This window comes from Cherax quadricarinatus, chromosome 13 (assembly GCF_038502225.1).
Source record: "Cherax quadricarinatus isolate ZL_2023a chromosome 13, ASM3850222v1, whole genome shotgun sequence".
In the NCBI taxonomy this organism is placed as follows: domain Eukaryota; kingdom Metazoa; phylum Arthropoda; class Malacostraca; order Decapoda; family Parastacidae; genus Cherax; species Cherax quadricarinatus.
Window position 1 is genome coordinate 28,306,381 of NC_091304.1, and position 142,500 is coordinate 28,448,880.

The following is a 142,500-nucleotide window of genomic DNA, read 5'->3' on the forward strand; positions in this document are numbered from 1 at the left end:
AAGAAAAAAAAAACGCATTTTACACAAAATAGACACGTACCTGTATACTTGAATTTTCTAAGTTTTCGAGGGTTCTGGGAATGTGTTCCATAACTTGAGTCATAGGGTACCTGATCATTCCATTTATTCCAAGAATGTGACGCGAGTGGCCGTGCTTAAGCGTTTAAATTTTGAAGCTGATTGAATGAGACCTTCTCGAGTTATGAGCAAAATAAAAATTAAAAGTTGGAGGAAGAAAAAAAAATATTCAGGAATTGTCTTAAAGTTTGTCCATCGTGGGTACCTAATAATAGATTCGAAAAGAAACCTGCATCATGGTTTAGGTATATGGCACATACTTACCCATGTATACTTAATATTTATGAGGAATTATACAGTACAACGTGTGTCCCTTAACCCTGGCTCAGGGACTGATTACCTCATCTTTTGTATATAGGTCTGTCTTCCAGTTATGTCCCTGAATTTGTATTATTAAAGACACTGGCTGGAGGAACGTCAACAATAAAGATACTCAGATGTTGCACATGTGTCTAATTCTTCATGTTGTCGGTATTGTATACCATACCTGTACCTAACATTTAATTAGCAAGGGACTATCCTCAGCTCCTAACCCCTCAGGATGGTGCCTTGATGCAAGTAAAGCGCTCTTGATCCAAGGAATTGAAACGGCTCTTCCCTTAATTTGATGACACCTGATTACTCTCCATTTAGTAGATGCTAAATGAAACCTACGGGTTTAGCACTTCCCCATGCATATAATTATGACGGCGTCTGAGACAGTGTTGCAGTTTTCTGTTACAACCAACTTGAGACTGAAGAAGTACATCGTAACATTATCTTGGTTCATTTAAATCTGTGGCTTACACCAGTCTTCCTGCTCCATGCAATTTAAAAGGCTTGTCTGTCATATCGAATAGATACATTTTGTACATCGTAATCATGGCTCCCCTGCTCTGCCCGCCAAGGTCATCAGGTTGACTTCCTTAACCTGCTCTCATAGTGCAGTCCTCTTAATAACAAGATTATTATACTTGTAAACCTTTTGACATTTTCGATTTTCTTAAAAGTTCCAGAACGCTGTTATGAAGTTTGCCAGGCTTGTATATGCAAATTTAGGTCATCCACACACTGAAGTTATAAAGTGAGGCTGCATGCATGAGTGCACTGCTTTATATCAGTGCACGCTCGCTTTCTCTCTCCCCCTCCCCCCCCCCCCCCCCCCCCCCTCCCCTCCCCTCCCCTCCCCTCCCCTCCCCTCCCTCTTTTTCTCCATCCCTTCAACCTTCGTTCATCTAAATATTATGAACCGAGGCGACAAGCCTAGGATTTAATATACGAAACTTAGCGATACACTTGTATAGGAGGGTGCACTCGTATTATTGAAGGTCCGAGTGTGAGTAAACTTCTGTATAACACGTTTCATTAATGTTATTGAAGGTCCGTGTGAGTGCGCTGCTAAGAAACACGGTGCACCTACGTTAATGAAGATATGTGTACGAGTAAACTGCTAAGAAATACGGTGCACTCGATGCTAGTGTGCAGGTTCGGGTATGAGTGCACCATGTAACCCGGTGCACTCTGTGTAAGTGTAGGTCTGTGTGAATGCTCTGCTGTTCAGCGCTGTTGCAAGGTTAGTATATCTGTTGTTCACATGTCTCTTGCCTTTCACTGCGACCAAGATAATATAATGAATTTGTACTTCTTAGAAGCTGTAGAATCCTGGTCTGAACCCATATTGTCCAGGCTTGTGCTTCATAGAGGCTGTAGAGTCCTGGTCTGAACCCATACTGTCCAGGCTTGTGCTTCATAGAGGCTGTAGAGTCCTGGTCTGAACCCATACTGTCCAGGCTTGTACTTCATAGAGGCTGTAGAGTCCTGGTCTGAACCCATACTGTCCAGGCTTGTACTTCACAGAGGCTGTAGAGTCCTGGTCTGAACCCATACTGTCCAGGCTTGTACTTCATAGAGGCTGTAGAGTCCTGGTCTGAACCCATACTGTCCAGGCTTGTACTTCATAGAGGCTGTTGAGTCCTAGTCTGAACCCATACTGTCCAGGCTTGTACTTCATAGAGGCTGTAGAGTCCTGGTCTGAACCCATATTGTCCAGGCTTGTGCTTCATAGAGGCTGTAGAGTCCTGGTCTGAACCCATACTGTCCAGGCTTGTACTTCACAGAGGCTGTTGAGTCCTAGTCTGAACCCATACTGTCCAGGCTTGTACTTCATAGAGGCTGTAGAGTCCTGGTCTGAACCCATACTGTCCAGGCTTGTACTTCACAGAGGCTGTTGAGTCCTAGTCTGAACCCATACTGTCCAGGCTTGTACTTCATAGAGGCTGTAGAGTCCTGGTCTGAACCCATACTGTCCAGGCTTGTACTTCACAGAGGCTGTAGAGTCCTGGTCTGAACCCATACTGTCCAGGCTTGTACTTCATAGAGGCTGTAGAGTCCTGGTCTGAACCCATACTGTCCAGGCTTGTACTTCACAGAGGCTGTAGAGTCCTAGTCTGAACCCATACTGTCCAGGCTTGTGCTTCATAGAGGCTGTAGAGTCCTGGTCTGAACCCATACTGTCCAGGCTTGTACTTCACAGAGGCTGTAGAGTCCTGGTCTGAACCCATACTGTCCAGGCTTGTGCTTCATAGAGGTTGTAGAGTCCTGGTCTGAACCCATACTGTCCAGGCTTGTGCTTCATAGAGGCTGTAGAGTCCTGGTCTGAACCCATACTGTCCAGGCTTGTACTTCACAGAGGCTGTAGAGTCCTGGTCTGAACCCATACTGTCCAGGCTTGTGCTCCATAGAGGCTGTAGAGTCCTGGTCTGAACCCATACTGTCCAGGCTTGTACTTCATAGAGGCTGTAGAGTCCTGGTCTGAACCCATACTGTCCAGGCTTGTACTTCATAGAGGTTGTAGAGTCCTGGTCTGAACCCATACTGTCCAGGCTTGTACTTCATAGAGGCTGTAGAGTCCTGGTCTGAACCCATACTGTCCAGGCTTGTACTTCATAGAGGCTGTAGAGTCCTGGTCTGAACCCATACTGTCCAGGCTTGTACTTCATAGAGGCTGTAGAGTCCTGGTCTGAACCCATACTGTCCAGGCTTGTACTTCATAGAGGCTGTAGAGTCCTGGTCTGAACCCATACTGTCCAGGCTTGTACTTCATAGAGGCTGTAGAGTCCTGGTCTGAACCCATACTGTCCAGGCTTGTACTTCATAGAGGCTGTAGAGTCCTGGTCTGAACCCATACTGTCCAGGCTTGTACTTCATAGAGGCTGTAGAGTCCTGGTCTGAACCCATACTGTCCAGGCTTGTACTTCACAGAGGCTGTAGAGTCCTAGTCTGAACCCATACTGTCCAGGCTTGTACTTCATAGAGGCTGTAGAGTCCTGGTCTGAACCCATACTGTCCAGGCTTGTACTTCACAGAGGCTGTAGAGTCCTAGTCAGAACCCATACTGTCCAGGCTTGTGCTTCATAGAGGCTGTAGAGTCCTGGTCTGAACCCATACTGTCCAGGCTTGTACTTCACAGAGGCTGTAGAGTCCTGGTCTGAACCCATACTGTCCAGGCTTGTGCTTCATAGAGGTTGTAGAGTCCTGGTCTGAACCCATACTGTCCAGGCTTGTGCTTCATAGAGGCTGTAGAGTCCTGGTCTGAACCCATACTGTCCAGGCTTGTGCTTCATAGAGGCTGTAGAGTCCTGGTCTGAACCCATACTGTCCAGGCTTGTACTTCACAGAGGCTGTAGAGTCCTGGTCTGAACCCATACTGTCCAGGCTTGTGCTTCATAGAGGTTGTAGAGTCCTGGTCTGAACCCATACTGTCCAGGCTTGTGCTTCATAGAGGCTGTAGAGTCCTGGTCTGAACCCATACTGTCCAGGCTTGTACTTCACAGAGGCTGTAGAGTCCTGGTCTGAACCCATACTGTCCAGGCTTGTGCTCCATAGAGGCTGTAGAGTCCTGGTCTGAACCCATACTGTCCAGGCTTGTACTTCATAGAGGTTGCAGAGTCCTGGTCTGAACCCATACTGTCCAGGCTTGTACTTCATAGAGGCTGTAGAGTCCTGGTCTGAACCCATACTGTCCAGGCTTGTACTTCATAGAGGCTGTAGAGTCCTGGTCTGAACCCATACTGTCCAGGCTTGTACTTCATAGAGGCTGTAGAGTCCTGGTCTGAACCCATACTGTCCAGGCTTGTACTTCATAGAGGCTGTAGAGTCCTGGTCTGAACCCATACTGTCCAGGCTTGTACTTCATAGAGGCTGTAGAGTCCTGGTCTGAACCCATACTGTCCAGGCTTGTACTTCATAGAGGCTGTAGAGTCCTGGTCTGAACCCATACTGTCCAGGCTTGTACTTCATAGAGGCTGTAGAGTCCTGGTCTGAACCCATACTGTCCAGGCTTGTACTTCACAGAGGCTGTAGAGTCCTAGTCTGAACCCATACTGTCCAGGCTTGTGCTTCATAGAGGCTGTAGAGTCCTGGTCTGAACCCATACTGTCCAGGCTTGTACTTCACAGAGGCTGTAGAGTCCTGGTCTGAACCCATACTGTCCAGGCTTGTGCTTCATAGAGGTTGTAGAGTCCTGGTCTGAACCCATACTGTCCAGGCTTGTGCTTCATAGAGGCTGTAGAGTCCTGGTCTGAACCCATACTGTCCAGGCTTGTGCTTCATAGAGGCTGTAGAGTCCTGGTCTGAACCCATACTGTCCAGGCTTGTACTTCACAGAGGCTGTAGAGTCCTGGTCTGAACCCATACTGTCCAGGCTTGTGCTTCATAGAGGTTGTAGAGTCCTGGTCTGAACCCATACTGTCCAGGCTTGTGCTTCATAGAGGCTGTAGAGTCCTGGTCTGAACCCATACTGTCCAGGCTTGTACTTCACAGAGGCTGTAGAGTCCTGGTCTGAACCCATACTGTCCAGGCTTGTGCTTCATAGAGGCTGTAGAGTCCTGGTCTGAACCCATACTGTCCAGGCTTGTACTTCATAGAGGCTGTAGAGTCCTGGTCTGAACCCATACTGTCCAGGCTTGTACTTCATAGAGGTTGTAGAGTCCTGGTCTGAACCCATACTGTCCAGGCTTGTACTTCATAGAGGCTGTAGAGTCCTGGTCTGAACCCATACTGTCCAGGCTTGTACTTCATAGAGGCTGTAGAGTCCTGGTCTGAACCCATACTGTCCAGGCTTGTACTTCATAGAGGCTGTAGAGTCCTGGTCTGAACCCATACTGTCCAGGCTTGTACTTCATAGAGGCTGTAGAGTCCTGGTCTGAACCCATACTGTCCAGGCTTGTACTTCATAGAGGCTGTAGAGTCCTGGTCTGAACCCATACTGTCCAGGCTTGTACTTCATAGAGGCTGTAGAGTCCTAGTCTGAACCTATACTGTCCAGGCTTGTACTTCATAGAGGCTGTAGAGTCCTGGTCATAACATTAAATGCATACTACCATTCATCTTGTTGCTAGTTCATTCACTGCTCAGTTGATACTCTTGATGTGTGAAGATCAGTAGTTGGTTATGACGTAGTACATCTAAGTTGAATGTGGATGGTTTTACATTAAAAAAAATAAGTTTATTATCCACACACTCTAGTTCTCATGTCAAGACTTCTGTCACAGTGTGTGACGCTTTACGGTCAGATCCACCAGTAATCTCTCCGGAGGATCTTCAAAATTTACTGGTGGAATTTTCTTTCGTTCCTGCGTATCTTGTGGACCTTCCTTAGTGGATTTCATTTAACGAAACACACACGATGTCTCTAGGCTGGTGTATTTCTTACAGACCGTTGGTGTTTTTCATTCAACGCAACACTCACATGATGAATGTAGTAAATGTTGCGTTAAATATTTGGACGCTGTTGCGTGTTGCTGCAACACCATCTCGCCAAAGAACCAAACCTTGTCTGCAACATAACCATAAAATATCTATAAAACTGTTTTGCGCATGTAGCTATAACCAATTGTTTAATAATTATTTTTTTGTGAGTCATTATTATTTACAAATTAGTAGTATCATATACAAGAGCTTATCAGTATATTTAAAACTGAGAAAGAAACGAAAGAAATATGATAATTAATAGTGTGATCGGAGAGTTAAATGTTGAATAAACAGCTGAGCAGACAATTAATTTGCATTAAGCACTCTTCAGTTATGCTAAATCACATTGTTGTTCACTTTTAATATGATTTACCATCACACTTTGCTACGAGCGGTGTTTCTTAAATTGATCCAGTCTATATATGATTATGATTATTAGAAATGAATATGTATTTCCTTGCTATGATCTGATAAATTGACGGTAAGTTGCGTTCTGTCATTTACTATAATGATATAAGGTTAGCTTGTGTAATGAAGTTGATAAGATGCGAAGGTTTAGATGTAGACACAAGTGTGGTTTATGTATCCCCATGACAAGGACATAGTCCCTATGGCTGGTGAGTGTAGCTTGGTGAGATGACCACTTGTGTTACAGCAGTGATAGTCGTAATAACATAGATGAAATAAGTCTTATTATTATGGGAGAAACAGTCAGCTTGGTGGCAGGAACCCAAGTCCGGAGAGGGAATTATTTTATTCGTCAGAATAATGTACGATGACTCGTTCAGTGAAACTTGTTGGTGGGATGGAGGACTAACGCTGGTAGCTGCCGTGGTGAAGGGAAGGGCAACATCGTGGGCACGTGCATTGTGCGCTGTTGCTTCCTAAGAGGTATAATACTGGCGGTGAGTTTTGTAATGTGATGGATATCTCAGCAGTTGCTGCAGGCGGGGAGGAATTAGTATGGACTAGTGAGGAAAAGTTGCCAAGGGTTGTGTGAGGCCGCCGCCCACACCTACGGAATATTGTGGTTGTCTTTGTAGAGTTGTCTGTTACTTTGTGAGGTTTTAAGGGTCATTAAGGCTGCAGTTGTTCTCTACACTAACAATTATGAAAACTTGAAATCTTAAAATGTAGATTAAGGTAAACATTATACACACAGATATATACACCTCTTTGTGTATATACTGTGTGTGTTCTGTCAGGGGCTTCATATACACCAAGGGTGTGTTCGTGTGTGCGTTAACCTCAGTGTCCACGTGTCCAGTGTTTACCTATTATATTTGCTGCAGGTGTGAGCCAGGTGGCAGCTGGTCACTTTACCTTCCTGGGTGATCATAGAGGGACCGCCCCTCCCCGTTCCCCTTTCCTGCTTGACCTCACCCTCCACCACATGTCAAACCTCGTTCAGCAATCAGTCCTCAAAATACACATCTCGAATATATTTACATACGTGTATTTCTGAACGATTTAAGCCACCCACAAAATTAAATATTAATTATTTTTGGGTAGGTAACTTAGGTGAAATCGTAATAAAACGATTGTGTTATTCTTATATTCATAGGGGAGCAGTGAACCCGTCGGGATTATAGAAAGTCTGGGGAAGTAAGAGGCATTCTGGTTCAATCCAAAGAATGGGAGGACAGGCCCAATTAATTGAATCAAGAGTCCCTCACCGGCATCAAGGAACCTCTTAACCGGAGTTGCTTCCTAGGTCACCAGGCTTTTTGTTTGCTGGCTTGATCGATGAAGCTGTTAGTGCCCACCGCCCGCAGTCAACCATGCTCCACAACCGGGTTGATCAGAAACTTGTACATGAAGGGTGTTGAAGAGTCGTGGTTCCTGAACACTTAAGTTCGCTCTGTATATTCATAGCTCTGCTGCTTTTCACTGAAGGTATCCTGCACCGTCTGCCAAGCCTCTTGTGAACATTAGTATTAATTTCGGTGTGCAGGTTTGGAACCAATCCTTCCAGTATCTTCCAAGCGTATATTACAGTATGATATATCTCGCCTAGATTCCAAGAAGTACGTCTCTAGGGACTCAAGCGCTCCCAGTAATTTAGGCGCTTGGCTGAGTTTACATGAACTGTGAAGGTTCTTTCTACATTTTCCATCTCTGCAATTTCGCCTGTCTTGAAAGAAGTCGTTAGTACACAGTAATATTCCAGCCTAGAGAGAACGAGTGACCTGAAGAGTGTCATCATTGGTTTGGCATCCCTTATAAGGAAAGTTCTGGTTAACCAACCTATTATTTTTCTTGCAGTTGCTACAATAACATTGTGCACCTTGAACGTGAGATCTGACATTATCACTCCCAGGCCTCTAGTATTTGACTTTCAAGTTTTGTCGAGTACTTTAAGTTGTCTTGTACTCTGATCTGGTTTTTATTTCCTCTCATTCTTGTATGGCGTAATAAATGAAATTTGTTCTCATTGAGCATTATGTTGTTATCATTGGTCCAGTGGAAGACTTGGTTTATATTAATTTGCAGGTTCGCTCTGTATTAAATGGGTACCACTTTCGTACATATTCTAGTATAGTCTGCTAAGCATGATACAGTGCCTTCATGTCTCTATGTCAGAAATGAGAATGAGGAAGAAAAGTGGGATGAGTACCGTGCATTGGAGGACAGAACTTTTCACTGTAGTAGCCCCTGATTTCACACTGCTTATTTTCACTCTTTGGGGTTTGTTTGTGAGGATAAAAATTCATCTGCCCATCTTCCCAGTTATTCCTTTTGCACGCATTTTGTGTGCAATTAACCCCATGGCCGCACTTATCAAAGCCTTTTGCGAAGTCAGTATTTTGTCTGTCTTCAAGAGTATCCAAGACCATATCGTAATAGTCCAGCAGTTATGAAAGACAGGAGCGATCTGTTCTGAACCCATGTTGGCCTAGGTGGTTGTGCAACTGCTGGGAGTCAGTGTGATTCATAATCTTTTTTCTTAAAACTTTTTAAGATCTTGATAATGTGGGATGTTAGGACTACTGGTGTAGTTTTTGCAGTTGTTTTACTAACACCTTTGTGGAGTGGGGAGTATCAGTAGTTTCTGATGACTACGAGATGACTCCAGTGGCTGCCTGATTCTTGTACGATATCTCCTTACTGCTTTGTTTATATAATTTTTAAACTTTCTCATGTTTTGCTAGTGTTGTATTGTAATTCCTATTATATAATATAGTTTGTACATTATTATGTTGTGGTCCAGAAATGAATCCTGAAGATGGTGATAGATTTGTCACCGAAACGTTGATATACACTACAATAAAAACCCTAAAGCCTAAGATCTTTTAGTCTTTCCCAGATGCCAAGAGAGAGAGAGAGAGAGAGAGAGAGAGAGAGATTAAATGAATGAATCGTGGATTTCTATTTTCGTTAAGTTTCCTAATGCATATGATAATGGTAATGACTTTAGGTAAACTCTTAGTTTTTCTTTCCCGTTTCTTCCTTAACAGTTCTTATTCCTTTCCAATTTAAGAGACCAGGTCTGAGAGCGGGTCGCGGGGGCGATGATCCTCGGAACTCTCTCAAAAAAAAAAACGAAGATGACTATAAGAGGTGAGTGGGCTTGTGTTATACGTGTACATAAACAGGATCAGTCATCAGCACCCGGCCGTTGCTGTCTTCTGATGAAACTCTGGCTTGCGGGAGGGGAACCCTGGCCTGCGGGAGGGGAACCCTGGCCTGCGGGAGGGGAACCCTGGCCTGCGGGAGGGGAACCCTGGCCTGCGGGAGGGGAACCCTGGCCTGCGGGAGGGGAACCCTGGCCTGCGGGAGGGGAACCCTGGCCTGCGGGAAGAGAACCCTGGCCTGCGGGAGGGGAACCCTGGCCTGCGGGAGGGGAACCCTGGCCTGCGGGAGGGGAACCCTGGCCTGCGGGAGGGGAACCCTGGCCTGCGGGAAGAGAACCCTGGCCTGCGGGAGGGGAACCCTGGCCTGCGGGAAGAGAACCCTGACCCGGGGAAGGTGAATTTTGGCCTGGGGAAGGGGGACCCTGGCCTGGGTATGTCGTAGGAGGGTTGGGGGTTCAGGATAATCAGTTGTGTGCCCCCGTTCATGAGTACATGGTTGGAGGGGATTGAAGGGTGATCAGTGTTGTGCCTCGTATATAAGTGCGTGTGGGAAAGGGGTTGGGGTAATCAGTTGTCCGTGGGCACAAGGACGTATGGGTACGTGCCAGCCGCGGCCCCAACAACCTTGTGAATGCTGCCTCTTTGGCCTTCACCTCTACTCTCTATCACCTCACAAACCAACATTATCATCGCTTCCGCCCTTACCACCACAAACACCTACCATTTTCCTGTATAACAATCCCCACTACTACAGCTAGGCCACCACAGCACTATCAACACAATCAAAACACCACTACCACAGTCAAAACACATCACAATCAAAACAACACAACAATCAAAACACTACAACCTTCCCACCATTACAATCACAACACAACCTCATCATTACCACTGCAATTACGACCACAAAACCACCACACCATTGCATCCACAATACCACCCCTATGACAACATCCGTCACCACCACATCTTCACCACCATATCCATATCACCACATCCATATCACCACCACATCCATATCACCACATCCCTATCACCACATCCATATCACCACATCCATCACCACCACATCCATCACCACCACATCCATCACCACCACATCCATATCCACCACATCCATCACCACCACATAAATATCACCACCACATCCATCACCACCACATCCATATCAACACCACATAGATATCACCACCACATCCATATCACCACCACATCCATCACCACCACGCCCATCACCACCACAACAATCACCACCACATCCATCACCACATCCATATCACCACCACATCCATCACCACCACATCCATATCACCACACCCATCACCACATCCATCACCACCACATCCATCACCACCACATCCATATCACCACATCCATCACCACCACATCCATATCACCACATCCATCATTACCACATCCATCACTACCGCATCCATCACAACATTCATCACCACCACATCCATCACCACCACATCCATCATCGCCACATCCATCACCACATCCATATCACCACATCCATTACCACCACATCCATCATCACCACATCCATCACTACCACATCCATCACCACAACCATCACCACCACAACCATCACCACCACATCCATCACCACCACATCCATCACCACAACCATCACCACCACAACCATCACCACCACATCCATCACCACCACGTCCATCACCACCAAATCCATCACCACCACATCCATCACCACCACATCCATCACCACGTCCATCACCACCACATCCATCACCACCACATCCATCATCACCACATCCATCACCACCACGTCCATCACCACCACAACCATCACCACCACAACCATCACCACCACAACCATCACCACAACCACCACAACCATCACCACCACATCCATCACCACCACAACCATCACCACCACAACCATCACCACCACAACCATCACCACCACAACCATCACTACCACATCCATCACCACCACATCCATCACCACCACAACCATCACCACCACATCCATCACCACAACCATCACCACCACAACCATCACCACCACAACCATCACCACCACAACCATCACCACAACCATCACCACCACAACCATCACCACCACATCCATCACCACCACAACCATCACCACCACAAGCATCACCACTACAACCATCACCACCACATCCATCACCACCACAACCATCACCACCACAACCATCACCACCACAACCATCACCACCACAACCATCACCACCACAACCATCACCACTACAACCATCACCACCACAACCATCACCACCACAACCATCACCACCACATCCATCACCACCACATCCATCACCACCACAACCATCACCACCACATCCATCACCACAACCATCACCACCACAACCATCACCACCACAACCATCACCACCACATCCATCACCACAACCATCACCACCACAACCATCACCACCACAACCATCACCACCACATCCATCACCACAACCATCACCACCACAACCATCACCACCACAACCACAACCATCACAACCACAACCATCACAACCATCACCACCACAACCATCACCACCACAACCATCACCACTACATCCATCACCACCACATCCATCATCACCACAACCATCACCACAACCATCACCACCACAACCATCACCACCACAGCCATCACCGCCACAGCCATCACCACCACAACCATCACCACCACATCCATCACCACCACAACCATCACCACCACAGCCATCACCACCACAACCATCACCACCACAACCATCACCACCACAGCCATCACCGCCACAGCCATCACCACCACAACCATCACCACCACAACCATCACCACCACAGCCATCACCACCACAGCCATCACCACCACAACCATCACCACCACAACCATCACCACCACAACCATCACCACCACAACCATCACCACCACAACCATCACCACCACAACCATCACCACCACAACCATCACCACCACAGCCATCACCACCACAGCCATCACCACCACAGCCATCACCACCACAGCCATCACCACCACAACCATCACCACCACAACAATCACCACCACAACCATCACCACCACAACCATCACCACCACAACCATCACCACCACAACCATCACCGCCACAGCCATCACCACCACAACCATCACCACCACAACCATCACCACCACAACCATCACCACCACAACCATCACCACTTGCTGTATACAACACTTGAGACAGTATCTTTGCTGTTCTTTTACTACTGATGACCTTAACTCGTTGCTTCCTCTTCCTAGTTACCTTCACCTCTTTTCCTATTTTGTTCCTCTATTTCTAGTTCCCTTTTCATTATTGTTCTTTCCTCCTAGTGACCTCCTCTTCCTCACTTTCCTTCCCTCTTTTGTAATCTCATTTTCGTCATTTTTCTCTTTTCATTTCGTATACATTATTTCCCGTCTGTTACCCTTCCTTACCTTTGTTCATCGGTGTAGCGGCCCCGCCCGTGGGTGTAGCAGCCCCGCCCGTGGGTGTAGCGGCCCCGCCCGTGGGTGTAGCGGCCCCGCCCGTGGGTGTAGCGGCCCCGCCCGTGGGTGTAGCGGCCCCGCCCGTGGGTGTAGCGGCCCCGCCCGTGGGTGTAGCGGCCCCGCCCGTGGGTGTAGCAGCCCCGCCCGTGGGTGTAGCAGCCCCGCCCGTGGGTGTAGCGGCCCCGCCCGTGGGTGTAGCGGCCCCGCCCGTGGGTGTAGCAGCCCCGCCCGTGGGTGTAGCAGCCCCGCCCGTGGGTGTAGCAGCCCCGCCCGTGGGTGTAGCAGCCCCGCCCGTGGGTGTAGCAGCCCCGCCCGTGGGTGTAGCAGCCCCGCCCGTGGGTGTAGCAGCCCCGCCCGTGGGTGTAGCAGCCCCGCCCGTGGGTGTAGCGGCCCCGCCCGTGGGTGTAGCGGCCCCGCCCGTGGGTGTAGCGGCCCCGCCCGTGGGTGTAGCGGCCCCGCCCGTAGGTGTAGCGGCCCCGCCCGTGGGTGTAGCAGCCCCGCCCGTGGGTGTAGCAGCCCCGCCCGTGGGTGTAGCAGCCCCGCCCGTGGGTGTAACGGCCCCGCCCGTGGGTGTAGCAGCCCCGCCCGTGGGTGTAGCAGCCCCGCCCGTGGGTGTAGCAGCCCCGCCCGTGGGTGTAGCAGCCCCGCCCGTGGGTGTAGCAGCCCCGCCCGTGGGTGTAGCAGCCCCGCCCGTGGGTGTAGCAGCCCCGCCCGTGGGTGTAGCAGCCCCGCCCGTGGGTGTAGCAGCCCCGCCCGTGGGTGTAGCGGCCCCGCCCGTGGGTGTAGCAGCCCCGCCCTTGGGTGTAGCAGCCCCGCCCGTGGGTGTAGCAGCCCCGCCCGTGGGTGTAACGGCCCCGCCCGTGGGTGTAGCAGCCCCGCCCGTGGGTGTAGCAGCCCCGCCCGTGGGTGTAGCGGCCCCGCCCGTAGGTGTAGCGGAGCTGCCCGTGGGTGTAGCAGCCCCGCCAGTGGGTGTAGCGGCCCCGCCCGTAGGTGTAGCGGAGCCGCCCGTGGGTGTAGCGTCCCCGCTCGTGGGTGTAGCGGTCCCGCCCGTGGGTGTAGCGGCCCCGCCCGTAGGTGTAGCGGCCCCGCCCGTGGGTGTAGCGGCCCCGCCCGTGGGTGTAGCAGCCCCACCCGTGGGTGTAGCAGCCCCGCCCGTGGGTGTAGCGGCCCCGCCCGTGAGTGTAGCGGCCCCGCCCGTAGGTGTAGCGGCCCCGCCCGTAGGTGTAGCGGTCCCGCCCGTAGGTGTAGCGGTCCCGCCTGTGGGTGTAAAGTCGGCGTCAGTGGGTGTAGCAGTAAGAATAATACGAGATGAGTGTTGACTCCACGACAGCCTCCCCCCCCCCCGTCCTTTCTCTCTCTCTCTCTCTCTCTCACACACACACACACACACACACACACACACACTCACACTCACTTTCACACACACACACACACACACACACACACACACACACACACACACACACACACACACACACACACACACACACACACACACACACACACACACACACACACACAACACACACACACACACACACAGGCACATCTCCTGAAGCGCACATCAACCAAATAACTGCTGCAGCATATGGGCGCCTAGCAAACCTCAGAACAGCATTCCGACATCTTAATAAGGAATCATTCAGGACCCTGTACACCGTGTATGTTAGGCCCATATTGGAGTATGCGGCACCAGTTTGGAACCCACACCTAGCCAAGCACGTGAAGAAACTAGAGAAAGTGTAAAGGTTTGCAACAAGACTAGTCCCAGAGCTAAGAGGTATGTCCTACGAGGAGAGGTTAAGGGAAATCAACCTGACGACACTGGAGGACAGGAGAGATAGGGGGGACATGATAACGACATACAAAATACTGAGAGGAATTGACAAGGTGGACAAAGACAGGATGTTCCAGAGATTGGACACAGTAACAAGGGGACACAGTTGGAAGCTGAAGACACAGATGAATCACAGGGATGTTAGGAAGTATTTCTTCAGCCACAGAGTAGTCAGTAAGTGGAATAGTTTGGGAAGCGATGTAGTGGAGGCAAGATCCATACATAGCTTTAAGCAGAGGTATGATAAAGCTCACGGCTCAGGGAGAGTGACCTAGTAGCGATCAGTGAAGAGGCGGGGCCAGGAGCTCGGACTCGACCCCCGCAACCTCAACTAGGTGAGTACAACTAGGTGAGTACACACACACACACATGAACGACATGACGGAAGGAATAAACTCCGAGGTGTCACTGTTTGCAGATGACGTGAAGTTGATGAGAAGAGTTCATTCGATCGAAGACCAGGCAGAAATACAAAGGGATCTGGACAGGCTGCAGACCTGGTCCAGCAACTGGCTCCTGGAGTTCAGTCCCACCAAGTGCAAAGTCATGAGGATTGGGGAAGGGCAAAGAAGACCGCAGATGGAGTACAGTCTAGGGGGTCAGAGACTACAAACATCACTCAAGGAAAAAGATCTTGGGGTGAGTATAACACCAGGCACATCTCCTGAAGCGCACATCAACCAAATAACTGCTGCAGCATATGAGCGCCTAGCAAACCTCAGAACAGCATTCCGACATCTTAATAAGGAATCGTTCAGGACCCTGTACACCGTGTACGTTAGGCCCATATTGGAGTATGCGGCACCAGTTTGGAACCCACACCTAGCCAAGCACGTAAAGAAACTAGAGAAAGTGCGAAGGTTTGCAACAAGACTAGTCCCAGAGCTAAGAGGTATGTCCTATGAGGAGAGGTTAAGGGAAATCAACCTGACGACACTGGAGGACAGGAAAGATAGGGGGGACATGATAACGACTTACAAAATACTGAGAGGAATTGACAAGGTGGACAAAGACAGGATGTTCCAGAGACTGGACACAGTTGGAAGTTGAAGACACAGATGAATCAAAGGGATGTTAGGAAGTATTTCTTCAGCCACAGAGTAGTCAGGAAGTGGAATAGTTTGGGAAGCGATGTAGTGGAGTCAGGATCCATACATAGCTTTAAGCAGAGGTACGATAAAGCTCATGGTTCAGGGAGAGTGACCTAGTAGCGACCAGTGAAGAGGCGGGGCCAGGAGCTTGGACTCGACCCCTGCAACCTCAACTAGGTGAGTACAACTAGGTGAGTACACACACACACACAGAGTAGTCAGTAAGTGGAATAATTTGGGAAGCGATGTAGTGGAGGCAGGATCCATACATAGCTTTAAGCAGAGATATGATAAAGCTCACGGTTCAGGGAGAGTGACCTAGTAGCGATCAGTGAAGAGGCGGGGCCAGGAGCTCGGACTCGACCCCAGCAACCTCAACTAGGTGAGTACAACTAGGTGAGTATACACACACACACACACACACACACACACCTTATTACTCCCTTGGGGAGGCCAGCTTATCTTCTGTAATCCTTCCTGGGATCTCTCCCGGGATGACTCTGTATTAGATGATGGCATGTGGTCTAGTCCGCGATGTGTCAAACTGGGTCATACTGCTGGCTCTCTCTCTCTCTCTCAAAAAAAAAAAAAAAGTCATAGAGGGGGAGACGCTGAGTGACATTTTAATAGCCTGGCAGCATAATCCAAGTCTAAACCGATACTGCTTCATAGTAACATCGGGAGGAAGACAATAGTAAAAGACGAGGTAATAAGACTGAAGGAGTCGAGCTGACGAGGAACTGTAACGAAGTCTGTGAGGTGCTGAACAAACCATTTAAAAGGGCGTTGTCAGTGGAACTTACTAGGGGCAACATGAGAGTGAGAAGAGAGGGGATACACCAATTGCTGAATACCATACAAACAGGGCAAGGCATAAAAAAATAATGGAGTGAACTGGATACATAATAAGCAATGAGACCTGACAGCGTAACCATGGATTCTGGGAGAGGGACCACTGGTACAGTATGAACCACTAGCTAAAATCGTCAGTTGATACTTGACAGATGCCAAAGTTTCAAAAGGTCAGCGAATGTAGTCCCAAGATTTAAAGGAAAGAAGAATCATTCATTAAAGAAAACAGTATCAGTGACACGCATACTGTGTAAGGTAATGGAGACGATAATCAGTGTAAAAGTGGTAAATTATTTGGAGATAAGTACCTTCCTAAACAGTAGCTAGCACGGGTTTATAGATGACAAATTTTGTGGCGCAAACCTGCTTGTCACAAACTTTGTAAGTAACAAAAGTGACGCAGAAGAGAGAGAGAGAGAGAGAGAGAGAGAGAGAGCAATAATGAATTTGATATTGTACCTCACAAGAGACTGGGACGAAACAGTAACAACAGTGTGTGTTTGCTGCAGTGAATCAAATACTTTATTGGAAAGACACGAAAATGTGTTCAAGGCGTGTAAGAATAGGAGAGTGTAACAAGTGTGGTACAAGAAGAATCAGTAGTGGGTCTGGTGTATGTGAATGACATACCAGAAGAGATAAATGTATCCCACTTTCCAAGTGTAAAATTAATGAGAATAAAAAACGAAGAGAAAAAGAAGGGACCTGGAAGAATTGCAAGATTGGCCAGACAAGTGAATACATGAATTCAGTCTCAGCAAATGCAAAGTTATGAAAGTTGAGGAAGGGGCAAGATGACTAGAAACTAGGCATAGACTCAGAGGACAGAGGTGCAGAACCTCACTCAAGGAGAAAGACTTGGGTGTAAACAGAGTTTCCAGCATATCGTCAGAGGCGCACATCACTTGAATAACCTCTTCAGCTAGTGCTCGTTTGGCAAATCTACAAGTTGCTTTCAGGAATTTCAAGAGTCATTCACGACCTTATATAGGATATATGTGAGGCCGTGGAGTATGCAGCACCAGCCTGGACCCCCCTACCCTGATGTTAAAGTATGTTAAATACTGAAGAAAATGCTGACTTGTGCAACAGTGCTATTCCCAGATCTAAAAGGAATGAGCTGTGAGGATAAGGTGGATAGGAATAGACTGTTTAAGCGGAAAAAAATTTATCCTTTTACACTTAAGTTACTTTTTGATTTACTAACTGCACTCATTCTTTTCATTTGGGGTTATTTTGCACCACTGCCGAGCTTCTTGATTTCATATTATTACATTCATGGGGCGCTAAACTCGTAAGAGGTCATACAGTGGGAAGAATGGGAGGTATTCAGGTTCGAGCTAAGGAAGGGGAGCAGAGGTTAAACTTCTTAGATAAAGAACTCTTAACTCATATTAATGGAACCTCCCTGTATTGGCTTGCTCTCGTGGGGAGGGATTTTAGTCAGCAAACTTGGAACCATTCCCTCCAGAATTTTCCATGTCTGCTTTATGATGCAGCTCTCTTACTGCGTCATAAGAGTTCGGGACTCCTCAGGTATTCTCAATAATTTAGGTGCTTCACTGAGTTTATATGGACAGTGAAGGTTCACTGTACATTCTTCAGATCTGTGATTTCACCTGCTGTTAATGTACTGTCTAACATTATAGCAGTCAACAGTATATCTATCTAGTGAGAACACGTAAATTAGAATATATGTAATCATTACCTTTTTCATTTCTTGTTTTTGAATATTCTAGTTATCCACTCTATCATTTTCCTTACTGTTGTGAAAGTCGCCCAGCGGTGGGTCACCTTAACACAGTGGTTGGGGTTTGAGTGTTTTGTACCTAGGGGTAGGGTCCTCTTCTCTGTGAAGAGTGCTACTCTTCCCACAGAGTGGTTGCCTTAGAACCTACCACCACCTTCGGCATAAATTGTGGGGATATTTCTCCATAGGCTAAAGTTGCTGACAATTATGGCCGATGAATCGGAGAAAATTATGGATATGAATTGCAGAATGTGAAAAATACTTCGAATAGTTTTGCTTAGTTTGTAATTATGATTAATTTAATACGAGAGTGAATTGGTGACGACATTAAGATGATGTTAATGATAGTGTAAATTTTAATTTATTAAAGATAGAATGTGTTTAAAGTGCTGAAAAGCCAAACTGTTCGTCTTTTGTAAATAAAATTAAATAAACTATTGTGACAGAAACACTTGTGATCCTTGAATGTAAGATCTTCTAGCATTATCACATCAAAGTCCCTCACATTAATCTTCCGCTCTGCTGAGTGGTTTGAGTTTATTTTGTACAGTGTCCCAATTTTTATTTGATTTTTTCCTAGCGGAGTAACTGAAATTTGTCATCATTAGCTATCGCGTTCCTGAGGCCAACTGGAAGACTTCTTTACATCACTTTGGAGATTTGCTGTGTCCTCAGTGGATGCCATTCATTCTAATATAAATTCTGATATTGACTGCAAAGGATGATACAGTACGGTGTGGTGACAACACTCGTCTATTCCCTGCAGGCAACTCCGCTTTAATATGCACTCGTGAACTGGTTATCGGAAACCAATAAGCGGGGTGTGTATACTCACTGATTTGTGTTTGCAGGGTGTATATGTGCGCGCTTACGTACTCAGTTGTGGCTGCAAGGTTTGAGACAGCTTCTGGAGGAGTGCAAGTTGTGTCAGTCGACACAACTCCGTTATGGAAAACTGGAGGAAATAATAACTAGGACTGAGTATACTACAAACTCCAATCACACAATAGAGCGGAAAAGTAATGTGAAGGACCTGGCTGGGTGTGGTAATGTCCGAAGACCTCACCTTCAAGGACCACAACAATGCCATCACATCTGCGAGGAAACTAATAGGATGGATAATGAGAACATTCAAGACAAGAGATGCTAAGTCAGTGATGATCCTTTTTAAATTACTTATTCTCTCTAGGCTGAAATACTGCTGTACATTAACATCCCCATTCAAGGCAGGTGAAATTGCCGAGCTAGAGAATGTACAGAGAACCTTTACTGCACGTATAAGTTCCATCAAACACCTTAACTACTGAGAGCACCTGGAAGCACTGGACTTGTACTCACTAGAGCGCAGGCGAGAGAGATGTATCATAATACAACAGTGCATTAGTGTTCGCGATAAAGCTAACAGAATTCTCGGCTTCATATCTAGAAGCATAAATAATAGAAGTCCTCAGGTTGTTCTTCAACTCTATATATCCTTGGTTAGGCCTCATTTAGACTATGCTGCTCAGTTCTGGTCACCATATTACAGAATGGATATAAATGCTCTGGAAAACGTACAGAGGAGGATGACAAAGATGATCCCATGTATCAGAAATCTTCCCTGTGAGGATAGACTGAGGGCCCTGAATCTGCACTCTCTCGAAAGGCGTAGAATTAGGAGGGATATGATCGAGGTGTATAAATGGAAAACAGGAATAAATAAAGGGGATGTAAATAGCGTGCTGAAAATTTCCAACCAAGACAGGACTCGCAGCAATGGTTTCAAGTTGGAAAAATTCAGATTCAGGAAGGATATAGGAAAACACTGGTTTGGTAATAGAGTTGTGGATGAGTGGAGCAAACTCCCGAGTACAGTTATTGAGGCTAAAACGTTGTGTAGTTTTAAAAATAGGTTAGATAAATACATGAGTGGGTGTGGGTGGGTGTGAGTTGGACCTGACTAGCTTGTGCTGCTGGGTCTGGTGCCGTGCTCCTTCCTTGAGTGGAGGTGACCAGACTGCGTGGGTCATTGGGCTAATCCGGGGGGGGGGGCATGGACCTGCTCCGCATGGGTCAGTAGGCCTGTTGCAGTGTTCCTTCTTTCTTATGTTCTTATACTCTACACCTGGAAGATTCTGGAGGGACTGGTCCCTAATATGCACACAGCAATCACTCCATACGAAAGCAAAAGACTTGGCAAGCGATGCAACATACCCCCAGTGAAAAGTAGGGGCGTCATTGGTACACTAAGAGAAAATGCAGTAAGTGTCCGGGGCCCAAGACTGTTCAACAGCCTCCCACCAGCAATAAGGGGCAATACCGGAAGACCCCTGGTTGTCTTCAAGAGGGAGCTGAACAGATACCTAAAGACAGTGCCGGACCAGCCGGGCTGTGGTTTGTACGTTGGATTGCGTGCGGCTAGCAGTAACAGCGTCGTTGATCAGGCCTTGATCCACCGGGAGGCCTGGTCGTGGACTGGGCCGCGGGGGCGTTGATCACCGGAATGCCCTCCATGTAGACTCCAGGTAGCATCCATCAACTCATTCAATGCTGATAATTAAACAAAGACAACAAATATATAAAAAAAAAAAAAACTTGCTCGTACATCGTACGCTTCCCGGGAGATGAATCCTGTTCTTACCTGTCGTGTGGCGACGACTTTGAACTACCGAACCAGAGGTCTCTTCTAAAACAGAAGCTTCAGGCGTGAACTGCGGATCCACCGAAGTGAGACCCCCACACCTTACTAATACATGTTTACCATCAATTAAATTTTAATCTCAGTGTTAGGCGAACTTCACTTAGTCTTCATTTATCTCATAGAGTGAAGGAATTCTTAATACACTTGGGAATACTAATGATACTTGGCCGGTTATTTAGGGAACACAAAACTGCAAATGCAGAAATGGTCGGAAATTAGAATCTATATAACACAGGTTGCGCCAATGATACTATTCAGATAAGTTGTTCTCTCGTGTTCTGGGATGACGTTGTTTCAAGGTAGGCGAGATGTCAGGGGTAGAGAATTTACAGTTATCATTTGCTGTCCACATAGTAACTAAATCATTTAAATTGTTGGGAAAGCCTTAAAGTACTTGGAATGAATGTACTCTATAAAGCGAAGTAGAAATACCTTGTAATAAAAGTTGTCATATTTTGAAAATACTTGAGGACCAGGTCCAAAATCTACACAACTATCATAAATAACTTACTGGAGTGAGTTAGTTTAATATGTTTATTATGCACCCCATACCCATCCTGTGGGCGGTAGTCAAAAGATTACAGAGGTACATAATGGGTCCAGGGACTGGGCCTCAAAGTTTTGATAGCTGAGCAAGTTACAGAGGTAATGAATTCACAATTTACAAAGGTAATGAACTCACAATTTACAAAGGTAATGAACTCCAGGTAGGTCTAGTGAGAGAGATGAATCGGTAAAATGAACCTTGTGAAAAACTGTTGTTCAAGTACGATTAAGATGTGACCCAAGATTCTTCAGCAGATAAGAAATATTGCCGGAATAAATGCAGAAGTATTCAGGAGGAAACTGTATCACAACTTTAGCCAAGTGGCAGATCAGCCAAGATGTGACGGCTAAGTGTGTCAGCTGCTTGCTAGCATCAGCACCTTGTAGTTGATCAGGCTATAAACAAGGAAACCTGGCCTCAGGCGAGGCTTCCAGCTAAAACCCTCTAAGCTGGTCAAATATATGTCTTGTATAAATTAGACTACGGCATCATAAAAATTTAAACTAGTTTTGCAATGTTTGATTTAAATGAGAAGGGCTTTAATGAGAGGTTCAAAATTTGAATGATTTCTAGTGTGATGATTACAGAAGTCTACCTCCAGGTAGACTTTGGCTGTCAGTTAAATATCCATGTGCTGCTATTGTTGTCTCTGATGTATTTACTTGTATGTGCTAGTAGAGGGATGACTTTTTTGGGCTCCGTCTTTTATCCAATAACGTATTGATGCGTGTACGTTTGAGGGGGTTGATTCACAGCTCCTGACCCCGCCTCTTCGTTGGCTTCGCCTAAATTTACTATCATATCGTACCCACTGTTGACGCTATAATCAGAGAGCCTTCTGTAACTTTGTCCTCTGGTTCACTCCTTTTTTTGTTGTTGTTTTTCTTTTTGCTACCTCCCTGTTTGTTATTTATCTGTTGGAGTTCCTGCGATTATGTCCTCCGCACCCTGGCTTCAAACCGGACATCTTGGTTTAGTTCTGGCCAGTCAGGCTATTGCTGTGGGCTACAAGGTAAACATATCCTGGCAGGACATGAATTGTTTGGATTCCTCTTGGAGACAGCAGCTGAGTTGGACGTATGTTGTCTGGTGTAGACACCACAACCTGGCTTATCAGCAACAGCTTTGTGGGACTAAATCAGTTTTCTTAAATATTGTAAGAGGCATGCTGGCAATTGTCTCTCATATTTAATGGCTGGAATCCTCAACCAGTGTAGCACTGCATCTGCCCGGAGAGTTTCATGCTCTCTTGTCATGTTGCACTGTTTACTTAGCGTGTGGCGTCTATTTACATGATCACGCTCTCGTCTGAGTTATTAGAAGTTGATGTGTGAGATGGTAACGCAGTTGACTCGTGTTGGTATGATCCATTAGCCCAGGGGTGCAACACATGTCTCGTGGCCCATCTTATGGTTGTTAATGGTATTTTAGTTCGTATGGTGAACTACTTGCTGCTCCTGGTAGTGAACCAGCTACTGATGGCTCATGTTGAGGTGATCATTAGTCTTTCCTTCGGAAGAACGGGTAAAAAATCTACGACTATTACTGTCAAACTACCCAACGTTTGGAAAGCACAACTAAACCAGTGTCACCAAGGATTGGAAAATAAGGATTTTTTTTTTTTTTTTAAACGAGAGATGTCACTTCACTGATGATACTTCTAGAATACTGTTCTGTCCTTCCACCTAATATCAAAATATTTAAGGTATCCAAGCTAAAATATATACAAAAACAATTTACTGCATAGATATTAAAACATGTGAACTATTGTAATAAAGTTGGTAGAATTACCTACAATATGTAAAGTAAAAGGACACAAGTGCAACTAATGTGACATTTTATTGTGGCAACGTTTCGCTCTCCAGGAGCTTTATCAAGCCATTAATGGCTTGAACTATTGGAACCGCTTGAAGACATTATGCATGTACTCTCTATAATCAATAATACAAATCTCTCTCGCAATGTATAAATGAGAAAAAGGTCAGGTACCTTATTGGCACACTGAAACAATAACACTGGAGCGAAAGACAGGAAAGGAGGTTTGTATTAAATCCAGTAAGACGTAGAGATGCCATAAATAGTTAGATAACATTGTGAACATCCAAGCTCCAGCAAATGTAAGAAATATTGTCGCCACAAAGTAGGTCTTCAAGAGGAAACCAGAAAAATTTTTCTGTCAGCAGAAAACAATAGCTTGGTAGATCAGGCGGTCTTAGAAGTCTGGCCACTTGCTGAGCTGTGGGACGTGAAACACACTGGGAAGCGATCACAGATGCAGATTAAGCGGTTACTGGTGCTATGCAGCTGGTGGGTGTGTCTAGACAGGTGTGTGCACCTCACATGCTGCTCCTCCAGATTACCCCACACGTACACAGGTGTGTACACCACCTGCTGCTGCTTCAGGCTTCCCCACACGTGCTTCTCGAGTTCCTGTCTAGACTGTTTTACTAATTTGTTTTTACGATGTTAAATGACTAGTAGGATAGTTGGGCAAGTGATGGTATCTTGCCGCAGGTGTTTTTGCATACCGAGGCTGTGTAAGAATACCGCTAAGTAAAGTGGTTCCCGTATTTGACGTTATATGTATTACCTTTAATAAATTTCGAGGGTTTTTCTAACTAACCAGCCCGGCATTTAGCAAGGCTTTCTTGTAGGGTGTCTGTTCAACCAGGATATTGCTGTAGCGGCCCGTTATCCCACATAGCCATCACAGCCTGGTTGATCTGGCACTTGAAAACTTCTACTTTTGGCAATATTTTTGATATGTACTGGTAGCAGGTTGGAGAGTGTTGAAGGACGGATATTGACACAGTGTTATATAGTGCCTATGGTGCCACTGATCTTTTATTTTTCATTTCCTTCCCTATCGGTCACTGGTGTAAGTTATTATGGTAGTGTGTGGGTTTTGAAGCTGACCTTCACGTATCTTGTCTTCATTCCAGAGCACACGTTACTAGTACGTTGAGGCGGCCACGCATGTACCACCGCTCTGTACCACCAGTCAAACATACTTGTATATTTTTTTTTTTTTTTAGTTTGATATATCTTCTGCCTTGACCCCTCAAGGGAGGTTCCTTGACGTTGGTGAGAGGCTCTTGATCTAGGGAATTGGATCTGTGCTCCGGTTCCCTGAATTGAGCCTCAATACCTTCCATTCCCCCCCCCACATGCTCTGTATAATCCTACGGGTTTAGCGCTTCCCCCATGCTTATAATAATCTCCTGCCTTGAACGGAATTGTATATTTTCCAGCCCTAATATTTCTCCTACCTTGAATGGAGGTGTGAGCACGTGGCAGTAACCTAGACGTTAGAGCACAAGTAATGTGACTAGGATCACCATTCGCGTTATTATTTTGAAAGTTCTCAGTATCATCCCAATCATTTTTCTGGCCTTTGCGGTAGTTGCCTGATCGTGTTTTTTAAATGATAAGCCATGTGACATTATTATACCCAGGTCTTGCATTTTCCTGTAGTCTACGAAATGATCGTCTTGTGTTTTGTATCCAGTGTTCCTCTACACTCCTTCATTCCATATCTGAGCAGTTGAAATTTGTCACCGTTGATAATATTTTCTAATCCCCACTAAAGACATTTTTGATATATGTTTGAAAATTGTTCGTGTCTTATGACGAGGCAACTTTCGTGCTTATTTTCGTGTTTTGGGCAAAGGCTGATACGTAGATGTGGAGAGTGATTTTATCTTTCTTCTATGACTCACGAAATCGTAACGACACGATTACAAATAAACCATACCACGTGCGGTGATTTAACTCTGTGGCGAGTGCTAACATCTCTCTGGTGTATAAGTGTACCTAGTTGGATGAATCTTATTGTAGCCAGCTGGCTCAGTGGCTTACGCTCTAGCCTGGATATGGATAACTGGGTACAACCTTTTTAGATGCGACAGACAGAACAGGCAACAAGGTAGGGAGTTGGCCTGTTTGTCAAAGAGCCGGTCATTTGCACAGAGATACTGATGTAGTTGAAATTCTAACAGTAAAGATCGAGAACCAAAACTTAGTCATTGTGGTTGTATATAAGCCACCAGATGCAACCTCTCAATAGTTCCAGGAACAGCTATTGAAAATTGTCGACTATCTGGAAAACCTTCCAGCCCCAACCGAAAACATCTTGCAGCTGGGCGATTTCAGTCTAAGACATACAAAATGGAAGAATGTAGCAAATAATGTTATAGCAGAAAAAATCCCTGGAGGCAGCGCAGATGAAAAGTCACACAAACATGAGCTGTTGAATCTCTGCAATAAACACACCTTAAGCCAGCAGATAGTGGAGCCAACAAGACTGAAGAACACACTTGATTTTATTTTCACAAATAATGAGGTCACGACTCGCTTGCCACGAGTTCAGTCCCCGCCCATGGTATGGTTTCTTTTATGAGGATGGAAAACAGTAAGGGTGCTAGGACCGTGCCTTGGGGTGCTGAATTTTTTTTTATTTTGGCTTTGTTTACTACCATTGTGTTCTGTTCATTAAGAAATTGGTCGGTATATGGTTTATGAGGCGGCGGTTGGTGTGTGAGATGGTGATTGCAACACCATGGCTTTGTAGTGCTCCCATACTTCTTTGTACCTTGTACCTATTAACCTGTCCTAGTTCCGAAGGTTTTCGCCTAAGGAGTTCGCTCAGGTCTCCTAATTGATTAAAGGTTTGCTTAGACTTTTGCTGGCAGTCAGACAGGTACCCTAGAAATTTGTCAAATTTTCTCGTTAGGGGTCTGTTAATTATGTCACTTACATTTTGAAGGGAAGGTGATGAAAAGTCTTTGACCGCTTATGCTTATTAACTGTATCTCTTTGCGTACCTATTGCACACATACTTTTCAATGGGGATATTTTTGCACCATCTGTCGTTCTCCCTGCTTTGGTAAGTGGTCATTTCACTTTTCCTATGTTTAGAGACTTTTTCTATTTCCAGAACCCGGCTCTGGGCCAGGCTTATCTAGTGCTTACCGGCACTTGGTGAAGATACTTATCCGGTTTCCTCTTGAAGACTTCTATACTTGTCCCATAAATGTTTCTGATATCTTCTAGTCAGATGTTGAATAGTCTGGGACCATGGATATTAATACAATGTTCTCTTAGTGTGTCCATGCCGTCCCTGCTTTTCACTGGGCTTATTTTACACTTCCATGTCTCTCACCCCAATCTAACGGGTATTTTTTCCAGGCGTACATTATAGAACTACGTACTAGAAGGCTGAAGGCAGAGTAAATGATAAATATTTTTAGCCCTAGTGCCAGTCCGGACTCGGCTAAAGACTACCACAGACACCACTAAAACCGTAAAAAAAAAAAAGATACTACTACACAAAGGCATAGCCCCCATTACAGATGTAGTAAAGGAAGAGTCTTCGGGGGTAAATGTTGGTCTCCCGGAAACAAATGGTGGCGTGTCTGGCTTGGCTACTGAAGAATGTAGTGCAGTTCTAGAAACTGCACAAATTGAGAATGTATCTACCACGAATTTTATCCAACCAAAAGCAGTATGGTGCAAATTCTATGCTTGGGCTTGGGGCATGTGTAAGCATGGAATATCAGGAAAAACTAATGGGACATGCAACCCTGAGCATCCCCAAAAAAATTCCGCGACCTCTTCGCTAAAGGAGTGTGTCGTTCTACCTCCTGCAGATTCTCCCACCTTGAAATTTGCGACTCTTCAGTCCTCAAAAAACAATGTTACAACACCAACTGCCCAGCATACCATGTAAAAGGGACCAGGAAGTACAGACCCCATAAACCATACTAGTTAGGACAGCTCCACTCCAAGTGATTTTTTAGTGGTAGGAAGCGAAGAAATAAAATGGAAAGAAATAACCAAAATAGTCAACCACTTTGGAGCCTTGTTGGACTGGAGGCACAACCAGTGGCCCCTCATGACCCTCCACAACCACAACTACTGATACCAACAACAAAATCCCCACCAACAAACATGCAACATGACCTCATTTATATTTGCTAATATACAGGGCCTTAAGGCATCCACCAACAACAAAATATCTTTCATCAGTGGAGTTCTAGAGGAGTCAGATGCGATGTTTGCAGCCTTCACAGAGACCCTCACAAAAGATCACATTGACAACGAAATATGGATAACTGGGTACAACCTTTTTAGATGCGACAGACAGAAAAGGCAACAAGGTAGGGAGTTGGCCTGTTTGTCAAAGAGCCGGCCATTTGCACGGAGATACTGAACACAAATGATGTAGTTGAAATTCTAACAGTCAAGATCGAGAACCAAAACTTAGTCATTGTGGTTGTATATAAGCCACCAGATGCAACCTCCCAATAGTTCCAGGAACAGCTATTGAAAATTGTCGACTATCTGGAAAAACTTCCAGCCCCAACCGAAAACATCTTGCAGCTGGGCGATTTCAGTCTAAGACATACAAAATGGAAGAATGTAGCAAATAATGTTATAGCAGAAAAAATCCCTGGAGGCAGCGCAGATGAAAAGTCACACAAACATGAGCTGTTGAATCTCTGCAATAAACACACCTTAAGCCAGCAGATAGTGGAGCCAACAAGACTGAAGAACACACTTGATTTTATTTTCACAAATAATGAGGACCTGGTCAGAGACATAATATAAAAGTCAACTAATTCAAATCACAATCTAATCGAAGTTCAGACTTACATTCACACGGGTCCTGATCAGCAAAGTGCACGTAGCTGTGAAGGTGTCTTCACCAAATTCAACTTGAACAACAAGAACATCAACTTGGATCAGGTAAACCAGGTGCTGAATGAAACATGTTGGGAAGATATCTTAAATAACATGGATCCAAACCAGTGCCTTGAAAAGATCAACTTCCTGGCTGCTGAAATATGTTCCAGATATATTGCCTTAAGAAAAAAGAGAAGAAGTAAACTGGAGAGAGACGCTCCCTCTACAGGAAAAGGCGAAGAATAACTAAGCTCCTCAAGAACACTAGATTATCGGAAGCGCTATCCAAGGAAGTATAAAATATTGAGCTGAAGTTAAAGGACTCTTACAGGATCCAGGAGAGACAAGAGCTAAAAGCGATTAGTGAAATTGAAAGAAATTCGAAATGTTTCTTTTCATGTACCAAAACAAGGCAAAAACTACATTAGGATCCGGCCCCTGCTCAGACAAGATGGAACTTACACGGATGACAAAAAAGAAATAAGTGAGATACTGAAGTCTCAATATAACTCTGTTTAGCGAGCCACTAATCAGTATAAAGATCGACAATCCAAATGATTTTTTTCGTGAATGAACCTCAAAACCATTGACAACATGCTCTTGCACTCGGCCCCAGGCCTAGACTCGTGGAACTGTGTTCATTAAGAACTGCAAGAAACCATTTTCGCATGCCTTAAGTATACTATGGAGAAGGAGCATGGACACGGGTGAAATTCCAGTCATTAAAAACAACGGATATAGCCCCACTCCATAAAGATGGCAGCAAAGCAGTAGCTAAGAGCTCTAACGTCCCACATCGTAAAAATCTTATAAAGAATACTAAGAAGCATGATTACTTGGATTCCCAACAGTTGCACAATCTAGGATAACATGGCTTTAGAGAAGGTCGCTCCTGCCTCTAGCAACTACCGGACTACAGTATGGTCCTGGGTGCACTGGAAGACAAACAGAATGTAGATGTAGTATACACAGATTTTGCAAAAGCCTTCGACAAGTGCAATCTAGTGATAACTGGCAAAGTAGAGAGATGGATCTTTGACTGTTGCTTTGTGCCCCTTTGTGGAGAGGGCTACGTTGTTGTTTTTAGCAACTGTGGGATAACCCCTGTGTCCATGCTCTCTCTCCGTAGAATGCCAAAAGCACGCAAAAAGTAGTGGTAAACAGAGTTAAATCGGAAGCTGCCATAGTGAATCTGCATGAGACTATCATCTATTGAGGACACGGTTAATCTCCAAGAAAATATAAACCAAGTTTTCCAATGGGCAACGGAAAATATGATGTTCGGTGAAGACAAATTCCAACCACTCCGTTATGGGAAACTGGAGGAAAATTATAGTACTTAGAACTGAGTATACTACAAACTCTAATCGCACAATAGATCGGGAAAGTAATGTGAAGGGCCAGAGGATGTCACCTTCAAGGATCACAACAGTGCCACTATCACATCTGCGAGGAAAATGATAGGATGGATAATTAGAACGTTCAAAACAAGAGATGCCAAGCCACTGATGACCCTTTTTAAATCACTTGTTCTCTCTAGGCTGGAATTCTGCTGTACATTTAACATCTCCGTTCAAGGCAGGTGAAATTGCAGATCCAGAGAATGTAGAGAATCTTTACTGCACATATAAGTTATGTCAAACACCTTAACTACTGGGAACGCTTGGAAGCACTCGACTTGTACTTACCGGAGTGCAGACGAGAGAGAGAGAGAGAGGGACTGATCCCTAATCTACACACAAAAATCACTCCCTCCGAAAACAAAAGACTAGGCAGGCGGTGCAAAATATCCCCAGTGAAAAGTAGGGGCGCCATTAGTACACTAAGAGAAAACTCAATAAGTGTCCGGGGACCAAGACTATTCAACAACCTCCCACCAGGTATAAGAGGAATTATCAATAGACCCCTGACTACCTTCAAGAGGGAACTGGACGGATAGCTAAAGTCAGTGCCGGATCAGCCGGACTGTGGTTCGAACGTTGGACTACGAGTGGCCAGTAGTAACAGCCTAGTTGATAAGCCCTGAGCCACCGGGAGGCCTGGTCATGGACCGGGCCGCGGGGGCGTTGATCCCCGAAATATCCTTCAGATAAAGATACCATCTAGGGGAAAAGTAAAGAAACCCAATGGGAGAACACAGGAAATACATAACAGTGAAACACTCTGAACCGGCTTTACCAAGAGCAAACACAACAACCTGGTGTACACACAGTGCTTTTGTTTTAACAAATAAAAATGACGAAACTCGCTATATGCGTGAGCTCCTCGCACCAAATTATTTGTTTATAACATTTACGGAAACGCATACAAATGATGTTTTGGATGGTGAGATATGGGTAAAAAAATATTGAACACTTATAGATATGACAGGATAAGTAGGTGACGGGAGGAGTAGCGCTACGGTATGTGAACGATATTTAGCTGCATAAAACTGTTAAAAATCACATGTGATACAGTAGAAGTTCTATTAAAGTGGAAACAATAATCGTAGTATATAACTTACTATATAAACCACCTTAAGTAACAGCGGGAAAATTCACTTATCAGATAAAAATGGCGGCCTTGGAAATCACTATACGTTCACGACCTTTGCGGATAACAAACTATTTAAATATAAAAATCATCTAGGTAGAAGACAATGAAAAAATGCAAGAAGATATAAGTAAAATCTTTCAGTGGGGAGTGAAGAATAAGATAGTGTTGCTGGTGCCAAGTTCCAGCTGCTTACATATGGAAAGAATGAAGAACTCAAAAGGGACACTATACAAAACACAAGATCATCAAATAGAACGAAAGGAACACATAAAGGACCCGAGAGTAATAATATCAGATGACTTTTCTTTCAAAAGAATGTAATAAGGCAAATTTAACGACAATCAGGAAAATGAAAGTGTAAGTAATGAGAAGTTTCAAAACTAAGGTCAATAGTGATGTGGAGACACTTCAGGTTGATTGTGCTTTTCCACTTATTTCACGGCAGGAGAAATATCAGAGCTGAAACACATACAAACAGTTTACGGCCCGCAGAACCAATAAAGCATTTTAGTTACTGGGAATGCCTCAAAGTCCGAAAAATGTACTCGCTAGAGCGAGGGGGAGAGGGAGACGTGATACTATATATGAAAAATATTAGAGGAACTACGGAAGTGGAAGTGTGCACACTACCATAACGACACACCGAAGTGAGAGCAATGGGAAAAATTTAAAACTCCGAGAAAAGTAGGGGCCCCGTGGGCACAGGAGACCATCGTGGCCCACATTATTCAACATCTTTGCAGAAGATATCTGAAACACCTCAGTAATAAATGAAGGACGTTTCTGGAGGTCAATGCCCCCGTGATCCGGTCCCAAACCATGCCTGAACAACCAGGTTGTTACTGCTGGCCGCATGCAGTCCAACGTACGAGCCATAGCCCAGCTGATCAGGCACTGATTTGAGGAACTTATCTAGTTCGTTTTTATTGACAGTCAGAGGTTGGTAATTCCCCTTATGCATGGATGGAGGGCGTTGAAGAGCCGGGACCCCTGACTTGTCGCATTCTTTCTCAGTGTCTTAGTGTACTTGTCGCGCCCATACTGGAAGTATTTTGCACTGTCTCTCAAAACTCATGTCATAACAAGTGATTTTAGTGTCAGGTTTGGGACCAGTTCCTTCAGGATTTTCCAGATATCAATTACTATTCATCTTTCTTGCCTGCTTTTCAGAGAATACATTTGAAGGGACTTAAGGCATGCTAATAGTTCATATGCTTCGTTGAGTGTATATAAGCAGTGGAAGATCTCTGTATATTTACCAGCTCAGCAATCTCGTCTGAACTGAAAGGAGCCTCCCAGTATACAGAAGTATTGTAGCCTGAAGGGAACAGATGACTTTTATAAGAGTACCATAATTGACTCAGCATCTTGAACATTCTAGGTATGCAGTCTTTCATTTTCCTTGCGGTAGTAATGGCAGCATTGTTGTGATCCTTGTATGTGAGATCTTCGACATCATTACTCCTAGGTCTCGCACATGGTACTTTCTGCTAAGTGAACAATAAAATGGTATAAAATACCGACAGGTTGTTTAGGTAAGACACATATGCAACAGTTAGGTATCTTTATTTTGAAACGTTTCGCCTACACAGTAGGCTTCTTCAGTCAAGTACAGAAAAGTTGATAGAAGCAGAAGAGACTTGAAGACGATGTAATCAGTCCATCACCCTTAAAGTTTTGAGGTGGTCAGTCCCTCAGTCTGGAGAAGAGTATTGTTCCATTGTCTGGAATAATATGGAGTTGAAGTGATAGGATGGAGCCTTATATAGCGCCAGGAGGTATTTTATAAAATGGCATTTTATACCATTTTATTGTTCACTCTGTCAGACACTGCAACACAAGGGTATCTTGGTACAGACTTGGAACCACTTCAACCTCTACTAGTGAGAATGGCTGGATTTGAGAGGGACCTGACCTCTCAATGTCTACATTCTTACTCTACTAGTGACCTACGTCTCACCTCCTGGCGCTATATAAGGCTCCATCCTATCACTTCAACTCCATATTATTCCAGACAATGGAACAATACTCTTCTCCAGACTGAGGGACTGACCACCTCAAAACTTTAAGGGTGATGGACTGATTACATCGTCTTCAAGTCTCTTCTGCTTCTATCAACTTTGCTGTACTCGACTGAAGAAGCCTACTGTGTAGGCGAAACGTTTCGAAATAAAGATACCTAACTGTTGCATATGTGTCTTACCTAAACATTCTGCTAAGTGATTTGAGTTTGTCCTGTATTCATTTAATCTATCGTAAGGGTTCTTAAATGGAGATATCGTAGGTTGAAAGTAGACACACTTGTAGGATGGTAAATATATTGTCAGACTGAGATGAGAGATGGAGCCCGGTGCCAAGCCTGTTCACGTCTTGTAGGTCTGCCGCCGAGTGAGGACGGGACAGAGGGATCACTGCCCATGTGTATCCCTATGACGTCACACAAAGCCAAAGGCCTACGAGGGATCTCGTGTCTAAAGCACAGGGATGATACTAATATGCTATGCTATATAATACTGGGAATACAGGGATCAGCAACTATGCTGACAGCTCGGTCATGTTACGTATGTCGTCCCGACATACACTACTATACTATAGGCTGAACAGGCAGGCGGATCTGGGCTGATTCTATACAATAACAAATGCATATATAACTTAGAACTAATGGATGGTACAACATGATTTTGACGTAATGGGTGTTAACGTAATCATTACAAACTATAAGAACAAATCATTATACAATATGGATGGAATTGATCGATCGATCTGTATTCATGCACTCTACGGATTCTGAGGAAGAATAAATATATACAAAGAAGTGTTTAACAGAAAGGCAGATTCGGTGCACACAAATCTAGACTGTTAATTCTCAGAATACGGAGGGAACGTGAACACGAAAATTTCTGACAAACTGATCAGCTAATAATAAACACACAGTTGACAATTTCATTCATCTCGGACATCTAATTATACAAACTATGTACATTTAAACCCAATTCTGCAAGGGTTAGGTTTACATATGCAGAATGGTTATCATCTCTGGGAGGATTGAATTCCTCTGCAATGGCTAACACATGCCTTGACTGAGAGAGATCTGAACGAGTATCTACAAAAGATACAACTACAATCACTAGTGACTGTGGAATTACTAACTCGTCTGCTAGGAGTACTCAACTCGACTATTCGATACAGTAATTCTTGGCTCGTTACAAAGTCACTAATGGGTACTGGTGGCTTCACAGTAAGAATAAGATCTTCCTGGAGCAGGAATCGAATCACACCAGAACACAAGGGATCGGTTCTTTGGGCATTTTTGACAACCTCGACAGTAAATGGAGGATCTGCAGTAACTACACTAACGTGTCGCGATAAAGCATCTGCGACTACATTTGACTTGCCAGGTAAATTTTCAAAAGTGGGATTGAACTCTTGGATAGTCAAGGTCCATCTGGCTAACCTTCCAGTAGGCTGTTTGTTCTGGAATAAAGGTAACAGTTCTTCCTTACTGGAGGAAAGAACAAACTCGGTGGAGTGGATGACTCCCCCCGGTTGAAAAAATTAACGCTATAACACGCAATATGAGCAAGGGAGAACGAATCTACTATCTCAACTGCAAGCACAGGAGAAAAGAAATGAACACGGTGAACAATGCTGATATTCAATCTGAGTCGCACACAGTGACACGAGGTATCAGCTATAAAGAAACTACACTTACAAACGTTAACATGTGAAAGTTACTCGAGAAATAACTTCTTACAATGCACTGATTACTGTCAACTAGGATGGGATCACCATCTGGAACATTAGGAACAACAACAGACACTCTAGTGAGAACACTTGCTGTAACAGAGACGTCTTTCTGCAAACGGCATGTGACATCAACAAGAGATGGCATTACTAGTTCCAAGTAATCGTTTTCTGACAAGGCATCCCCTGTGGAGAAACTACTACTCGAACTAGCAGTCATTGCAGGGATAGGCTGTGCACTCAAGGCAGTCTGAGTGTCCTCGGACACTTGAGGCAACGGAACACTATCCTGCAAGTCTGAAGGTATAGGTGGAACACTAATGGGAGTGACAGAATTACCAGTGCCTGACCGCTTGGGTACGCTACTGGAAATTGCATTGGCTTGTAAGGACTTAATGCGTACATCATACTCTGCAGCAGTATGACAGATTTCTGATCCAAGCTGGTAACCCCAGAATGGAACGATTAAGTCATCTATTTGGGCATGCCATCGGTACGGGTCGAGCACAATGCGTAAGTCTCGCATGGAAGCAAATCCCAGAAGAAGGTCACCAGGGAAAGTAATCTGGTCGACAACAAGAAAAGCAGCAGTAAAGTCTCTGCCTTGGATAGTAAAGGTGAGCGAAGTCTGACCTCGGACTCGCAGAAGAGAACCAGCTACTCCACCAAGGAAGGTTACAGTAGTTGGTTCAACGAGGAGGATACGTCGTAACCGCTTCTCTTTAAACAAGCTAGACCTAATGATATTAACTTGCGCACCAGAGTCCATGAACACATGAACGGGCGCATTATGGACAGAAGCTTGTACTAATGGACCAATCGTTGCATTAGAACTCATATGCAAACAGGAAGTTGAGTTATCATCGGAGAAAGCATCTTCTACTTCATCCCCAAATTCCTCTACGTCAGAGACGTGTGAAGCCACATCATCAGCAGGATTGTCATTCTCGAGACTGCTTAAGGCTTCAAAGGAATTGTGAACGGGGATGGCGTACTCATTATCACTTACCGTCACCATTGGGCGGTTTGACTGGGGCGCTCTAATTCCCCCGAATTGGAAGAATGAGCCTGGTTCTGATTAGACTGTGAACCACGCCGTCTGTTTCCTCTCCTGGCTCTGCGGTTGGAACGGCCATGGAAAGATCTAGAGTACCGCATATTGTAGAGCGCATTGCACTCAGATGTATCATGTCCATGAATTCTATGATGAGTACAGTAGGGAAGATCTGACTGGTACTCATCATCAGTACGACGCTTCTTAGGGTAACTGTCATAACAATTACTAGCGATATGACCACGGAAACCACAATTGTAGCAAATTATTTGACTGTGGTTACTGTACGTACTATGGGTGTTACGGGAATGATAGCTCTTAACACTTGCTTTGGATGATGAGCGTGAGTGATTGCGGTTGGGAGGTTTGGTAGTAGCACAAACTAAAGGAGGTACAGGATTGGACAAGGTGTTTGGCATAGACCTACGATAAGGGAAGGATCCCTCGGGACACAAATTTCGTACATGGATTAGAGCTTTAAGCGGTCCCATATTAGCATCTAGCGGACTTGAATTGTACACATACTTAGATGTCGGTGGCATTAGTTGTTTAACGACTCCAAATGCAGCTAATCTGGCAAATCCATCAAGGGCTGGTTTATCACTATCGTTAAGATATCTTGAATTTTGGCCTGCTTTAACAAATGAGGACATTAGGTTATTGAGACGGAGAGCAAACTCCTCTAATGACTCTTCTGGTCTCGGGGCTGTGCAAACTAATTCTTTGAGAACAACGAACGGGTCGGTTTCTCGCACTGGTTCAAGATAATTGCGAATTAACTGTTCATAATCTTGCCACCTGGTCAGATCTTGGAAGTCCTTCATACGAATTAATTTAAATACATTTGAGGCAGCTGAAGAACGGGCTAGACTCTCCTTTCCGATACTTATTAAAAGACTCTCAGATGGGGGACCATCAACTGAAGCGTCAGCTCTGGCTCTAACTGCAGTAAACCAACCTTCAAGGTTGTCTGGGTCACCATTGAATAATGGCATAGCATCATACGGATCACGAGTGAAGTTACGCAGGCCAGAAGTCTGAGTATGTCTATCGTTTGATACGGAGTTACTCGAATTTTGGGCTGACACATTAATGGTTGTACTAGCAGCAAGTGCTGAGGCATCGCTAGAGAAAACTTGAGACATGTTTGCAAAATGTAAAAACTAGAATTTAGAGAACAGAGAAAATGATAACTGAGGAACACACAACACAGTGAATTTAAATGGAAGAAAATGCTTAACTATTCTGCATAAGTAATTAAAATTTTACAAGTTACACAGTAAGCAAAGAACTCACACAAGAAGAATATGCAACTTAACAAACACTGAAAATCAAGAGAACTTGTACTTTGCTCAAATCTAATATGCTCAACTTTTACTTTAAATTGAATAAATGGCACAGTGAGTTGTCTTTACTTTCAATGCAACAAGGAAAATACACAATAAAATAATAAAATGGACTCAATAAACTTGTGCAAAAATTAAAACAAACACACAATTCACTGAAATTAAAAAAAAAAATAAAATGACAGACAGAATAAAATACTATGGACAGAACAGAGCATAAGAAACTGCACTGTAATAAACTGTATTGCACAACACTGCATAAAATTTTCTGCAAGAAAAACTTTAATAGCAACACAATATTTGCACAAGAATTATTGCAAAATGAGTCAATGTGCAATAATAAAAATTATAACACACAAGAAAAGAAATATATCAAGGAATGAACACTTTAACTCTTAACTGCACTTAAACAACAAGCAAAAGAACAATTTACTTTAGAAGGAGAACTTAAAAATTGCACTAAGAGTGAATTTGTTCAATAAAATATGAAAAAAAAAATTAATAGGTGCAAAAAACACACAACAAAAAGGAATACAACACTTACAGAGATGCAGGACACAACACATCAACACGAACACAGTACTAGAATTTTCTTGCAATGAAACTTGATGTGTGAAAAATTTTGTAAATACGAGCTCTTGCTGGGACTTAAAAAATGGCACTATTGTCTGTGGAAATAAGACAAATTAAACACTGGCTGAATAAAGGAATATGAACACAAGAATGTTCAACACACAGGGAACAAAAATAGAATTACACAAATGCTGGGAAGAAAAAAAATAACAGACAACACTGAGTTGTGATGCAGAATATGAGGTGAAAAATTTACTGAGTTAATACACTGGAATTCTGAAGTTTAAACACAAGTTCTATATTGCTCATATGTTGCACACACAACAAAGGAAACACTAAGTACTTACTTCAAGTGTATAAAAAGATACACAACACAACAGATATAAAATAATGCACGAAAATTAACACTGAATTAAGGAGATTAAAAGAAATTTATGCAATCAGTACATGATAAACACTGAGTCTGATCAAGAGTCACTGAATGTCACTAAGAGAAAAATTCACTGGGAACACAAAAGAAATGTCTCAACACTCGCAAATGTCTCTAAAAAAAAAATATTATAGCTGTAACACTTGAAAAAAATGAGATTGATGGATTGTTTATATCGTCTTGCTGCTGTCCTCTGCACAGATGATCGTAGAATTGCACTTAAATCGGCGAGAGACAACACACAGGAGGCTTTTAAAGATGGCGCGCCACACTCTAGCTCTTGACCCCCTATGTGGTCCTTAAAATATGGTGCTACAACCCTTAGCAGTGCACCAAAACACTGATGAGGTAGGTGAGTTGTAATGGCCGACTGTAGTTGGGTTTGTGGGTAATGGCTGAGCGAGGCGTCTGAGACCGGCAATGGTGCGACACACGTGATCGTGAGTGGCTGGGCTTATGGGTTGAACGTCGTACGCCTCACTGAGAAAACCCACACTGCCGCGAAGATAATTCTAAGCCGGCTGGCTTAGAAGAAACCCACGAAATACTACAACACCACAAGGATGACAAGGAGCACTCAGAATGCTTGGAACTAGAATCACAAGCGATGAAGGCTAGTCATGTGGCTTGCTTGAGTACTGGGGTAAGACACCTGGGTTAGTTGCTAGCTGGCTTATCTTAACCCTTCACACAGAATAGCTTGATAACTTCACACGAGGAGCACAGCAGGGGTGGAAGCTGGCTTGGCAGGCAAAATAATTGGATGGAGTAGGCTAGGCTGGACTGGGCTCGGGTGTACTGCCTCCCCCACCACAGACTGGAAGCTGGCTTATTTTGCAAACTCGGGTCAACCCCTCGGGAGTAATGCAAAAGAAGATAACCACTAATATAAAGAGACTGACCAGTGAATAATGTAGAAGCTGGTAGAGTAGCTGGCTTGAGGTAGCTGGATGGGGTGAACCTCGGTAGGCCTACTGGTAACACGAAATGGCCGTCTTGCTGGTCGACAAATTTATCTCCAGAAATCGCTGTAATCGTCAGAATTACAGGCTCACCGCTGTCACCATTTATCGTAAGGGTTCTTAAATGGAGATATCGTAGGTTGAAAGTAGACACACTTGTAGGATGGTAAATATATTGTCAGACTGAGATGAGAGATGGAGCCCGGTGCCAAGCCTGTTCACGTCTTGTAGGTCTGCCGCCGAGTGAGGACGGGACAGAGGGATCACTGCCCATGTGTATCCCTATGACGTCACACAAAGCCAAAGGCCTACGAGGGATCTCGTGTCTAAAGCACAGGGATGATACTAATATGCTATGCTATATAATACTGGGAATACAGGGATCAGCAACTATGCTGACAAATCTTTAGTTTTTCCATTATTCCATAGCGAAGCAATTGAAAGTCTTCAAGAGGCAACTCGACAAGTACCTCAGCTAAGTCCTGGATCACCTAGGCTTGGATGGATATGTGGGCCAGCGTGCCGCCAGTAGCAACAGCCTGGTTGACCAGGCAAGCAGCAAACAAGCCTGAACCAAGACCAAGCTGCGGGCGTAGGAAAACTCGAAGTCCATTGAAGGTATATCTAAGGTTTACGGTATATTTTCCATCTCGGATACCTCACTTACCTGAAGGAGATTTGACGATACAATATTAATTTAGTAGAGAACACAGAAGTGCTTTGAAGAGTTGCAGAGTTATGACTTACAGAACAACGTGAGTTAGAGACTAATGCGGCGTTCTGGGCAGGATGCTGGTGGGAAATATTCAGCCATACAATATCTCCTAAGGTCAATATGTCAATATATATATATGTTTGATGACGCTCTCCCTCCCTCCTCTATCTCTGTTACTCACTTTATCCGGCCCCTCCCTCTCCCTCTCGACAGCTGTCATTTCCCATTCACCTCTGCTCCCCCCCCCCCTCCTTCATCTCCCTCCCCTACCATTGGCGCCATGCCGTACTTTAAGCGAGGGAGTCAACATGACCTGAGTTGACCCAGCTGGTGTGGGGGCTGTGCGGCTCTACAGGTCACGGCAGCTGCTGCTGTAATGGTATTCGGATGCCTTCCCATTTCATTAGAAGTACTGTACTGGGAATGGGAATAACAATTGTAATTGCGCCAGAAACATGAATTACACTTGTGTAATAAGAAAACATTATGCTGGTGACTGGTAATTACATTTGTTTGTTATTTAGGATTACTGAGATTGTTAACTGAAATTGTTCATCATGAACGACCGTGCTGTGGAAGACTGCAGCTGCTGCATATACGGATTTATAGGTAGTAGAAACTAAGGTAATGTCAGTCTAAGAAACTATTTAACGGAATTTGAAAATAAAGGTAATGAACATGAAAACTGAAACGTCTTTATGAGAAAAGGTAATTGTGTGTGTGTTTACCAACTTGTGTTTGTGAGGATCACAACTCCTGCCCCGCCTCCTAGACCACCGTGATTGGCAGCACTGACTTCTGGCCTCTTGAGCCTAATCATATCCACTCGTGAGACTGCGTATTGAGTTTGCCTGCAAATGATAGGATGGATAATGAGAACCTTCAAAATAAGGGATGCCATGCCACTGGCGACATTGCAGATCTAGAGAATGTACAGAGGACCTTCACTGCACGTATTAGTTCAGTGAAGCACCTTAATTACTGGGAGCATTTAAAATCCCTTGACCTGTAATCCCAGGAACGCAGGCGACAAAGATACATTATAATCTACACCTGGAAAATCCTAGAGGGACTGGTCCCAAATCTGCCCACAACAGCCTTCCATCGTACATAAAGGGAATTACCAATATACCCTCTGGCTGTCTTTAAGAGGGAACTGGACAGATATACCTTTGAAAAGTTTCAAGAGTTTGTCTACTCTGAGCCCAGCCATGAGCCAGGCTCGTCTGGTGCTTGCCTGGTCGACCAGGCTGTTGCTGCTGGTGGCCTGCTGCCCCACATATCCATCACAGCCTGCTTGATCTGGCACCTGGTGAAGATAATTGTCCAGTTTCCTCTTGAAGGCTTCTACACTTGTTCCAGCCGTGTTTCTGATATCTCCTGGTAAGTTGTTGAATAATCTGGGACCCCGGATGTCGATACAGTGTTCCCTTATTGTTCCCACCGCACCCCTGCTCCTCACTGGGTTTATTTTACACTTCCTCCCATATCTCTCACTCCAGTATGTTGTTATGGCAGTGTGCAGATTTGGGACCAGGCCCTCGAGTACCTTCCAGGTATATATAGTTAGTGGTATGGGTTTTGGCGGGAAAACTGTGAAGTCGCAGGGTAGTAATATGAGTACTAGGAGAACTAGTAATAGGCAAAATGAGGTGGATATTGGAAAGCCAGTGGCACTAATTGACAAGGACAGTAATAGGTTTAGTGGAATAACAGAAAGGAGCAGGAAGGGTAAAGAGAGAGGAGGGTCTTTAAATATTTATTACACAAATAGTCGCAGTGCTAGGAATAAGATGGACGAGTTGAGACTAGTTGCTAGTGCAGGTAACATAGATATATTTGCCATTACTGAGACGTGGTTTAATTAAAAAAGTCGGGACATGCCTGCAGAATGTCACATTCCGGGTTTTAAATTGTTCCAAGTAGATAGAAGTATCGGGAAGGGGGGTGGCGTGGCATTGTATGTCCGAGATCGCTTGAACTGTTGCATAAAAACGGGTATTAAGTCTGAAGTAACACATGCAGAGTCTGTTTGGATAGAACTTTCAGAGGGGCATGAAAAATTAATTTTAGGTGTGATATACCGTCCCCCAAATTTAGATAGGGACCAAGGGAGACTACTATGGGAGGAAATTGTTAGGGCCACAAGGCACGATAATGTAGTAATTCTAGGAGACTTTAACTTTAGTCATATTGATTGGAATTTCTTGACTGGGAATTTAGAATCATACGACTTCTTAGAAGTAGTTCAGGATTGTTTTTTGAAGCAGTTTGTGACAGAACCTACAAGGGGTAATAACCTGCTTGACTTAGTTCTGGCAAACAATGAATCCCTTGTTAATAATTTATAAGTTTCAGAGGAACTGGGTGCTAGCGACCACAAATCAATTACATTTAGAATTGAATGGAAGTATGATAGTAGGGATAACTCAGTAACAGTCCCAGGTTTTCGCTTAGCAGATTACGATGGGCTTAGAGAACACTTATCATCTGTTGACTGGGGTAACGAAGAAAGCTATCAATATGACAGTTTTCTGAGCACAATACATGCTGCTCAAAGAACGTTTATCCCTTATAAGGAAATTAGGTCAAATAGAAATGACCCAAAATGGATGAATAATAGGCTCAAATATCTACTAGGGCATAAGAAAGGAATTTATAGGCGTATCAAAAGAGGCGAGGGTCATCTTATGAATCAGTATATTGACATTAAGAGGGACATTAAAAAGGGGATAAGAAAAGCTAAAAGGGACTATGAAATTAAAGTTGCTAGGGATTCTAAAACTAACCCAAAAAGTTTTTTCCAGGTCTATAGAACAAAAGTCAGAGATAAGATAGGTCCCCTTAAAAATAACTATGGGCACCTTACTGACAATGAGAATGAAATGTGCTCGATTTTAAATAATTATTTTCTCTCGGTTTTTACACAGCAAGACACTAATAATATTCCGGTAATTAATTTTTATAGTGGATCAGAAGAAGATAAATTATGTAACATCACAGTCACTAGTGAAATGGTTGTGAAGCAGATAGACAGACTGAAGCAAAATAAGTCACCGGGTCCTGATGAGGTTTTTTCAAGGGTTCTAAAGGAATGCAAAATGGAAGTCTGTGAACCATTAACTAATATTTTTAATTTATCTCTTCAAACAGGTGTAGTGTCTGATATGTGGAAGATGGCTAATGTAATTCCTATTTTTAGAACAGGGGACAAGTCGTTACCGTCAAATTACCGCCCAGTAAGCCTGACCTCAATTGTAGGCAAATTACTAGAGTCAATTATAGCTGAGATTATAAGAAGCCATCTCGATAAGCATAGCTTGATTAATGATACTCAGCATGGATTCACAAGAGGCCGGTCTTGTCTAACTAATTTATTAACTTTCTTCAGTAAAGCTTTTGAGGCTGTTGACCACGATAAAGAATTTGATATTATTTACTTAGATTTTAGTAAGGCATTTGATAGAGTTCCGCACCAAAGACTGTTGAAGAAAGTAGCAGCTCATGGCATTGGGGGAAGGGTGCTCTCGTGGATCGAATCATGGCTCACAGACAGGAAGCAAAGAGTGTCCATAAATGGGGTTGATAAATTAGACACATGTGCAACTCTTGGGTATCTTTATTGAGGAAACGTTTCGCCACACAGTGGCTTCATCAGTCCATACAAAGGAGAATCTTGAAGAACAGGAGAAGAATGAGGTAATCAGTCCCTCAACCTTGAGTCGATGAAGCCACTGTGTGGCGAAACGTTTCCTCAATAAAGATACCCAAGAGTTGCACATGTGTCTAATTTATCAACATGTCGGTTCTCTGAACCATTCATCTACAAACCTGTCAGACACTGCAACTTCTTAGGATCTTAATACTTGGGAATTCTTCGCTTGCCTAATTCTTGGGCACGACCTACTTCCACATTGAACAAATGTGACACCACCTATGACTGCTACACCTCTCCTACCAACGGTTTATAAGCTCCTTCTCCGCACGTATGCCGTATTCTATTCAAGATTGATGGACTGACCACATCGACTCAAGGTTGAGGGACTGATCTCATCACTCTTTCGAAGATTTTTATGATGTGAGAAGTTAGGGCTACTGGTCTGTAATTTTTAGCTAGTGCCCTACTACCTAAAATCAGTGCCCGATCAGCTGGGCTGTGGTTCGTACGTTGGATTACGTGTGGCCAGTAGTAACAGTACCATCGATCTATTGTTCTTTTCTGCCACCTTTGTGGAGTGGGGTTATATCAGTTGTTTGCAAGGGCTGTGGGATGACTCGTGTGTCTAGGCTTTCTCTCCATAGAATACTTAATAAGGCACATAATAGGGAACCAGCAGCAGGAGCACATGGCGTTGTGGAATCGAGGCTGTTGGATATCATGCGGTAGGACTCCAGGGTGTGTTGGTCAGCCTACAGTAGGACCCCATGGTGTGATAGGAAGCCTGCAGTAGGACCCCATGGTGTTGGTAAACCTGCAGAAGGATCCCCATGGTGTGGTAGCGAGCGTGGTCACAATGGGGAGTCTGCAGTAGTACCCCATGGTATGGCGGCGAACCTACAGAAGGATCCCCATGGTGTGGTAGCGAGCGTAGTCACAATGGGGAACCTGCAGTAGGAACACGTGATGTAATGGTTAAACATCAAGGTTGATGGGTAGCCTGCAGTAGGAGCACGTGGTGTGGTGGTTGAAACATCAAGGTCGGAGGGTAGCCGCGTGGTATCCACTTCCCCATTTGCCAGATGCTGCGTTGCTCCAGGGTGACGGCCCTGACGGCTGGTACCTCTCGATACAGTGTTTTGTAACAAAACTGAGTGCATCGCGGTGTATTGCTTCCCTACTCTGTGCTAGTTACAGTGTGCTGCTACCCTACCCTATATGATAATTACACAGTGGGAGCAAAAGAGCAGTGTTTCCTTGTCATATTCCACTGCCCAGGACGGTTGTAGTACACCAGGTAATGAAAGGTTTTGGGAGATAAAGGCGGGAGGCTGAGAATGCCGGAACATCCTTGAAGAACCGCAAAAAAAAAAAAAAAAGAATTCCTCAATATTTGACAGGCCCATTTGAAAATATGCAGCATCAGCACTTACTTTCCACCTAGTCAAGTACGTGCTTCTTAGCATGTAAGGTCCAGAGATTTGCAACTAAAGTAGATCTGGGAGAAAATAAAAAATATCGTCTCCAGAAAAGAGGAGGACTGGAGATTATGCGATTTTTATGTACAAGACACTCGAGAGTTGATAGGGCAGATAAATACAGTCTGGCGGAAATGCAAAGACCAGGTACAGGGAGACGTAATACAGCAATACGGAGAAGTCACGCACATTAGGAAGTACTCTTTCTGTCTTAGGGTAGTAAGGGAGTTCCATTCAAAGTTTTATGATACAACCAAGAAGAGGCAGCAGAATCCAGTAATGGTGATTAATAAACAAGGTTTAAGAGGCTGAGCCTCTGCTACACCTTGCACTAAATGACCAACGTGGGTTTAATGCTTTACTTAAAAAATCAGGGAATATCAAATGAACAGATGACGCTTCGAGCTTTTGTTAGGGCGACGAGCGGGGCTCCCCAGAGTTTATTGCTAGAGCCATTTATATTTTTGACATCGGTAAATGGATCAGAGGGAATACTGCATATCTTTGTCTGCAGACAATGTATAGCTAATGAAAAGAATACAAATATGGGAAGACACGAAGACTTGCAATATAACGGTATTCAAATAAATGGTTACTAGATTTTAACTGAATATGTCAAATCGTGAAAATTAGTAAGAGGGAGAGATGAGTGGATACACTGTACAGTTTGGCAGGGAATAAATAAACGTGAAACATACATTTATAGAGTCTAAAGGTAAATACCATACCGAACTTCTCACCTAAATCACATAACCTGTATAACCGCGGTAGAGGAGGTGGGGGTGGCAGAGCTGAAGACCTCTTTCATCAGATTCATTTAAGACACGTATACAACATGTGTGAGGTAAGTCATAAAGTATGCTGCCCCAGCATAGATCTTGCATCTGATGATTGTCCAAAAGTCTGCAATATCATTATTCATGTATCTAAGTAAAGTGAATTACGATGAAAGACTAAAGGAAACGAACATAACCTTAGAAGAGCAAATATTCATGTAACTCTCGGTTAAGGAGAGAGCAGCAAAGTGGGGGATATGCGAGGAATAGAATCGGAGAGGAATGTCTTCAATCGTAGAATGAGAGCCAGAGCTTAACCCAGCAGCGGAGCGCTTGATGGCGAAGATAGGAACCACAGGCAGGTGGAGTTCAGTTTACTGTGAAAGTTGGAATGACCCCGTTCATTAATTTGGACTTGTGGTGTGAACCTGTGAGGGGAAACAGAGGCGAGTTTGACAGTTCTGCTGCCCAACCCATCCCGTTTGTTCAGCCAACCACCACTTCCATACCCACTGTTACTCCACCTGAGCAAATATGCAGGGAAGACAATAATGATGTACAAGTTACACTGAAGGATTGGCAAGGAGAACACGAACGGACTGACATGCTCAGAGGGGAAGCTAATGACGCAGACGAATCACAGGAGTGCTGCTAGGAGATACTCCAGCTTCAGGGTGGTAGGAAATGAACGAGGTAGATGAAGTAAAATGTGAAAATGGAAGCTAATGTCATACACAGTTTCAAGAGTAGATACACGGCCCAAGAGGCAAAGAACCATCGACTCCAGATGATTATAGGTTAAAGAGGCGGGACGAGGAGGTGAGAGTGGGCCCGCAACCCCCTTCCCCCTTCCCACATGCACGCACGCAACGCACGCAGTGGCGAGGTGGGGAGCCTGTGACCCCCTCCCACACACACAAATGGCAAAGTGAGAAGTTTACCTGGTGGGAGTGGAACCCCCTTCCCACACAGTTGGACGTGACTGAACAACTCCCCCCCCCCTTCCTCGCATACAGACACGCAACTGGACAACCCCCTCCCCTCACAAATACAACTGAACGAAACTGGACCTCTTCCCCACGCACAACTTAGCGAGGATACTGGAACCGCGCATACACAACTGGGCGAGTGTTAGCAGCACTCTTGATAGGTTGATCATTCGGCAGCATTGTGACCACCACTTACTGCAAGAAATGCACCCTCACTAACCCCCACAAAAAACTAGGTATGGGAACTGTGTAAATGCGCAGCTAGGAAGAGTGATGATGCCATGAAGGTTGGGGTGGGTAAGGGAAGGGTTTCGAGAAGGGGTAGGTGGGTAGGTACGTGCCAGTAAGGGGAGGGTGGCTTGCCCTGGCCTGACCTAGTTTGTGCAGCGGGGACGGTCACACTTGGGTGAATCATGAATTGACAAAGGCTTGGGATGAGAGGCGGATGAGTGTAATGGCTGGAGGTAAGAGGATGAGGGCTAGTTGAGTGCAGTGAATGGAGGTAGGAGGGGGGTGGATGAGTTCTAGGTGAGTATGGTGACTGGAGGTAAGAAATGGATGAGGAGTGGGTAAGTGCGGTGAATGGAGGAAGGTGGATGAGGACTTGAGTGCAGGGAATGGTGGGGGGAGAGGGATGCACATGGTGCCACTTAGTCACCGAGGGGAGGGTGGATGGGGACGCAGTGACCCCAAGATAACCTAGTTAATGCCGGAGAAATGGCTAGGGTTGGTGGATGGGTGGGGAGAGGGGGAGGAAGAGGTCAACGTAGGAGAGCCTGGGTTTGTATTGTCAGGCACGGAGCAGGAACAAGGCTTCGTCACCTTAACCAAACTTCAGTACATGAAGCTTGTATCAGCTGGGGCAGTAAACTGCAGGCTGCCTGGACTTATCTTTGATAAGTTCTGAGAGTATTTTTTTTTTTAATCTCAGAGCCCGGCCTTGGGCCAGGCTCATCTGTTGCTTGTTTGGTCAGCTAGACTGTTGCTGTTGGTGGTCCGCTGACCACATATCTATCACAGTCTGCTTGATCTGGCATCTGGTGAAGATACTTGTCCAGTTTCCTCTTGAAGGCTTGTACACTTGTCCCCAACAGTGCTTCTGATATCTTCTGGTGAGATTGTGAATAGTCTGGGGTCACAGACGTTGATACAGTGTTCCCTTATTGTGCTTACGGCGCCCTCAGCTTTTCCCTGGGTTTATTTTGCACTTTCTTAAGGACTTTCCAGGTATATATTATCATGTATCTCCTCTCCACTCCAGCGAGTACATATTTAGGACTTTAAGTGGCTCCCAGTAATTTAAGTGCTTTATTGGCTTCGTGCAGGTCGTAAACAATCTCTTTATCTGTTCGAACTTTGATATTTCTCCTGCCCTAAAAGGAGCCGTCAACACTGAGCAATATTCCGAATGAGAGAGTACATACTGTTTGAAAAGTGTCACCAATGACACTATTTCCAGTGTTTGGAAAGTTATCATTATCCACCCCATCGTCTTCCTGGCTTTCGTGACATTGGTTTTATCATGTTCTTTGAAAAAAATGTCAGCTGACATAATTACTCCCAGGTCGTTCACGTGTTCATTTCGTTTTATTTGATGATCCTCTTGAGTTCTGTATACAGTGTCCCTTTTAAGTTCTTCATATTTTTCCATAAAACAGCTGGAACCTGTCACCCTTGATCGTCGTGTTGTTCTTCACTTTCCCCTGGAAAAATCCTGCTTATATCTTCCTGCAGTTTTTCAGTGTCTTCTACCGAGCTGACTTTCGTGCTTATTTGTAAGTCACTCCATAAAAGACACTGAAGAATTGTAGGAATATATAAGTAGGATTTTCCAGTGGTAATGGAGAACAAAGAATATGACGTTTAATAGTGATAAGTTCCAACTCAGTACATGAAGCTTGTACCAGCTTGAGCAGCATACTGCAGGGTTGTTCCACGTGATAAACAAGTCAGTGGTGCTCGGGTTCAACAAAAAAAAAAAGTTATAAAGAAAAAAGCGTGAACATATGTTTACAGCAAGAGTTGATGTTTTGTGCTAGTGATCGTTGAGTTGCTTTGTGAAGCTGTTTATGCAAGACTAGTGAGTGTTGTTGCAACTGATAGTAATAATGGTGATAATGATGATGGTGCAGTTGATGGTAATGATGCTGCTTTGGGTGCTGTTGATGGTGCTCCTAGTGGTGATAGTGATAATAGTGTTCTTGGCGGTGTTGGTGCTACTGATGGCGATAATGGTGCTCCTGGTGGCGCAGCGTTGTTTACATTAGTAAGATTCAAGTTAGTGACTGTGAACGCTCCCCGGCTGACCTTTATTTCGCAGAACACAATAAGACAAATTTCACAACAGCCAGGAAGATGACCGGTTGGATAATAAGAACTTTCAAAACAAGGGAGATAATGCTAGTGGTGACACTTTTCAAATCGCTTGTGCTGTCTCGTTTAGAATATTATTCAGTGTTGACGGCCCCGTTCGGAGCAAGAGAGATATCGGAGCTGAAACAGATACATAGAGCCAGTAAAGCATTTAAACTACTGAGAATCCCATAAAATCCTAAATATATTCACAAGAGTGGAGGAGAAAGAGGGATACATGATATACATCTGGAAAGTATTTGAGGCCATTGTCCAAAACATGCACATGGCCGAAACACCACATTGTCCAAAACATGCACATGGCCGAAACACCACATTGTCCAAAACATGCACATGGCCGAAACACCACATTGTCCAAAACATGCACATGGCCGAAACACCACATTGTCCAAAACATGCACATGGCCGAAACACCACATTGTCCAAAACATGCACATGGCTCAACACCACATTGGAGTGAGAGAGATGGAAGGGCAAAATAAACCCAGTGAAGGGCAGGGACGCCGTGGGCACAATAAGAGAACATTGTATCAACATCTGTAGCTCCAGACTGTTCAACATCTTGACAGAAGATATCAGAAACTACTGAGATAAGTATGGAAGTCTTCAAGAGGAAACTGGACAAGTAGCTTCATCAGGTGCCAGATCAACCAGGCTGTAATGGATATGTGGGCCATCGGGCCGCCAGCAGCAACAGCTTGGCTGATCAGGCAAGTATCAGATGAGCCTAGCCCAAGGCCGGGCTCTGGAGGTAAAACAACTCTCGGAACTCATCAAAGGTATGCTCCGGGGGGGGGGGGGTTATGTCCCCTCAGGGTTTCAGGTTAATTTTCTTGTGTATCGTTGGAGGTTCAAAGACTGGAGGTCCTTCAAGGATTTTTCACGAGCGCTCTCTCGCTCTCTCTCTAGGATGTGTAATTTTTTTTTATTTAGAAAAATTTGATATATCAGCAGCGAGTACAGTATACAAGTGACACTGGAATACTTGGTATGTAGACTACTGTATAGGAAGCAGCTTGTTATGCAGACCATTTCGGGCAGTCTTAAAACTGACTAATTACTAGACAACGAGACAAATATATGAATTTTGATCTTTCGAGATCTTGTGTAAGAATTTAGTAGGAAGGTGGTGCAGGAGGATGGGGGTTGAAGGCTTGTATAGGGATGAGAGGAGAACTGAGAGGGGAAGGGGGTTATACCTTACTTTTGATATATACCTTTGAAGATTTTCGAGAGTTTCACTACTCTCGGAGCCCGGCCATGGGCCAGGCTCTTCTGTTGCTTTCCTGGTCAACCAGGCTGTTGCTGCTGGAGACCCGCTGCCCCACATGTCCATCACAAACTAGTTGATCTAGCACCTGGTGAAGATGCTTGTCCAATTTCCTCTCGAAGGCTTCTACACTTGTTCCAGCCGTGTTTCTGATATCTTCTGGTAAAATGTTGAATAGTATGGAGCCACAAATGTTGATACAGTGTTCCCTTATTGTCCCCACCGCACCCCTGCTCCTCACTGTGTTTATTTTGCACTTCCTCCCACATCTCTCACTCCAGTATGTTGTTATGGCAGTGTGCAGATTTGGAACCAAGCCCTCGAATACTTTCCTCAGCTCCAATGAGTACATGTTCGAGACTTGAAGGCGTTCCCAATAATATGCTTTACTAGCTCACTGTGAGCCGTAAACGATCTCTGTATTTGTTCCAGCTCTGATATTTCTCCTGCTTTGAACGGGGCCGTCAGCACTGAGCAATATTCTAAGTGAGGAAGCACTAGCGATTTGAAGAGTGTCACCACTGGCATTATTTTACTTGTTTTGAAAATTCTCAATACCCACCCCGTCATCCTCCTGGCTGTCGTGATCTTTGCGTTATGTTCTTTAAAAGAAAGGTCAGCTGACATAATTATTCCCAAGTCTTTTACGTGTTCCATTCGTTCTATTTGGTGACTCTTGAATTTTGTATACAAGGTTCCTTTTGAGTTCATTCTTTCCATACCTAAGCAGCTGGAACTTATCAACATTGAACATCATGTTGTTCTCCACTGCCCACTGGAAAACCCTGCTTATGTCTTCCTGTAATTTTTCAGTGTTCTCTACCGTAGTGACTTTCATGTTTATTTTAGTGTCATCTGCAAATGATGATAAAAAAGTGTGACGGGTGTTTTTATCTGTGATTGCTATGAGGATGAGAAACAGCAGAAGTGCCAGGACAGTACCTTGGGGAACTGAGCTTTTTACCTCGCTAATGCTGGATCTTGCTATGTTTACTACTATCTGTGTTGTATGTATGTAGGAACCGGAAAATCCATTTCCCTACCTTCCCCGTAATGCCCATGACCCTCATTTTGTGCGCTATCACTGCATGATCGCATTTGTCAAATGCCTTTGCAAAATATGTGTAAATCACATCTGAGTTTTGGTCGTCTTCCAGCTCTGTTAATGGCTTCCGTGTGAGTGTGGTGGGTAAGTCTACTCTGCCCTGGGCGCAGGGGAGAGATGCTCTTGCTATAGACTTTATTACCCATCCTGGCACACTTGTTTTGGAGGAGAGAGGTAGACCCTTCATCCATGCATTCCTCCCACCCATTCATCCTTCACTGCTAGGCCAGCACCTGGCACAGGAGACGTAGTCTTGACTTAGTGTTACCACTGATTGGTTAGTTAAAATTTATCAAGGGCACATATCGCTAAAACCTGTTTTGTGTGTGTGTGTGTGTGTAAGATGACATACGCGTCCACCGTATTTGCACGTCTTTTACATATATCTGACCGAGTTATGGGTTGCTGTGGTTGACATTAAAGATGAGTGATGTGTGTGAAACGCACAGGTAGTGGGTTGATGGGTACGTTACCCAAGTCAATCCTCGAGATACCCAGGAGCTGGGGAATCCGCACCTCTACGCCAGGCAGTGTTGCGGCGTAAATTTGTGTCGTTATCATAGCTCTTCCGGTCCTTTATCGTGTTGACCGTCTCTTCGTCTTCCGATGCCCAAACTCTCTGGCTGTGTTCCAGCTCGTGGCTCTGGCCTCGTCCCATGCCTAGACTATGACATTCTATAAGTTATCATCGGCGCATACTTGACGCAGCCAGTTAGGTTTTATCCTACACTCATGTGTTCGAGAAATTTACAGATGGCATATTCTCTGTAGTCGTCATAATCTTACACAACGGATCGAAATTTCTGGTTTTCATTTCGAAATTGCGGGTTCCAAACTTACACGAAATAACTCACTAATCGGATGATGTTGAGGTTGTTGTCAAGTATACGCTATCAGAAAAAATAAAGGTTTACCAAACTGTTAGAAAGGTGAATATCACAATGAAGGAAAGATAATCTTAGCCGAGGGATTACCAAGATGAAACAAAAGTTTAAACTTTCGTACCAGACAGAAGCAACACATAAGAAACAAAATCCATGTTAATAACTACCTGCACAAGTTGACCATTAATCACGGGGAGTTCATACACTGATGATGAAAAAGAAATGAGCCAAATTCTAAAAGGCCACTATGAATTAATATTCAGGAGTCCGCTAAGCGAATACAGAGTGAAGAATGACTACAAAAATCATTACCTCTGAAGGCCACACAGATAATATAATATAAGAACTAATTCTGTAAAATTCGAGAACATTTGGAAACCTGCTCACTTATACAGCACCTGAACAAGATTTGTGGATGTCTTGTTTATAAAGAAATGCAAAATACCACTATCACGAACACTCAGTGTCCTTTGGAGAAAACACTTAGATCTAGATGAAATCCAAGAGGCTTTAAAGAGTGCAGACATGAGTGCAGACATGGCTCTTTTGCATTAAGGAAGCAATAAAGTGTTAACCAAAACTTACAAACCAGAACTTCGCTCGTCCTAAAAGTCTTCGAAAGGCTGGTGAGACGCTAAAACATAATTTTTATGGAACAGCCCAACCCAAACTATCATGGATTTAAAACGTGAAATCCCCGTGTATGTGTTACCATGCGCGACCACATATGACCACCGTTACCTTAACACCAGGGAAAATCTCTCTTAACACTATGAGAACACTCATATTGAAATCGACCTTATGAGCTTTAGTAATAAAGGCGACTTGATACTGCTTGATACAATTACTAAACCACTATGACAGTTACGGAGACATTGGTAGAAAATCAAAATGCGGAATTTATATACACCGATTTCGCAGACATATGACAAATGTGATCATGGGGTTATTGCACATAATGTGGGTGATAAGTATACCAGTGAAAATAGGCAAATGCGTTTTCACTATTCGGAGAAATAAAACACAGAAAGTAGTAAACAGCAAAATCCAAAACTACCTGGAGGTTATTCCGGGGATCAACGCCCCCGCGGCCCGGTCCATGACCAGGCCTCCCGATGGATCAGGGCCTGATCAACTAGGCTGTTACTACTGACCGCACGCAGTCCAACGTACGAGCCACAGCCCGGCTGATCCGGCACTGACTTTAGGTATCTGTCCAGCTCTCTTGAAGGCAGCCAGGGGTTTATTGGCAATTCCCCTAATGCTTGATGGGAGGCTGTTGAACAGTCTTGGGCCCCGGACACTTATGGTGTTTTCCCTTAGTGTACCAATGGCGCCCCTACTTTTTATTGGGGGCAGTTTGCATCGCCTGCCCAGTCTTTTACTTTTGTAGGGAGTGATTTCTGTGTGCAGATTCGGGACCATTCCTTCCAGGATTTTCCAAGTGTAGATTATGATATATCTCTCCCTCCTGCGTTCCAACGAGTACAAGTCGAGTGCTTCCAAGCGTTCCCAGTAGTTAATGTGCTTGACAGAACTTATACGTGCAGTAAATGATCTCTGTACACTCTAGATCTGCGATTTCACCTGCTTTGAATGGAGATGTTAATGTACAGCAGTATTCCAGGCTAGAGAGAACAAGTGATTTGAAAAGGATTATCATAGCGAAGAAAGAAGATCAGCGTCCCAAGGCACAGCCTTGTCTCCTTGCTGTTTCTTATGCTCATAGCAGATATAGTCTAATAAAAACACGCGGATAATACCAAAATAAGCATGATAATTTTCTCCATAGAAGACACCGAAACGCTGTAAGAAGATATAGGCAATCTTTCAGTCGGCAGTGGAGAATAATATGACGTTCACCAGTGATAAGTTCCAACTGCTTAGACATGCAAAATATAAAGAACTCAAAAGGGACACTGTACACAAAATGCAAACTTTCCAAGTACAACGAAAAGAACATGTGAAAGATCTAAGTATAATAAGGTCACAATAAGACAAATATCTCAAGAAAGGAAAATAATAGGGTGGGTAATAAGGACTTTCAAAACAAGGAAAATAGTGATAAGGTGACACTATTCAAATCACTTGCTATCTCGTTTAGAATAATGTTCGGTGCTGACGGCTCCGTTCAGGGCCCGAGAAATAACAGAGATCATTTACAGCCCACAGCTTATAAGGCATTTAAATTACTGGGAACACCTCAAAGTCCTTGAGATGTACTCGCTGGAGCAGAAGAGAGTGAAATACATGATAATATACAGGGAATGTACTAGAGGGCACAATAAGAGAACATTGTATCAACATTCATGAGCCCAGACTATTGATATGTATATCGGAAAGACTGGCTGGATCAACCAGCATGTGATGGATATATGGACCAGCGGGCTTCAAACGGTACCAGGCAAGGAACAGACAAGCATAATCATTAATGAGGAAATGTTTCGCCACACAGTGGCTTCATCAGTTCATACAAAGGAGAATGCTGAAGAACAGGAGGAGTTTGAAGTAATCAGTCCCTCAGCCTTGAGTCGTTGTGGTCAGTCCATCAATCTTAAAAAGAATACAGCATATCTGTGGAGAAGCAGCTTATATACCGTAGGCAGGAGAGGTGCAGCAGTCGTAGGTGGTATCACATTTGTCCAATGTGGAAGTAGGTCATACCCAAGGATTAAGTAAGTGAAGAATTCCCCGTATATAAGCTACTTCTCCACAGATATGCTGTATTCTTTTCAAGATTGATGGACTGACCACATCGACTCAAGGTTGAGGGACTGATTACCTCAAACTCCGCCTGTTCTTCTACATTCTCCTTTGTATGGACTGATGAAGCCACTGTGTGGCGAAACGTTTCCTCATTAAAGATACCCAAGTGTTGCACATGTGTCTTAATTTATCAACTTGACAGGTCTCCGAACCATTTATCTGTATTTAATGTTGATAATATAAACTATATGCAGGTATACACACAGTTCTCTCACATAGACTCACTCCCAAAGATACTCTCACATGACACTTCCCACTCCTGACAGACTGCAGAGTATATAGACACTTCCCACTTCTGACAGACTGCAGAGTATAAACCCGGCCATACTGCCGCTGCCAACGTCCAACAGAAACTGAAGCTGTTTACCTGGAGAGAGTTCCGGGGGTCAACGCCCCCGCGGCCCGGTCTGTGACCAGGCCTCCTGGTGGATCAGAGCCTGATCAACCAGGCTGTTGCTGCTGGCTGCACGCAAACCAACGTACGAGCCACAGCCCGGCTGGTCAGGAACCGACTTTAGGTGCTTGTCCAGTGCCAGCTTGAAGACTGCCAGGGGTCTGTTGGTAATCCCCCTTATGTATGCTGGGAGGCAGTTGAACAGTCTTGGGCCCCTGACACTTATTGTATGGTCTCTTAACGTGCTAGTGACACCCCTGCTTTTCATTGGGGGGATGTTGCATCGTCTGCCAAGTCTTTTGCTTTCGTAGTGAGTGATTTTCGTGTGCAAGTTCGGTACTAGTCCCTCTAGGATTTTCCAGGTGTATATAATCATGTATCTCTCCCGCCTGCGTTCCAGGGAATACAGGTTCAGGAACCTCAAGCGTTCCCAGTAATTGAGGTGTTTTATCTCCGTTATGCGCGCCGTGAAGGTTCTCTGTACATTTTCTAGGTCAGCAATTTCACCTGCCTTGAAAGGTGCTGTTAGTGTGCAGCAATATTCCAGCCTAGATAGAACAAGTGACCTGGAGAGTGTCATCATGGGCTTGGCCTCCCTAGTTTTGAAGGTTCTCATTATCCATCCTGTCATTTTTCTAGCAGATGCGATTGATACAATGTTATGGTCCTTGAAGGTGAGATCCTCCGACATGATCACTCCCAGGTCTTTGACGTTGGTGTTTCGCTCTATTTTGTGGCCAGAATTTGTTTTGTACTCTGATGAAGATTTAATTTCCTCGTGTTTACCATATCTGAGTAATTGAAATTTCTCATCGTTGAACTTCATATTGTTTTCTGCAACCCACTGAAAGATTCGGTTGATGTCCGCCTGGAGCCTTGCAGTGTCTGCAATGGAAGACACTGTCATGCAGATTCAGGTGTCATCTGCAAAGGAAGACACGGTGCTGTGGCTGACATCCTTGTCTATGTCGGATATGAGGATGAGGAACAAGATGGGAGCGAGTACTGTGCCTTGTGGAACAGAGCTTTTCACCGTAGCTGCCTCGGACTTTACTCTGTTGATGACTACTCTCTGTGTTCTGTTAGTGAGGAAATTATAGATCCATCGATCGACTTTTCCTGTTATCCCTTTAGCACGCATTTTGTGCGCTATTACGCCATGGTCACACTTGTCGAAGGCTTTTGCAAAGTCTGTATATATTACATCTACATTCTTTTTATCTTCTAGTGCATTTAGGACCTTGTCGTAGTGATCCAATAGTTGAGACAGACAGGAGCGACCTGTTCTAAACCCATGTTGCCCTGGGTTGTGTAACTGATGGGTTTCTAGATGGGTGGTGATCTTGCTTCTTAGTACCCTTTCAAAGATTTTTATAATATGGGATGTTAGTGCTATTGGTCTGTAGTTCTTTGCTGTTGCTTTACTGCCCCCTTTGTGGAGTGGGGCTATGTCTGTTGTTTTTAGTAACTGTGGGACGACCCCCGTGTCCATGCTCCCTCTCCATAGGATGGAAAAGGCTCGTGATAGGGGCTTCTTGCAGTTCTTGATGAACACGGAGTTCCATGAGTCTGGCCCTGGGGCAGAGTGCATGGGCATGCCATTTATCGCCTGTTCGAAGTCATTTGGCGTCAGGATAACCAAATTTTGTGGCTCTCTCATAAAAAATTCGTTTTGATCTTCGACTCTCAGTCTGGTTAGCGGCTTGCTAAAAACTGAGTCATATTGGGACTTGAGTAGCTCACTCATTTCCTTGCTGTCATCTGTGTAGGACCCATCTTGTTTAAGTAGGGGCCCAATACTGGATGTTGTTCTCGACTTTGATTTGGCATAGGAGAAGAAATACTTTGGGTTTCTTTCGATTTCATTTATGGCTTTTAGTTCTTCCCGCGATTCCTGACTCCTATAAGATTCCTTTAGCTTGAGTTCGATGCTTGCTATTTCTCTGACCAGTGTCTCCCTACGCATTTCAGATATATTGACCTCTTTTAGCCGCTCTGTTATTCTTTTCCGTCGCCTGTAAAGGGAGCGCCTGTCTCTTGCTATTTTACATCTGCTCCTCCTTTTTCTTAGAGGAATAAGCCTTGTGCATACATCGAGTGCCACCAAGTTAATCTGTTCTAGGCATACGTTGAGGTCTGTGTGTTGCTTAGTATATCTTCCCAGCTTATATCGGTTAGGACTTGGTTTACTTGGTCCCACTTTATGTTTTTGTTATTGAAGTTGAATTTGGTGAATGCTCCCTCGTGACTAGTCTCATTTTGTCGGTCTGGGGCTCCACGCATACATGTCTGAACCTCAATTATGTTGTGATCTGAGTATATTGTTTTTGATATGGTGACATTTCTTATCAGATCATCATTGTTAGTGAAGATGAGGTCTAGTGTATTCGCCAGTCTAGTAGGCTCTATTATTTGCTGGTTTAAATTTAATTTTGTGCAGATTTAAAAGCTCGTGTGAGTGTGAGTTTTCATCAGAGCTGCCTCCTGGTGTTATTACTGCAACAATATTATTTGCTATATTCCTCCATTTTAGGTGCCTTAAGTTGAAATCCCCCAGGAGCAAGATGTTGGGTGCAGGAGCTGGAAGATTTTCCAGACAGTGGTCAATTTTTAACAGCTGTTCCTGGAATTGCTGGGATGTTGCATCCGGAGGCTTGTAGACTACCACAATGACTAGGTTTTGGTTCTCGACCTTTACTGCTAAAACTTCCACTACATCATTTGAGGCATTTAGCAGTTCTGTGCAAACAAGTGACTCTGCAATGTACAGGCACCCCCCTTCCTTTTGCCTGTTCACTCTGTCACATCTGTATAGGTTGTAACCTGGGATCCATATTTCGTTGTCCAAGTGATCCTTTATGTGGGTCTCATTGAAAGCCGCGAACATTGCCTTTGCCTCTGCAAGCAGTCCACGGATGAAAGGTATTTTGTTGTTTGTTGCTGGCTTTAGACCCTGTATATTTGCAAAGAAGAATGTCATCGGACTGGTGGTATTGTTGGTACTGGGGGGGAGGATTTTTTTTCCGGCATTAGTATCTGTATCTGTTGGTTTGGAGTGGAGGCCATCGACTGTGGTTCCACTCCAGGAATGACTGGATTTGGTGTACGATTTCTGCCATTTCCTGCCAGTTTTTTTTCCTTCCTGGCACTAAAAAACCTCTCCCTCTTGAGTGGCTGTGGCTACCCAGGTTTTCCCATGGCCTGGATGTTTTGTATCTTTTTGTACCCTTTAGATGGTGTGCCTGGCAATTTAAGTTATAGCACAGTCTTTCCTGTACTGAAGAGGTACACATTTCAGGATGAAAAAGCTTACGGGAAGGGAGTTTGCATTTTCCTGTTGTCATATGGGCATGGCATTTTCTAGGGTGGTCATAGTTGCACGTCCCGTCTGTTTTTCCAGATTTCCCATGTCTGCAGATACCAAGTGCATAGTATGTGCACAGGCTTGGTTTCCGTTTGCCTTGGGTTTCTGTGACTGTATTCCTTGTTGGTGCATGTTTCCCTGTCTTATTCCTATCCTCCCTAGCACCAACAATGGAGCTTCCACCAGTTGTTTTTGGTAATATATCCTCACTATAGCTAGTGGAGTCCTCTTGTTTGCTATTTTCTGTGGTGTTTCTAGTTTGCAATATTGGTTTTATCTTATCTTTGACTACACTTGTTTCCCCACTACGGCTCCTGTCCCCTATGAGGTCATTTATATGTATTCCTTCCTGCGTATAATTCCCGACTACCTGGACAAAATCTCCAGCTTCACCATTACTGTCTCCCAGGACAGCACCTCCAGCTTCACCATTACTGTCTCCCAGGACAGCACCTCCAGCTTCACCATTACTGTCTCCCAGGACAGCACCTCCAGCTTCACCATTACTGTCTCCCAGGACAGCACTATCAGCCCCACATTTACTGACTACCAGGACATCACCTCCAGCCTTACAGTTTCTGACTACATGGCCAGTATCAAGGGCAGTACCATTCAGCCCAGACTTTTTGTGTTCCCATCTGTTGTAGAAAGCTTCCAGGTTGTCTATGAAAGCAGCTTTGATGTTATCCTCTTTTAATACCCTTGTGATTTTAGTCCACAGATTTTCCTCATTTGGGCATACCCAAAAACACTTCCCTGTTTTAATACTGCTTGTAGCTAGTTCTTGGATATCTGCACAAGGGGCGTGACACCAATTTCCACAAAAATGACAATTTATCCATGTGGAAGCCCGTTTGTTTGACTGCAGACTATACAGAGCTTCATAATGATTTGAGTGGTTGATTTACTGTAATTCTACTGCAACCTCTTGAATACTCTATTAATAACCTCCTTAAATGAAGCTCTAGCTATTTGTATTTCTATTTCTAACTAATTGGACAGCTTACCGTGTACGTTCCTGATTTATATTTATTGTTTGTGTTTGATAAGGGCGCCTACAACCCCATTCGTTTACAGTCTGCTTTATTGTCCAAGGAAACCGTTTGAAACCAGTCAAGGGTTCGGACCATCAAGGGTTCGGACCATCAAGGGTTCGGACCAGTCGAGGGTTCGGACCATCAAGGGTTCGGACCAGTCGAGGGTTCGGACCAGTCGATCTGATCTGATCAGTGGGTCACTTATTTAAAACATACTAGTCGGTGATTTGGGCTAACACATGAAGGATCTACTTTAAATTATCTACCCGAGTAATATGTGATTTGATTGATACAAAAGTATAACTTGCGTGTTGAAGAGCCGGTGATTTCTGGCAGCTCCTACAGTGACGAACGGTCGAGCCTCAACCCTTGTTTATCAATCGCTGTATCTAGCTTTTCTAGTTTTTTTTTTTCGTCTCCACCACAATAAATGCTATATTATCACTATAGTTGACTGGTGGAAATTTTGGAGGAAGGACGCTTTTTCTGTAGTAATAATTGCTTCTCGTTGTGTATATTGCGACCGCTGGTAACTACAGGTTATATGAAATTCACAGTATACGTCTGGTATTTCAAGAAAAAAGAAACTAATGAAAGTCACTCCACTCCACTAAGTACCATTATAATACTGGTTAGTTGCTACTACAACACTGTATTCTGCTATTCACTGGTATCACTAGATTATATGCGAGTACACTAGCAGACCAGAAAGATTATTAAAACAGCTGACCACTGTGGTAAGATTCTGGCGACTTCTGGCACCTGCCTCTATAGGCTTAACACTTCATTTACAAATTCACCTGTTTTCAAATGACACTTTAGCCTTTATCATCTATATACTAGGGAGCCACTGTAGTATACACTATACACTATGTATACACAATGTTATCAGGGAGACTTTCTTTCCTCTGACAAAGAAAAGTTCTATTATTATTATTTTGCACACAGAACACAGGCCTATGATTCCCCTCTGGCAGTAAACTCTGCTAGGTAGTGCACACTAATTCTCCTTTTTTTGACTCAGTATATAATGTTTTCCGCCCAAGATTGGTTCCAGGCGCTAGAGGGATGTATCGTATAGGATTGATGGCACAAATTAAAGTTCTAGCACGTAAGAGCGACCGTGTAAACACGAGAAAACCCGGAGCACAACGAGGCACGCGGCACTGCCCAGTTGTGTCAGAGAAACTATAGGACCTGTGTTTCCACAGCAAATAGAACAACACTTCTCTTCCTTTTTATGGATGTCTTGGGCAGTTGGTATAAATTGCTGGGTAGACAGGTACTGTAAGGAAATTGCAATCCCATTCAATGATAACTGGAACAAATTCTATGGCAAACGTGATGTGTGTGCAAGGGATGGGGTTCATCTCTCTGGGGCTAGAGTGGTTGCATTAGCCAATTCGATTGAGGGGGTTATTGGTGACATATCTAGGACTTTAAACTGATAGATTATAGAGGTATGGGTGTCTATGGGAAACAGTCAGACTGCAGTACTGGGGTTGAAAACAGATTGTAACAATGTGATAGGGAATCTTGAGTCTAGTGTCTTTCTTGATACAGTTCAGGATTGCTTTTTAAAACAGTTTGTGACAGAACCAACTAGAGGAAACAACCTGCTCGACTTGGTTCTTGCCAACATTGAATCACTAAATAATCTTGAGGTTAATGATGAGCTTGGGGAAAGCAATCACAAATCACTTTGTTTCAATATATCATGGAGTTACCCAGATAACTGCAATCAAGTCTCTGTCCCAGACTTCCACTTGGCCGATTTCATGGGTGGGCTAAATTGGGATTACCTGACTATGGGTCAGGTTGGTGGTGTTGGTTGCCAATATGACGTTTTGTAGAGCATAGTCCCAGCTGCCCAGACAACTTTTGTTCTGAGTAGGGAAATTAGATCTAATAAAAATCATCCCAAATGAATGAACAATAGATTAAAACATCTCATTGGTCAAAAGAGAGGCATATATAGACATACTAAAAGAAGGGATGGGCAGTTAAGAAATCAGTATATTCAATTAAAGAGAGAAATAAAAAAAAAGGAATAAGAAAAGCAAAAAAAGGGATTATGAGGCTAAGGTCGCAAGGGATTCGAGGACTAACCCAAAAGGGTTCTTTCAGGTATACAGAAGTAGGATTAGGGACAAGATAGACCCACTTAAGAGTAACTCAGGTCAGATCACTGACAGTGATAAGGATATGTGTGAAATATTCAATACTTATTTCCTCTCAGTTTTTACTCAGGAAGATACTAGCGAAATTCCAGAAATAATAAATTATGTAGAACAGGACAATAACAAACTATGCACAATTGGGGTAACTAGTGACATGGTCCTCAGACCAATAGAGAAATTAAAACCTAACAAATCCCCAGGCCTTGATGAATTGTTTGCAAGGGTATTAAAGGAATGTAAAGAGGAACTTAGCAAATCTTTGGCTGATTTTTTCAATATATTACTACAAACTGGCATAGTGCCAGATAAGTGGAAAATGACAAATGTAATACCTATTTACAAGGCAGGTGACAGGTCCTTAGCTTCGAACTATAGGCCAGTAAGCCTTACCTTCATAGTGGGAAAATTTATGGAATCAATTGCCGAGGCAATTCGTAGCCATCTTGAAAGGCATAAATTGATTATTGAATCTCAACACGGTTTTACAAAGGGACGTTCCTGCCTTACGAATTTGCTAACTTTCTTCACTATGGTGTTTGAGGAGGTAGATCATGGTATTGAATATGATATTGTGTATATGGACTTCAGTAAGGCTTTCGATAGAGTTCCACATCAGAGGCTATTGAGGAAACTTAAGGCACACGGAATGAGAGGAGAAATTTTTTCCTGGATAGAGGCATGGCTGACAAATAGGCAGCAGAGAGTTTGCATACATGGGGAGAAATCAGAATGGCGAGACATCACAAGCGGTGTTCCACAGGGGTCAGTGTTGGGCCCCTTGTTGTTCACAATTTACATAAACGACATAGATGAGGGAATAAATAGTGACAAGCAAATTTGCTGATGACATCAAAATAGGCCGTCCAGTTCATTTTAATGAGGACATTAGAGCACTGCAGGATGATTTAAATAGACTGATGCAGTGGTCGGAGAAGTGGCAGATGCAGTTTAATATTGACAAGTGCAAAGTTCTAAATGTTGGAAAGGATAATAATCATGCCACATATAAACTAAATAATGTAGATCATAATACTACTGATTGCGAAAAGGATTTAGGAGTTCTGGTTAGCAGTAATCTAAAACCAAGACAACAGTGCATAAGCGTTCGCAGTAAAGCTAACAGAATCTTTGGCTTCATATCAAGAAACATAAATAATAGAAATCCTCAAGTTGTTGTTCAATTCTATATATCTTTGGTTAGGCCTCATTTAGACTATGCTGCACAGTTCTGGTCACCGTATTACAGAATGGATATAAATGCACTAGAAAACGTACAGAGGAGGATGACAAAGTTGATCCCATGTATAAGAAATCTTCCCTATGAGGATAGGCTGAGGGCCCTGAATCTGCACTCTATAGAAAGACGTGAATTAGGGGGGGATATGATTGAGGTGTATAAATGGAAAACAGGAATGAATAAAGGGGGTGTAAATAGCGTGCTGAAAATATCTAGCCTAGGCAGGACTCGCAGAAATAGTTTTAAGATGGAAAAATTCAGATTCAGGAAGGATATAGGAAAGCACTGGTTTGGTAATAGAGTTGTGGATGATTGGAACAAACTCCCGAATACCGTTATAGAAGTTAAGACATTGTGTAGTTTTAAAAATAGGTTAGATAAACACATAAGTGGGTGTGGGTGGGTGTGAGTTGGACCTGACTAGCTGGTGCTACTGTGCCAGATGTCGTGCTCCTTCCTTAAGTGGAAGTGACCTGACTGGGTGGGCCATAGGTCTAAGCTGGGGGTTGAAATGCACCTGCCCCGCATGGGCCAGTAGGCCTGTTACAGTGTTCCTTCATTCTTATGTTCTTACATACTATATACTACCGAGACAGAAGCCTTCAGCCTGGGGCTCAAGTTCACTACAGGTGTCGACAGGGAACGCGACCTGGAGGGCATTCCGGGGATCAACGCCCCCGCGGCCCGGTCCACGACCAGGCCTCCCGGTGGATCAGGGCCTGATCAACGAGGCTGTTACAGCCCGGCTGATCCGGCACCGTCTTTAGGTATCTGTCCAGCTCCCTCTTGAATACAACCAGAGGTTTTCCCGTAATGCCCCTTATTGCTGGTGGGAGGCTGTTGAACAGTCTTGGGCCCCGGACACTTATTGTGTTTTCTCTTAGTGTACCAGTGACGCCCCTACTTTTCACTGGGGGTATGTTGCATCGCCTGCCAAGTCTTTTGCTTTTGTATGGAGTGATTGCTGTGTGCATATTAGGGACCAGTCCCTCCAGAATCTTCCAGGTGTAGATTATGATATATCTCTCTCGCGTGCGCTCTAGTGAGTACAAGTCAAGTGCTTCCAGGCGCTCCCAGTAGTTAAGGTTGTTTGATGCAACTTATACGTGTAGTAAAGGTTCTCTGTACATTCTCTAGCTGTTCAATTTCACCTGCCTTGAATGGGGATGTTAATGTACAGCAGTATTCCAGCCTAGAAAGAATAAGTGATTTAAAAAGGATCATCATTGGCTTAGCATCTCTTGTCTTGAATGTTCTCATTATCCATCCTATCAGTTTCCTAGCAACTGTGATAGTGGCATTGTTGTGGTCCTTGAAGGTGAGGTCTTCGGACAACTGAGCGTGGTAACCAGGAATCACAGTTTTGGGGATTCTGATTTTCAAAATGATTTTGTCCCAAGTGTCATCACAGCCGCCGCTACCGAGTCCTCCAAACATGTCTTTCCCGAAAGGTACATTCAAGCCCTCAGGAGCTTGGCTGATAACGATACACTAATTACCTCCACTGACAAAAGGGGTAGGGGTGGTTTTACTTTAACACTATGGTCTATTACAAAATAGTTTTGGACCTTCTTGTCAATACCACTAAAACTTTTTCAACAAAACGCCCGTTAACATCAGAACAAGGCAAGAAACTTCAGTATCTTTTCCCGGGACAACCACAACGAGCACTTCTTTAAGGTTTCCCTAAGATACGAGAGACTGGCATCCCTCACCCCAGGCCGAGAGCACCCCCCCCCCTCCAGATGAACTGTCCACCTTACCAAGCACCTCTGCATTACTAGGCACCATTACTCTCATAGATATTCACCCACACAAATACTCAGGAATCAATAGAAATCAACGTTTTGACAAGGCGACGAGTGACAAGCAGTGCGTAAACTAATAAAGGTCACTAACCGTTCGAATTAACTTTATTCTTGTAGTGTTACTTGCTCGGGAAGTATGCCATACTTGCGCATGTTAAGCGCCGATGTGCGCGCGCACACTAATCGTTGATAATGTATATAAGTGATGGTGTGTCTCGCCTCACGCTGTTATATTATTACGATATTGTTAGTGAAGTTTTAGTGCCCAAGCTCAACCCTTGCTTGATTTGACTCTGTACATGCATGCATTTGTGCATACCTCGTATGCACGCACGTGCATACGTACATAGTTATTTGCAGTGATTGATTCGTATCTCCTGGCCTTGCCTCTTAACTCCTTTCGACGATCGGCTCTACTGATTCTCAACCTTCAGGGCCCGATATTATCTACTCTTGAAACTGTGTATAGTATTTGCCAGTACCGCCTTTTCATGTAGTGTGTTCCCCTAGGGTCTGTGTTGCATGCAAGATGACACGGGTACCAGGAGAGATTCAGGGGTGGGCTTGTGATGTTGAGGTCAACTGGTATTTTTTGGGACAGTCCATGGTCGTCCGGAAAAGGTAGTTCTCTCAGAGTCGTGTTTGGGGAAGGGGGGTGGTACCTCTTACCTCGTGACCCTGTCTCTCGAGCTACATTCACCCAAGCTTGCTGGGTTCTCAATTCGCGAACTTGTGATTTTTCTTGAGATGGTATATGAAATTTGCCTCCGCGTTTTTATCTAGCTCATTCCAGTTTACTGCCGCCCTGAGAGTGAATACCTTGTACATCGTTATCCTGTCTCTTGAATCTTCTGTTATCTAAAAACATTAACTTTTAGTTGTTTTATCCTCTCCATTATTATAGCTCTCATTTCCGCAAGTATACTGGTTGGGAACATGTTCACCGTCTCAAGCATTGTACGTGTTGTAGCAAGTTGGAGTATCATGTTGGTGTTGCTGTTATTCCACGATGAGATTGTCCTGAAGAAGCTTTTTAAGAACCTGGAAGACTGTTCTTATGGTTGCTTCCTTGAGGCCAAATTACTTTTATCTCGAGATGTAAATACCTGATAGAATTTGCATATTTAACTTTAGCTATTGGTCCCACTGGAGTAAATACCATTTTATTAACGACAACGTTTCACCCACACACTAGGCTTTCACATTAATGTAATAAATCCCACAGTGTCATTTACTTCACTATTTACCTACCTGGAGTCTACCTCGAGGTTGTTCCGCGGCCCCGTCCTCGACAAGGGCTCCCGATGGATCAGGGCCTGATCAACAAGGCTGGTACTGCTGGCCGCATGCAATCCAATGTACAAACCACAACCCGGCTGATCGGGGACTGACTAGGTATCTGTCCAGTTACCTCTTGAAGACAGCCAGGGGTCTGTTGGTAATTACCCTTATGTATGATGGGAGGTTGTTGAATAGTCTTCGGCCCCGGATGCTTATTGTGTTTTCTCTTAGTGCACTCATGGCACCCCTGGTTTTTGTTGGAGGTATTTGTACCGTCTGCCTAGTCTTTTGCTTTCATAGGAAGTGATTTCTGTGTGCAGATTTGGGACCAGTCCATCTACGATTTTTGAAGTGTAGGTTATAATGTATGTTTCTCGCCTATTTCAGGGAGTACAGGTCAAAGGACTTTTAAACGTTCCCAATATTTAAGGTGCTTGACTAAACAAATACCTGCAGTGAAGGTTCTCTGTACATTCTCTATATCTACTGTTTCACCTGCCTTGAATAGGTCTGTTAGTAAAAACTTAGACGCTTTTGCTTTTTCACTGATGACGCCACCTCCTGCTGCTGCAATTCACCTGTCTGTAGTATGTAAGTCACTTTTCCTTTTCATATGCTATACTTTTCTCGAGATTGATGAACTGAACACATCAACTCAAGGCTGAGGGACTGATTACTTCAAACTCCTCCTTATATTAGAGCATTCATCTCTGTACAAGACTAAGGAAGCTACTTGTTGGCGAAACGTTCCCACAACAAAGATTCCCAAATGTTGCAAAAGTATCTTAATTCTTCAACCTGTCGTTTTTCTAAACCAATTACATATTGAGTTTTAGTGTAGAGCAATATTGCAGCCTAGAGAGAACAAGTGATTTAAAGAGGACCATCATTGGCATGGTATCCTTTGTTTTAAAAATTATTATCCATCCTATCATTTTCCTCGTAGATCTGATAGTGACGCTATTGTTATCCTTGAAGATGAGATCCTCTGACATTCATACAAAAAAGCCGCACATAGGAAAGAGAAGCCCAGGACGACACACAGGTGTGTAACTTGTAAATGGTCCAATTCGGACCGAAACGTTGTCCCGGGCTTCTCTCTCTTCTATGCTCGGGTTGTTTGTGTGTTGTTCCAGTCACGGTATTGCACCTTTTTTATTCTTTCCTCTTACATTATCACTCTTAAGTCGTTCATATTAGTTTTTCGCTCAATTGCGTGGTTAATATTTATTGTATACTCCGTTCAGGCTATTATTTAATCAAGATTTCCATAACGGAGTAACCGAGCTCATTAAACATCATATTTTCCGCGGCCCATTTTGGAAAACTTAGTTTATATCCGCATAGAGATTTACGGTGTCCTCGTTGGATGACTCTCTCATGTAGATTCTAGTATCGTCTGCAAAAGAATACACGGTGCTATGATTACATCTCTGCCTGTATCATAATCTTGGCTGATACGACTGCTTATTGTATCTTTTGTAATATGTTACCTCTCTCATATACTTTTGAAACCGTGCACTGTGGTAGTCTTCACCGTATGGTTTTTTATTATTGTTTTACACTGTTCTGCTGCTCTAAACATTGCGCAAGTGCGACCTCGCATGTCTATAGTTTACATGTGTTAGATTGTCCCGTAGCTTGATCGCTACCGCACTCAGCTCACACACTGAGGTCCGGAGTTCGAATCTCCGGTACGGCTGAAAAACACTAGGGAGGTTTTTCCATAAGACACTTGCTGTCCCTGTTCACCCATCAGTATAAAATGGGTACCTGGGTGTTAGTCGACTGGTGTGGGTCGCATCCTGGGTCAAAATTGACCTAATTTGCCCGAAATGCTCAGCATAACAAGCGGCTCTCTCTATACATGTAGTAGTATGTCATTGATGTCAGCTAGGACTGTATACCTTGTACATGTACTTGTAGAAATAAAGATATTATTATTATTATTATTATTATTAGTAGTAGTAGTAGTAGTGGTAGTAGTAGTAGTAGTGGTGGTGGTAGTAGTAGTGGTGGTGGTAGTAGTAGTGGTGGTGGTAGTAGTGGTGGTGGTAGTAGTAGTGGTGGTAGTAGTAGTAGTGGTAGTAGTAGTGGTAGTAGTAGTGGTAGTAGTAGTAGTAGTAGTAGTAGTAACTGTGTGTGCTGGTACTCGCCAAAGTTGTGTTTGCGGAGGTCGAGACTCGGCTCCTAGTCCCACCTCGTGTGTGTGTGTGTATTTGTGTGGTTGTAGGGGTCAATTCACAGCTCCTGCCCCGCCGTTTCGCTGGTCGTGTGTGTGTAGGAGTAGGAACAGAAGCGTGGGCGAGGAACAAAGACGTAGTATTGGAAATGATAGGTAACTCGTGATCGCACCAGTACAACTCCATTCTCCGCCTCTTCCCTGGCAGCTGGCGGCTTCGTTCGAATCCTCGCCGCCCGACTTCGCCTCTCTCTTCCCCCCCCTCTCTCCACCCCTTCCCTCCCTTATCCGCCTCTCACACAAACCAGATCCTATTACAATATCGCATATTTTGCCAGCTAGCGGGACTGAGATAGCATCGAGAATCAACTACGTGGATTGGATTTGGCGTTTGCAATAATTGGCGGGGTGTCATGAAGGGGGCGTTAGCTGAAGCTGGATTAAGGGATGGGATAGAGGTGTAGAGAGCGAGCTGAAGTGCAGCTGTCGCTAGTTAGACTTGGCTCAACCTGGCCGCGTGTGCCTGTGTTGTGAGCCGCCTTGTGTGTTGGGGAAGGGGGTCTATATGTTGTGGGAATCCAGCTCCTGAGCCCCTTCACCAATCAACCGAGCAAATGAATCCTCAACACCAACTTCATGATCGTATTGACATTTCTGCACTACCACTTCTTTAAGTACATTCTACTTGCTCAGCCCCCTAATTTACCTGCGTTGTGCTTGAGGTAATTGACTCCTGTATCTGTCTGTGTCTGGTTCCTGCCACAAGCCTCTTACGTCCGCCACCCGCGCAGCCACCACCATTTTCCCGCCTTTTTTTCCCCCTTGGGTAATTCGCCTGTGCTTTGGCACCAACTGAAGTAAAAAGTTATATAACAGATTCTAGTATTTTTCTTAAATGATGCTGTTGATTTCAAATATAAAGATTACACTTTGTGACACTGTAGCCCAGGGCCGAGCTACAGGAGTAGAAAAAATCGAAATATCATAGGTATAGCAAAGATAGCCAACCTGTCCTTCCCTTCTTATCCTGCCCTAATCCTTTTCTTCCATTTCACCCCTTCTCTCAGTCATCCCATCACTCCCATTTCTCCCATCCACTCCTCAATCCCTCACTCTTTAGTGATAATATGTGTGCAGCTAGAGGTTTAGGACAAAGCTCAGGAAGCAGAGAGGACCTAGTAGCGATCAGTGAACAGGCGGGGCCAGGAGCTGAGTCTCGACCCCTGCCAACACAATTAGGTGAGTACATGGTAGTGTGGTAGAGCCAGACGTGCACGCCCATTTCTGCTATTTATGTTCCTGCCAAAAAATAGTCATTATTGTGATGAATTGTTTAGGCCAGTCAAGGCAGCCTCGCCGCCGCCATCGCTTTCTCCTCCCCACCCATCCTTCCCCTATCTCTCCCCTCCCATCTATAATTCCCTTCCTTCCTCGGCAGAGTAAAAAGTTTATTACCCCAGGGAGCGGTCCTGGTACCATTACTGTTTCTAGTCCTCATAGCAGATATACAATAACCACAGATTTGTATCATCATTTGCTGCGATACCAAAATAAGCATGAAAGTCACTTCATTAGATACAAAAATTACAATATGTTAACGAAGTCAGAATTGTATATCCACCTTGCTCACTACACATATTTTTACTAGTTTTACATTTCTTGATCTAAAATAGCATTTGATATCGCAAACCCAACTGTTACACTATATGAGCTAGCCAGAATGAATGTTGATGGTAGCCTACTCGGTTGGATAATAGTTTTTTTTTTTTTTTTTTTTTATATAAATAATATCCTCTGTTCTTCACCAAGGCTTTAGAAATGAGTCTAAAGAAATGTCCTTAGGTACACTGCAAGGAGTTTTTAGTGCTCCTCTTAGTGCTCAACCTACCTCACGGAAACATAGCTATAAATTATACTGATGACATCATGATCCGTATAACAGGGCATATGATGAGTACCATTCTTAACGAGGTTCAGGTAATTTGTAATCGACCAAGCTTCGTCATATCTTCATCTAAAAGATATTGACAAGTAAAGGACATCCCTCACCCATCTGTTTTCAGGGTGCAAAGATAAGCTAAATGCTCTCAAAGCTGTTGCTGGTTACAGTCTTAACTGTGGTGCTAATGTGAGAATAGTGAGATAATAATAATAATTACTATGCGCTAGGGGAGAATAGAACGATGTACATAGCCTATATTAGATCCTTAACTGATTATGCCGTGCCCATATTAACATTACCTAAGGAAAATTTTCTCCGGCGCCTGGAGCTAATGCAAAATGAAGCCCGTAGAATTATTCAGGGCTGTTCTAAATCTACCAAGGTTCTTTATATGAAGAAGGATCTTGGTGTTCCTAGTATCAGTGATACTATTAATATTAACACTGGGTTGGTATTAGATTAAGAAATGAACCAGTCACTACAAATCTTACTAAATATCTGGAAATACGCATAGATCTAAACGGGTTGTGAAAAGATGCAGTAATATTAAATTTTACTACCTGCATAAACTGTATCGCTGTAGACAAGAGCAAAAAATAAATGGTTATAATTATAACCATCGGTCAGATGATCAAACGCTCCAACTGTGGGTCATCATACGATTAGAACCCGCGTCAGGAAACACTTGTAATGTTTCCTGACGAACCTTACCTAACATATCTGCAAGAAGCTCATCACTAATCATTCCTTCCTTAAATCACTTGCAAAGGCAGTTCCTCAAGAAGAAATTTATTGATAAATTAGACACATGTGCAACTCTTGGGTATGTTTATTGAGGAAACGTTTCGCCACACAGTGGCTTCATCAGTCCATACATAGGAGAAACTTGAAGAACAGGAGGAGAATGAGGTAATCAGTCCCTCAACCTTGAGTCGATGTGTTCAGTCCATCAATCTTGAGTAGAATACGGCAGATGAGCGGAGAAGCAGCTTATAAACCGTATGGCAGGAGAGGTGTAGCAGTCATAGGTAGTGTCACATTTGTTCGATGTGGAAGTAGGTTGTGCCCAAGAATTAGGCAAGCGAAGAATTCCTAAGTATTAAGATCCCAAGAAGTTGCAGTGTCTGACAGGTTTGTAGATGAATGGTTCAGAGAACCGACATGTTGATAAATTAGACACATGTGCAACTCTTGGGTATCTTTATTGAGGAAACGTTTCGCCACACAGTGGCTTCATCAGTCCATACATAGGAGAAACTTGAAGAACAGGAGGAGAATGAGGTAATCAGTCCCTCAACCTTGAGTCGATGTGTTCAGTCCATCAATCTTGAGTAGAATACGGCAGATAAGCGGAGAAGCAGCTTATAAACCGTATGGCAGGAGAGGTGTAGCAGTCATAGGTAGTGTCACATTTGTTCGATGTGGAAGTAGGTTGTGCCCAAGAATTAGGCAAGCGAAGAATTCCTAAGTATTAAGATCCCAAGAAGTTGCAGTGTCTGACAGGTTTGTAGATGAATGGTTCAGAGAACCGACATGTTGATAAATTAGACACATGTGCAACTCTTGGGTATCTTTATTGAGGAAACGTTTCGCCACACAGTGGCTTCATCGACTCAAGGTTGAGGGACTGATTACCTCATTCTCCTCCTGTTCTTCAAGATTCTCCTTTGTATGGACTGATGAAGCCACTGTGTGGCGAAACGTTTCCTCAATAAAGATACCCAAGAGTTGCACATGTGTCTAATTTATCAACATGTCGGTTCTCTGAACCATTCATCTACAAAGAAATTTATTGTTTAAATGTTAGTAATAATTTATCACAAGTAATGTACACTGATGTATCAAAGAAGAGTCTACTGGTAGGGTTGCATCTGCTCTCGTTGCTGCTGAGTCAGAATTTACAACTGGGTGTTTACAATGCAAACTGAATTGTTTGCCATCTTAATGGCACTAAAGTTAACTTATGACACTGAGCTCAGCTCTGATTGTTACTAACTTTGTCATCACTGAAGGCTCTTGACCTGCATAACGACTGATAACATGCTCATTGGAGAATCCAGATGTAGATACTAAAACTCCAGGAAGAAAAGAATTATATAAAATTGTCATACAAATGTTGGTTCAGAAAACCATCAGGTTCATAAATGAGACACTTGTGAAACACTTGTGAAAAACTTGCGTATAATTATTGTGGAAACATTTCTCCAGTGTAAGATTGTGGCTTTAGCCACTTGTTCATGGTTCCTGAGATCATGACTCCCGTTACTTGATCATGGTTCCTGAGATCATGACTCCCGTTACTTGATCATGGTTCCTGAGATCATGACTCCCGCTACTTGATCATGGCTCCTGAGATCATGACTCCCGCTACTTGTTCAAGGTTCCTGAGATCATGACTCCCGTTACTTGTTCATGGTTCCTGAGATCATGACTCCCGTTACTTGTTCATGGTTCCTGAGATTATGACTCCCGCTACTTGTTCATGGTTCCTGAGATCATGACCCCCGCTACTTGTTCATGGTTCCTGAGATCATGACTCCCGTTACTTGATCATGGTTCCTGAGATCATGACTCCCGTTACTTGATCATGATTCCTGAGATCATGACTCCCGTTACTTGATCATGGTTCCTGAGATCATGACTCCCGCTACTTGTTCAAGGTTCCTGAGATCATGACTCCCGTTACTTGTTCATGGTTCCTGAGATCATGACTCCCGTTACTTGTTCATGGTTCCTGAGATTATGACTCCCGCTACTTGTTCATGGTTCCTGAGATCATGACTCCCGCTACTTGTTCATGGTTCCTGAGATCATGACTCCCGCTGCTTGTTCATGGTTCCTGAGATCATGACTCCGGCTACTTGTTCATGGTTCCTGAGATCATCACTCCCAATACTTGTTCATGGTTCCTGAGATCATCACTCCCGCTACTTGTTCATGGTTCCTGAGATCATGACCCCCGCTACTTGTTCATGGTTCCTGAGATCATGACTCCCGCTACTTGTTCATGGTTCCTGAGATCATGACTCCCGCTACTTGTTCATGGTTCCTGAGATCATGACTCCCGCTACTTGTTCATGGTTCCTGAGATCATGACTCCCGCTACTTGTCCATGGTTCCTGAGATCATGACTCCCGCTACTTGTTCATGGTTCCTGAGATCATGACTCCCGCTACTTGTTCATGGTTCCTGAGATCATGACTCCCGCTACTTGTTCATGGTTCCTGAGATCATGACTCCCGCTACTTGTTAATGGTTCCTGAGATCATGACTCCCGTTACTTGTTCATGGTTCCTGAGATCATGACCCCCGCTACTTTTCATGGTTCCTGAGATCATGACCCCGCTACTTGTTCATGGTTCCTGAGATTATGACCCCCGCTACTTGTTCATGGTTCCTGAGATCACGACCCCCGCTACTTGTTCATGGTTCCTGAGATTATGACTCCCGCTACTTGTTCATGGTTCCTGAGATCATGACAACCGCTACTTGTTCATGGTTCCTGAGATTATGACTCCCGCTACTTGTTCATGGTTCCTGAGATCATGACTCCCGCTACTTGTTCATGGTTCCTGAGATCATGACTCCCGCTACTTGTTCATGGTTCCTGAGATGACCCCCGCTACTTGTTCATGGTTCCTAAGATCATGACCCCCGCTACTTGTTCATGGTTCCTGAGATCATGACCCCCGCTACTTGTTCATGGTTCCTGAGATCATGACAACCGCTACTTGTTCATGGTTCCTGAGATCATGACTCCCGCTACTTGTTCATGGTTCCTGAGATCATGACCCCCGCTACTTGTTCATGGTTCCTGAAATCATGACTTACGCTACTTGTTCGTGGTTCCTGAGATCATAACTCCCGCTGCTTGTTCATGGTTCCTGACATCATGACTCTCGCTACTTGTTCATGGTTCCTGAGATCATGACTCCCGCTACTTGTTCATGGTTAGTGAGATCATGACCTCCGCTACTTGTTCATGGTTCCTGAGATCATGACCCCAGCTACTTGTTCATGGTTCCTGAGATTATGACTCCCGCTACTTGTTCATTGTTCCTGAGATCATGACCCCCGCTGCTTGTTCATACTTCCTGAGATCATGACCCCCGCTACTTGTTCATGGTTTCTGAGATCATGACCCCCGCTACTTGTTCATGGTTCCTGAGATCATGACCCCCGCTACTTGTTCATGGTTCCTGAGATCATGACAACCGCTACTTGTTCATGGTTCCTGAGATCATGACTCCCGCTACTTGTTCATGGTTCCTGAGATCATGACCCCCGCTACTTGTTCATGGTTCCTGAAATCATGACTTACGCTACTTGTTCGTGGTTCCTGAGATCATAACTCCCGCTGCTTGTTCATGGTTCCTGACATCATGACTCTCGCTACTTGTTCATGGTTCCTGAGATCATGACTCCCGCTACTTGTTCATGGTTCCTGAGATCATGACCCCCGCTACTTGTTCATGGTTCCTGAAATCATGACTTACGCTACTTGTTCGTGGTTCCTGAGATCATAACTCCCGCTGCTTGTTCATGGTTCCTGACATCATGACTCTCGCTACTTGTTCATGGTTCCTGAGATCATGACTCCCGTTACTTGTTCATGGTTCCTGAGATCATGACCCCCGCTACTTTTCATGGTTCCTGAGATCATGACCCCGCTACTTGTTCATGGTTCCTGAGATTATGACCCCCGCTACTTGTTCATGGTTCCTGAGATCATGACCCCCGCTACTTGTTCATGGTTCCTAAGATCATGACCCCGCTACTTGTTCGTGGTTCCTGAGGTCATGACTCCCGCTACTTGTTCATGGTTCCTGAGATCATGACCCTCGCTACTTTTTCATGGTTCCTGAGATCATGACCCCCGCTACTTGTTAATGGTTCCTGAGATTGACTCCCGCTACTTATTCATGGTTCCTGAGATCATGATCCCCGCTACTTGTTCATGGTTCCTGAGATCATCACCCCCGCTACTTGTTCATGGTTCCTAAGATCATGACCCCGCTACTTGTTCATGGTTCCTAAGATCATGACCCCGCTACTTGTTCGTGGTTCCTGAGGTCATGACTCCCGCTACTTGTTCATGGTTCCTGAGATCATGACTCCCGCTACTTGTTCATGGTTCCTGAGATCATGACTCCCGCTACTTGTTCATGGTTCCTGAGATTATGACTCCCGCTACTTGTTCATGGTTCCTTAGATCATGACCCCCGCTACTTGTTCATGGTTCCTGACATTATGACTCCCGCTACTTGTTCATAGTTCCTGAGATCATGACCCCCGCTACTTGTTCATGGTTCCTAAGATCATGACTCCCGCTACTTGTTCCTGAGATCATGACCCCCGCTACTTGTTCATGGTTCCTAAGATCATGACTCCCCCTACTTGTTCATGGTTCCTGAGAACATGACTCCCGCTGCTTGTTCATGGTTCCTGAGATCATGACCCCCGCTACTTGTTCATGGTTCCTGAGATCATGACCCCGCTACTTGTTCATGGTTCTTGAGATCATGACCCCCGCTACTTGTTCATGGTTCCTGAGATCATGACCCCCGCTACTTGTTCATGGTTCCTGAGATCATGACTCCCGCTACTTGTTCATGGTTCCTGAGAACATGGCTCCCCCTACTTGTTCATGGTTCCTGAGATCATGACCCCCGCTACTTGTTCATGGTTCCTGAGATCATGACTCGCTGCTTGTTCATGGTTCCCAAGATCATGACTCGCTGCTTGTTCATGGTTCCTGAGATCATGACTCTCGCTGCTTGTTCATGGTTCCTGAGATCATGACTCTCGCTGCTTGTTCATGGTTCCTGAGATCATGACTCTCACTACTTCTTCATAGTTCCTGAGATCATGACTCCCGCTACTTGTTAATGGTTCCTGAGATCATGACTCCCGTTACTTGTTCATGGTTCCTGAGATCATGACCCCCGCTACTTTTCATGGTTCCTGAGATCATGACCCCGCTACTTGTTCATGGTTCCTGAGATTATGACCCCCGCTACTTGTTCATGGTTCCTGAGATCATGACCCCCGCTACTTGTTCATGGTTCCTGAGATTATGACTCCCGCTACTTGTTCATGGTTCCTGAGATCATGACAACCGCTACTTGTTCATGGTTCCTGAGATTATGACTCCCGCTACTTGTTCATGGTTCCTGAGATCATGACTCCCGCTACTTGTTCATGGTTCCTGAGATCATGACTCCCGCTACTTGTTCATGGTTCCTGAGATGACCCCCGCTACTTGTTCATGGTTCCTAAGATCATGACCCCCGCTACTTGTTCATGGTTCCTGAGATCATGACCCCCGTTACTTGTTCATGGTTCCTGAGATCATGACAACCGCTACTTGTTCATGGTTCCTGAGATCATGACTCCCGCTACTTGTTCATGGTTCCTGAGATCATGACCCCCGCTACTTGTTCATGATTCCTGAGATCATGACTTACGCTACTTGTACGTGGTTCCTGAGATCATAACTCCCGCTGCTTGTTCATGGTTCCTGACATCATGACTCTCGCTACTTGTTCATGGTTCCTGAGATCATGACTCCCGCTACTTGTTTATGGTTCCTGAGATCATGACCCCAGCTACTTGTTCATGGTTCCTGAGATTATGACTCCCGCTACTTGTTCATTGTTCCTGAGATCATGACCCCCGCTGCTTGTTCGTAGTTCCTGAGATCATGACCCCCGCTACTTGTTCATGGTTCCTGAGATTATGACTCCCGCTACTTGTTCATGGTTCCTGAGATCATGACCCCCGCTACTTGTTCATGGTTCCTAAGATCATGACCCCGCTACTTGTTCGTGGTTCCTGAGGTCATGACTCCCGCTACTTGTTCATGGTTCCTGAGATCATGACCCCCGCTACTTTTTCATGGTTCCTGAGATCATGACCCCCGCTACTTGTTCATGGTTCCTGAGATTGACTCCCGCTACTTATTCATGGTTCCTGAGATCATGACCCCCGCTACTTGTTCATAGTTCCTGAGATCATGACCCCCGCTACTTGTTCATGGTTCCTAAGATCATGACCCCGCTATTTGTTCATGGTTCCTAAGATCATGACCCCGCTACTTGTTCGTGGTTCCTGAGGTCATGACTCCCGCTACTTGTTCATGGTTCCTGAGATCATGACTCCCGCTACTTGTTCATGGTTCCTGAGATCATGACTCCCGCTACTTGTTCATGGTTCATGAGATCATGACTCCCGCTACTTGTTCATGGTTCCTGAGATTATGACTCCCGCTACTTGTTCATGGTTCCTGAGATCATGACCCCCGCTACTTGTTCATGGTTCCTGAGATTATGACTCCCGCTACTTGTTCATGGTTCCTGAGATCATGACCCCCGCTACTTGTTCATGGTTCCTAAGATCATGACTCCCGCTACTTGTTCATGGTTCCTGAGATCATGACCCCCGCTACTTGTTCATGGTTCCTAAGATCATGACTCCCCCTACTTGTTCATGGTTCCTGAGAACATGACTCCCGCTGCTTGTTCATGGTTCCTGAGATCATGACCCCCGCTACTTGTTCATGGTTCCGGAGATCATGTCCCCGCTACTTGTTCATGGTTCTTGAGATCATGACCCCCGCTACTTGTTCATGGTTCCTGAGATCATGACCCCCGCTACTTGTTCATGGTTCCTGAGATCATGACTCCCGCTACTTGTTCATGGTTCCTGAGAACATGGCTCCCGCTACTTGTTCATGGTTCCTGAGATCATGACCCCCGCTACTTGTTCATGGTTCCTGAGATCATGACCCCCGCTACTTGTTCATGGTTCCTGAGATCATGACTCACTGCTTGTTCATGGTTCCCAAGATCATGACTCTCGCTGCTTGTTCATGGTTCCTGAGATCATGACTCTCGCTGCTTGTTCATGGTTCCTGAGATCATGACTCTCACTTCTTCTTCATAGTTCCTGAGTTCATGACTCCCGCTGCTTGTTCATGGTTCCTGAGATCATGACTCCCGTTACTTGTTCATGGTTTCTGAGATCATGACGCCCGCTACTTGTTCATGGTTCCTGAGATCATGACTCGCTGCTTCTTCATGGTTCCCAAGATCATGACTCTCGCTGATTGTTCATGGTTCCTGAGTTCATGACTCCCGCTGCTTGTTCATGGTTCCTGAGATCATGACTCCCGTTACTTGTTCATAGTTCCTGAGATCAAGACTCCCGCTGCTTGTTCATGGTTCCTGAGATCATGATCCCCGCTACTTGTTCATGGTTCCTGACTTCATGACTCCCGCTGCTTGTTCATGGTTCCTGAGATCATGACCCCCGCTACTTGTTCATGGTTCCTGAGATCATGACTCCCGCTACTTGTTCGTGGTTCCTGAGATCATGACTCCCGCTGCTTGTTCATGGTTCCTGAGATCATGACTCCCGCTACTTGTTCATGGTTCCTGAGATCATGACTCCCGCTACTTGTTCATGGTTCCTGAGAACATGACTCCCGGTACTTGTTCATGGTTCCTGAGATCATGACCCCCGCTACTTGTTCATGGTTCCTGAGATCATGACCCCGCTACTTGTTCATGGTTCCTGAGATCATGACCCCCGCTACTTGTTCATGGTTCCTGAGATCATGACCCCCGCTACTTGTTCATGGTTCCTAAGATCATGACTCCGCTGCTTGTTCATGGTTCCTGAGATCATGACCCCCGCTACTTGTTCATGGTTCCTAAGATCATGACCCCGCTACTTGTTCATGGTTCCTGAGATCATGACCCTTGGTACTTGTTCATGGTTCCTGAGATCATGACCCCCGCTACTTGTTCATCGTTCCTGAGATCATGACTCCCGCAACTTGTTCGTGATTCCTGAGATCATGACTCCCGCTGCTTGTTCATGGTTCCTGAGATCATGACTCCCGCTACTTGTTCATGGTTCCTGAGATCATGCCTCCCGCTACTTGTTCATGGTTCCTGAGAACATGACTCGCTGCTTGTTCATGGTTCCTGAGATCATGACTCTCGCTACTTCTTCATAGTTCCTGAGTTCATGACTCCCGTTGCTTGTTCATGGTTCCTGAGATTATGACTCCCGTTACTTGTTCATGGTTCCTGAGTTCATGACTCCCGCTGCTTGTTCATGCTTTCTGAGATCATGACTCCCGTTACTTGTTCATGGTTCCTGAGTTCATGTCTCCCGCTGCTTGTTCATGCTTCCTGAGATCATGATTCCCGCTGCTTGTTCATGGTTCCCGAGATCATGACTTTCGCTGCTTGTTCATGGTTCCTGAGATCATGACTCTCGCTGCTTGTTCATAGTTCCTGAGATCATGACTCCCGCTGCTTGTTCATGGTTCCCGAGATCATGATTCTCGCTGCTTGTTCATGGTTCCTGAGATCATGACCCCGTTACTTGTTCGTGGTTCATGAGATCATGACTCCCGCTGCTTGTTCATGGTTCCTGAGATCATGACTCCCGCTGCTTGTTCATAGTTCCTGAGATCATGACTCCCGTTACTTGTTTATGGTTCCTGAGATCATGACTCCCGCTGCTTGTTCATGGTTCCTGAGATCATGACTCCCGTTACTTGTTCATGGTTCCTGAGATCATGACTCCTGTTACTTGTTCATGGTTCCTGAGATCATGACTCCCGCTGCTTGTTCATGGTTCCTGAGATCATGACTCCCGCTGCTTGTTCATAGTTTCTGAGATCAAGACTCCCGCTGCTTGTTCATGGTTCCTGAGATCATGACCCCGTTACTTGTTCATAGTTCCTGAGATCATGACTCCCGCTGCTTGTTCATGGTTCCCGAGATCGTATGACTTTCGCTGCTTGTTCATGGTTCCTGAGATCATGACTCTCGCTGCTTGTTCATAGTTCCTGAGATCATGACTCCCGCTGCTTGTTCATGGTTCCCGAGATCATGATTCTCGCTGCTTGTTCATTGTTCCTGAGATCATGACCCCGTTACTTGTTCATGGTTCATGAGATCATGACTCCCGCTGCTTGTTCATGGTTCCTGAGATCATGACTCCCGTTACTTGTTCATGGTTCCTGAGATCATGACTCCTGTTACTTGTTCATGGTTCCTGAGATCATGACTCCCGCTGCTTGTTCATAGTTTCTGAGATCAAGACTCCCGTTACTTGTTTATGGTTCCTGAGATCATGACTCCCGCTGCTTGTTCATGGTTCCTGAGATCATGACTCCCGTTACTTGTTCATGGTTCCTGAGATCATGACTCCTGTTACTTGTTCATGGTTCCTGAGATCATGACTCCCGCTGCTTGTTCATAGTTTCTGAGATCAAGACTCCCGCTGCTTGTTCATGGTTCCTGAGATCATGACCCCGTTACTTGTTCATGGTTCCTGAGATCATGACTCCTGTTACTTGTTCATGGTTCCTGAGATCATGACCCCATTACTTGTTCATGGTTCCTGAGATCATGACTCCCGCTGCTTGTTCATGGTTCCTGAGATCATGACTCCCGCTGCTTGTTCGTAGTTCCTGAGATCATGACTCCCGCTGTTTGTTCATGGTTCCTGAGATCATGACTCCCGTTACTTGTTCATGGTTACTGAGATCATGACTCCCGCTGCTTGTTCATGGTTCCTGAGATCATGACTCCCGTTACTTGTTCATGGTTCCTGAGATCATGACTCCCGCTGCTTGTTCATGGTTCCTGAGATCATGACTCCCGCTGCTTGTTCATGGTTCCTGAGATCATGACTCCCGCTGCTTGTTCATGGTTCCTGAGATCATGACTCCCGCTGCTTGTTCATGGTTCCTGAGATCATGACTCAGGTTACTTGTTCATGGTTCCTGAGTTCATGACTCCCGCTGCTTGTTCATGGTTTCTGAGATCATGACTCCCGTTACTTGTTCATGGTTCCTGAGTTCATGACTCCCGCTGCTTGTTCATGGTTCCTGAGATCATGACTCCCGCTGCTTGTTCATAGTTCCTGAGATCATGACTCCCGCTGCTTGTTCATGGTTCCCGAGATCATGATTCCCGCTGCTTATTCATGGTTCCTGAGATCATGACTCCCGTTACTTGTTCATGGTTCATGAGATCATAACTCCCGCTGCTTGTTCATGGATCCCGAGATCTTGACTCCAGCTGCTTGTTCATAGTTCCTGAGTTCATGACTCCCGCTGCTTGTTCATGGTTCCTGAGATCATGACCCCCGCTACTTGTTCATGGTTCCTGAGATCATGACTCCCGCTACTTGTTCGTGGTTCCTGAGATCATGACTCCTATTACAACCTAGGATTTCAAATGGCCTGTTATCCCAGGTGTAATGGGAGCAAATAAACACAGTAGAAAAAGTTTAGACTTATATTATCCTTCACCAATTATAACAGCAATATGTACACTATGTACAGTGATAAATATAGTGCACTCCACGGTAAGCAAGGCAGAAATAGAAGCCACAAGATAGCAGACCGTGCTTCAACCAGCTCTAGAGTGGGAATGACAAGGGCAGACAGGAGAGCGGTATCCACATAACCTCTGCGATTGTCAATCCCACCTTCTTATTGGCTAGAACCTGGTCACTAGTTGAACGATGGGGCCCCATCATCAACTCTTAGCAACCTGGTTCGCTGGTTGGGGGAGATAGCCTGTAAATGAGGGTGTGTCCATGCGCCGAATAAAGGTTACGTACTCTTTGCATGCCACACCCCCACCCCCGAGAAGGCTCAGGATTAGGCTGCCACCTCCCAGTGGTAACCGTGCCGCCATGGCACAAAATAATGGGACCGCCTATCCTCTCCACCATCCAACTCTTAGATAGAGCTCAGCTTTCCTAGTGACCAAAAGCCAAACCCTAAACTCAGAGTGAGACAGCAGTCAGATAGGCCAACATAGGTCCAAGATACAAGCGGACGGTAGCCCGTATCCCCTCACTAAAAAAAAAACCCCCACATCAGGGGATAAAAAAAAAGAGCTTGAAAGGGGGTTTACCACAAATACATCCTAACCTAAATAAAATATTAAACTAGACTCTTGACAAAGAGTCTGCCAACACATTTTCTTTGCCGGCAATATAATGAATTTTCAGGTTGTAGGGCTGCAGCCTGAGCGTCCAACGCATAAGCCTTGTGTTGTGATTCTTCATGGCTTGGAGATAGACTAACGGGTTGTGATCACTGTAGACTGTGACCACCTGCGATGTCTGGCCCACATAAACATCGAAATGTTCCAAAGCCATTACCAGCGCGAGGGCTTCTTTTTCAATGGTAGAGTAAGCTCTCTGATGTGGCTGGAACTTAGCTGAAAAGTATGCGATTGGCTGCAGCTCCTTGTTCCCGATTTGTAATAGTACCGCCCCAACCCCAGACTCACAAGCATCAACCTGTAATGAAAAAGGTTTGGAGAAGTCTGGAGACAGGAGAATGGGGGCAGAGCACAATAATCTTTTTGCTTTATTAAAAGCAGTGTTACAATCTGACGTCCAATTAAAGGGAACTTTATGACTGGTAAGAGAGGTAAGAGGGGCTACAATATCTGAGAAATTCTTACAGAATCTTCTGTAAAATCCTATCATGCCTAGGAAACGTTGAAGAGATTTCCTATCATGAGGAACTGGATAATCTTTAATCGAAAGAACTTTAGCAAGTTTAGGTGCAACATTACCACTACCTACTTCATGGCCTAGAAAAGTGATAGTGGCCTGGCCAAAGGAAGATTTAGATAAATTAACTGTTAATTGGGAATTCTTAAAGGTCTCAAACAGAGCTTTAAGTCTAAGTAGGTGTTGATCCCAAGTATCAGACACCACAACAATATCATCTAGGTATGCTGCCGTGCCTTCAAGTCCTTTAATAGCCTGATGGACGAGTTTCTGGAATGAAGAGGGGGAATTTTTCATTCCGAAGGGGGTAACTGTATACTGATAATGACCTCCTGGAATTACGAAGGCAGAGATTTCCTTCGCCTTATCTGTCAAAGGTACCTGATAGTAACCTTTAAGGAGATCTAATTTGGACACAAAAGTAGCCTTACCCACAAAGTCAATTACGTCATCCAGACGAGGAAGAGGGTAAGCATCTGTGATTGTGACCTCGTTCACTTTACGGTAGTCTGTGCACATACGAAACCCTCCATCAGCCTTTTTTACTAGGATGCACGGTGAAGCCCATGGACTAGATGACTCCTCCACTAAACCATGTTCTAACAAGAAGTCTACTTCCTGCTGAAGTAGCCTCTGCTTTTCAGGATTAGCTCTGTAGGGGGAGAGTTTAATTGGTTTAGATTTTCCCACATCTACATCATGGTAACCTAACGTACATTTTTTCGGCACATCCGAAAAAATATTAGGATATGACTGTAGAAGCTCAGTTAAATTGGTTGCTTGTATTTCAGATAATCCATCCATTAACGGGCTAGGATCCTTGAGGAGGACAGAATTTGAAAGTTTAGTATTAATTTCAGAGATAGAGTGCAAAGAGTCAGAGTCGTCCTCAGAGGTAGAGGACAGAGTCATTACTGGGACTTTATCTGGTGTATGAAAGGCCTTGATTTGATTAATGTGGTAAGTTTTTGTTTTTGAGGTCTTATCAATGGGAGCTACCACATAATTTAAATCAGATAATCTACTTACTATCTGCATAGGTCCCGTAAATCTAGCTTTCAAGGTGTGGCCAGGTATAGGTTCCTGCACCAACACCTTGTCTCCTGGATGGAAGGAGCGGAATTGTGCACTTTTGTCATACCTCTGTTTCATCTTACTTTGAGCTATCTTTAGGTTAGCCGTGGCTAACTCACGTGCCACCTGCAACCTTGAAGACGGGTTGTAGAGTGCTGAGCTTACGTCTTCTCCCATCCATCCTTCTTTGAGCACCCGAAGAGGACCTCGTACATTGTGCCCAAAGATCAGCTCAAACGGACTATACCCTGTAGACTCTTGCACCGTCTCTCGTACTGAGAACAGCAACAAAGGTAGAGATTCATCCCAATCTGTCGGAAAGTGCATGCAAAAACTTCTCATCATTGTTTTTAATGTTTGGTGGAATCTTTCCAAGGCGCCTTGGGACTGAGGGTGATAGGCAGTGGATAAGTTGTGAATTATCCCTAACCTAGTTAATACTTCCCTAAATGCTTTGGCAGTGAAGTTAGTACCTTGATCACTTTGTATAGTTTTAGGAATGCCAAAACAAGAAATGAATTTTGTTAAAGCTTTGAGAATAGCTTTAGTATTGATACTACGCATTGGGATCGCTTCAGGATATCTGGTTACTTTATCCATAATTGTAAATAAATACTGATTTCCAGACTTTGACTTAGGTAGTGGACCTACACAATCTATAATTAAATCTGCAAAAGGTTCTCCATCAGCAGGTATGGGTTGGAGAGGTGCAGGTTTAATGGAATGTCCAGGTTTTCCAACTTGCTGACATTCTCGGCAACACCTAATATGATTCTTCACATCTTTCTTTAATTTTGGCCAATAAAATTCTTTTGTGATTCTATACAAGGTTTTTGTAATTCCTAAGTGACCTCCTGATGACGTATTATGAGCTATATTTAATATCTGAGGTCTATACTTGGTTGGAACCACTAACCTGTCGTATAATTGCCGGCCCTCTATCTCCTTACCAGTCTCAGTGCAAACCAAATAATCATTTTTAACTTCATACTTGACTGGATGACCCAAAGAGGATTTACCCATGGCTGCCTGAAAAGCGAATTTTAAAGAAGGGTCCTTTCGTTGTTCCTCCCGGAAGGACAGTCCCTCGGGCATGGAAACAGAGACATCTGGCAATCCTGCAACCTGGGAATAGGAAGGCTTGATCGGGGTCTGTTCACTTGATTTACGAGACTCCGGCCGGTGTGTCTCATAAAACAACGTGGCTATTCCGAGATCGGAGTCGTCCAAGGATAGGTCAACATTCTCCCCAGACAACCCTTGGGATGTTGCCCGAGTTATGGCCAACACTGGAGAAGCATTAATCATTATAGGTTCAGGACACGAAGTAACAGTAGTAATGTTATTACCCAGTAATAACATGGCATTTTTCATGGGAAATCCTTTTGAGATACCTACAGTCAAGTACCCAGTGTAATATTTGCACTGTACATAAATTTTATGCAAAGGAACTGAATATATAGCTCCTCCATAGGCTTCCAATAAAACTGAGGAATTCAAGGAAGTATTCTCTGAAAGGGGTAATATTCCTTCTCTGACAAGTGAGCAATATGCTCCAGTATCTCTAAAGGTATTTACTTTAGTTGGTTCTGAGTTTTCCTGAAGGGAAATAAGACTTTCGCAATAATAAGGGGCCATACCTTTTTCTACTTCTCTAGGGGACATGTTACTAGGGATATTAGAGATTTTCCCGATGGGTTGAGGTTTTTGGGGGCAGTTGGAACTGATGTGACCTACTTTATTGCACCTGAAGCAGACGACAGGCTTGCCCTTTACTCCCTGATGACGTTGCAAGTGGTGTCGTTCTGGCTGGTGCCTCTCTGGATATTGTTGTCGAGATGCTCCATAAGTAGTTTGCCTCTCCGCAGGGGGACCATATGTTGAGAAGCGTGGCTCACCAGGTGACTTGGTTGGATGACGTAGACGCTCTCCCTCCGGCTGGCACTTCATTCTCCAATGTTGTCGATCTCTGCTCACGCCAGACTGTTGAAAAGAGAGACGGGACCGCTCGGACAAGGAGCGGTTCGTTTCGAAGGTATCAGCCAACCTGGCCGCCTCCAATGCAGTGGTTAAGTCACGATCCTGCAGAAAGACACGAACCTCTGGTCCCACAGACTCCAGCAGGTTATCAATCAGAATAAGCTGCACCAGCTCCTCAAAGTTAGAGACACCACTCGCTTTATACCAGCTGGTAAAAGCTTTGGTTTGCTGTCTCACAAAGTCCACCAGGGATTGACCAAGCTGCCGCCTGTTCAATTTGAAGGTCTTACGATATTTAGCTGGGATACATGTATATGCTCCCAACACTGTGGTCTTCACTACTTGATAATCAGAGAATTCAGCGTCAGTTAATACCGACGTAAATTCCTGTGCCTTACCCAATAATGCTGTATGAACCAACGCTGCCCAGTGCTGTTCCGGCCACCTCAAGGCTCGAGCCTGATTTTCGAAGCTTTCGAAAAATTGCTCTGGTTCGGCCTCATTGAAGCGGGGAACAAGCTGTACTGCTTTTTGTAAACTGAAATCGTTTACAGAATGCGAAAACTGCCTCCTCTCTCTTTCCCTATCAAATTCTTCCCTTGCGAATGCTCTCTGTTCCCTAGTTTGCTCAAGATTGATTTTTGCCAGCTCAAGTGCCAACGACGCTGATTCACCCTGAGACAACCCAGCTGCACTATACTGACCATTTTGCTCCGTAGGTGTATCATCTTCCTCCTGCGAGAACATAGTAGTTTTTTCCCTAGCTCCCGTAAAGGGAGGAGTTTGATGTGCCATCTCTTCTTCAATAAGTATGTCAGCAATAAGTGAACGCAGTTGCGCAGCTGTGAGAGTGCGTTTATAGGGAATGCCAATGGAACGAGCAATTTGCCAACAACGCTGTAGGGACAATTTAGGTAGGTTATGCAAAGTATATGCCGACACCAGGCGTCTGACTCGTCTAGGTGGCATAAGTTATTCGCTATGCACAGTACGAATACCCCAACGTAACACGTTAATTTGCAGAACACGCTTAGCTATGCACAGTACGATTGCAGAATACGCATACAAGCAAAGCCGACTGCACACAAGATTGACCGTAGCGAAGCGAGCACACTGAACAAGCTAGTAGCGAGCTGTTGAACGATCACACAATAGCAAGGCTGATCATAAGCAACTGACACGCAAAATTTGTAAAGCGAAGCGAAACAGCAAGCTACACAATGTTCCTGCTACAAGCTTCACCCTAAGCTCAACCGTTTCTCTAAGTCCAGCTCTCGGACAGGCTACCCATATTACAACCTAGGATTTCAAATGGCCTGTTATCCCAGGTGTAATGGGAGCAAATAAACACAGTAGAAAAAGTTTAGACTTATATTATCCTTCACCAATTATAACAGCAATATGTACACTATGTACAGTGATAAATATAGTGCACTCCACGGTAAGCAAGGCAGAAATAGAAGCCACAAGATAGCAGACCGTGCTTCAACCAGCTCTAGAGTGGGAATGACAAGGGCAGACAGGAGAGCGGTATCCACATAACCTCTGCGATTGTCAATCCCACCTTCTTATTGGCTAGAACCTGGTCACTAGTTGAACGATGGGGCCCCATCATCAACTCTTAGCAACCTGGTTCGCTGGTTGGGGGAGATAGCCTGTAAATGAGGGTGTGTCCATGCGCCGAATAAAGGTTACGTACTCTTTGCATGCCACAACTCCCGCTGCTTGTTCATGGTTCCTGAGATCATGACTCCCGCTACTTGTTCATGGTTCCTGAGATCATGACTCCCGCTTCATGTTCATGGTTCCTGAGAACATGACTCCCGCTACTTGTTCATGGTTCCTGAGATCATGACCCCCGCTACTTGTTCATTGTTCCTGAGATCATGACCCCGCTACTTGTTCATGGTTCCTGAGATCATGACCCCCGCTACTTGTTCGTGGTTCCTGAGATCATGACCCAGGCTACTTGTTCATGGTTCCTAAGATCATGATCCCGCTACTTGTTCATGGTTCCTGAGATCATGACCCCCGCTGCTTGTTCATGGTTCCTAAGATCATGACCCCGCTACTTGTTCATGGTTCCTGAGATCATGACCCCCGCTACTTGTTCATGGTTCCTGAGATCATGACTCCCGCTACTTGTTCATGGTTCCTGAGATCATGACTCCCGCTGCTTGTTCATGGTTCCTGAGATCATGACTCCCGCTACTTGTTCATGGTTCCTGAGATCATGACTCCCGCTACTTGTTCATGGTTCCTGACAACATGACTACCGCTACTTGTTCATGGTTCCTGAGATCATGACCCTTGCTACTTGTTCGTGGTTCCTGAGATTATGACTCCCGCTACTTGTTCATGGTTCCTGAGATCATGACTCGCTGCTTGTTCATGGTTCCCGAGATCATGACTCTCGCTGCTTGTTCATGGTTCCTGAGATCATGACTCTCGCTACTTCTTCATAGTTCCTGAGTTCATGACTCCCGCTGCTTGTTCATGGTTCCTGAGATCATGACTCCCGTTACATAAGAACATAAGAACATAAGAACGAAGGAACACTGCAGAAGGCCTACTGGCCCATGCGAGGCAGGTCCAAGTTTCCTACCGGCTTAAGCCAATGCACCCAACCTAGTCAGGTCAGGTCACATTGACTTAAGGGAGGAACACGGCAACCGACCTGGTAGCACAAGCTATCAGGTCTAACTCACACCCACCCACACCCACTCATGTATTTATCCAACCTATTTTTAAAGCTACACAACGTTCTGGCCTCTATAACGGTACTTGGGAGTTTGTTCCACTCATCCACAACTCTATTACCAAACCAGTACTTTCCTATATCCTTCCTGAATCTGAATTTTTCCAACTTAAAACCATTGCTGCGAGTCCTGTCTAGGCTAGATATTTTCAGCACACTATTTACATCCCCTTTATTTATTCCTGTCTTCCATTTATACACCTCAATCATATCCCACCTAATTCTACGTCTTTCTAGAGAGTGCAGTTTCAGGGCCCTTAGTCTATCCTCATAGGGAAGGTTTCTGATACATGGGATCATCTTTGTCATCCTCCTTTGTACATTTTCCAGAGAATTTATGTCCATTCTGTAATACGGTGACCAAAACTGTGCAGCATAATCTAAATGAGGCCTAACCAAGGATGTATAGAGTTGAAGAACAACCTGAGGACTCCTATTATTTATGCTTCTTGATATGAAGCCAAGGATTCTATTAGCTTTATTGCGAACACTTATGCACTGTTGTCTTGGTTTCAGATTACTGCTAACCAGAACTCCTAAATCTTTTTCGCAATCATGGTTCCTGAGATCATGACTCCCGCTGCTTGTTCATGGTTCCTGAGATCATGACTCCCGTTATTTGTTCATGGTTCCTGAGTTCATGACTCCCGCTGCTTGTTTATGGTTACTGAGATCATGACTCCCGCTGCTTGTTCATGGTTCCTGAGATCATGACTCCCTCTGCTTGTTCATGGTTCCTGAGATCATGACCCCGTTACTTGTTCATGGTTCCTGAGATCATGACTCCCGCTGCTTGTTCATGGTTCCTGAGATCATGACTCGCTGCTTGTTCATGGTTCCTGAGATCATGACTCCCGTTACTTGTTCATGGTTCCTGAGATCATGACTCCCGCTGCTTGTTCATGGTTCCTGAGATCATGACTCCCGTTATTTGTTCATGGTTCCTGAGTTCATGACTCCCGCTGCTTGTTTATGGTTACTGAGATCATGACTCCCGCTGCTTGTTCATGGTTCCTGAGATCATGACTCCCGCTGCTTGTTCATGGTTCCTGAGATCATGACCCCGTTACTTGTTCATGGTTCCTGAGATCATGACTCTCGCTGCTTGTTCATGGTTCCTGAGATCATGACTCGCTGCTTGTTCATGGTTCCCGAGATCATGACTCTCGCTGCTTGTTCATGGTTCCTGAGATCATGACTCTCGCTGCTTCTTCATGGTTCCTGAGATCATGACTCCCGTTACTTGTTCATGGTTCCTGAGATCATGACTCCTGCTGCTTGTTCATGGTTCCTGAGATCATGACTCCCACTGCTTGTTCATGGTTCCTGAGATCATGACCCATTACTTGTTCATGGTTCCTGAGATCATGACCCCGTTACTTGTTCATGGTTCCTGAGATCATGACTCCTGTTACTTGTTCATGGTTCCTGAGATCATGACTCCCGTTACTTGTTCATGGTTCCTGAGATCATGACCCCGTTACTTGTTCATGGTTCCTGAGATCATGACCCCGTTACTTGTTCATGGTTCCTGAGATCATGACTCCTGTTACTTGTTCATGGTTCCTGAGATCATGACCCCGTTACTTGTTCATGGTTCCTGAGATCATGACTCCCGCTGCTTGTTCATGGTTCCTGAGATCATGACCCCGTTACTTGTTCATGGTTCCTGAGATCATGACTCCCGCTGCTTGTTCATGGTTCCTGAGATCATGACTCGCTGCTTGTTCATGGTTCCCGAGATCATGACTCTCGCTGCTTGTTCATGGTTCCTGAGATCATGACTCTCGCTGCTTGTTCATGGTTCCTGAGATCATGACTCTCGCTACTTCTTCATAGTTCCTGAGTTCATGACTCCCGCTGCTTGTTCATGGTTCCTGAGATCATGACTCCCGTTACTTGTTCATGGTTAATGAGATCATGACTCCCGCTGCTTGTTCATGGTTCCTGAGATCATGACTCCCGTTATTTGTTCATGGTTCCTGAGTTCATGACTCCCGCTGCTTGTTTATGGTTACTGAGATCATGACTCCCGCTGCTTGTTCATGGTTCCTGAGATCATGACTCCCGCTGCTTGTTCATGGTTCCTGAGATCATGACCCCGTTACTTGTTCATGGTTCCTGAGATCATGACTCCCGCTGCTTGTTCATGGTTCCTGAGATCATGACTCGCTGCTTGTTCATGGTTCCCGAGATCATGACTCTCGCTGCTTGTTCATGGTTCCTGAGATCATGACTCTCGCTGCTTGTTCATGGTTCCTGAGATCATGACTCTCGCTACTTCTTCATAGTTCCTGAGTTCATGACTCCCGCTGCTTGTTCATGGTTCCTGAGATCATGACTCCCGTTACTTGTTCATGGTTCCTGAGATCATGACTCCCGCTGCTTGTTCATGGTTCCTGAGATCATGACTCCCGTTACTTGTTCATGGTTCCTGAGTTCATGACTCCCGCTGCTTGTTTATGGTTCCTGAGATCATGACTCCCGCTGCTTGTTCATGGTTCCCGAGATCATGACTTTCGCTGCTTGTTCATGGTTCCTGAGATCATGACTCTCGCTGCTTGTTCATAGTTCCTGAGAACATGACTCCCGCTGCTTGTTCATGGTTCCCGAGATCATGATTCTCGCTGCTTGTTCATGGTTCCTGAGATCATGACTCCCGTTACTTGTTCATGGTTCATGAGATCATGACTCCCGCTGCTTGTTCATGGTTCCTGAGATCATGACTCCCGCTGCTTGTTCATAGTTCCTGAGATCATGACTCCCGCTGCTTGTTCATGGTTCCTGAGATCATGACTCCCGTTACTTGTTCATGGTTCCTGAGATCATGACTCCCGCTTCTTGTTCATAGTTTCTGAGATCAAGACTCCCGCTGCTTGTTCATGGTTCCTGAGATCATGACCCCGATACTTGTTCATGGTTCCTGAGATCATGACTCCTGTTACTTGTTCATGGTTCCTGAGATCATGACCCCGTTACTTGTTCATGGTTCCTGAGATCGTGACTCCCGCTGCTTGTTCATGGTTCCTGAGATCATGACTCCCGCTGCTTGTTCATAGTTCCTGAGATCATGACTCCCGCTGCTTGTTCATGGTTCCTGAGATCATGACTCCCGTTACTTGTTCATGGTTCCTGAGATCATGACTCCCGCTGTTTGTTCATGGTTCCTGAGATCATGACTCCCGCTGCTTGTTCATGGTTCCTGAGATCATGACTCCCGTTACTTGTTCATGGTTCCTGAGATCATGACCCCGTTACTTGTTCATGGTTCCTGAGATCATGACCCCGTTACTTGTTCATGGTTCCTGAGATCATGACTCCTGTTACTTGTTCATGGTTCCTGAGATCATGACTCCCGTTACTTGTTCATGGTTCCTGAGATCATGACCCCGTTACTTGTTCATGGTTCCTGAGATCATGACCCCGTTACTTGTTCATGGTTCCTGAGATCATGACTCCTGTTACTTGTTCATGGTTCCTGAGATCATGACCCCGTTACTTGTTCATGGTTCCTGAGATCATGACTCCCGCTGCTTGTTCATGGTTCCTGAGATCATGACTCCCGCTGCTTGTTCATAGTTCCTGAGATCATGACTCCCGCTGCTTGTTCATGGTTCCTGAGATCATGACTCCGGTTACTTGTTCATGGTTCCTGAGATCATGACTCCCGCTGCTTGTTCATGGTTCCTGAGATCATGACTCCCACTGCTTGTTCATGGTTCCTGAGATCATGACCCCATTACTTGTTCATGGTTCCTGAGATCATGACCCCGTTACTTGTTCATGGTTCCTGAGATCATGACCCCGTTACTTGTTCATGGTTCCTGAGATCATGACTCCTGTTACTTGTTCATGGTTCCTGAGATCATGACTCCTGTTACTTGTTCATGGTTCCTGAGATCATGACTCCCGTTACTTGTTCATGGTTCCTGAGATCATGACCCCGTTACTTGTTCATGGTTCCTGAGATCATGACCCCGTTACTTGTTCATGGTTCCTGAGATCATGACTCCTGTTACTTGTTCATGGTTCCTGAGATCATGACTCCCGTTACTTGTTCATGGTTCCTGAGATCATGACTCCCGCTGCTTGTTCATGGTTCCTGAGATCATGACTCCCGCTACTTGTTCATGGTTCCTGAGATCATGACTCCCGCTACTTGTTCATGGTTCCTAAGATCATGACTCCCGTTACTTGTTCATGGTTCCTGAGATCATGACTCCCGCTGCTTGTTCATGGTTCCTGAGATCATGACTCCCGCTTCTTGTTCATGGTTCCTGAGATCATGACCCCGTTACTTGTTCATGGTTCCTGAGATCATGACTCCCGCTGCTTGTTCATGGTTCCTGAGATCATGACTCCCGCTACTTGTTCATGGTTCCTGAGATCATGACTCCCGCTGCTTGTTCATGGTTCCTGAGATCATGACTCCCGCTACTTGTTCATGGTTCCTGAGATCATGACTCCCGCTACTTGTTCATGGTTCCTGAGATCATGACTCCCGTTACTTGTTCATTGTTCCTGAGATCATGACTCCCGCTGCTTGTTCATGGTTCCTGAGGTCATGACTCCCGCTACTTGTTCATGGTTCCTGAGATCATGACTCCCGCTACTTGTTCATGGTTCCTGAGATCATGACTTCCGTTACTTGTTCATGGTTCCTGAGATCATGACTCCCGTAACTTGTTCATGGTTCCTGAGATCATGACTCCTGTTACTTGTTCATGGTTCCTGAGATCATGACTCCCGTTACTTGTTCATGGTTCCTGAGATCATGACTCCCGCTGCTTGTTCATGGTTCCTGAGATCATGACTCCCGCTGCTTGTTCATGGTTCCTGAGATCATGACTCCCGCTACTTGTTCATGGTTCCTGAGATCATGACTCCCGTTACTTGTTCATGGTTCCTGAGATCATGACTCCCGTTACTTGTTCATGGTTCCTGAGATCATGACTCCCGTTACTTGTTCATGGTTCCTGAGATCATGACTCCCGTTACTTGTTCATGGTTCCTGAGATCATGACTCCCGTTACTTGTTCATGGTTCCTGAGATCATGACTCCCGTTACTTGTTCATGGTTCCTGAGATCATGACCCCGTTACTTGTTCATGGTTCCTGAGATCATGACTCCCGTTACTTGTTCATGGTTCCTGAGATCATGACCCCGTTACTTGTTCATGGTTCCTGAGATCATGACTCCCGCTGCTTGTTCATGGTTCCTGAGATCATGACTCCCGTTACTTGTTCATGGTTCCTGAGATCATGACTCCCGTTACTTGTTCATGGTTCCTGAGATCATGACTCCCGTTACTTGTTCATGGTTCCTGAGATCATGACCCCGTTACTTGTTCATGGTTCCTGAGATCATGACTCCCGCTGCTTGTTCATGGTTCCTGAGATCATGACCCCGTTACTTGTTCATGGTTCCTGAGATCATGACTCCTGTTATTCCGCTTTCAGAAATAGATCTTCAAAATTGAAGAGATAATATTACAAGAATAATCATACAAACTAGTACAGCAGGTATTTACTGAATGTAAGTTGTAAGATTTACCCACCATTTTAGGCATTCATAAGTCAGCAATTCTGCCAGTGCAAAACACTTTTTTTTTTTTTTAGTTTGTGTTTTATTGACTTGTTTCTTTTTGTTTCTATTACAAACTGAAAACTAAGAACCATTTTGCACCAACCTCAAAATATAGTTGTTGGGGTGGACGCCCTTGCCCGTCCACCACTGTGAAGTCACTATTACAATTGACTGCGTTATTGTAGTGTACTGAGAGCCAGGGATAAGCACTGTGCAATCTGGGTCAGTGCAGGTGACTACAACGAGGAGTTTGTGTGGTGAAAGGAGATGTGTCTGTTGAAGGGATGTGACAAATATAAAGACTTTATGAGGAAACTGGATCACTGCCTCCGCATATTGCCAGAGGGCTGCTAATAACAACCTGGTTGAGCTGACACTCAACAAGTAAGCTTGACAAAAGGCCATTTTTGGTAGGGTAGAAAAATTCATTGAAACTGGCCACAGTTAGGTTATGGTATTGCTGTTCACCAGCCCTTATTGAAAATACCAGTAGTGTTAAAACCCGGAATTGTGTAATAAGAAGATACTATATTGTGGAAGGTGCCATGTTGTGGAGATTACAATGTTGTAAGAGCCCTGACGGGTATCATGATGTGGAAGATACTGTGTTGTGAAGAATACTATGTTGAAAATACTTGCATGTTGAGAGTATCACCCGTGATATCGCTTACCGAAGGCGTGTTTAGTTTTTTCTGCTATCTTATGTGTTAGGTTCATGAACGCAGTTTCCCAACTCTTCTCAGCTATCACATCCTATCAGATACATCAATTTATATATGGAACCCATGGATTTTACTAAGGTCATTTTGAAGCAAAACCCAATAAATTAACGTGTTGCAAATTGAAGCAAGAGTGCAAGAGATTGATGGTGTGGAAAGAGTGACGTTGCTAGTTTCACCAAGACTCTCTTTAAGGAATAGTGAAAGGTGTACACACACATTATGGTCAGACCTTAGCCAGTCTTTCACTTGTTGAGTTAAGGGAGAGGCAGTGTTGCTTATTAAGGGTTCTTGGTATTCAGGGATGATTGTTGTTGTTTGTGGATACTCTTTAAGGAATAGTGAAAGGTGCCCTAATATAGTAAATGAGGGATAATACTATGATTTAAACTATCCAGACCACCGCAAGAAGGGTACAAGGCGTATAAAGCCTCATGAACGCCAGTATGACAATGCAAACTTTAATCATACAACCGACTGGGATTGTTTAGTACCAGGAATTTGAACAAAATTATAAGAAATATTAAGAATGTATCACCGCTTAAAAGTCATGCTGGACTGGAATTAGTCATTTGTGGGCTCATCAGAGCCACAGATACTAAGTCCAGCCAACAAGCCCTTCAGCACAGGTACTAGCAATGTATCATCTTTTGTGCTTGCGAATGTACAAGGCCTCAAACCGAGGAAGAACAATAAAATACCGTTTATCAGCAGTCTCGCGGAGTGAAATGCGATGTTTGCAACTTTGAGAGAGACTCCCATAAAGACTATTTTGATAAAATATGGATTCCAAGGTACAACCTATTTAGATGCAAACGGAAAACAAGGTAGTAGGTTGGTAGCGAGCAACCACCCAGGGAGGTACTACCGTCCTGCCAAGTGAGTGTGAAACAGAAGCCTGTAATTGTTTACATGATGGTAGGATTGCTGGTGTCTTTTCTGTCTCATAAACACACTGGATAACAGGTATATCTTGCTACTTCTACTTACACTTAGGTCACACTACACAGGCATGTACATACATATATATTTTTCTTCATAGTTCTTGTTCTTTATTTCCTCTGTTCTCCATGGGAAGTGGAAAAGAATCTTTCGTCCTTAAGCCATGTGTGTCGTATGAGGCGACTAAAATGCCGAGAACAGTGGACTAGTAACCCCTTCTCCTGTAGAAATTACTACAAAAGAGAAGAAAAATTTTATAAAACTGGGATACTTGAATGTGCGTGGATGTAGTGCGGATGATAGGAAAGAGATGATTGCTGATGTTATGAATGAAAAGAAGTTAGATGTCCTGGCTCTAAGTAAAACAGAGCTGAAGGGGTACCTTTATCTTCGAAGAGTTTCAAGTGTTTCACTACTCTCGGTGCCCTGCCATGGGCCAGGCTTGTCTGGTGCTTGCCTGGTCAACCAAGCTGTTGCTGGAGGCCCGCTGCCCCACATGTCCATCACAGCCTGGTTGATCTGTCACCTGGTGATACTTATCCAGTTACCTCTTGAAGGCTTCTACACTTGTTCCAGCCGTGTTTCTGATATCTTCTGGTAAGATGTTGAATAGTCTGGGCCCGCGAGTGTTGATACAGTGTTCCCTTATTGTCGCCACCGCTCCACTGCTCCTCACTGGGTTTATTTTGCACTTCCTCCCATATCTCTCACTCCAGTATGTTGTTATGGCAGTGTGCAGATTTGGGACCAAGCCCTCGAGTACCTTCCAGGTATATATTATCATGTATCTCTCTCCCCCGCTCCAATGAGTACATGTTGAAGACTTGAAGACGTTCCCAGTAATTTAGATGCCCAATGTGAGCCGTAAACGATCTCTGTATTTGTTCCAGCTCTGATATTTCTCCTGCCTTGAATGGGGCCGTCAGCACTGAGCAATATTCTAAATGAGGGAGCACTAGCGATTTGAAGAGTGTCACCACTGGAATTATTTCGTTTGTTTTGAAAGTTCTCTATACTCATCCCGTCATCTTCCTGGCTGTCGTGGTCTTTGTTTTATGGTCTTTAAAAGAAAGGTCAGCTGGCATGATTATTCCCAGGTCTTTTACGTGTTCCTTTCTTTCTGTTTGGTGACCCTCTTGAGTTTTGTATGTAGGGTTCCTCTTGAGTTCTTCATTCTTTTCATACCTAAGCAGCTGGAACTTATCACCATTGAACGTCATGTTCTCCACTGCCCACTGAAAAACCCTGCTTACGTCTTCCAGTAATTTTTCAGTGTCCTCTACCATAGCGACTTTCATGTTTATTTTAGTGTCATCTGCAAATGATGATACAAAAGTGTGCCGGGTGTTTTTGTCTATGTCTGCTATGAGGATGAGAAACAGCAGAGGTGCCAGGACAGTGCCTTGGGGCACTGAGCTTTTGACCTCGCTGATGCTGGATCTTGTCATGTTCACTACTACTATTTGTGTTCTGTGTTAGGAACTCGAAAATCCATCTGCCTACCTTCCCCATAATGCCCTGTGGCCTTCATTTTGTGCGCTATCACTCCATGATCGCATTTGTCAAACGCCTTTGCAAAATTTGTGTAAATCACATCTGCGTTTTGGTCGTCTTCCAATGCCTCCGTAATTCTGTCATAATTGTTCAGCAGCTGTGACAGACATGATCGTCCTTCTCTAAAGCCATGCTGGTTCGGGTTATGCTGGTGGTGGTGGTCCGTGAAATTTGTAACCTGCCGTCTCATCCCTCTTTCGAAGATTTTTATGATGTGAGAAGTTAGGGCTACTGGTCTGTAATTTTTAGCTAGTGCTCAACTACCTCCCTTATGCAAAGGAGCTATGTCTGCACTCTTTAAGGCCTCCGGTATTTCACCTAGATCTAAGCTCTTTCTCCAAAGAATACTGAGGGCTCTTGCTAGTGGTACTTTTCACTTCTTTATAAATAGAGAAGTCCATGAATCTGGTGCAGGTGCTGAGTGAGTGGGCATGTTTTCCATTTCTTTTTCGAAATCTTTGGGATTTGTACTAATGTCAGTTACTTGGTGTGTGCGGCTTTCTTCCGGAGTGAAAAGTATTTCTGCTTTTTCTACCTTGCTGTCATTTAGTGGGTTGCTGAACACCGACTCATACTGTTCTTTTAGGATTTCACTCATTTCCTGTTCATCGTCAGTATACGAATCTCCTCTCAACAACTGTCCAATTCTACAGATAGTTTTTATCTTGGATTTTGCGTAGGAATAGAAATATTTTGGGTTTCTTGCAATATGGCCTTTTTTTCCCTTTGTACTTCTTCTGTTAGGTATGACATCCTAAGATTTTGCTCTAATTCAGTGATCTCTCAGCTAAGACTATCTTTCCCCTGTTGCAGCATATTTGTGTTTTCAAGCATTTCAGTAATCTGTTTTCTTCTTCTGTACCATCTCCTATGCTCTATATCTGATCTTCTTGGTTTCCTCAATGGTACATGTTTCATACCTACCTTGTATGCTTCTGTATTCAGCTTCTCTAGGCACTGGTGGGGATTTAGGTCGCTCATGTCTGATTCCCAGGATATGTCTGATAGCGCTTGGTTTATTTTTTCCCAGTCAATTCTATGGTTGTTAAAATTAAACTTAATGAATATCCTGTCTCTCACATTAGTGACGCAGTACCCTAACCCTGAGTTAATACTAGTTTGAACTTCTGTGATGTTGTGATAAAAGTATATTGTTTTTGTAGCTGTTATGTCTCTGATTAGTTCCTCGTTGTTTGTGAATATCAGATCCAGGGTATTCTCATTTCTAGTGGGATCAATTATCTGATGGTTCAGTGAGTACTTTTCACAAAGCCTCATTAATTCCCTGGTATGTGCCTGTTGCACAAGGTAATATTTATGGGGTGAGTCAGGGAAACCGGCAGGCCTGACTTGAGTCCTGGAGATGGGAAGTACAGTGTCTGCACTCTGAAGGAGAGGTGTTAATGTTGCAGTTTTATAACTGTAGTGTAAGCGCGCCTCTGGCAAGACAAGTGATGGAGTGAATGATGAAAGTTTTTCTTTTTCGGGCCACCCTGCTTTGGTGGGAGAAGGCCGATGTGTTAATAAAAATTAAAATAAATAAATAAAGAAGGGGATGGAGGAGAGGTCGGCGTATATAGTGAACTATTGGACATCACTAATGATGTCAAAGTTCTGGCAGTCAAAACCGAAAACCAGAACCGAGTTGTTGCGCCTGTGTATAAACCACTGGATACAACCTCCCAGCAGTTCAAGGACCAATTATTGGAGATGAACAGAGTCGTGATAATCTATCAGACCCATCCCCAAATATCATGCTGCTTGGAGACTTCAGTTTGAGACATCTTAAATGTGAAGGACTAATTGCAGAGAGTTCCTAGAGCTAGCTTGGAGGAATAGTCTCATACAACAGAATTATTAAACCTCTGCAATAAATTCGCCTTAGGCCAGCAGATTGCTGAACTGACCAGACTAGGAAACACCTTAGACTTTATATTTACGAGTAGTGAGGGCCTAGTCCGAGACAAAATGGTGTGGAAGTCTACAATCTCAAATTACAACATAATCGAGGTACAGACCTGCGCGCACAGTGGCCTGGGAGAGAGAAACACGATTACAACAGATTGAACTTTAACAAGAACATCAACTCGGATTAAATACCTTTAAATCACAAACTTAGCGAGATACGCTGGGATGATGCCGTGACCACTCAAGATCTAAACAAGTTCCTTGGTACTCGAAGTATGCTACAAACATGCACCTCTACGGCAAAGGAAAAGATGCAAACTCAAGAGTTTGAGAGGCACTTCCTCTACAGACGAAGACGACAGATAAAAGATCACATAGAATCTCTTAAAGCATGAAGAGGAAACTCTGGTTAGCGAAATAGATAACATCAAGCACAAACTGACTGCATCATATATAGTCCAGGAGAGACAGAAGGAGTAAAGAGCCATAAATGAAATCAGAAGAAATCCCAAATATTTCTAATCAAAATCCACGGCGAAAACCACATCAAGTATAAGGCTTAAAGAGGACAGGATGTACGCTGACAATAAGAAAATGAGTGAAATACCGAGGTCACAATACGACTCTGTATTCAGTGAACCTGTGAAGGTTCAACAGCTCTGTCAGACCCTCAAAGAGTATTTGATAAGGCCAGTTCCTTCTTATGGAAATGAAAAGATAGAAAAACCAATGAAAACATAAGATAAACAGTTTTATTAATATGAGTTTTTATGAGGATATTGAGGCTCAGGTTAGGATGTGTAGGAGAGAGGGAGACTACTTCCCAGTAAAAGTAGGTCTTTGACAGGGATGTGTAATGTCACCATGGTTGTTTAATATATTTATAAATGGGGTTGTAAAAGAAGTTAATGCTAGGGTGTTGGGGGAAGGGGCGAGATTAAATTATGGGGAATTAAATACAAAATGGAAGTTGACAGAGTTACTTTTTGCTGATGATACTGTGCTTTTGGGAAATTCTAAAGAAGAGTTGCAAAGGTTAGTGAACGAGTTTGGGAGGGTGTGGGAAGGTAGAAAGTTGAAAGTGAACATAGATAAGAGTAAGGTGATGAGGGTATCAAACGATTTAGATAAAGAAAAATTGGATCTCACATTGGAGAGAGGGAGTATGGAAGAAGTGAATATTTTCAGATATTTGGGAGTTGACTTGTCAGCGGATGGGTTTATGAAGGATGAGGTTAACCATAGAATTGAACAGGTAAGCGGTGCGTTGAGGTATCTGTGGACACGAAAAACGTTATCCATGGAGGCAATGAAGGGAATGTACAAGAGTATAGTGGTACCAATACTCTTATATGACTGTGAAGCGTGGTTTGTAAATGCTGCATCGAGGAGACGTCTGGAGGCAGTGGATATGTCGTGTCTAAGGGTAGTGTTTGGTGGTGTGGTGTAAATATTATTCAAGAGAATTCGTAGTGTGGAAATTAGGAGGTGTGGAGTTACTAAAAAGTATTATTCAGAGGCCTGAAGAGGGGTTGAGGTGGTTTGGTTATTTAGAGAGAATGAAACATAATAGAATGACTTAGAGAGCATATAAATCTGTAGGGGAAGGAAGGCAGGGTAGGAGTCTTCCTCGAAAAGGTTGGAGGGAGGGGGTAAAGGAGGTTTTGTGGGCGAAGGGCTTGGACTTCCAGCAAATGTGCGTGAGCATGTTAGATAGGAGCGAATGGAGGCGAATAGATTTTGGGACCTGACGAGCTGTTGAATGTGAGCAGGGTAATATTTTGTGAAGGGGATTCAGGGAAACCGGTTAGCTGGACTCGAGTCCTGGAAATGGGAAGTACAGTACCTGCACTTTAAAGGAGGGGTTTCAGATATTGGCAGTCGTATCTGAACACCTCTGCAAAGACAGTGATTATGTACGAGTGATGGTGAAAGTGTTGAATGATGAAAATTTTTTCTTTCTTCTTAGGTCACCCTGCCTCGATGGGAAACGGCCAATGTGTTAAAAAAAAGTAAAACTAGTAAAGAATATAAAACACTTAAACATGAAATTAATCCTACTTGAAGCAAAGAATTACAAAATGAAAAGTATTAATAATTAGTGACCCAAAGCTAATATGTACAAAATCCGTAGTTAAGAATGGTGCCGTGGCGATATTCTGAGCATGTAGCTCTGAGTTGTGGTTTTGAACACTGAGCCGTTGTCGACGTTGGGGAGGGGGAGTTCACAGGTGGATGTGACTATTGTAACACTTTCAGTAAACAGTGATCCCAACACTAGTAGGGATTATGACGAACAGAGGTACTGGTATCCTCTGACCATTACAACACTTGCGAAGCAGTTGAGTCGCCAGTCGAGAACCACCATTAAACATTGGTGGGGTTATAACTGGGGGACTTCTGGTAGAATGGTGTTTAGCTGATTGCAAGTCGGCTACGAGTAGAAGGGGACCAGTGTAGGTGCAGGTGTCAGATTGAATGTAAGATATGTTAAAGATAAATGTTGCCCATCTTATCTCGCCTGTGTCGGATGACCTGAGCTGACAATCAAGGCTAAAATAAACACAAAATAACACACCAGTCGAGAAATCACTCACATGATTGGTGTACTGCCTTTAAAAGAAATGGTGAGGACAAAAATGATGACATTACACTACGTAAGTCCAAATCAGGACAGGAAGAATTTGCGAAACAAACCTAAACAACAGTGAAGCTCTTGTTTAAATCAAATTAACCCAAACACATAAATTAAACAGGAGTGGAATGAATAGTCAAGTTACTGTGAACTGATCGGAGGGACACGCGTCACCGGGTGAAGAAGGGACGGGGAGTAGAGGAAACTATGCCCACACCTAATAGAACATGCATACTGCCCAACAAATAACCACCACCATTCATACTTCCACCACTCATGTCTAATGAACTTTTTCCTCACAGAACCACTTATAAGTCTATAGATCAAACACCCAAACATGAATGAGACTCGAAACACTACCTACATCTTCATAATTTCCGATCTTGCCCTCTTCCCAGTTGACTATGAAGAAGCCATCAATAGAATGGAAGGATGTAGGAAATAAAGACTAACAGAATGTTACAAAAAACGCAATTTCTAATAAGCATAGAGATCTCCAGTGAATCCTAGAAAGGACTGCTCTTCTAGCATTCAGCCTGTTACTGGGTTTTCGTAACAAGTAGTCAGTATCCTTGTCCAATTATCCATTAGAATTCAGTAAAAATTATTAGTGCTTCAGGATTTCAACTGGTAGGCTACTAACTAAAGGAATTAAAATTTAATAAATATATTAATAAAAAAAATTGTCTAGGCGTATATCAAATTAAATTAATCAAAATCAAAATAATAATAATCACTTCTCTCGTGTACAGTAGTATTGTGCTGAAGACACGTATCACATTTATACGTCTTAAGTACCGTCTGGTACATTAACATTTAATAATACAAATATATATAAATAAGTTTGTGTGTATGTGTAAGTGCTCTAAGTAGTTCGCTATGTCTCAAGACTCGACTAGACTTAAACCAGTGACTGACAAAGTCCTCACATCAACTAACTTCTTGACCAACCTGGCAATCAGAACAGCTTACTTGAACAATAAAACGACTGCTAAGCCCAGTAGCAATATAACAAGCAACTGCGAAACAGAATCAGGATCAAGGAGATAATATAACGACACTAAGTAGGGACCATCAGCAGATCCTCCACAAAAGTTACAAAACTCCCATACTACTGAATCTAAGTTCAGCATAAGAAAATCCCCGACTGTGACAGTATACAGATACCAGTACAAGTTAGGTTAGAAGCTACAGCTCAAGACCTGAGTTGCTCAGAGTGTCTATGTGACACACAACCTCAGTACAACGTCGAAAATCACTAAGTCTAGGCAATGTTCTGTGAACAGAGTTCTACAGAACTAACAACAAGAAAGCGACAGAGACGATCTTCCAACAAGGGCCCACAAGAGAGTGCTAGGCATGTCTTGTCAGGAATACGTCCAACCACCAAGAGAGTCCAGCCCAGACTGACTACTTCAGGCGAAGTGTGAACACCCCCCTCGATCACGTGATTGCTCCGTAGACAGCTGCTGCCCAGCAACACCGAAAAGCCGGCAGGGAAACAAGCAACGAGCGATAATTACAGTAGTTAGACAATCAACACTTGAACTATGAGCACTGAATAATATATATAAATGTTACATCCTACCTAATAATATAACTAAGTCAAATAATATTATAAAGCAATATATAATTATAAGAACAGGTAATATACATTATATACATTGTGACCCATTCAGGGGTCGCAACACAGAGTACAGGACAAATTCAAATCATTCAATAGAGCGAAAGTCCTGTGTGTGAGACATAGGAGTAATGATGTCGGAAGATCTTACATTTGAGAATCACAACAATGTTGCCTTTGCTATCACAAAGAAAATAAGCCGGATAAATAGATCTTTCAAGGCCACGGACACTGAGCCAGTGATGATACTGTTACATCACTTGTTTTTTTCAGGCTACAATATTGCTGTATACTGACGCCCCCCCCCCCCCCCCCCCCCCCCCCCGAAGGCAGGACAGATTGCAGAGCTAAAATACGTAGATAACTTTCACTGCTCAAACCTCTGAATTGCAGGAACACTTGAGGTCCCTTCAACTGTATTCCTTGGAATGCAGGCAAGAAGAGTACATAATTTACACTTGGAAATTCCTTGACAGGACTGATCCCAAACCTGAACACCAAAATCACTCCATATGACAGTAAGAGACTTGGCAGGTGCAAAATACCTCCACTAGAAAGCAGGAACGTGAGGAGTGCATTAAGAGCTCGGTGAGTGTCGGTGGTACCTGACTTCAACCCCCTCCATCCGTGCTTAAGGGGAATTATTAACAGATCCCTAGCAGTCTTAAAGAGGGAACTGGACAATTTCCTCTAATCAGTGTGTGACCAGCCGGACTATGATTTTTACATTGGAATGCATTCAGCCAGCAATAACAGCCTGGTTAATTAGGCTGGTCTGGGACTGGGCTGCAGAATACCGAAAACATCCTTCCTGAATCCAGGTATTCTCTGCGATTTTTGCCACCTGTTTTTGTTTGTGGAGACATACTGGTGTTTGAGGATGCTTGCTGATATTTGGCGTTGCTTGCTATTTTTGTTTTTACTTTGTGACATTCGGATTAACATAAGACTGTAAAGAAGGTGACTCGTCTATGAATTGTTGCACCAGTATTTGTAACCACTGGTAACACTTATGACATTCTTCCTGTTTACACTGGGAGACAGTATTTTGTTAATCTTTAGTGCTTAATACCTGGGTTCTTAGATTAATATTTTTATGTGGAGGGTCTGTCTGTAGTTCGTAATTTGTATCCGTGAGGGAGACATGCGATTACAGTCAAATTTTATTAATGTTTCACCCATGCACTGGACTTGATAAAGTGTTTGATCACCATGCTTTCCGTTTTCGTCAGAAGTTATTCCAGTGTGCATGTTTTTAACCAGTTCCTCCAGATGTTAATTATGATGTATCTCTCGCCTGTGCTCCAGGGAGTAAAATTTGGGAGACTTGATGTACTCTTAATAATTTAGGTGTACACGATAAGTTCAATAATAATTTCTTTAGAAGCTGCTTTTTTTTTTTTGCATGAGAGATGCGATGCTTTACCGATATGTGATTTCTTGTGTTGCAGGAGAACACGAGAAGCAGCTCCCTGGCGGCGGCGGCAGCGGCAGCTGCGGCGGAGCGCGATGCAGAACGAAGCACCAGTAGCAGCAGCAGCAGTAGAGTAGAGCTGGACACAGGTACCGAGGAGGAGGACGATGAAGACGACGATTACGATGATAATACTGACGTCGACACTGCCTCCACCACCACCACCACCACTACCACCACCACCGCTACCACCACCACCACCGCCACAACTACCACCACCTCCACCTCTTCCTCCTCCACAACCACACCCACCACCACCACCACCACTACTACCACCACCACCGCCACAAGTACTATCACCACAGCCACAACAACTACTACTCCATCTACTCCTTCCACCTCGCCTCCCCAGCCGGGCAAGCGCAAAGCCGAGCCGCTGCGAGACGGTAAAGTAGGTGTGGCAATAGTCAAGGATAGTACGGATAGTCCGCCTCCCAAATTACCCAGACTAACCTCACCAAAATCCCCCTCACACGCCCGAGAAGACCAACACAAATCCCCTAAGACGCCGCAGTCAACGGGTACACCCTCAACCCCAACTTCTCCAGCACCACAAACGCCCAAGACGCCCAAGAGTCCGCCCCCCAGCACGCCCACATCAGAGCCAGCGACGGGGAAGGCCGCCCACGAGCCCGCGGTACCGGCAACACCCGACACTCCACATGTCAACGGCGAAGCACTGGAACCACTCACGCAACCCGTCAAAGAGGACCACGAAGCAGGCGTCTACGACGGCGAAAGCCTTGAAGAAACGGGAGAAGACGTTGGCGAAGAGGAAGATGAAGAAGAGGAAGAGGAGGAGGTAAGCCAATACTTTTATATTCCCCGTGTTAGTCTTAGCGACTAATCTTGGCAATCTCAGCCAACAACACAATTATATCACAATTTGAAGTGTAAACTAGACGACACTGCTCAATCCTGGACCAGTGTTAAATTATGAGTGATTTATGAGTGTCGGTTAAGTGGCTGTTAAGCTAATTATGAGTGACTTATGAGTGTCGGTTAAGTGGCTGTTCAGCTAATTATGAGTGAGTTATGAGTGTCGGTTAAGTGGCTGTTAAGCTAATTATGAGTGAGTTATGAGTGTCGGTTAAGTGGCTGTTCAGCTAATTATGAGTGACTTATGAGTGTCGGTTAAGTGGCTGTTCAACTAGTTATGAGTGACTTATGAGTGTCGGTTAAGTGGCTGTTCAGCTAATTATGAGTGAGTTATGAGTGTCGGTTAAGTGGCTGTTCAGCTAATTATGAGTGTCGGTTAAGTGGCTGTTCAGCTAATTATGAGTGAGTTATGAGTGTCGGTTAAGTGGCTGTTCAGCTAATTATGAGTGAGTTATGAGTGTCGGTTAAGTGGCTGTTAAGCTAATTATGAGTGAGTTATGAGTGTCGGTTAAGTGGCTGTTCAGCTAATTATGAGTGAGTTATGAGTGTCGGTTAAGTGGCTGTTCAGCTAATTATGAGTGACTTATGAGTGTCGGTTAAGTGGCTGTTAAGCTAATTATGAGTGAGTTATGAGTGTCGGTTAAGTGGCTGTTCAGCTAATTATGAGTGAGTTATGAGTGTCGGTTAAGTGGCTGTTCAGCTAATTATGAGTGAGTTATGAGTGTCGGTTAAGTGGCTGTTAAGCTAATTATGAGTGAGTTATGAGTGTCGGTTAAGTGGCTGTTCAGCTAATTATGAGTGAGTTATGAGTGTCGGTTAAGTGGCTGTTCAGCTAATTATGAGTGACTTATGAGTGTCGGTTAAGTGGCTGTTAAGCTAATTATGAGTGAGTTATGAGTGTCGGTTAAGTGGCTGTTCAGCTAATTATGAGTGAGTTATGAGTGTCGGTTAAGTGGCTGTTCAGCTAATTATGAGTGAGTTATGAGTGTCGGTTAAGTGGCTGTTCAGCTAATTATGAGTGACTTATGAGTGTCTGTTAGGTGGGTGTTCAGCTAATTATGAGTGAGTTATGAGTGTCTGTTAGGTGGCTGTTCAGCTAATTATGAGTGAGTTATGTCTGTTAGGTGGCTGTTCAGCTAATTATGAGTGAGTTATGAGTGTCTGTTAGGTGGGTGTTCAGCTAATTATGAGTGAGTTATGAGTGTCTGTTAGGTGGGTGTTCAGCTAATTATGAGTGAGTTATGAGTGTCTGTTAGGTGGGTGTTCAGCTAATTATGAGTGAGTTATGAGTGTCTGTTAGGTGGGTGTTCAGCTAATTATGAGTGAGTTATGAGTGTTGGGTGTTCAGCTAATTATGAGTGAGTTATGAGTGTTAGGTGGGTGTTCAGCTAATTATGAGTGAGTTATGAGTGTTAGGTGGGTGTTCAGCTAATTATGAGTGAGTTATGAGTGTTAGGTGGGTGTTCAGCTAATTATGAGTGAGTTATGAGTGTTAAGTGGGTGTTCAGCTAATTATGAGTGAGTTATGAGTGTTAGGTGGGTGTTCAGCTAATTATGAGTGAGTTATGAGTGTTAAGTGGGTGTTCAGCTAATTATGAGTGAGTTATGAGTGTTAGGTGGGTGTTCAGCTAATTATGAGTGAGTTATGAGTGTTAAGTGGGTGTTCAGCTAATTATGAGTGAGTTATGAGTGTTAGGTGGGTGTTCAGCTAATTATGAGTGAGTTATGAGTGTTAAGTGGGTGTTCAGCTAATTATGAGTGAGTTATGAGTGTTAGGTGGGTGTTCAGCTAATTATGAGTGAGTTATGAGTGTTAAGTGGGTGTTCAGCTAATTATGAGTGAGTTATGAGTGTTAGGTGGGTGTTCAGCTAATTATGAGTGTTAAGTGGGTGTTCAGCTAATTATGAGTGAGTTATGAGTGTTAGGTGGGTGTTCAGCTAATTATGAGTGAGTTATGAGTGTTAAGTGGGTGTTCAGCTAATTATGAGTGAGTTATGAGTGTTAGGTGGGTGTTCAGCTAATTATGAGTGAGTTATGAGTGTTAAGTGGGTGTTGAGCTTGTCGTGCTCATAACATTCCAGTTGTAAGAGAGGGAAGAAGTACAATTAATAAGTGGTAAAACAACACTGTTTTATAACAGTGAAAAGTTTGTAAGTATTTTAGTATTTAATGAGTTTCCTCCATTAACATTGTTTTGTCCTCTCAAAGGAAGGTTTGTAATGCCGGTGAGGGACTCTTGATCCTAAGAATTGGAGCTGATTCTCCATGCATCAGCAAGTTAGGTTGAGGGAAGCTGTGGGAGTTATTTGGACTTGCAAGTGTTTTTCACCCAGTAAACTTTCAAACCTGAGGTGGTGCAGCGCTTTCCATAAATATAACTAATAATAATGTATGTTGAGCAGTAGCCTCAAAGCTCACCCATTTCTACATATCAAAATTAAACTTTGCTCCGTCTTGTTATCAGTAACTTCACTTTTATTAGCATTTAGAGGAGCAAATATTGATTCTTGCGTACTTCACACCAGTGTTTATGTCAACGTTACAAGAAAGGGACACCTAGTTGAGGCCTCATAGCCCCTTGCATAGTTTCTTCATTCTTTATCAACCTGTTGTACTGTGATTCCTGGCCTCCAGGGCACGGTCACGACTACTATTGAAAATATTAATACTATTTTCCTCCCCTTCTCTTCATGGGGACTATACTTTCAATAGTCCCCATGATACAATATATATATATATATATATATATATATATATATATATATATATATATATATATATATATATATATATATATATATATATATATATATATATATATATATATATATATATATATATATATATATATATTAACACATCGGCCGTTTCCCACCAAGGCAGGGTGACCCGAAAGAGAGAAACTCTTATCATCATTCACTCCATCACTGTTTTGCCAGAGGCATGCTAACACTACAGTTATAAAACTGCAACATTAACACCCCTCCTTCAGAGTGCCGGCACTGTACTTCCCATCTCCAGGAATCAAGTCCGGCCTGCCGGTTTCCCTGAATCCCTTCAGGTAAACCAACAAGAATATATATATATATATATATATATATATATATATATATATATATATATATATATATATATATATATATATATATATACAAATAACACTGCGACTAGCCACAGACTCGGACCCATGTCGTTTTGGCCCGCCTCATGGTGAGCGAAAATCACTTGACGCTGTAATCCACAGGACCACCAAATCCTACAAAAATCAAGCACTCAGCAGAGTTAGGTGTTTTACCTTGATCCGAGTACATACGGGGTTGTGAGTGCCTCTGAGCTAATTTCGTTCTACTCTCTGTTGTACTAGCCTTTACGAGCAGTATTTATATTGTTACCACAAACGAGTGTTATTTAATCAATAGCAATGCAACTAGCCAAGGACTCGAACCTATGTCGTTTTGACTCGCCTCATGGTGAGCGAATATTACATGACGCTCTAACCCACAGGACCACCAAATCCTACAAAAATCAAGTACCAAGCAGAGCTAGATGTTTTACCTTGATCCGAGGACATACGGTGGTGTGAATGCCTCTGAGCTAATTTCATTCTACTTCCTGTTTGGTGTGCTAGCCTTCACGAGCAGTATTTATTTTAATGTAACCATGAACGAGTGCGACTAGCCAAGAACTCGAACCCATGTCATTTTGGCTTGCCTCGGTGAGTGAAAATCACATGACGCTCTAACCCACAGGACCACCAAATAATATAAATATCAAGCACCCAGCAGAGCTAGGTGTTTTACCTTGATCCAAGGACATACGCTCACCATGGTGCGGACCAAATCGACATGGGTTTGAGTCCTTGGCTAGTTGCAGTGTTGTTATTGATTAAATACCACTCATTCGTGGTTACAATAATATGAAATACTGCTCGTGGAGGCTAGTACACCCAACGGGGAGTAGAATGAAATTAGTCACCCACAAGAGTCCCCAGATCAAGGTAAAACACCTAGCGCTGCCCGGTGCTTGATTCTTGTAGGATTTGGTGGTCCTGTGGGTTAGAGAGTCATGTGATTTTTCGCTCACCATGAGGCAAGCCAAAACGACATGGATTCGAGTCCTTGGCTAGTTGCATTGTTATATATATATATATATATATATATATATATATATATATATATATATATATATATATATATATATATATATATATATATATATATATAAGGGTGGCCCGAAAAGGAAAACTTTCATCATTGACTCCATCACTGTCTTGCCAGAGGCACACTTTCACTACAGTTATAAAACTGCAACATTAACACCCCTCCAGAGTGCAGACAATGTACTTCCCATCTCCAGGACTAAAGTCCGGCCTGCCGGTTTCCCTGAATCCCTTCATAAATGTTGCCTTGCTGACACTCCAACAGCACATCAAGCCCTTACTGGAAGTCCAAGCCCCTCTCACACAAAACCTCTTTTTACCCCCTCTCTCCAACTCTTCCTAGGCTGACCCTTACCCCGCCTTCCCTCCACTACAGATTTATGCACTCGAAGTCATTCTATTTTGTTCCACCCTCTCTACATGTCTGAACCACCTCAGCAACCCCTCCTCAGCCCTCTTGGTAATAGTTTTGGTAATCCCACATCTCCTAATTTCCAAGTTACGAATTCTCTGCATTGTATTCACACCACACATTGCTTTCAGTCATGACATCACTGCCTCCAGCCTGCTCTTGTTGCAACATTCACCACCTATGTTTCACACCCATATAAGAGCATTGGTATAACTATACTCTCATATATTCCCTCTTTGCTTCCATGGACAAAGTTCTTTGTCTCCACAGACTCCTAAGTGCACCACTCACCTTTTTCTAATCATCAGTTATATGATTCACCTCATCTTTCATAGACTCATCTGCTGACATGTCCACTCCTAAATATCTGAATACATTCACCTCCTCCATACTCTCCCTCCAGTCTGATATCCAATCTTTCGTCCCCTAATTTTTTTTATCCTCATCACCTTACTCTTTCCTATATCCACTTTTAATGTTGTTCTTTTACATACAATACCAAAGTCATCCACCAACCTATGCAACTTCTCTTCAGAATCTCCCAAAAGCATAGTGTCATCAGCAAAGAGCAACTGTGACAACTCCCACTTTGTGTTAGATTCTGTATCTTTTAACCCCACACCTCTTGCCAACACCAGAGCATTCACTTCTCTTAAAACTCCATCTTTAAATATTTTGAACAACCATGGTGACATCATATCTTTGTCTAAGGCCTACTTTTACTGGGAAATAATCTCCCTCTCTCCTACATACTCTAACCTGAGCCTCACTATCCTCGTAAAAACTCTTCACTGCTTTCAGTAACCTACCTCCTATTCCATACATTTGCAACATCTGCCACATTGCCCCCCTATCCACCCTGTCGTATGCCTTTTCCAAAAACATAAATGCCAAAAAAACCTCTTTACCTTTATATAAATAAGGGTAACATCCCCTACCTTTCCTAAAGCCTCCTTGTTCATCTGATATCCTACTCTCCCTCTTATTTATGTTTTACAAGTTATTGTAAAATAAAAATTCATAAAGTATACGATTATCATACAGATGCACGACAATAAATGATGCGGTCTGAAAGCGCTCAGTGAGTCTGCCTTAATTCTTTCAATAATAACTCTACCATACACTTTACCAGGTGTGTGTGTGTGTGTGTGTGTGTGTATATATATATATATATATATATATATATATATATATATATATATATATATATATATATATATATATATATATATATATGCAATAAGATCACAGTAAACAGGTGATTTCAGAATATGCAAAACAACCACTCTGAAAGAATAGAGAAATTCCAATCGCTTTCGTGACTACTCACATTATCAAGGAACTATGAAAGTAAAGCATCCAAGGAAGCTATATAAGGGGTCTGGCCAGCACCTCACTATCAGATCCCACAACGGTTAAATACCTGACGCGCGCCGACCCAACTTGGATAGGTCCTTTGCACAACTCACCCACAAACTATTCTACCCAAGAAAATTTAAAAATTATTTGTCCAGTGTATTATTAAATTCTTCCCAAATTCTATTAATTATAAATGGATCTAATTTATATAAACCAAAGGAAATATTCATATTATTGTCAAAACTGCTTTTTATGAAACAAGATTCAATTATATTCCTGTCGACCATGGACTTGCTTGATACTATTTTCTCAACTTTTTGAAAATCAATTGGATGGTTAAAATCTCTTACATGAATAAATAGAGCATTGGAATCTTGTCCAGTTCTAATGCTATATTTATGTTGTTTTAATCTCAGTTCGAGATTTTTACCAGTTTGACCGTAATAAACTTTATCGCAAATTTTACAAGGAATCTTATAGACACATCCATCAGCATTTTGGGGGGAATTCTTTATCAAAAGTTTTTTTACTGTATCAAGATTTTTCAATACAACTTTAATATTAAAAGTCTTAAGAAGAGAAGGCATATCAACCAAGTTTTCATGGTAAGGGAGAACCAACATATTTTTAGTTGAATAAGGCTGGTTGTCCCTTTTTGGATTGTAAAAAGTATTTCTAGCAACTTTAAAAGATTTATCAATTACATTTCTTGGGTATTTTAAATCATTACCTATTTCATAAATTTTGGATATTTCCTCATCTATGAACTCAGGACTACAAATTCGTAAAACTCTCAAAAACATTGATGAGAAAACAGACAGTTTGACTCTATCTTGATGCGAGGAATAATAGTGGACATAGGAACAGTTATTTGTAGGTTTTCTGTAAATTTTAAATTTGAATTCATTATTACCCTTAATAATTAAAACATCTAGAAAAGGCAATGAGTTATTTTCTTCAAACTCAACGGTAAAGTTTATAGAATGGGCTAGGCTATTTAATTTTCCTAAAACCAAACATTCCCAATTGCCCTCAAAGATTCTTTAAGTCTTATGATACACTTAATAACAATAAAAATTTGCGCCTTACTAAAGCAGACAAAATAAATGCAATAGTAATTATGAAAGAAAATGATTACCAAGAAAAAATGAATAATCTCTTAGATGATACTGAAACCTATTCTAAACTTAGGAAAAATCCCCTAGAAACCGTTAACAGCAATTTCAATAAAACAATAAAACTTCTACTGAAAGGCAAAGATGAATTAGTCAAACAATTTACTTCCACTAATCCATCTTTGCCTTACATGTATGGACTAATAAAAACACACAAACCAGGGAATCCAGTCAGACCAATTATTAGCTCCATAGGGTCAGTTTCATATAAATTATCCAAATGGCTTGTTGATATTTTGAGCCCTATTGTTGGCAAAATTTCTAACTTTAATGTTAAAAACAACATAGACTTGGTTGATAAATTAAGCTCCTTGACTGACTTAAATGATTTTAACATGGTTAGTTTTGATGTTACTTCCTTGTTTACGAAAGTTCCTGTTGATGATTTATTAAGTTTCTTATCTGAAGAACTCGTTAACTATGATTTACCATTGCCACTTCCTACTATCATTAAACTTATTAAACTTTGCATTGTTGATGCAAAATTTGTATTTAATGATAAGTTTTACACTCAGAAGTTTGGTATGGCAATGGGAAATCCTCTTTCACCTGTTCTTAGTAACCTATACATGGAATTTTTTGAAACAAGGTTACTTAACACAATCCTCCCTAATAGAGCTAAATGGTTCAGATATGTTGATGATATTTTGTGTCTTATGCCCAAAAATGTAGATATATACCATTTCCTAGGAAAATTAAATGGCCTAGCCCATTCTATAAACTTTACCGTTGAGTTTGAAGAAAATAACTCATTGCCTTTTCTAGATGTTTTAATTATTAAGGTTAATAATTAATTCAAATTTAAAATTTACAGAAAATCTACAAATAACTGTTCCTATGTCCACTATTATTCCTCGCATCAAGATAGAGTCAAACTGTCTGTTTTCTCATCAATGTTTTTGAGAGCTTTACGAATTTGTAGTCCTGAGTTCATAGATGAGGAAATATCCAAAATTTATGAAATTGGTAATGATTTAAAATACCCAAGAAATGTAATTGATAAATCTTTTAAAGTTGCTAGAAATACTTTTTACAATCCAAAAAGGGACAACCAGCCTTATTCAACTAAAAATATGTTGGTTCTCCCTTACCATGAAAACTTGGTTGATATGCCTTCTCTTCTTAAGACTTTTAATATTAAAGTTGTATTGAAAAATCTTGATACAGTAAAAAAACTTTTGATAAAGAATTCCCCCCAAAATGCTGATGGATGTGTCTATAAGATTCCTTGTAAAATTTGCGATAAAGTTTATTACGGTCAAACTGGTAAAAATCTCGAACTGAAATTAAAACAACATAAATATAGCATTAGAACTGGACAAGATTCCAATGCTCTATTTATTCATGTAAGAGATTTTAACCATCCAATTGATTTTCAAAAAGTTGAGAAAATAGTATCAAGCAATTCCATGGTCGACAGGAATATAATTGAATCTTGTTTCATAAAAAGCAGTTTTGACAATAATATGAATATTTCCTTTGGTTTATATAAATTAGATCCATTTATAATTAATAGAATTTGGGAAGAATTTAATAATACACTGGACAAATAATTTTTAAATTTTCTTGGGTAGAATAGTTTGTGGGGTGAGTTGTGCAAAGGACCTATCCAAGTTGGGTCGGCGCGCGTCAGGTGTTTAACCGTTGTGGGATCTGATAGTGAGGTGCTGGCCAGACCCCTTATATAGATTCCTTGGATGCTTTACTTTCATAGTTCCTTGATAATGTGAGTAGTCACGAAAGCGCTTGGAATTTCTCTATTCTTTCAGAGTGGTTGTTGTGCATATATATATATATATATATATATATATATATATATATATATATATATATATATATATATATATATATATATATATATATATATATATAATGTCGTGCCGAATAGGCAGAACTTTCGATCTTGGCTTAAATATATTTCATAAAATATATTTCACTGTGTTTGTTTAGTATTAAATTATTGTAAACAAATCTAAAATATATTTAGTTGGGTTAGGCTAAAATAAATTGTTCTTGTTATAATAAGGTTAGGTAAGTTTTCTAAGTTCCTTTTGGTGCAAAATTATAAATTTTTACATTAACATTAATGAAAAAAATATATCTTTAAACGTATTAGAGAAAATTTTAAAAAGGACTTAATTTTAAACGAGTTCTTGCTAATTGACCAGTTTTACATATTCAGCACGACATATATATATATATATATATATATATATATATATATATATATATATATATATATATATATATATATATATATATATATATATATATATTTATGGAGAACTTGCCCATCATAATAGGTTTGTTCCCATAGGCTCAGAGACCCTTGGCTCATGGGGAAAGAGTGCATCTAAGTTCTTTAAGGAGCTAGGCAAAAGACTCATCAGGGTAACTAGGGATTCCAGGGCAGGTAGTTTTCTGTTCCAGCGACTCAGCGTTGCTGTTCAGAGGGGTAATGCCTGATGTATTTGGGCACTCGCCCCAGTTCTGAAGAGATAGATGAGATTTTCGCATTATAATAAGTGACAAACATGTAACAATATGTACTAGTCATGTATCTCTCACATCACATGTACTGTATATGCCATCTTTATATCAACAATGTATCTCTTAAACCTTTTGTATCATATTATGTTATAAAATATACCTATTGGTATGGGAAGTGGAATATTCAAACGGCTTCAGGAAGAAATCCAAATATTCTTCCTTGAAGCCTTTTTATCCACTTCTCCGAGGCTGTGATGGGTCCCACAATTTACACCAGAGGTGGACCCCATATATATATATATATATATATATATATATATATATATATATATATATATATATATATATATATATATATATATATATATATATATATACATGTATATATATATATATATATATATATATTGGTCACTTAGCAAGAACTCATTTAAAATTAGGTCCTTTCTAAAATTTTCTCTTATATGTTTAAAGATATATTTTTTTCATTTATGTTCATGTAAAAATTAATAACTTTGTACCAAAAGAACCTTAGAAAACTTACCTAACCTTATTATAACAAGTGCAATGTAATTTAGCCTAATCCAACTAAATATATTTTAGATAAGTTTGCGATAAACGGTGAAATATGCTTTTTTTCGTTAGGTTCAGAATGATTTTTGCCAAATTATGCATACACAAATTTTCGCTTGCCTTATTCGGCAAGAGCGTTACTATTTAAGCCGAAACAGCAAGTTTTACCTATACGGCACGAAATTATATATATATATATATATATATATATATATATATATATATATATATATATATATATATATATATATATATATATATATATATATATATAAAGCACTATGTCTGGTTCCTGGTTTTGATATTAATTAAAGGTTCTATATATCTTGCTTGACAGGTGTTGGTAGCACCGGATCCAAGCTACTGGTACAAGAGGAACCCGTTAGCTGATGAGATCTTCATCACAGACGTGACGGCTAACCTCATCACCGTGACCATCCGGGAGTGTAAAACGAGACAAGGCTTCTTCAAGGGCACAGATGAGAACCAAAACTCTCAGTCGTCCATCAAATGATGTGCTTCCCTACCAAGTCGTTGTCGCTGCCAGCAAGCATGCAACTTAAGAGAATCACTCCCTAAGTGTATACTGTGCATACCCATGGAAGTATTTTGCATAATTTCAGTAGTAAGGAAGCAAGTGGTATGTGAAGTGTCGAGACGTACAGCCAGTCGGCTGTGGCATCCTCTCCTCTCGGTCCCTCGATCCCAACACTGACACCATCAGTGATTGCTGAGTTTTTATGATTTCGAGGATTAAATTCTGGCTACTGCATTAACTTAGTCCCATTATTCTGACGTGATTTTTTTTTTGTTCCCAAGGTGGTGTTCGAGAGACGCCAAAAGTATTAACAAAAGATAGTCTTCCAGTATTGGTGGTTGGCAGTAAAGACTGTGCTTGAGTAGTATATTCAAGTACGTGAAAAAAACTATACATAGATTCAGTGTGTATATTGGCTAGAGTAGGCGTTTAATTCGGTTGTGGGTGTAGAAGCAAGTTCAATCTACGTTTAATATGAATGATTTAACAGCAATTCTGGGACCATTTATGTTAGTCATAAATATGGTGAAACACAAAGTTACACCAACCCTTTCATACAATACTCAAGTGAAATCTTAAGAATCACGTCATTGGGGGAATTAACTGACGCCTGAAAGCAAGATCAGCGGCTTCACTTGATAGACAATGTGCTGTGTTCTAGTGTCCTTATTCCACTGTGAAATCTGTGTTTTGTCAGTCTACTGCGCTGTCAGTTTTAAGAGAAACATTGGGAGATACTAAAAGGTAAAACGTGTGAAAACGTCGGTTCTCTGCGGGAAAATAATGTACTCATTGTGAGTTATACACGTGGCCTTGCACCGAGGAAACAAAATGTAGAAGTGCGATAAACTGTCCTATGAACACACAGCAGGAAACAGTTTGAAGTGCTGAGGCTGTATTAACACCCAGCAGAGAACACTCGGCTTATGTTTGAAGAACTGAAAATGTTGAACATTCGGAAGACCAAGCAAGCACTTGAAATAGTTACGAGGAACTTAATGAATAGAAAAGGGTTTTCTCCCTACATACTGAGTGTGATTACCCTTGTTTAATTGTGGGTATTACTGGTTTTGCCAGTCACTATGAACATATTATGTAAACTCTTATTATCAACGTGAGAACTCTGTTTGGTTTCCATATAAAGGTTACTTGGTCACAATCGAGAGTGTACAGTCATGAGAGACATGTCATACATCTATTATTAACCTGAATCAAGGAATTTAACTGCAACAAGTCAGTTGAGTTGCGGATATTTAATTCAATTTTGTGTTTGTGTAATTCTCAAATAATTGTCAGTCCCTAAAATTAATATTCACGTTCATGTTCTCTGTTGAGATGGACATGTGGCAACAGTTTCCTCATGCCTGGGCTACACTAGACATACGTACCAAGGCTAAGTGTGAAAGCAGTTCCCTCATGCCTGGGTTCACTACACGTACGTACCAAGGCTGAGCATAGAAGCAGTTCCCCCATGCCTGGGTTACCCACTATGTAAATGTGCGTGCCAAGGTTCCCTTTATGCAGTTAGTGATAAAGATGATCATGGAGGCGGGCGAGGTGTGACTAGTCGTCATGGTTGGTAGGTGGCCCTTTTGTATTTTACCTGGATTCCTCCTCCACCTTATTGAGCCATCGTGGAACTCGTGGTACAAAGCCCTCAGGCTATTTTTTTTTTACATGTGGATTCCTTCAACTGTGTATGGGTGTCTACATGTTTTCTAAAAGGTCACATGACTGTTACACAGAATGTTCATAATTCTGTGCTACACTCATTAATCATCATTCCCTGAGTGATATTCTTGGGCCACCTCTCCTAGATCTGGCAGTTGGCTGTCACCTCGTCCATGATAATATACATATAATTATATGCATACTCTGTTTATGTTGTGTACACAGACTCGTTTAGACTTGACTTCTGACTGACTAGGGACAACACATCTTCATACTGTATATGTTGACGTAAAAGGAGCTTTATACTTTGAGGGATATGACATATTTACTTTTGTTGAAGTAGGCTTCATATTCTTATATTTTTCTGTCTGTGTTAATTATTGCCTAAATCAGTGCATTACATTTTTAATGGAAGGCTTTTATATTATTGGTTAAGGAAATACCTGTCTCGAGTCAAAAGAATGTAGTAGTTCCATTCCCAGATGATGTGTGAACGCATGGGAATGAGAGCAGAATGTAATTTTATCTGTTTGTATGTACATAGACGATGCATTTTGTTAGTGTGATCATATAGAAGATATTAAATGTATCCATGTGAGACTGATGTATATCCTAGGTATGAAATAAGGTACGTGTGCTTGTATCTTCTGATCCCAAATACCGTTATCAGCTGCTTTACAGAGAGCATTCCGCAAGTTGTCACAAAGTCCATATCTGCAGTTGTTGCTCTTATCAATTTTCACTATTGGAAAAATGTATTTATGTAAAGATATAAGATAATTAAATCTGCTATGGGAAAAAATAAGAGTATCACAGATATGTAATGTGAAGGTCTATCCAGAGGTGATAGTTGAATCACATGCTCAGCAATAGTGAAATATTCTTACTTTTTCCTTTGTAGATTTTCTCTTGATCTGCTCAGACGCTTGCATGATCAATCTGGATTTCACAGCCTTCTCTTTTGTTTACTTTGTCATTCCTTATAATACTTCAGTACTTCGTTTTGAACCACATCATCCTGGCCATCCCCTTAGTTTTAGCCAAAAAAAAATAGTATTAAAATGAATGGGAACAATTACAATGTCGTTTATTTGTAAAATTGTATATGTATTTAATTTTAAAAAAATGCACTTTTTGAGGTGTAATATTTAGTAGTCTATGTATCAAAACATTTTTCTAGTCATTTTTCTGAAAATATCACTTGTGGGATATGAAGAATTTAGTATTCAAAATATTGGGCCACATATCTAGAGACAAGCAATTAAAATAAATTATAAAAAATTAGATGCTGTATATATTCATTATTACATTCATGAAGGAGCTTCAAAATTTACCCGTAGGAAGTCATACCATCGCTTGGGGAAGTGAGGGAATCAGGTTCGGTTCAAGCGAGAGTCAGGGCCAATTTCGGTGATTAAAAGCTCCTCACCGGCATTAATGGATATATGTAAAAAAATGCGACTGATTAGCGTTAGAGAAAAATTTAATGATAGTCACATCGCTTCCTTTCTTTCATGCAATGGTTTTTACTCTGGTTTTTATGTATACACGTTGTTTCGCTGCATGATCACCATGCAAGATATAGCAGGACCTGCCAGCCGGTTACATACACAATGTCCTGAAATAGTCTTTTTTTTTTTTAAACTAGCCTAGCGGTAACGAAAGTGCCTAGTACCCCTTTAAAAAATGGCACACCTACTAAAAATTAGTTCGTCAGACGTCGTAACGGCAGGAATGCTTGAAACATGGAGGTACCTATTCATAGAAAATCGTGAGGGCTTAACTCTGTTTAGAGTTCAGTTAATCAGTTAATTCAGTTAGTCTTGGAAGGATAAAATGGCACAGAAAAAAAAGTAAAAATGTGGAAGGACAATCCTGAACATTCAATTTTAATTTATAATTTGTTTGCGGCTTGTAATATTTTGCGAATACTGGTGACTTGTTCACATGAGCTCACTTTCCACACCTCCCCCGTACTTCAGTACCCCTTTATCATGCATCAGTGAAAACCCATGTGGATGTAGCGTATTGTTTTAATATAACAGTTTTCAGTGTGACTCAAGACAGCTTTACTGCATTCTGGTATCTGGCCGCAACTACCTGCACCTATCTCGCGCGAATAGTGCTAGATTTTCCCCTCCATTCTCGCTTATCAGTAACTTCGACTGTTGCAGAATCCAGTATTTTTTCCTTACTCTGTACTTATAAGCTGTCACCTAGAGTATAGCCTGACAGCCTAGTCAAAGAAAGGATCTTGCTCTTTTTTTTTAATAAAGGAACTGCAGTTTGGAGTTTCTAGTTGTCCACCTACTCTCTCTCGTGTTATCATGTGTGGCAGTGTTCATTCATGCCTGGGAGAAGATCGTAAATTGGCAAGGTTGTTGTCATGATTCAACCCGTCCTCCAATAGACCGTTCATTTTCCATCTTGTTACAGTGCGTCCATCTCTACAAGATTTAAACTGTTTAAACTTAAATATTAATTATTCCAATTATTATTATTATTATTATTATTATTATTATTCTGAGCATACGAAGCGCTAAACTCGTAAGGGTCATACTGACCAAATATGTATAGCTAACCGCCAATTACGAAATTACATAGATGTCTGGGTCGCAGAATTTGTCGTCGTTTAAATAGTTTTAAAGCACATATATGATGCTTTTAAGTTGCAGGACGGGTTGCATGACAGCTGGTGGCCCAATATATTATATTCACTTGCTGCTGTTGATGCAGCGCCACACCTAGCATCAACACAAAACACGTCAAATTTTCATAAAATTATTAGGTTTTCATGTCCAGTTATTTGAGTCGGGTATTTCAAGGTGAAGGAGCGAGAGTGGGAACATGAACACACTAGTGATGTGTATTGAAATAAAAAGTGTGTTTTTGCTTGTAAGTTACGGGGGGGGGGACACACAAGGCGTTAGTGAGGTGCATTAAGATGAATTATGTGCTTGCTTTTGAATGTGTTCGACATCAGCACACAAGACACGTCTGTGGCCACCTGTCCATACAAGGCCATCAGTCCCCCAAGGCCGTATAGCCGCCGCCAACCTGCAGTGACTTGCATTGCCACCGCTGCAGTTTGAATCTAGCAGCCGTTGGGAAGAGGTGGCGGCGGATTTAAATGTGGCAAGGCACCTGCAGTTTGCGGGGGAGTGAGGGTGTAAGAGGTTTCGCTGATGAGACAGTTACAGGTGTGTGTGTGAGACAGTGTTACTCATCTGATATTTGGAGTAAGGATCAACACGCACCTGTATCCCTTGATTGTTCTTGTGTTATACTTTCCCTGCCACACCCCGCTAGCGTAATGTACTCCACTCATCTTATTAAATATTCTAGCTTTTACCTCATCAGTCCACCTACTATATATTACCTAACATACCCTTCCCTACGTGTTACCTTCTATTCCTAATCTAATACCCTCCCTATGCATTCTGATATCTCCCCTCCCTACCCGGCAGCAGCCAGAAAATACTTGAAACAGAGCATGAGTGAGGGACTTGGATAGACTATTTTTTGTGGATGTATGTTGTGTCGGGTAGCCATGCACGGATGGCTGTTGCTCTGAGCTCCTACCCGTCTGGTTTACCTTGGGTTCCTTTTGGTCATCCTGGATACCTCTCCCCACTTAGTAAAACAAAGAGTGGCTACTTTTCCTCTTAGCATCACAGTAGTGTGGCCACGTCTCCACTTACCGCCCAGTAATGTTGGTATTCCATTTTCTTTCCTATGGTTAATGTGGCAAGCGTGGTCTCCAGTGATACACAAGGATTTACTTGTATAATAGCTGTCTAAATACTAGTTCCTGTTTTCATGCTGTATAGTCCTTGTGGCTTAGCGCTTCTTTTTGATTATAATAATAATAATAATCCTGTTTTCATGCCCATCTTCCCCGCTACCACCAACCTAGTCTTTACTTAGCACCGTTCATGTTCTTACGAGAATTTCAGCGTTAATTTCTGAATGTTCCCTGCAATTATTTTTTTTTATATATTTTAGGTTTCACGAACCTATTAAAGTGGATGCGACACGTCTGGCATCATGGTGCCTGGACAGGTCCAGGCAACATTCCAGTCTGCACGTGTGTGATACGTTACGATCGTTTGCTTTAATAATATTCACGTATCACACGTGAGCGTGACCACCCGTGTCTACACCTGATCACAAGTGTTCGCATAATCATTATGGAATACACATGATCACGCGCCAGCCTTTGATCACCTTTGTATACGCATCACCTGTTTTTATAACATGCGTTTGCACCGGACGGGGACACCTGGTGGTGGTGGGATGAACTAGATGTAGTGATGGGAGTAACGGTGGGATGGACCGAATGTGGTGGTAGTGACTGCAGTGGTGGGATGGACCAGATATGGTGGATACTTGTGGTGCTGGGATGGACCAGATGTGGTGGATACTTGTGGTGCTGGGATGGACCAGATGTGGTGGATACCTGGTGGTAGTGGGGTGGATCAGATGTAGGAGGCGCCTGGGCAAGTATCCCAGAGTGGATGGGGTTGTGGTCATCACTGACATTCGGTACAGGTGCAGCCTCAAGAAGTCAGTCCGACTCACACTCACTCTCTCTCTCTCTCTCTCTCTCTCTCTCTCTCTCTCTCTCTCTCTCTCTCTCTCTCTCTCTCTCTCTCTCTCTCTCTCTCTTTCTCTCTCTCACCGTCACATTTCTGCATATCAATAGTTTTTTGCTGTTGTTTGACATTTTTAAATCATTCTTAGTGTATTGAGTGATGTTTAAACCATTTTTGAAGTTTTGGTTTCACATTTTCTCGATGTGGTTTTTAAAAAAGTGCTATTGTTATTACAGTATGGGTTGGGGGGGGGAGAGGGAAACCAGAATATGTTTACGTAGAGTCTCTTCCGGAGGTCACCCCTGCGGCCCAGTCACAGATCACGCTTCTTGATCGATCAGGCTGTGAGTGCCCCTCGCCCGCAGTCCAACGTGTGCACCACAACCCGGTTTATCAGGAACCGTTTTGAGGAATCTGTCGAGTTCGTTATGCACGAGGGGAGAGTGCTGGAGTTGTGGACTTGAATACACTGGAGGTATCCTGACACTGACAAGCCTTAAGTGAGGAGTGCTAAGTTACGTCAGCGGTACAATATCTTGTGATAAACGGGGATATTTATCACGGATGCACATAAACTTTCATTATCGGCCTCACTCAGTGCCCTATCATGCTTAACCTGACCTCACTTTAAAGCAGATACCGTTAATGACTTTTTAAGTCGCATCCGATCAAGAGAGGTGACTTTCAATGTCTTATTTCACTTTTAGACTCCGTTTCAGCACTCCGCATGTTCTACCTGGCGTGAGCCCCTCTGTACTGTGTAGCGCTGACTGAAACGCTTGTTCGTGTTTTCCGCCACTATAATATTATGGGCTAATAAAGTACTACCTAGCCTCCCATATCTTATCCCACCCCTTCCCCAACCAGAGTTCTTTTATACACTATGCATGCACGTGGTCTTGCAAACTCATGTTTCCACCATAGTGGTTCACGAAGTGACTTTTGCTATACTCCAACAAGACTTCGTAGAACACCAGGGCGTCGACGTATTTCTGCACCGTATCTTGTATTCCCTTGAGTGTCTTATTCCCTCTTGCATCCCTCATCACAGTACACATCCCACTTCACGCCACATTCCCTCTCACCCATAATAATAGTTTTGCTTAGGCTACGGAAGGTGCGCGTTTTTTCCAAGCTAGCCGTCTCTTAAGGCGATGAACGATACTTTTCTTGCTCAAGATTGAAGAGTGGATATTCTGACACCTCACCATTCCGAATTGTTGACATCTTAAATGTGAGATTCTGTGAAGAAACGTGTTTTGAAGTACTGCTGGTAATGTAGTTTTCCAGCACTCTCAACACAACTTCTGCCAGAAATTGCTAATCTTATTAATGTGATCAGCCGAATTTGTTACTACACTGATTTTTCTAAGTGGTTGTTGTAGGATACATCATTAGAGGGAAGCTTTTTATAGTGAATGTGGATTGTTTTATGCATGTGTGTTTCACTAGTCTTACAAGTTTGACCGTTTAAGCATAATGACCAACATTATTAGTTGAATGTAAATAATGCATTAGTTAAAAGAGCATCTGTTGGTATGTGTGTAAAAGATAGGTTGTGGGGGTGGTTATACATATATGTTGAAAGTGTGTGTTCCATTCACCTATTTGTGGTTGCAAGGGTCGAAAGATAGCGCCTGGCCTCCTCTTCACTGATCGCTACTAGGTCCTCTCTTCCTGATCCATGAGCTTTCATACCTTGTCTTAAAACTATGTATGGTTCCTGCCTCCACTACGTCACTTGCCAGACTATTCCACTTTCTGACAACTCTATGGCTAAAGAAATACTTCCTAACATCTCCTTGACTCGTCTGAGTCTTCAACTTCCAATTGTGACCCCTTGTTTCTGTGTCCCAGCTCTGAACATCCTCTCTCTGTCCACCTTGTCAATTCCCTGCAGTATTTTGTATGTCGTTATCATTTCTGCCCTAACCCTCCAGTTTCGTCAGGCCGATTTCCCTTAACCTTTCTTCGTAGGACATTCACCTTACCTCTGGAACTAGCCTCGTTACAAACCTTTGCACATTCTCTAATTTCTTGACGTGCTTGACCAGGTGTGGGTTCCAAACTGGTGCTGCATATTCCAGTATGGGCCTGACGTACACGGTGTACAGTGTCTTGAACTATTCCTTACTATCGAAACGCTATTCTCAGGTTTGCGCGCACGCGCGTGTGTGTGTGTGTGTGTGTGTATGTATATGTGTGTGTGTGTGTGTGTGTGTACTCACCTAATTGTGGTTGCAGGGGTCGAGACTCAGCTCCTGGCTCCGCCTCTTCACTGATCGCTACTAGGTCCTCTGCTCCCTGAGCTTTGTCATACCTTGTCTTAAAGCGTGTGTGTGTGTGTGTGTGTGTGTGTGTGTTAGTGGGTGAGAACCGTACAAGAGAAAGATGTGTGCGTGTAAAAAGATTTCAAGTGAGCTCTGGGCAGGTTTGGTAGTAGGGCTGGTGTTCAGGAGACATGGGCTCCCAACTTCGCCTTTCCTGGCTTGAAAGCCCCACTCGTGCTGACTTGTAACCATACGAGTGTAAACGTACCCTTAATTCTCCAGTATGCCTACAAGCTGGCTGAATGAGAATTGCCACTTTATTTTCAACTTTAGCTACTACTGTCAGACATAAGTTAATACTTAAATCCAATTGTAAGTGCACCGGATTTAAATCATCCATACTTCATCCCGTATGGCATGCTTGTTGTAGCGTGGGACAACCATGCTAGATTAGTGAGCCCGATGAAAACATTAGGAATACTCTAGTTGATCGCAACTACAGCAGGTGCTTCTGGCACGCAGGCAAAGTAATTAAACATTTGCAGAATAATTCTTAGCAAAACGTTATTTGCAAATAGTTTCTAACCGCTTAGTGCTGAATCTTCGTGGGAAGTTGCATTGCCTTTGTCCTGGGCACGTGTTGTGGCCACGATGTCTTGAATAACATCAATACAGCGTGTTAAGGTGCCATGGAGCCTGAGTGACGTTTATGTGTGTCAGCTGATTGATGAATCGGCAGTATGGTTAATCCTGTTGGAATGATATCTAAGAACTTTCATGCACGGTATTGAGGGAGTCTACTTTGATTACTAATAGAATGAGTTTAGCCAGACTGACCTGCAGCAAGGTCTGGTCTAGTGACCAAGTGTTGGCTGCCAGTGGGACGTGGATGATGGTCTCTCCAGCTTCAGATCTTGTCAGGTTTAGCACACGTAGTAACCGTGATTTACACAAAAGGTTAGTGCTAAACCCTTAGGGATCAGAGAACGCCTGGGGAATAGGAAATAATTTGTCTTTATCCAAGAAGGGAAAGGAATTTCTAATTTCTTAGAAAGCCCTTTACCCCTTGAAGGGCCTTGATCTACAATTGGTCAAACATTTATACTTTGCGTTAGGTATGCAGTCCCTCCTTGTCCCAGGGATGTTTACTCTTGACTTCTCAAGAAAGTTGGCCATATTTTTATACATGCAGTGGTGTGAGATCCAGACAAAACAAATGTCTTCAGCAGCAGCAGCTTGCAGTAAAATGGACTAAAGAAGCAAACTTATTTAAAGAGCTTATAGCGATGAGCGTTCTAGTAATGAAAACTCATCCTTTCGTAGTTTCATGCAGTGATGCGAGTTTAAACTCCGTCGTTGAATAATGTCCTTTCAGTAGCTTCCGCCATAGGTGTTGAAAAAGGCCACGCTGTCACATGCTAACAGCACCATATTAATATGAAAATTTGGTCAATTTAGAGATCCACAGATTTTTAGAATGTTGCATGAGAGACCTATTGAGGGTAGGTGAGAAGCTGAGGACCTTGACCACAAGACAGCTGGACAGTACATGTGATACAGCTCATCAGCTGACTTCCATCAGTCTGCCCTGTATCTGAGACAGGTGATGATGGGAGCTTAGGTGAGCAGATTGCGTCTACACAATAATTATGATAAACAGACGCACGCTAAATGTCTCTTTCTCTTCTCTTTCTATATAGAATTATTGTATATGATATTTTTCTCGATATCTAATGATGACTATAAGCAAGTGACTGGCCAAAGTCCTGTACAAATTGTATAATAGATTCACGGTTATAATTAATAATGATGCTTATGTAAATAAATATTTTCCTGTACATGTGTTTTTCTTTTCCAAGAAACTTTTATTATTATTATTATTATTATTATTATTATTATTATTATTATTATTATTACAAAAAAGTGCCAAGGCTCCTGGGTAAAAATACTACATGTATATAGATTGTGTTTAATTTATTGGTTGAAATTGATTAGATATTATTGGCTGAACAACCAAAATGGATTTAGCACTGTGAAATTAGTAATATTAATTAGAATATAATAACACTTAAATGTACAAGATTACGGGTCTCTTGTGATTGTCAAGGCCTTCTAGCCTTGTTAAACAGGAGCGCACGCGCACACACACACACACACACACACACACACACACACACACACACACACACACACACACATGTATATGCAAACAATCGCAGACAGGCGATCGTAACAATGCAAGACAAGCCATGGAAGAGGGGGGAATCTTTAGCTCAAATACTTAAACATTTCTCAGTGCATCATCAGGAGCTATGCATTGTTGCAAGGCAGCAACTGAAGGAAGTTTTTTCACAGAGCAGCACAGCGAGGGTTGACACCAGCCGCAGTCTCTGAATGTGAGGCAACTGCCTTTGTGCTACCAGCCCTATGACCCTCCCCGTCTTCCCCCCACCACCTAATAATGTCGGTGGTGACTACAAAGTCCCATGCACCCTTTGCCCACTCTCATACATTGGTCAGACAGGTAAGTCTCTGGAAACCAGATTATCCCAACACCAGTACTCAGGACAGGCCAGGTGTTGACTGCGATCTTTAACTATATCAGCTCTTGTAATCACCCTCTGGGGTGGGCTGCTGCCCAGATAATTGTACCCAACTGTTTCATTTTGGAACCCCTCAAGGAACGTTCCTTGATGTTGGTGAGGAGCTCTTGACTTAGGGAATTGGATCTGTGCTCCAGTTCCCCGAATTAAGCCTGAATGCCTTCCACATCCCCCCCAGGTGCTGTATAATCCTCCGGGTTTAGCGCTTCCCCCTTGATTATAATAATAATTCATTTTGGAAAGAGATATAATAGAGTCCTCCCTCCTGAAACATGATAGGAATACCATATAAAACTTGAATTATGGGCTGTACAAACTCGGTAGTTATTTAGTGGAGTCATTTGTGCACAGCCTTCAACAACGATGTTATACAAAAGCGAAACCCCCTTATGCCAGGGGGTTTCATGATGTTTCGGTTATGTTCGATCAGTCTACAAACTGAACATCATGGTACGCTCGTCGTTAAGTCTGCCGCGAACGTCGATATTTAATATGTTAGGTCTGCCGTCGGTATAACTATTGAGGCCCGTCTTGTTACAGTGGTACAAGATATACATAGACCGATAGACTTTGAAAAAGCCATTGATAACATGCTCATGCACTCAGCCCCAGGCCCAGACTCGTGGAACTGTGTGTTCATAAGAACTACAAGAAATCCCTCTCGTGCCCTAAGTACACTATGGAGAAGGAGCTTGGACGAGGGTGAATTTCCAGTCACTTCAAACAACGGATATAGCCCCACTCCATAAAGGTGGCAGCAAAGCATTAGCTAAGAACTATAGACCAATAGCTCAAACATCCCACATCATAAAAATCTTTGAAAGAGTGCTAAGAAGCGGGATGCAAACTACCTGGATTCCCAAAAATTGCAGGCAGGTCGCTCCTGCCTCTCACAACTACTGGATCACTATGACATGGCCTTGGATGCACTGGAAGAAAATCATAATGCAGATGTAATATACACAGACTTTGCAAAAGCGTTTGACAAGTGCGATCATGGCGTAATAGCGCACAAAATACGTGCTAAATGAATAACTGGCAAAGTGGGGAGATGGATCTTCAACTTCCTAACCAATCGAACACAAAAAGTAGTGGTCAACAGAGTTAAATCGGAGGCTGACATAGTGAACCCCTCAAGGAAGGTTCCTTGATGTTGGTGAGGGGCTCTTGATTTAGGGAATTGGATCTGTGCTCCAGTTCCCCGAATTAAGCCTGAATGCCTTCCACATTCCCCCCCCCCAGGCGCTGTATAATCCTCCGGGTTTAGCGCTTCCCCCTTGATTATAATAATAATGACAGTGAAGAGGTCTGTTCCACAAGGCACAGTACTCACCCCCATCCTGTTCCTCATCCTCATATCAGACATAGAGATGTAACCCACAGCACCGTATCATCCTTTGCAGATGATACTAGGATCTACATGAGGCTGTCATCTGCTGAGGACGCGGTTAACCTCCAAGAAGATATAAACAAAGTTTTCCAGTGGGCAATGGTAAACAATATGATGTTCAATGAGGACAAATTCCAACTACTCCGTTATGGAAAACTGGAGGAGATAATAACTAGAACAGAGTATACTACTGACTCCGGCCATACAATAGAGCGGAAAAATAATGTAAGGGACCTGGGAGTAGTAATGTCTGAGGATCTCACTTTCAAGGATTACAACAGTGCCACGATCACAAGTGCAAAGAAAATGATAGAATGGATAATGAGAACGTTCAAAACGAGAGATCCCTTCAAGGAAGGTTCCTTGATGTTGGTGAGGGGCTCTTGATTTAGGGAATTGGATCTGTGCTCCAGTTCCCCGAATTAAGCCTGAATGCCTTCCACATCCCCCCCCAGGCGCTGTATAATCTTCCGGGTTTAGCGCTTCCCCCTTGATTATAATAATAATAATAATCAAAACGAGAGATGCCAAGCCAATCACTTGTTCTCTCTAGGCTGGAATACTGCTGTACAATAACATCTCCGTTCAAAGCAGGTGAAATTGCAGTGTACAGAGAACCTTTACTGCATGTGTAAGTTCTGTCAAGCACCTCAACTACTGGGAACGCTTGGAAGCACTTGACTTGTTGGAACGCAGGAGAGAGAGATATATAATCTACACTTGGAAAATCCTGGAAGGAATGGTCCCGAATCTGCACACACAAATCACTCCCTACGAAAGTAAAAGACTGGGCAGGCGATGCAAAATACCCCCAATTAAAAGTAAGGGCGCCATTGGTACACTAAGAGAAAACACCGTAAGTGTCAGGGGCCCAAGACTGTTCAACAGCCTCCCACCAAGCATAAGGGGAATTACCAATAAACCCCTGGCTGGCTTCAAGAGAGAGTTGGACAAATACCTAAAGTCAGTGCCGGATCAGCCGGGCTGTGGTTCGTACATTGGACTGCGTGCGGCCAGCAGTAACAGCCTGGTTGATCAGGCCCTGATCCACCGGGAGGCCTGGTCGTGGACCGGGCCGCGGGGGCGTTGATCCCCGAAATAACCTCCAGGTAGGTAGTTGCAACATGGTGATTGCAGCTAGTTCAGCGGTTTAATGAATCAGGTTGTTGGTAATATTATAATGATGATAATGATATTAGCAGATGATAATTGATAATAAGAATGGCATTAAAATTAAGAATAGCCTAGTTATTATGAGAAAGGCAGCCTGAACAAGAGAAATTCACACAAGCATATTAATTGACACTGCAAATATTTTCTGATTGGTTCTGTGACACTGACTTACACATGAGAGGTTTTTTCCCTCTATGTCATTAGTTAGAAGGTTGTAAATGAAGGTAAGTACTGATCCAACATTGTACCTTTTTGCGTCACTTGACCTGTTCCCTCCGGTTAGAGGCTTGGGGCTGGCTATTAACTATCTTCTAGTATTTCCTCATGCTATCTGCAAACTGGGAGGCCTACCCCCACCCGCCTACATTTGGGGTAGGGGGGGCGGGACAGGTGTGTGGTTGTCATCCCCCTTCTCTCTCAGAGACTGACTGGCTGCTCCACACTACCACTCTGTAAACTTACCCTACTTCTCCTGTTGTTGCCTTTGCAACATTGCACAGCTCCTGATGATGCTCTGAGAAGTGTGAAAGTACTTGGGCTAAAGATTTCCACCCCCTCCCCCGTGGCTTGTCTTGCATTGTTAAGATCGCCTGTCTGCGATTGTTTGACATATATATATATATATATATATATATATATATATATATATATATATATATATATATATATATATATATATATATATATATATATATATATATATATATATATATATATATATATATGCATACATACACACATACATACATGCAATAAAATCACAGTAAACAGGTGATATCACAATATGCAGAACAACCACTGAAAAGAATAGTGAACATCCAAATGCTTTTGTGATTTCTCACAATATCAAGGAACGATGCGAGAAATGACGAAAGTGCTTGTAAGTTCACTATTCTTTTCACAGTGGTTGTTCTGCACATACATACACTAGGGATGTGTCAAAGTATCGGATGCGGTATCGGCCATTTTTATGGTATCAGTTCCCCTCATGGAAGGTTCCTTGATGTTGGTGAGGGGCTCTTGATTTAGGGAATTGAATCTGTGCTCCAGTTCCCCGAATTAAGCCTGAATGCCTTCCACATCCCCCCCTGGGCGCTGTATAATCCTACGGGTTTAGCGCTTCCCCCTTGATTATAATAATAATAATAATATGGTATCAGTTAAAAACAGTCAATAACGTTTTAATTATTATTACACAAGAGCTTAAAAATATCAACAGTAACACACTACCTCACGATTGTGAGTTATTCATACACATGCACACCATGAGCAAAATAACAGTCAACATGTGATCAGGCTGAAGAAGGAATGAGGGGAGCTCATAGGGAGTAACCAGGAAGCATGTGAGCTCAGCTCAAGATTCAGGAAGGTATTCTCAGTGGAGACAGAGGCTTCCAGCAAACCGAGGAAGTAAGGTACACCAGCATGTGCTGGACACACTGCACACAGCAGATGAAAAGAAAATGCTAGGTTAACTAGATACCTCGAAGGCAGTGGGCCCAGATAGCATCTCTACGTGGGTTCTGAAAGGGAGCAAATGCACCATGTGTGCCACTAACAATAATCTTCAATACTATAACAGGGCAACTGCCTGAGGTGTAGAAGACAACAAACGTAATCCCAATTTTTAAGAAAAGTGACAGACAGGCACAGACCTGTGTAGCTAACATGTATAGTATATAAAGTTATGGAGAAGATTATCAGAAGAGTGGTAGAGCACCTAGAAAGGAACGGGTTCATAAATGATAACCAGCACAGCTTCAGGGAAGAAAAATCCTGCATCAGAAGCCTACCGGCGTTCTACGATAAGGTAACAGACAGGAGAGATGGATGGATAGACTGCATCTTCTTCGACTGTAAGGCTTTCAGTACAGTACCACATACGAGAGTAGTTGAATAGCTGAAGGAGCAGGCAGGAATAGCAGAGAAAATACTGCAGTCGATCGGGGAATACCTGACAGGAAGGACATAACACGTGTCGGTATGAGATAAGGTATCAGGGTGCATATGTCGAGTGGGGCTCCACAAGGGCCATGGTTTAGCTTTTCTTTTTGATTATAATAATAATAATCCACAAGGGTCAGTCCTAGGTCCGGAACCGTTTCTAGCATATATGAATGACATGACAGAAGGAATAGATTCAGAAGTGTCCCTGTTTGCAGATGATGTGAAGCTAATGAGAGGAATACAAGTGGGTGAGGATCAGGTAAGCCTACAAAATCTGGACAGGCTACAATCCTGGTCTGACAAATGGTTTCTGGAGTTTAACCCCAAGCGTGTGCAAAGTCACGAAGTTTGGGGAAGGAGAAAGAAGACCTCAGATGGAATACGGCCTAGAAGGTCAAAGGCTTCAAAACTTGGGGTGAGCATCATTCCGAGCAAATATGATCTTGGGGTGAGGATCATACCAAGCAAATGTGATCTTACTTGCTTGCTCCCTCTTCGGCTTTTTGACAGCAACCGATTATCAAAGTCTGTGTAATTACACAAACTTTGATAATCCTTCCTCTATCACTCCGCACAGCTCTCCCTAACTTTACCTCTGTTGTCCTCTCCACCCTTGTTTACCCTTAGGTCCTGCATCACTCCCTGCCCTGTAGTGCTGTGTGATCCTAGTAGGTGTAGTGTTTCTTTATGATTATAATAATCCAAAACCATCCTTTCCCTATTCATTACAATACTGCTACCACCAGAATTCCAGCTCTGCTGAGATGAAACATTTGAAGCTGGTGTAGCTGATGAACACTTAACGGAACACCTGACGACATCCTTATTGTTCTACTGAAGTCTCTCAGCTCAAGCTGAGTTTTCGACACTATGTGGCCCATCCTTTGTAATGGAATATGACAAGGAAGCATGTCTTTATAATTAGGAAAAAAGCTAGCTATCATATAAAATAGGGTATGACACTGCTATTATATCCAATGTTGCTAAAAGAAAAAAAGTTCTACCGCCACCACTCCAAATGCTGCCACCACTGATCTTGAACTCCTCAAAACTCTCTAGAACCCCTTAAATTTCGAGATTTCAATTGCTTTTATCACAAGTTTATCAGAATTTCTCAAAATCTATATCAAAACTCTTCAAAATCTTTCTGAACTCCTCAAAATCTTTACAAATGTTTCATCTCTTTTTCAAGAAATTTTAACACGTTCCAATGCCATTTGAAATCTTTTTAAGGCCTCAGAACATTCACAAACTACTTAAAACTTCTTCGAACCCTTGAAAAAACTTTGAGAGCTTTCCGAAGTTTACCACAACCCCTTCTTAAGTTCCCAGAGGCTGCCAGAACCTTACCGTGCCTCCAAGACATTTCTGACCCTTCATAAAACCTCCAACATCTTCAGAAAGCATTCAAAACTTTCCTAACCCCCTAGTTTACTTTCAAACCTTCCCTTTCAAAACGCTTACAAACTTCCTGAAAGATCTCATAAAACCCTCAGTAACTTTATAAACCTTCTCAAAAACCATTTAAACCCCCTCCAAATATTTTCAAGTCACTCAAAACATTATAAATCTCTTAAAACGTTCTAAAAACACTCAAACTTTAACAATAACAAAAACTTTCTATAACTCCTAAGTCATTCACAAACGTTTTAAAAAAGTGCAATTTCAATAAGCCTTTTTCTAAATTTCATTATCCTATCTAATGCCTATCAAACCTCTTGTGATCCCCATTAAAACACTTGTGATCCCCATTAAAACACTTGTGATCCCCATTAAAACACTTGTGATCCCCATTAAAACACTTGTGATCCCCATTAAAACAATTGTGATCCCCATTAAAACAATTGTGATCCCCATTAAAACACTTGTGATCCCCATTAAAACACTTGTGATCCCCATTAAAACACTTGTGATCCCCATTAAAACACTTGTAATCCCCCATTAAAACATTTTAATCCCCTATTAAAACACTTGCAATCCCCCATTAAAACACTTGCAACCCCCCATTAAAATATTTGCAACCCCTCATTAAAACACTTGCCAGCAGTAACAGCCTGGTTGATCAGACCCTGATCCACCACGAGGCCTGGTCTCAGACTGGGCCTCGGGGGCGTTGACCTGGAGTATACCTGGAGAGGGTTCCGCGGGTCAACGCCCCTGCCGCCCGCTCTGTGACCAGGTCTCATGGTGGATCAGGGTCTGATCAATCAGGCTGTTATTGTTGGCCGCACGCAACCTGACGTACGAACCACAGCTCAGCTGGTCAGGCACTGACTTTAGGTGCCTGTCCAGTGCCTTCTTGAAGACAGCCAGGGGTCTAATGGTAATCCCCCTTATGTATGCTGGGAGGCAGTTGAACAGTCTTGGGCCCCTGACACTTATTGCGTTGTCTCTTATCGTGCTAGTGCCTTTTCACTGGGGGGATGTTGCATCGTCTGCCGAGTTTTTTGCTTTCATATGAAGTGATTTTCGTGTGCAAGTTTGGTACTAATTCCTCTAGGATTTTCTAAGTGTATATAATCATGTATCTCTCCTGCCTGCGTCTTAAGGAGTATATGTTGAGGAACTTCAAGCGTTCCCAGTAACTGAGGTGTTTTATCGCAGTTATGTGCGCCATGAAGGTTCTCTGTACATTTTCTAGGTCAGCAATTTCACCTGCCTTGAAAGGTGCTGTTAGTGTGCAGCAATATTCCAACCTAGATAGAACAAGCGACTTGAAGAGTGTCATGGGCTTGGCATCCCTAGTTTTGAAGGTTCTTATTATCCATCCTGTCATTTTTCTAGCAGATGCGATTGATACAATGTTATGGTCTCTGAATGTGAGATTCTCTGACATGATCACTCCCAGGTCTTTTACATTAGTTTCTCGCTCTATTGTGTGGTTGGAATTTGTTTTATACTCCAATGTGGTTTTAATTTCCTCACGTTTTCCATATCGGAGGTACTCTAGGTAATCCCCCATTAAAACACTTGCGATACCCCATTAAAACACTTGCAATCCCATTAAAAGATGTGTAATCTCCACTAAACCAATTTTGATCACTTTAAAACATTTGCCACTCAATTACCGGTCCCCTCCAACCATCCTTGACCCTCTGCACCTGTGTAAAAAAAAAAGTCAGCGCGAGTAAAGATATAACCTTTTACAAGGGAGGGTTATAAAACACTGGATGAATGACTTCAACCAGAAAACATAACATTTAACCAGACATGACACGTAAAATATATCTCAACAGAGTGGCTGCTCGCTCAGCTCATTTAGTGGGATAAAACGTGTGCCAGGAGATATTTATATACAGGAACTTTTTCGCATAAACCTTACCACTTTTGTGGTAAGGTTTACCACTTTTGTGGTAAGGTTTATGTCCTTACCTTACCACTTTTGTGGTAAGGTAAGGACAAACCTACCTTTGAGTAATCCACTAGTTTGGAAGATTATATTTCATAAGGGGAAAGCGCTAAACGCGTTGTAGTTAGTCTTCAGCTTAGAATCAGTATGAACTATGGTTTCCTGCTATCTGTCGCCCCCTCCACACACATAAATACACAAGACGAGACGTGATTACGACGTAAAAAACAATACCGAGAGGATTGACAGACAGATGTGTTGGAGAGGCTGGTATCAGGTACGCGAGGGTACAACTGAGAGTTACAAAATAAAGAAGAGTCGCAAGGATGTTAGGCTATACTTATGTATTCTTTGAGTAGTCAGGAAGTGGAACAACCTTGACAGTGAAATGGCATAGATACGATTCATTAATGCATAATTTTAAGAATAGGTATGATAGGGCTCACGCATTCAGGAGTATGAACCCAGTAGCAGCCAACGGAAAGGCGGGACCAAGAGCTGAGAATTGACCCCTGCAACCACAAACGCGTGTGTACACACACACACACGTATGTACGTTTGTAATTCCTCTCATTATGATGACACCGCTGGTGTATCAGCAGTGTCACCTTCCCCCATGAGGAAGGACGCTACCATACTAGGATCACTGCTCTACAAGGACGCTACCATACTACTATCACTATTCTGGGAGGAAGGACGCTACCATACTACTATCACTATTCTGGGAGGAAGGACGCTACCATGCTAGGATCACTGCTGTGGAAGGACGCTATCATACTATCATTATTCTAGAAGGAAGGACGCTACCATACTACTATCACTATTCTGGGAGGAAGGACGCTACCATGCTAGGATCACTGCTGTGGAAGGACGCTATCATACTATTATCACTATTCTGGGAGGAAGGACGCTACCATACTACTATCACTATTCTGGGAGGAAGGACGCTACCATGCTAGGATCACTGCTGTGGAAGGACGCTATCATACTACAGTCATTATTCTGGGAGGAAGGACGCTACCATACTACTATCACTATTCTGGGAGGAAGGACGCTACCATGCTAGGATCACTGCTGTGGAAGGACGCTATCATACTACAATCACTATTCTGGGAGGAAGGACGCTACCATACTACTATCACTATTCTGGGAGGAAGGACGCTACCATGCTAGGATCACTGCTATGGAAGGACGCTATCATACTACTATCACTATTCTGGGAGGAAGGACGCTACCATACTACTATCACTATTCTGGGAGGAAGGACGCTACCATGCTAGGATCACTGCTGTGGAAGGACGCTATCATACTACTATCACTATTCTGGGAGGAAGGACGCTACCATACTACTATCACTATTCTGGGAGGAAGGACGCTACCATGCTAGGATCACTGCTGTGGAAGGACGCTATCATACTACTATCACTATTCTGGGAGGAAGGACGCTACCATGCTAGGATCACTGCTGTGGAAGGACGCTACCATGCTACAATCACTATTCTGGGAGGAAGGACGCTACCATACTACTATCACTATTCTGGGAGGAAGGACGCTACCATGCTAGGATCACTGCTATGGAAGGACGCTATCATACTACTATCACTATTCTGGGAGGTAGGACGCTACCATGCTAGGATCACTGCTGTGGAAGGACGCTACCATGCTACAATCACTATTCTGGGAGGAAGGACGCTACCGTACTGCTATCACTATTCTGGGAGGAAGGACGCTACAGTACTGCTATCACTATTCTGGGAGGTAGGACGCTACCATGCTAGGATCACTGCTGTGGAAGGACGCTACCATACTACTATCACTATTCTGGGAGGAAGGACGCTACCATACTACTATCACTATTCTGGGAGGAAGGACGCTACCATGCTAGGATCACTGCTGTGGAAGGACGCTATCATACTACTATCACTATTCTGGGAGGAAGGACGCTACCATACTACTATCACTATTCTGGGAGGAAGGACGCTACCATACTACTATCACTATTCTGGGAGGAAGGACGCTACCATGCTAGGATCACTGCTGTGGAAGGACGCTACCATACTACTATCACTATTCTGGGAGGAAGGACGCTACCATACTACTATCACTATTCTGGGAGGAAGGACGCTACCATACTACTATCACTATTCTGGGAGGAAGGACGCTACCATGCTAGGATCACTGCTGTGGAAGGACGCTACCATACTACTATCACTATTCTGGGAGGAAGGACGCTACCATACTACTATCACTATTCTGGGAGGAAGGACGCTACCATACTACTATCACTATTCTGGGAGGAAGGACGCTACCATACTACTATCACTATTCTGGGAGGAAGGACGCTACCATGCTAGGATCACTGCTCATGATATAACCGATGAATTAACTGAGTTATATGCCTTCAAAGAGGGAGCAAATTACAATCGTGGGCTGTTAATTAGTAGTTTGCGAACAATAATACGAAAAGAACTTCAACTGAAATTTATTAACTTAAGATTGAGGGAAAACGACATCAGTCAGTCCATCTATCATCATTCTATCATGTCGGAGGAGCCACATGTTTATGGTGCATCCAAGAAAATAAACTGACTCTTGGATGTGACTACCGTCCGGCTCCGGCTGGGTTACAAGTATCTTTGGCAGGTTAAATCACCACCAGCAGAAGCAGCCCAAATGAAATGTAAACTTTGCCAGATGGACAATTAATAATTATTATTATTATTATTATAATCAAGGGGGAGCGCTAAACCCGTAGGATTATACAGCGTATGTGGGGGGGGGAAGAGAATGGAAGGTATTCAGGTTCAATTCAAGGAACTGGAGCACAGATGCAATTCCTAAGATCAAGAGCCCCTCCCTAACGTCAAGGAACCTCCCTTGAGGGGTAATTAGTAAGTAAGTTTATTCAGGTATACACAAATACAGTTACATACATTATAATTATCATACACAGGAGCATATGTATAGAGAATCTAAGATGATCCAAAAAAGTCAGACAACGTCACACCCTGCGTCATTATGTACTGGAGTGCCATAAAATTATTGAATTAGAGACAACTCACTCAGAAATGTCCAAGATATGGCAAAGTATTTTATCCACAGTGGTATATTACAGACCATTCTGGAGAAATACCCTGACTTTGCTCCTTGTAAATAAAGCATTACCACGTGTGTGTGTATGTGTGTGTGTGTGTGTACTCACCTAGTTACTCACCTAGTTGAGGTTGCGGGGGTCGAGTCCGAGCTCCTGGCCCCGCCTCTTCACTGATCACTACTAGGTCACTCTCCCTGAACCGTGAGCTTTATCATACCTCTGCTTAAAGCTATGTATGGATCCTGCCTCCACTACATCGCTTCCCAAACTATTCCACTTACTGACTACTCTGTGGCTGAAGAAATAATTCCTAACATCCCTGTGATTCATCTGTGTCTTCAACTTCCAACTGTGTCCCCTTGTTACTGTGTCCAATCTCTGGAACATCCTGTCTTTGTCCACCTTGTCAATTCCTCTCAGTATTTTGTATGTCGTTATCATGTCCCCCCTATCTCTCCTGTCCTCCAGTGTCGTCAGGTTGATTTCCCTTAACCTTTCCTAGTAGGACATACCTCTTAGCTCTATGACTAGTCTTGTTGCAAACCTTTGCACTTTCTCTAGTTTCTTTACGTGCTTGGCTAGGTGTGGGTTCCAAACTGGTGCCGCATACTCCAATATGGGCCTAACGTACACGGTGTACAGGGTCCTGAACGATTCCTTATTAAGATGTCGGAATGCTGTTCGGAGGTTTGCTAGGCGCCCATATGCTGCAGCAGTTATTTGACTGGTGTGCGCTTCAGGAGATGTGCCTGGTGTTATACTCACCCCAAGATATTTTTCCTTGAGTGAGGTTTGTAGTCTCTGGCCTCCTAGACTGTACTCCGTCTGCGGTCTTCTTTGCCCTTTCCCAATCTTCATGACTTTGCACTTGGTGGGATTGAACTCCAGGAGCCAATTGCTGGACCAGGTCTGCAGCCTGTCCAGATCCCTTTGTAGTTCTGCCTGGTCTTCGATCGAGTGAATTCTTCTCATCAACTTCACGTCATCTGCAAACAGGGACACCTCAGAGTCTATTCCTTCCGTCATGTCGTTCACAAATACCAGAAACAGCACTGGTCCTAGGACTGACCCCTGTGGGACCCCGCTGGTCACAGGTGCCCACTCTGACACCTCGCCACGTACCATGACTCGCTGCTGTCTTCCTGACAAGTATTCCCTGATCCATTGTAGTGCCTTCCCTGTTATTCCTGCTTGGTCCTCCAGTTTTTGCACCAATCTCTTGTGTGGAACTGTGTCAAACGCCTTCTTGCAGTCCAAGAATATGCAATCCACCCACCCCTCTCTCTCTTGTCTTACTGCTGTCACCATGTCATAGAACTCCAGTAGGTTTGTGACACAGGATTTCCCGTCCCTGAAACCATGTTGGCTGCTGTTGATGAGATCATTCCTTTCTAGGTGTTCCACCACTCTTCTCCTGATAATCTTCTCCATGATTTTGCATACTATACATGTCAGTGACACTGGTCTGTAGTTTAATGTTTCATGTCTGTCTCCTTTTTTAAAGATTGGGACTACATTTGCTGTCTTCCATGCCTCAGGCAATCTCCCTGTTTCGATAGATGTATTGAATATTGTTGTTAGGGGTACACATAGCACCTCTGCTCCCTCTCTCAATACCCATGGGGAGATGTTATCTGGCCCCATTGCCTTTGAGGTATCTAGCTCACTCAGAAGCCTCTTCACTTCTTCCTCGGTTGTGTGCACTGTGTCCAGCACATGGTGGTGTGCCCCACCTCTCCTTCTTTCTGGAGCCCCTTCTGTCTCCTCTGTGAACACTTCTTTGAATCTCTTGTTGAGTTCCTCACATACTTCACGGTCATTTCTTGTTGTCTCTCCTCCTTCCTTCCTTCCTTAGCCTGATTACCTGGTCCTTGACTGTTGTTTTCCTCCTGATGTGGCTGTACAACAGTTTCGGGTCAGATTTGGCTTTCGCTGCTATGTCATTTTCATATTGTCTTTGGGCCTCCCTTCTTATCTGTGCATATTCGTTTCTGGCTCTTCGACTGCTTTCCTTATTCTCCTGGGTCCTTTGCCTTCTATATTTCTTCCATTCCCTAGCACACTTGGTTTTTGCCTCCCTGCACCTTTGGGTAAACCATGGGCTCATCCTGGCTTTTTCATTATTCCTGTTACCCTTGGGTACAAACCTCTCCTCAGCCTCCTTGCATTTTGTTGCTACATATTCCATCATCTCATTAACTGGCTTCCCTGCCAGTTCTCTGTCCCACTGAACCCCGTTCACGAAGTTCCTCATTCCTGTGTAGTTCCCTTTCTTGTAGTTTGGCTTCATTTGTCCTGTCCTTCCTGCTTCTCCCTCCACTTGTAGCTCTACTGTGTATTCGAAGCTTAAAACCACATGGTCACTGGCCCCAAGGGGTCTTTCATATGTGATGTCCTCGATATCTGCACTACTCAAGGTGAATACTAAGTCCAGCTTTGCTGGTTCATCCTCTCCTCTCTCTCTTGTAGTGTCCCTTACGTGTTGGTACATGAAGTTTTCCAGTACCACCTCCATCATCTTAGCCCTCCATGTATCTTGGCCACCATGCGGGTCCAAGTTCTCCCAATCGATCTCCTTGTGGTTAAAGTCACCCATGATCAGGAGCTTTGCCCTGCATGCATGAGCTCTTCTGGCCACTCTAGCCAGTGTGTCAACCATCGCTCTATTGCTCTCGTCGTACTCTTGCCTTGGCCTCCTGCTGTTCTGTGGTGGGTTATACATCACTGCTATTACCACCTTGGGACCTCCAGAGTGAAGCGTTCCCGCTATGTAATCACTTTCTTCTCCGCTGTCTCCTCTCTCCAGCTCATCAAAATTCCAGCGATTTTTGATCAGCAATGCCACTCCTCCACCCCCCCCTGTTCCCTCTGTCTTTCCTCAGGATTTGGTATCCTGTTGGAAAGATGGCATCTGTTATCATACCTGTAAGCTTGGTTTCTGTGAGAGCTATGATGTCCGGTGATGCCTCTTTGACTCTTTCATGCCACTCCTCCCACTTATTTGTTATACCATCAGCGTTTGTGTATCATACCTTCAGTTTCCTTTCCAACACTGTGGTTTGTGGGGCCTGTGAGGGTGGGAGACCTGGTAGCATACTGTGGGATTCTATAGCTCGGTGTTGGGTGGAGGCTGTGGGTATGGATTGTACTGTGTGTTGGAATGGTGTGATAGGTTGTATGGTTCTGAGAACAGTTGTGTGTGTGCTTGCCCTTGCTGTTCTGTTCTGCTCTGACTGACCTCTGCTGGTTCCATCCTTGTCTCTTTTCCTAGCTCCTTTCGCTTTTTTGTCCTCTCCCTCAGCTGCTGTCGTTCTGATTGTGCTCTGTCTCTGTCTAGGAACACCCTCTTGTACTCTTCCGAGTATTTCAATCGTGGTTTCTCTTGGAGGACCCTGTTCCGCACTGTTTCCGTCCTGAGAATCAGCTTGATTGGTCTGTTTCTTCCTGTTCTCTGAAAATTTACAATCTCGTCCATCTCTTCACCTATTTCCGTGATGATTTTCTCAATCTCCTTACTTTCTTCCTGCTGCCTTTCAGTGTGTGTCCTTTCCTCTCTCTCCTGAAGCCCATGGATAAACACTGATTTTGCCCTTTCCTCCTCCCATTGCCTCACCCTCTGTGA

At 43.4% G+C, this 142,500-nt stretch overlaps 1 protein-coding gene across 1 annotated transcript; it reads left to right on the forward strand.

Moving 5' to 3' along the window:
- Positions 1 to 40,526: 40,526 nt before the first annotated feature.
- LOC138852654 (uncharacterized) lies at positions 40,527 to 117,058 on the forward strand. Its single transcript, XM_070084741.1, has 4 exons — positions 40,527 to 40,614; positions 48,602 to 48,828; positions 105,179 to 106,003; positions 116,586 to 117,058. The coding sequence occupies exons 1-4, from the start codon at positions 40,527 to 40,529 to the stop codon at positions 116,760 to 116,762; spliced, it is 1,317 nt and encodes a 438-aa protein (XP_069940842.1). The 3' UTR covers positions 116,763 to 117,058.
- The last annotated feature ends 25,442 nt before the right edge of the window (positions 117,059 to 142,500 follow it).

Coding starts and splice junctions, on each gene's coding strand:
- LOC138852654 (XM_070084741.1), top strand. CDS start 40,527: ATGGATAATGAGAACCTTCAAAATAAGGGATGCCATGCCACTGGCGAC. Junction 40,615..48,601: donor ACAGAGGACCTTCACTGCAC/GTATTAGTTCAG, acceptor GTTTTGTGCTAG/TGATCGTTGAGTTGCTTTGT. Junction 48,829..105,178: donor GCGCAGCGTTGTTTACATTA/GTAAGATTCAAG, acceptor CTTGTGTTGCAG/GAGAACACGAGAAGCAGCTC.